The sequence below is a fragment of the Dermacentor silvarum genome, chromosome 2 (genome assembly GCF_013339745.2).
Source record: "Dermacentor silvarum isolate Dsil-2018 chromosome 2, BIME_Dsil_1.4, whole genome shotgun sequence".
Lineage (NCBI taxonomy): Eukaryota > Metazoa > Arthropoda > Arachnida > Ixodida > Ixodidae > Dermacentor > Dermacentor silvarum.
Genome location: NC_051155.1, coordinates 82,195,314 through 82,325,265, shown reverse-complemented (window position 1 = coordinate 82,325,265; position 129,952 = coordinate 82,195,314). Strand labels below are relative to the sequence as shown.

The 129,952-nt window shown below is 45.0% G+C and overlaps 2 protein-coding genes and 1 pseudogene across 5 annotated transcripts; all 3 read left to right on the top strand.

Moving 5' to 3' along the window:
• The first annotated feature begins 11,239 nt into the window (after positions 1-11,239).
• LOC125943466 (uncharacterized) lies at positions 11,240-72,386 on the top strand. Its single transcript, XM_049662798.1, has 10 exons — positions 11,240-11,337; positions 15,599-15,908; positions 36,992-37,090; positions 39,366-39,443; positions 41,900-42,012; positions 52,509-52,573; positions 56,801-56,904; positions 60,974-61,078; positions 69,572-69,630; positions 72,204-72,386. The coding sequence occupies exons 1-10, from the start codon at positions 11,240-11,242 to the stop codon at positions 72,304-72,306; spliced, it is 1,134 nt and encodes a 377-aa protein (XP_049518755.1). The 3' UTR covers positions 72,307-72,386.
• A 24,181-nt stretch (positions 72,387-96,567) lies between these two features.
• Positions 96,568-98,492, top strand: LOC119440189 (uncharacterized; annotated as a pseudogene).
• Positions 98,493-99,653: 1,161 nt separating this feature from the next.
• Positions 99,654-115,407, top strand: LOC119441581 (carbohydrate sulfotransferase 4). 4 transcript variants are annotated; one of them, XM_049661425.1, is made up of 6 exons: positions 99,654-99,759; positions 104,304-104,414; positions 105,978-106,050; positions 106,761-106,912; positions 107,690-108,222; positions 114,587-115,407. In XM_049661425.1, the coding sequence occupies exons 4-6, from the start codon at positions 106,768-106,770 to the stop codon at positions 114,908-114,910; spliced, it is 1,002 nt and encodes a 333-aa protein (XP_049517382.1). In that variant the 5' UTR covers positions 99,654-99,759; positions 104,304-104,414; positions 105,978-106,050; positions 106,761-106,767; the 3' UTR covers positions 114,911-115,407. The 4 variants fall into 4 exon arrangements, with proteins under 4 accessions (XP_049517382.1, XP_049517383.1, XP_037562118.1 ...); XM_049661426.1 differs by lacking the exon at positions 104,304-104,414; XM_037706190.2 differs by lacking the exon at positions 105,978-106,050.
• Positions 115,408-129,952: the final 14,545 nt, after the last annotated feature.

Below are 129,952 nucleotides of genomic sequence, written 5' to 3'. Positions count from 1 at the left end.
GAATAATTTTGACCACCTGGGGTTCTTTAATGGCCCCACAGCAAGCACAACGGGCGTTTTGGCATTCCGCCCCATCGATATGGGCTGTTGCCCGGATTCGATCCCACGCTCAGCACCCTTAGCTGACTGAGCCACCGCGGCGGGTAGCTCTTTATTAGCATTACTGTTTTTATGAACTTCCGAATCTATTCCCACTACGTACGCTTCCAATTCTTTATGGACATTTTGTTTATTCTCACGTTTCATATTGTATTGTTGTAACAACATTAGAGCCAATTCAGTTAGCTCAAAACACAGCACTACGGATATTTGGTTTTACCCAACGCACTGACTGTCTGATTATTAAACATCTCTCTTAAACATCTCCTCTATTAAACACTTCCTAATTAGGTATCTTGTCTAATAAACATCTTAACTATTGCATAATCACACTGCCTTCCGAATCGCAGTTCTTGCTTTCAAGTTTACCAGATACACTGTACACAACCTTTCCATTGTCCTATACGGACACGTACCCCATATTCCAAGACGCTCATTATTTCCAATATTAAGTGCTTCTCGTGCGCCGACAAATACGGATTATTTTCTTCATAAATATGCATCTAATTTTTGGGACACATTTCCTGGTCACATAACTCAATCATGATCAATGAAATATTTTTTTTCAAATCATTGGGCTGGCTTTATTGTACACTTCCTAACCTTATCAAAATATATAATGCAACAGTGTTTTGAACATGCACGTACTAAACACGCACACACAAACACAAACACGCACACACAGACGAAGTATTCGTTTTGTTTAAGACTGCTAGATCTAGTTTCTTCCTTTGTATTATGCTTTTTACACACGACATTTGTGCAGCCATTTTTCTCTTGCAATTATAATCTATACGGAAACTCTTTACTACCTACTGTATAATTTAAAATATTACTATGTATGCATGCACGTATCAGATCTTGTTTCACGGATTCACAGAATATTTATGTAATTAGGGACGGTTTCCACAACTAACTGAAGTTCTGGGGTCCCAGCAGTGTAAATATGATGTACTGTTTCTATTTCATGATGAATAATAAACTGTTCAATGTAAATGAATTCAAAGGGCAAGCTAATAAGTCATAAGTAAGTTACGAAAGAAATGCACTGAGGTGGATTCGAACCGGGCAACTTTACGTGGATGCCACGCACCTTATCCACTGCACCACACAGACAGAGGCACGTCGCAGCTCTTTCCAGCACCTAAAAGGGCTTCATTTCATCAGAATCCTAGCGTTAGGTCCCATCTTGCATCGTAGAAAATGCGTGTTACCTTTGAAACTTAACATTCTGCAAAGACGTAGTTTTCAACGGTAGCTAAAAGTTTGTGTAGAACACCTATCGTATAGGACGTTTTCGTTTTCTCGGTCACACGCATATGATAGGGTGTATTGAGTAGAATGGCCGCTAAATATGTGCGACGTAGGGTGTAAAATTGAAAAATACATATTGAATGATTTAAGGGTATTAAAATGCATACGTCAAGGCAGAAGGCTGGGCTTGTGGGAACTTAAGACGTGTCAGACATTTTAGAGATTATGGCGAAAAGAAACACCTAAAGGGGTTGAGACATCTAATTTGTGCATTCTGCGTTCTTTGTTTCAAACGTTTCTTGTTTCTCCTGGAAGCATGGTACTCGCTCGAAGATTCATATATTCTCGGTAAAGAATTTAATATCGGATTATTTATGTGAATGATATTCGGTCTCAGTTTCTGGGCGCCGAGTGGGACAGTGACGTCACTGTCTAGGAAGCTTGGTCACGTGGGCCCACAAAGCTGTGACGCACGCATTGCTGCATTGTCTACTCTCGCACAGATGTTTGGTACAAGCGCAGGCAAACAAAACCACGTCTACAGTTGTCAGGACTAGCTGCGGCAGCTCCGATTCCGACTCTACGTCTGCATCCGATACGGCCCACTGCACTCTAGACTCAAGGTACTCTAGGATTGCCCGGTGCTGTGGGTCACCGCTTATTGTACGTCACTCTATGTGGTATGATGTCAATCAAACTTTCGTTACGCTTCCAACACAGTGACGTCGGTGTCAATTGCGCTAGCGATGGGTCTCGATCACGAGAACGAGCATTTAGGCACTCTTTGGAAGCGAATTACAATATATTTTAAACGTTTGCTGTGTCCAATACTTCATTTTGAGTGTCCTTGCATACAGAGGAAGCCTATACAGCAGGCTATCTATAGCTTCAAAGTTTGGTGTCTCAACTCCTTTAAAGGAAGACAGAAAAGATGACAGAACAGAAACAGCGTTCGTTTTTTTTTACCGCAGCTTTTTTGTCCTCTGTCAAGCCAGCACCTGTATATTAACTTCCTGTTTTATTTTCGGTATTCTTTCACGGTATTCTATTTCTTCTAATCGCTGAAAATGTCTTAGTAGTTACAACAACGGTTTACACGAAGATGTTGGTGTGAAAGTGTCACTAACGGGGAAAGATGTAAAATCAGCCATATACGCCTATGCGATAAGTCAAATACGTATATATTTAATATCATGTGGCACTACGCACAGTAGTCGTCAACTGTTTTCACTATCATGACTTGTGGAAACGCATGCGCGAGCTCACTGTATTGCATTGAATCATTTTTCTCCTTCTTTGTGGACTTTCCAGATCAACTTGTAGCCCTTTTAGGAAATAAAGTAAAGTACGGAAATAAAGGTTCTTAGACCCTAATTTATCCTCGTGGTTGATGTTTGATCTTGTGTCACCATGATAACTCTAATTTTTATAACATTGTAATTTTTTTAATACTGTCGACGACCCAGTATGATCCTAAGTTCTTCAGGCCCCTTGTAAAATTCACCGAACGTCTCTTGCAGCCGCGCCTAGAATTCGATTGCTTTTGGTCTGACTAAAACAATTCGCTGCATTCTTGAAATATAAGTTCAGATAATATGCATCGTGAATATATTTCGGGGGAAAATATATGGCGAAATTTCCCACATATTTCCTGCACGCGATGTTGTGCGATGTTTCTTTAATAAAATATAATTCTTATTCTTTCATATGCACAAATATTTTTCATTACTTTGTTCACAGTTGCAGTCGGTTTCTACTTAGCTTGGTTCGATGTTCCGGCCATTTATATGTCGTGTCGTTCACTTCCCTACGAAAAGACGGGAAAGCAATTGTTTACCTCTGCATATCCTGTCAGATTTACGACGCCATGTTATAAATGTTTTCAATAACTTTCCATACTGAATTTCGTCGTATTCAACAGCTGGAAGAGGGCGATGCCTTAATGAGTCCTCAAGACGCCGTTGCCGGAGACCGAGTGCCGTCCATCTCGGATCTAGCTTGCGTCTATCTGCAGGCTGTGGCGCCCGAGGATCAGCGTGGCAAGGACTTGTGTGACTCGATCGCCAATGTTGCGGTACAGCTTGCCAAGGTGAGTGGCATCGGTGAAGCGAATTTGGTCAAGACAGCAAACTACGCTTAGCACTACTCTAGTATGTACAGCAAGTGATTTTGCTGAGTCGACAACTGTGCTGTCAATATGGACCTCCAAGCTTCGTTACACTCGCAGTCGAGATTATTTAGGACGCACGAACAACGTCGAAGTGCACAAGCGAAATGTAGCAGTCACAGCGTTTCGCCATATGTACTTGATAAAGACTCGTATTGACATGCGCCAGCATTTAACCTTTCATAAAACTTGCTGGTGGCGGAGTTCCCAGAAGTTGCCAAGTTGGATAGGATTTAACTTCATCGCAAAGTATGGGAGGGACAAGTTGCCCTGTCTCAAACGCTCGATTCCTTCACTACTCGGCTGTTTTTAGATGAAAGTAGTATTGCGTTTTATGCCAATCGGTTGGCCATAATTTTCTTTCGCGCAGTAAGAACGATTACTTACCGCACCTGCTCTATCCTGCCAAATTTACACATGCTGTGATCCCTTTGGTGCCTGGAGCAGACAAATACCACAACAAAATGACTTGTGAATTGAAGTCGCGGTGCACACGTTCTGCCTTGTCTTAGGGTACAAATACTCATCAATTGTTCATGACAATAGCGGATTTTTTTGTTAAGGTAATAGAAAGTAATCTGCTTTTATTAAGTTCTCTCAATTGCAAAACGCTTCACGATAGTTTACTTTTTAAAAACTGTTAACTTACTTGAGAATACAAATGAGGCTCAAAACGTAATATGAATATGGCCTATATCAATTGGCAGCATGTGCTCAAAGCGCACGTGAATGAGCTGTAACGTGTCCAGCTCATCCCGATTCCTATTAGGGATGCTACTTTTGGCAAACATTTTTAAACAAGTCCTTCGGTAGTGAACTCAAGTAGAATGGATATGTATTGTTGATTTATTCAGAACCTCTAAGCGTGGTGTTCCGCTCCATAGAAACCCTACAGCAAGAAAAATAAAATAAAAGGATGGCACCTCCAATCTCTCTTCGAATTGCGCACCAAATATTGCATACCATGTTGTATACTAAGTGCGCTAAAAATAACCAAGTGAAATCAAATAATAATATTCTAGAAAAAGGAATTGAGATTAACAAATTGAGATTCGCAAATTTGACACTAGGTAGTTCCTCGTTTCGAAAGAATATAAAAATGTAAAATTGTGTGGAGTCGACTCGTGAAAGAAGGTTTGCTTGAATTCTTCATATATTCACTAACATTCCGAGCTTCTCGGTAGCAAAAAACTAAAATGGAATACTACCACACCGCACATCCTTTTGGAGGGATCCAACGTGGTGAGATAATCATAAAAATAATAAATTGCCTTTCTGAAATCAATAAAACAAATGGGTAAGCTCCCGAAAGGAAAGACAGCCTTATCAGATTACTATAAGCTATAGGGCAGATTAGGCAATTCATGTTTGGTTAGCAATCTGTGCTTCTGCGTAGCAATCGCTTCTTCCCTACAACAAAATCACTCGATATAGTCGCTCCTTTAATCGGTACTTCTCCTTGTAACTATTATCATAATCAGCCTATAATATCTACTGCAAAATGAAGGCATCTCGCAGTCATGTCCAATAGCCCCTGTCCTGCACCGGCTGACCCAATTTCATGAGCTTAAATTTCCTTTTTTTGCCTATCATCATGGTCTGTGTCCTTCTCCGACAGCACTTTCCTTCTTTTGTCATCAATTCCATAACTGTTGTAGGCCACTGGTGGAATAGACTTCTGTGATTGTTGCTTTCCCTTATAATTAAATAAATCTTCGACAACTTTTTGTCGTAAAGTTCTAAACACATAGAAATAAATTAGTAAGAACAACTTGATTCCTATTGAAAATTTCAAACCGTTGGATACTGATACTTAAGTATTGTCAGTGTATTGCGAACTTTCACAAAATTGAGATCACAGAAGAATAGCATTCTGCAATTTTCGCTAAAGAATGAAATCGATGTGTCAACAAATGGTATATCGTAAGCGTTGAGCAGCTCAACGTTTTTTTAATCTTTATATTATTGTACGTTATGTTTGTTTTTCCATCTAGGTATTGGATTTGGGCAACCGTGTGCAAATTGTAGACCATTGTTGAAAAGACTGAAACAGTTTTTTGACCAGGGACTACTGCGAAATAGTATTCTTTGCTGTCTTTATTGTCCTTGAGCGTTTCATCTAAGCTGATGGCTGCTATTCGTGACGCGTTTCGCGCACTTGAGCGCTTGTTTAACATACGCGCATGCCAATCACAAAAGCAATGCACTATGCTGAAGGTCGGTCAGCTGATGAGAACGAGCTCTTATGAAAGAAAATGTTCTTGAATTCCTGCCAGTGTTGTCCCCCAGAATGGCAAGATTATCCTTAGTGCTTCAAGTTAATCAGCCCAATTTTTCGACTATTGTCTGTGCCATGGACCAATATTAGGACCTCGATTACAGACAGCCTCCGACGGTCACGAATGCACCAGAATTTCACAAGCCAGCCGTTTCACCAAAGCAACACCATTCTCTACTCGTTTCTGGTAATACAAGATCGTTTTCCTGAGAAATTATTTTGCACGTTTAAAGAAACAGACCTGCAGCACAATTACTGCATTAACGCTGCTCTACAAATTATCGAGAACAGCACAGCGTACACAGTGCTTTGTAGCAGATACAGGGGCCTCCACATTTAGGGAAAACCTGAATCGTTTTCAAGAGCTCAAAGCAGCTGATGTTTTGCAAAAAATCCGAACAGTATTTTTTCTTTTATCGAAATCATCGTGAGTCGTTGTATTAGGCACATTTCCCCCTTGAAGCAGAAGAAATGTTGAAGTAATAGCAGCCTGAATACTATCAGTATAGGGATGCCCCTTGAGGTGGACAATCCTGGACAACTCAGCAGAAACCACCCGTGGTTTGCCATTAGCCACCTTCTAGCAGTACTACAGATGATTTCTTTGGAGTTTCTACTCCGGTCCATATATTTTATGAGTAGCTTTTCATCAAGAATTTTCTTCTCACACATCGACGGGAGAGGGCGGCGTCCGCAATAATAGCGTTGGGACGGCGCCCAATGCAATGACAAAAGGAGTTGCTTAGCACGAAGGTGCGGGTGCGGTCCCGGCTACCGTGGCCACCTTCCGAAGGGAGCGGAATGCAAAAACGCCTGTGTAACATACATTGGTTGCACGTTATAGAACCTCAGCTAAGAAAAAGGTAATCTGTGGTTCATCGCCATGGTCCATCGCCGTAACTGGCTGTGCAGTTCGGGGCCGTTAATAAGTTCATTTCTTTAGCGACGCGAAAGCCAAGCAACATTAAAAATGTCGTGCGTCGTTGGATAATACAGCTCCAGGTGCACATGCATATCCTCTTGCGCCAGCGGAGGGGGGTGTGCCCGAAATTCGTATCAATCGAGACCAGCGACCATCACCACGATACAACATGCGCGATTGACCATTATCGCGCATTATTGACCTCGTGACCATTAAAACCGGCTGACGTCGTGACGGGCACGCCTCGACAGTCGCAGGCACGCCCGTCACAACGCGCCCGTCAAACAAAAGAAAAAGCCCAAGGCTTTTTCTTTTAAGCTTTCGACGAAAGGTTAAGCACAAAACCTTCAAAAAAAGGCTTCACCGGCCAATTCACTTGCTGGTCCTCGGAGACACCATCATAGACCGCAAACATAGCAATACTTTAAGTCTGGTCTCTAAATACATGTTTGAAGCCTCACATGGAAACCTGCAGACGTGTCCAGCCTACCATACCCACATAACTATATTTGCTCTCAAAGAAGAATGCCTGTGTGCATTGAGGGCACGTTAAAGTTTATTTGGTGGTCAAAATTAACCCGGAGTCCCCCACTACGGCGTGCCTCGAAATCAAATCGTGGTTTTGTCCCGTAAAACCCCAGAATTTATTCAGAATGTCTGCGTTGTATTTCCGGCAGTATCGCCAGCTTTAGCGCGTCCGGTTCTACCTTACCGTTGGTGACTTATCTTGTAGAAAGCGAGCTTAGACCAGTAGTAGCGGTGAAGAAAGGTTGTTTTGTCATAAAGCTAGGGAGCTTGTTATCAGAAAGAAAGTTGTTGGCAATTCCGTAGATGTTCAGGTTGTCACAGCTAAGCCGTCTGTAGTTAATGAACGCACATTTGATCTCCTGAAGTGGCATAAGCGAGAATAGATTGTTTCTAATCTCAGATGGCCAAATCACTCACCTTAGAACAGGTCTTAATTTTTCGGCTAACACGCATAAATAAGGGATTACCATTCGAGAGATCTTTTCGGAGAAAGCGACTTGGCAGTATGCTACCTACATAACTATTTAACATCACTAAGCTTGATAGACCCGCTTTGTTTACATAACTCGCAGGAACTATTAAAGTGTTCAAAAAAAGCAGAATCCTCATAGATGTTTAGCATTTAGTATGGATATCGACCACCACCGTTATTACTCTCTGCCACATGACAGGTGGTTTAGACGTTTTATGGGGTGTATCGACGAACAAGTTCAAGAATGAGTTTTCACGGATAAGTGTAGTGTTTCAACGGATGATGTCTTGGAAATCTTGTTCACGTACTTCAAGTGGATGCTATAGGGTGAAGTGATGGCGTGTTGTCAATAATTCGCATTGGTACTGATGTTGCCCCTGTCCTTAGCGATATTTATTTAGGTAACGTTCATAATATAATATACCGCCCTTGAGTAACCATTTACATCAGATATTTCACTACGCAGACAAATATTGGGTGGTTATTCTAGAGATCAATTTGACAGCGTGTTTGCCTCTGTCACTGATGAATTCGGTGTAAAAGGTGGGAAGTTAAGGTTCACTAAACACTTTTCTGAGAATTACCTAATACAATTTTTAGACATCACCTTGATATTTTAGGTTAAACACGTCTATTTGCAAACCTTTGTCACCTCCTGAAGACCGTTGCTAAACTTTTTTGTCAAAGTGCTCTAAAGTCGTAAATAATGGAATATCCAGGTCTTGCCTTGAGTCCTTTTTCAACAAGTCGCGTGTGCACAAAATAGGCGTAAGCTTTAATACTCAAATTAGGTGCCCATTAGAAACAGACTATTCTTGGTTTGCCATAGCCACGGCTTCAGAATACTTGAAGACGCTTATCATTTCCTACAGTATGCAGATGGTTGCGGAAAGCAATTAAAATTTAAATAATGGAGGTTTACGTGCCTGAACCACAATCTGATTACGACGCGCGCCGTAGTTGGGCACTGCGGAATAATTTGGATATCCTGGGGTTATTTAACGTGTACCTAAATCTATGAGTACAGGGGTGTTTTTGCATTTCGCCCCCATCGAAATGTGGCCGCCATGGCCGGGATTGGATCCCGCGAACATTTGCTTAGCATCCCAACACCACAGCCACTAAGCAACCACGGCCGGTACGGAAAGCAATGATTATCGGAAGAGAGCCGGGGTATTCCCTATATACAGTCATTCCTTAAGCACCGACTTCTGACAGTAGGAAGTATACAACGGGTTAACGTTGTGTTTACGGATCGACAAAAATTAACGATGTTATGCGCCGCCGTGGAGGGATAAGAAGAAGAGCTTAACGGCAAAAGAATGTCCGGCAGGTGCCACGTAAAACGCACCAACAAGTTCACATAATGGCGTATGGGCGTAGTATATTAAGTTTTTTTTAGCTGCGGTAACCTTTATGTAGAACCGAGGGAACATTGTATGAATCAAAGAATAACTGAACATAAAAGGTCGTTAACTGGAGAAACACCGTCAAACCATTTGTAGCACTGTTGCATTGTTAATACACTCCAAACTTTGAAGGAACTATAGATTTGTACAGACATAAGAACGAAGAAGCACGTCGTATTGTCGAAAGTTGTCGTATAAATAGTGTAAGTGCGTGTGTTAGCCAGCCTCTAATTATATTACCTAAACATGAAATATCATGCCTAAACAGTTTTCGCGTAAGCCCACGCGTGTTCCTGATAACTTGTTGGCGCTTCGTTTCCTTAGCTCGCGCAAATAAGCTTGATGAATGGCGATTCCATTCCTTAGCATGCGCAGAAACGTTTTGTGTCTACCGTCTTTCCCGCCACTGTGCGACCTGCCAGTTGACGTTCGATGTTTGTGTTGTAAAAAAAATTAAGAATATGCAATTTTATTTGCCAAATCTGATTAGGAGGCACGCCGTAGTGAGGGGCTTCAAATAATTTTGGCCACGTGGGGCTCTTCAACGTGCACCCAATTCACGGCCATATTTGCATTACGCCCCAATCGAAATGTGGCCACCACGGCCGGGCTATAATCCTGCGATCTCGTGGTTAGCAGCGCAACGCCTGAGCTCCTGAGGTACCAAGGTGGGTCGATTGCGCTGTTGGTTTCTGACTGTGCGTGTGTGCGTGTCTGCACGCCTGTTATTTTGTGACTAAATAATCGGATAACATCTTATTTTTCACAAAAGTGCATTGGCCTTTGTTTGCTCATACTGCACCAACTTGTTTCACGGATAAGCTTAAACTGCTTCAGGCACAGCAAATACACTATTGTGATCAGTGACTGTAGAGCTGTGTCTGTGTAAGCTAAGACAATGTTAATAATCCCGTGCGCATATTATGGATTTTAAAGTATTGTTCGCAACGGCAGGTCTCGCTGTTAGACAGGCCTACCCAAGAGCGGATGACAAACTACAGCTTGGAAACCTGGGACACAGTCGCCGCGCTTGAACCGGTAGGATTTTTGCGAACCATCTTTTTCCTGACATGCCCGATGAGCTGAGCGACTACAACGAATATTCCGCCCTTCAAATTGTTTGTGAAGCACCAGCAACTAACTTAAAGCTGAAAAAGAGTCAGCGATATACACAGAACAAACAGGATCATGTGTACCTGTGCAGTAATAATGAGCTTTCGACAGACTACATTTTGTCTCTTTGGTGAAGGAGGAATGACTTGGAACCGAACACCACACAAAACCCGTGGTGTTTCGATATAAGGATGACGAGTCAAGTGGTACCTAAAGTGAATTCCTGTTTATTGTTACTGGATATATGGGGGTCCTTTTAGTGCATTTACTATATGGCTGCCAGAAAATTGGGCTTACAATGAGTGAACGTAGTATGCAGGGAAATTATATTCACTAGCTTGTATTCTTGCAGTATATTACATACTGCAAGAATTCGGGGCTATATACTAATGTATATAGCACGGAACTAGGGAAAGTTCGCCAAATGTGCCTGTTCCTGCAAATTCGAGCATGCGGTGCAAAGAGTAGAAGACCCGCAGTTGATATTGCCGCGACACCTTGGCCACATTCAAGTAGCGCGCCAATCGCCCTTCGTATTGGACACTGTGCGCGCCATTGTCACCATGGCACGAGTAGATGGTTGGACCCGGCTCGCATGTGCCACGCGCACGAGGCATCACTCGACGAGAACGTAGAAGACAGATCGAGGTCAGGTTTAGAACGCGACTAACGGGCATTTTTCATGACCGTAGTGACTTTGAGTCGTGGGCACAGGTTCGCCCTTAAAAAATATCGTTGTTTTATTAAACTGTGTTCCTCAACATCGCTACAAGGAGATTGACAAGTGAGATGTGTCATTAAATGGAGCGGCGGAGGGGCTCGTACTAAACGAAAAAAAAAAAATACAGTTGAGGCAAAATGTGTGTGATGCACACTCACCTTCCTCGAATGCCTTTGCCTTACAAATTATGTAATTATGCGCCTCTTTTAGCGAATGTGCTATAAATAAAATGTATTAATAGAGGCAATTTCTTGTGATTTCAAGCTATTCCAAGCCATGAATGGATCCGGCAGCTACATTGGTGACAACCAACCAGTTCTCCTCAAGAACCCGGAGCTGCTAATTGTTATCAAAACCCTCATCCGGACTATGCCGTAAGTGGAAAAGAACATGACCTCATATAAGCAGAGATGTCGAGTAGAGCAAGAATAAAAACAAACAAATTGCCTATTCGCTGCTTCTAAATAGGTCCAGATAGGCGAGGAGGGCAAGCGTGTACAGGATACTTCAAAGATGTCGAACTAAATTTGTGTCAAGCAAGAACTATTTTCCTCTTGGACAATGTCACATCATTATAAATTGAACATATTTACACGCTCAGTATTAACGAAAGCATTGTCTGCTCGCGCTTCGTCGTATATACGTCTCTGGTGTTGGGATCGATAGAAGGACGGCCTAATTACCCGTTCACCGCTTTATCGCGTTCTTTGGTGACGGTGGCGTAACAGAACTAAAATAGAATAAAATCGTGGCACAACTTACAAATGCACTGCTGCCCACGTAACTTAAAATACAAATTCAAGCAAGTTTGCACTCGGTCGCGCAAAGCTTAGGCACAGCGAAGCTTACTGGCTGCTACTGCTAGGCATGAACTTGGTTGCTACTACGGTCTTAACTTGGTTTAGCTTAACTACGCATGTAGGAACGTATTCTCGAGCGATAATTTTCGGAGGTACCTTCCCTTTCACGACATTTCGCGTGACTAGCGCTGGACGCGTGGGCACCTACGAGCGACAGCGCTCCTCGCATGCCGCAAACGCAGGCAGGCTAACCAAGTTTGGTACAGTGCCAAGAACGCTGTCGCTTGCCGACGCCGAACGCGTTGGAGGCTAGCCGCTCGATATCAATCGGCCAGCTTCACTGTGTCTTGAGCTTTGCGCGGCCTTGTGCAAGCTTCCGCCTTTTTTCTCTCTCTTGGATCAGCGCGCCGCAGAGAGAAGAGAGGCAGGGGTCGGGAAGGCAGGGAGCTAGCGAGGAGGAGGAGGAGGTGACCGCGCGCGCATGCACGCGGTCACTTCCTACTCCTCGCCAGTCCCGGGTAACCATGGCTACCATGGCTACGTATCACAAATTACGGCTGGCTTAAACAGCTTCGCTGTTAAAAGAACCGAGGACACAATGTTGCAGCACAGCTTGGGTCACGCACAACATGTTGAGAAAGCCAGGATTAGGGGTTCGCGCGAACTGCAGTGCATAGGGCAATGCAGAGTGCATAATTACATGAAGGAGCAGCATCTAACTCTATCAGCAAGAGAGGACCTTAAAATGCAGGCATAGGCGTGTACACGTCGCGGCAGGATGGCACTTACGCAAAAGACATCGAAGGGTGCAGAGGAGCTGGTTGATAGCCGTGGGCTAGTGGTAGAGCACCCGCCTCGGCTGCGGGAGGCTGTGGGTTCGATCGCCACCGCCACCGGGCACCCACTGGTTCAAATGGGTACAAGCGGCGTTCGGCGTTCCCCGCCCGGCGTTCGGCTTTCTTCAGGGGTGATGCGCTTGGGAAAGGAGCCTGCGCCCTGTATTCCCGTCGAAACCAACGTGAGCACGGAAAAAGGTGATGTCTGGGCCGCTCCCACGGCGGTCATTTCCCATGTGGCGCCCCAAGCACCTATTGAGGTGGGGGCACCTTCGTGTAGAGGTCAAACACCCCTTTCCAAGCGTTGAGGTCCCATAATGGCCGAGCACCAGGCCGGGAGCGCGCTTGTACCTATTTTACCGGTAGGTACCCGGCGGCAGCTCTTGCCTCCCACAGCCGCGGCGGATGCTCGTCTACAAGGCCGTCTGTGGTTGGACAAGAGGCGCCCAGAGACAAGAGCTGAAATCTCTATTGGGCCCTCTTTCGAGATGTGGACCCCTACGACAGCCGAGCACCAGGCCAGGGGACATCTCTACCCATTAGAACGACCGGTGGGTTCCCGGCGGCACCGGGATTTGAACTCGGTACCTCCCGCATACGAGGTGGATGCTCTACCGCTAGGCCATCTCTGCGCAACTAAAGATTTCGTGCCACGCACGAAATCTTTAGTTGCGCTGCTAACAGCAAGTTAGAAGACCGCTGCATCGCAACTTATTCGAGGGGGGCCCATTTTGAGACCGTATGCATCTGTCACTTTTGAATCTGAAACTTGCGCCTAAAACACTCATGAGGCGTTTACGTTCCATTTTTAGTTTTGTGAAAAAGCAAATTCGACTATTACAAATTTTGGCACAATAACATATTCAAATCAAAATAAACGCAACAGCGTAATTATTATTTATTAACTGTACACTGCGCCGCTTTCGGATCAAGGCCAAGGGTAAAAGCTACAGGAAAAGAATGAAAAAGTCTACGTTTATGAAAATATAGCAGGGCTATAGTACTCGAGAAGTTTGCGACTGACTGCACAATGTGTTTCGTGTATTAAAGTGTACCACAGATAAGAAAAAATGCGAAAGTGTTACATCAGGAAAGAAAATGTCCTTCCATGAATAGACAAATCATAGGCCTCATTAGCTTGTTTTCGGAAGTTTTGCATAACATCAAGGCAACATTTAGTATAAATCAATCCATATTGCAGGCTGGTTTAAGAAAATAACTTTTGCGATCTATACCATCAGTGTTGCCATTCAAGTATTGACAAATCTCCACAATATATGACCAACCTCTCTATCTTGTTTTAATTGATTATAAAAAACATTTGATTTAGTAGCAATATCAGCACTCGTGCTGGCATTGCGTGTTCCAGTGGCACAGGAAACCAAGCGTGAATACAAGAACTATTGGACAAAGATTCTAAAGCTATCCTAATTTTTCGCAAAAAAGTATTTAAGAACAAATTTTTAGCCCTAGGGTGGAGGAAAAGGAGAGACTATGTGTCTGATGCTATTCGTAGTACGCTCGGAAGAAATATTCAGAGTGTCGGTAGGATATAATTTTATGTGAGGGTCAGCGGGGCTTCCGATTAACATGTGATTATACAGGACATTGTCCTGTGCAGCAACGGTGAAAATGACTTAGAGCAAGGTATCGGATACCATAGCAACAATATCTCTGAGCGTCGATGTGGGCAATAATACGCAAAGAACTACGGTAAAGTTCCGCAGCCATGGAGAATAAAGTAAGTTCATAATTGGTAGCCTTGCTTATCGAAGCAGTGCGTGGGTTCAGGTGACGTAGACGCAATAGGGGATATGAGAAATTCTGAAGGTGTGTTTCTGTATACATCTTGTTCGACGTATACACAAGGCGGCGGACGTCGCCCTAGATGTACAAATAAAACAGGAGCGCACCACACGAACTGGTGCCCCTATACTTGCGATTCCTCCTTCCATACCACATCCTCTTCGCAACTCTACCCTTGGCTCAATGCAGCCCTAAGCAGAACGTCGGCGTTTTTGTGCATGTGGAGTTGATAGCCTGGAAGAGCCTACTTCTAGTATTTTAGATATCACTACTTGGCCCGGATATTTAGAAGGAAATTTACAGAAAAATGCCTTAAGCTCATATATGTGTGCAGTCTAATGTCATAGGCCCGAGCATACGAATTCATCGCACAAAACCAAACAGTCAATGCCTACTAAGGGTCACTAACCTCTGGGACTGTGACTTGAGCTCAGGGTAAATCGAAAATCTTTGTACCAAGGGATCGGAAGCAAAATACTGAGCGTGACGTTCATACGAAAATATGCATTTGGGAAAGTATTATGACGCCTAAAGCAGGCAGCTGATGATCTGGAATCGTGACAGAATGTGTGCAAATGAAAGGGAGTGGTACCCCATGACGAGAGAGGAGAAAGTGAGGTAAAGAGATTAGAAAATTTGCGGCCATAATGGTGAAGTAGGCTTGTGCAATCCATGAGAAATTCATTATCGCAGCAAGAGACCAGCGCTCTGAAGATTATGTAAGATTAAACAGGCATGTTCTGACGATATAGCTATATTTTATTTATATTAGCTCGTTCACTTTCCTATCAAAATGCCATACGAGTGGAGACTCAAACTCGCAGCCCTTTCGCCTTATCAGTGGAGGTTCGTGGACACAAAGCCACGTACGGATTGATGTGCAGACGCAATGAAGCGGCAGAAAATCTGGAAGGGCTGGTTGTATGAGTGCGCCTTTAAAGAAGAGATAGCAATTGTAACCTACATAGACTCAGCTGCCGTTATTTCGAATTAAATTTTTCACTTTGATTTGAGGAAATTGTCGCTTTGCATAGACTTCTGCAGTTGACCGTTTCTTCTGCTGTTACGCTGGCAAGACAAAGCTTGCTCAAACTGTACGTGAGACATATGTGTAAACTGACGTCTTTTTGGTCATTTGGCGCTGCATGTAGTTTTACTAAGCAACTGACTACCCCATGCGCGCGATAACATAGGGAGCATGTGTACCGGTACGTCGGCTTCCACGCAACCGCCTACTTGTCACCGTTCCTGCTATCCAAGGAGGCGTTGTGGGAGCTGTCACTCTTCGCGGCAGCGCGACAGATGCCACGCCGCAAGCTGAAGTCGTCTGAGCAAGCGATGGGTCGAGTGGTAGACGACGCGACCTTAGACGCTGTGGTCGGCCGTGTGCCCCCGCGCAAGTGGCGTCTCTGCCTGCACATCGTGGACCGGTTGCTTCCTGGCATGCTAGTGGTGGCCTACGCCCGGGCCACCAACGATACAGCTCTCTTCATGGAGCTCATGGTGAGGGAGCTGAGTTGCTCACGAAACGCACTGTGCGCGCGCTTCAGGAATGCTAATTCCCTTTGTGCGTCGCTATGTGAAAGCTAAACAAGGGTGTTCGAGATATCTGGGATGCACAGGCAGACAGCAGAACTAACATCAGTAGGAAAGAAAGAGCAACTGGCTCATCGTTTAAAGTTTGTAATCGAAAATCTATATCGGGACTAAATTGATTGACTGATTCATTGAATAATTTCACTGCGTAGAAAACTAACACAATATGTTCAAGAGCCACTGTAATGGATGGCTCCGGAGAAAAATTTTGGACATCTTTCCTAATAGCAAGTACCCAAGGCGTTGTGTTTTTCTTTTTTCACCAGCATCGGAATATCGCCATGGCGAACTGTAATCAAACTGCCGGCCTCGTGCAAACACCTTAGCCTCTGGGCCCCCTGCCTCTTAAAATTATTGGTGAACTGACAGAAAATGTGAGGCAATCCAAAATATGGCATGCGTCTCAAAAATACGAAAGCGTTTTAATAAATTAAGCAGATTGACATCTCGAAGATAACAAAAGTTGTATAACCTTAAAGAAGCCAATAAATTGCATAAGGAGGCTAATGTACGTAGGCTGTGCCCCGTCTCGAACAAGCTTGAATTCTGGTTCAATCAGAATCAGTCTTCATGCTAGTTATTTAGTAACGGCTTACATGATTCTATTTAAAGGTAAAAGCTGTTAAAATTGCGCTGGTCACAATACAGGCAGGAACTCTCCGGAAAACCATAAGGACTTGGCAAACTCAAAATTACTGTGGTTTACTGCTATATAGGCATTTATCGTTATGCAGCCTTTTCGAGCGTATGGAAATAAAAACAAAAAAGTTTTGAGCGGGAACCGCGCAAAATAACCGGACGTGAGAAACGGACAGACAACTATTCTTTTCCGTGTTTTCTGTCCTTTTCTCACGTTTGTTATTTTACGCTGTTTCCGCTCACGTCACGAACGAACCAGCCCCAGTATGTACGCTTTTGAAAAAATTTTTGACAGAAAAACAAAGCTTTTTTTGCAGGCGCTACTGCTTATATGGCGCCCGGCGTAGCATAGCCTTCAATCATAATTACGATAACTAGTAAGGAACTTGGTTGCTGCAAGGTTTTCACTTGGTTTTACTTAAAAACGCATGTAGGAAGGTATCCTCGAGCGATCATTTTCGGAGGTACCTTTCCTTTCGCGACATTTCGCGTGACTAGCGCTGGACGCGTCGGCGTCTTCGAGCGACAGCGTTCCTGGCTTGCCACCACGGTGTAAGAATAAGGAGAGGTGCTGACACTCTCCTCCCAACGCGCGCGAAAGCGCCGCTCGCTCGCGTCCAGATTATGTTCGGCTTGGTTGCAGCTGGTTCGGCGCCGTCGTAGAGGGCGCTGCGGTATGCGGTCCCAGCCTCGGCGGCAAGGCGCGTGCTGCCGCTGCTTCGTCTTCCTGCTTGCATGTGCGGTTGCGCTGTTTTGAAGCACGATTTTTGTTCGCGTTCGTTTCATGAGCGTATGCTTGGGTATTGTCGCCACGGGCCCTCGACGAAAGTGGCAGCGGCCTTCTGAGGCGCGTTTGAAATGGCTAGAAAGTGCTTCGTTCCGAACTGCAATTCTGGATACCTGACTTGTGCGGAGCGTGTGTCTTTATTCAAAGCGCCGTCCGACAGCGGTCGTCTAGAGCAGTGGCGCCGTGCAAATCTGAGGGCAGACCGAACTCTAACGCCTACCGACCATGTCTGCATCAGCCATTTTTCAGAGGATACGATATCGATGGCATATTGTCACGACGTCGAAAGCTCGAGGGACAAACGAAACGCACTTGTCGGCAGAGGCAGTAACAAGAACGGACGGTTTTAAAATAGCGCGCGCAAGTCACTGCTTCTTCTTCTTGCTATGTTTTTCATAAGTGCCGATGTGTCTTATGCCGTCGTCATCGCCGCGCTAGACACGTGGCAATATTACTCGGAGCGCTCGATAGAAGGATTCCCACCTTATTTCCAAACTGTCCAAAGAACCTCACACCGTCAAATAAACCTCGAAAGCCGCTGCGGAAGAGAGAACCTCCTGTGTGCCACAGTAGTTTGTGCAAATTTTGCTGCATGTAAAAGATATATACTGGGTGGTTTACTATCATGCACCAAGATTGGAAAATATGTTAATGTCACGTAGCTGGACAGAACCAAGGTAATATTGTCTGCCGTCGCCTGGAGATACTCAGATTATTTTTTATTCCGCTTAATTACATAATTATTTTCATAATTGATTAATCAACTCTTTTAATGCTATAATAGGATAAAAAGTATGAACAAGAGAATTCTACAACAGCGTGGAAAACTCCCAATATAACTTTCTGTTGCTGAATACGTGATACGTAAAAGTGTTTTCCGAGCGTGAAAGAAACCCGCGACTACACGCAAAATTGCCGCTCGATTGGCCGGCCGAGGCACTTTGCGTGTATTCGTGGGCTTCTTTCATGCTCGGAAAAACACTTCTAGGTAGCGCGTATTGAGCAATACAAAGCTGTATCGGGAGTCTTTGATGTTGCTCTACAATTTTCACATTGACACTTTTTAATCTAATTATAGTAATTGAGAAGTTGATCAATAAATACGACTAATTATCTAATTAGGCGAAATGGAAAAAATAACCGAGTATCTTCAAGGGACGGCAACAACATTACTATGGTTCTGTCCAGCTACGTGACATTTGCATATTTTGAAATATTTGTGCACCCTATAAAATACTGCTGTTTTCTGGGCAGATGTGTGCCTGATTTTCAAATTTGTTCCATCCTGGCTACTGAATTTTTCTTACAATACGCGTGCGGTGTATATTACACGCTTGCATGTTTTTATACATTTTTCCATTGTGGGAATGTATGAGACTACAAGCTTCTGGGGTGGTTATCACCTATTAAAATTATCGAGCTGCTTCATGCGCAAGTTTTTTCGTATTGTGTCTATGCAAAAAAAGGTCTATGGGATTATTGTGTGGTGGGTGTAAGTGTATTTGTGGACAGGCTGTAGCATGCATTGTCGAACACGCTTACATTGGCACATTCTCATATGCAATTGAAGAAAAAAGAAAGTTACCTCTTCTTTTTTAGATCCTGCAAGAGTCACTCAGTCCTCAATGGACGAAAGCCCAATGAATAATATACACGGTCTATGTTAAGTGGAATTGGAATAAAAAAGGCATTTGCGCAGGTTTTATCAGTAAACTGTGGTAGTGATGCTCTAATTCAAGATAGACGCCTGCCTTCGTCCCGCCTAATAAATTCCCATTTGAAAGAGTTTTTACATAGCTGATGTGCATTCTCATCTTAAATTCTAGCCATGAACAGCCACTTTGCATTAGTGCATTGCATATCGGAAGCTTGCGCCGTTTCATTTCTTAATTTATATCGCGGCCACATTGAATTCGCGCAACGATGATTGAACGGTTTTCTGAGTGTGAATGGAAGCAGCGATAAGCATGAAATACATTTTCTGGTGCAGTCACTATATTCTTCTGATCGAGGGGTAGCACGTGGGCTAACACTTTAATTTTTTTATGCTTGGATGAACGGCTAGACCGGACGAAACAAATTGCGCGCGCGAGGTTAACTTCAGTGGGCTTTGAGTGCTGCCCGATTGATCCGTGTTGACGTCATCCACGCCCTGCACAAGGAACCTTCATGTTAGCGAAGCCTGGTACACTTATCACTTTAATGTGAAAGAACGATTTTTTTTCGCGCTTTGAGATTTACTTACTCCACTACGAACGAAAATTTAGCGGAGGCAGAGGGATGCCAAGCCGCCGGCGCCGCTAAGCTGGGACCGCTGGCCGCGGCGCCCTCTATCTGCTCGCAGCAGAGCTACTCGGTGCGCCCGCGCGCGGCCGAACATAATCTGGACGCTCGCTCGCGCGCAGTGTCAACACCTAAATATTCTTCCACCGTGCTTGCCACAAACGCAGGCAGGCTAACCAAGGTTGGCACAGTGCCAAGAACGCTGTTGCTTGCCGGCGCCGAACGCGTTGGAGGCTGGCCGCTCGATATCAATCGGCCAGCTTTTTTTTTCTCCTGGCTCAGCGCGCCGCGGAGAGGAGAGAGGCGGGGGTCGGGAAGGGAGGGAGCTGGCGAGGAGGAGACTGCGTGCGCATGTCTCCTCCTTCTGCTTTTCCTGGTGACAATTTCTTGATACGAACCATAAATTACGGCTGCCTTACACAGCTGCGCTGTAAAAAAAATTGGGGTAGGTTGCACTAGTGGCGCAAGGCTAAAGACACAGCGTAGCTGATCGGTTATACGAAGTGTATAAGCATTAGGCAGTTTTAGCAGAGCGTTGCCTACGCTCCACCCGCTAACATTTCACGCACACCGCTGGCTGCATGAACTGCATTGATTTCGCTTGTTTGACAAGCGCGTCATTCACAGACACCGGTCACGCGCGCTCAGCGTGGCCGTAAAACGACAGAGAAACCAGTAGACACACCTTAACGCTCCGTTTACACGGCTTCGTAGCGGAGTGTGGGCAGCGTTCTTCGTTCCGCTGCCGATATGAGCGTTGTGCTCTCACGCATTAGCGTTCCCGCTAGCTTTCCGCTGAGCGGCTGTACGCAAATCGTAAGGATACGACAGTCTGAGCCAACACCACCTAAGTGGTGTTGGCGACGCGCGTACTCTCGTTCGCTCTGTTTTTCTCTCCCGCGCATAGTGCGCGACGAGCGTAATCTTACCCGCCCTCATTTTCTCTTTCTCTCTCCCGAGCATAGCTCGCGACACTCCACGAGGTAGTTGCTAGGCAACGCAGTGGCAGGCGGCACACATTACGGCCGCCTTAAACAGCTCCGCTGCTAATAACTAGGTGCTCAACGTGAAGGCTAGGGTGTTCCGCTGCTGAGCACGATGTAGCAGATTTGATTTCCCTCCACGGTGGGTGTTATGTCGCTCTCAGTGATACTACAAAGACGCCATATAAAACAACAAGAACCAGTATTTATTGAGCAGCGTGTTTTTTTTTTACTGCAAGCCTGTGACGTTGCAGCGACGTGCGTTGAAATGACTGCCTACAGATAATGCATCATCTCTTCCCTTCTAATACCATAACGTTCACGCAGTTCCTGTGGCCGTGTTGACCTTCACAAGCTTAGTAGTGCCGCTTCTACGGTTTCTTCTGGACTGCCTTGCGCCCTTTTTTCAGTATATTCCGCTGGTTCTTGCTTGTTTTCCTCGCCAAGGGAGCTGTCCTCTGATTCAGCTCGATGTCTCAGCTGGTCAAGATGTCGGCGCTAGAGGCCTTACGCACAATCCACGGTCACGATCCAGTAACCTTACTGGTCGGTCGTGCACTACCCCTAGAATCCACCTACGACTTTCTCCAAAACTGCGCATCCAGACCGGTACACCTGGATTAAATTCTCTTGTGTGTACTGTCGGCGAGCCATCTGCCTATTTTTCATTGGTCGTGATGCAGTCTGTCTTCGTCCTAATCTGGTAACCCAGCAAATGTTCTGCTGGTGACTTGCCATCCTATCCGGGTATTCGACGGTACCTGAACAAAAAACGATCTAACCACGTTTTCAAGTCCTTTCCCGGATTTTTCTTTTGTCCTTCCTTGAGTGCGTGCACTGCTCTTTTGGCTAACCCAAAAGAGCACTGTGGGTGATAGGGTGCTGTTGTGAGTTGTATCTTGTTACGTACCAGGAACTCGCAAAAGACTATGCCCACAAATTGTGGTCCATTTTTAGACACGAACGTTGTTGGAAGCCCAAACCCTGCAAACAATGCCCTTAGTGCTCCGACCGTGGTTTCCGACGAGGCAACGTTCAATGGCTCCGCTTCGATCCATTTTATTTCCGAGTCTACGATGACCAAGACCATTTGTCCGTCCACCGGACCTGTGAAATCAGCGTGCAGGCGGCTTCATCCAACCCCGGTCGCCGGCCACGTCACCGATACTTGTGCACAGGCGGCATCGCGAAAGCCTGCGCACAAACGTAGCATCATCTTGGCAGTCGCTCAATGTCCGAGTCTAATACCGGATACCAAAATAGCGTTCTGGAAGTGCTTTTCATAGAAACCTTACCGGGATGAGTTTCATGCAGCAAGCTTAGTGAACGTCTTCTTGCCGCCATGGTAAAACAACGCGATGCCCCCCGCAAACCAAATTGTCTCTTATGGCCAGTTCCAACGTGTTGAAGTACGGCCGGTACTGCTATTGATCCTTTGGGCGAAGCAGCTGCCATCTCTCTAAAATCCATTGTTCGACCTGTGTTGAAGTGGTGTCTCGATCGGCAATTTCTTTGGCCTCTCAGGTGCGTATTGCCATTTCTTCCAGGCCTTGGGCAAAGAAAACGTACTCGTGTTCGTTGTGATAGTCATTTAGCCGCTCTGTAACAGTGGAAGTCGGCTGAGAGGCAGTGTAACAGGGGCAGTGAGAGTCGGCTGAGGGTATCGGCATTTCAATGCTCACTGCCCTTACGGTACTGCAACGCACAGCTGTAGTTGCCGAGGAACAAGGACCAACACTGAATTCTGGCGGCCGCCAGTTGTGGTATCGCCTTCCTTGGATTTATTAAACCAGTAAAATGTTTGTGGTCCGTTACTAGGACGAACTGATGCCCGTACAAGAGAAGTAGTCCTTGAACCGTGCAGCGCCGAACACGAGTGGTAGAGCCTCTTTTTCCAGCGGCAAGTAATTACATTCTGCCCTTGTAGCTTCCTGTAGCGGAAACCGATGGGGTAATCAACACCGTTGATGCGGTAGGACAAAACGGCACCAATTTCTACTGGTGACGCATCGCACTCCAGCCGCAACGGTTTATCATGATCAAAATGGGCCACGAACTTGGACGCCTCATTGCCTCCTTAACTAGCCAACAACATTCTTTGTATTGCTGCTTCCACTGCAACCTGGTACCTTTGGCGAGGAGGCGTATAGCGGAGCAAGCATGGTGGCCATACTCGGCAGGAACTTGCCGTAATTCACAAGACCTAGGAAGGCTCTCGGCTCACTCATCCGAGTGGGTTCATGCACTTCGACAACGGCCTTTATGTTCTCGTCCTTTGGCCGCAGTCCGTTTGCGTCGATACGATGGCCGAGAAATGTGACTTCGCTTTGCCGAAATTTGCACATTTCCTTGTGTGATCGAAGACCATATTCCTGTAGTCTGTGAAGGCCTTTCCGAAGCCGTGACATGTCGTTATTCTTTTCGGTGACCCAGATATACCGTCCATTCATTTCTGAAATATGGCTGGCACGGAACTTACACCAATAGGTAGTCGTGTAAAACAGAAAAGGCCTTTTGAGTGTTAAGGACCGGTATCTTCTGGGCGACCTCATCCAACGGTAGCTGGTTGTAGGTCTGGCGAAGGTCCAGCGTTGTGAAAACGCCGATCAGCATCGTAAAAATTATCATCCACTCGTGGTAAACGATACTGCTCCGTCGATGTGGCCGCACTGTCAGTCATCCAAAAATCCCCACAAATATTGAGCGACCCATCATTCTTTAGAACAGGTACGAGTGGCGTTGCCCACTCTGCGGTTTTCAACGGCATAAGGACGTCTTCGGCAGCTAGGATGGTCCAATGCTTTCGACGTCTTCTCCATCAAGGCGTAACGTACAGTACGGGCCTTGAAATGCCACGGACACGCGTTTTCTTTCGACTTAAACGTCACTGACGGTTCCTTGCAAAGTCCGAGACCTCGAGCGAAGACGTCAGCTAATCACTGAGTACACTGTAAAAAAAAAAGGAGTGACCCTTGCTCGTTTAAAGGAGGAACGGCGATGTCCCCTATGTTCGTCTTTAAATAGAGGAACTTTCCTCCCTCATGGCTGGGAGCAACTGTTACTCCCTTTCCAAAACCAACATGGCCGACTCCAGGCAAGTGAAGCCAGCAACACGACTATAGGCTTAGCAAGTAGGATTAAAGCTACTAGGGGCGCCAATACAAGGCTTCGAGATTCGCACGCACTGAGCAATGGTCTCGGAGGCTACAGGCAATAAAAGATTTAAAAAAAATTGTATGTGCAAAAGATTTCTCCCACACGCGAAACATGTGTGAAGGTATCGTAATATTTTTACACACATTTTTATATAACATTCTATTAAGTTTCAGAGATTGTAATATAACATTTCATTAATAGAGCTCACACAATGGTCATATATACACTTAGAGCAGTATTCAACTGTACGCATACGCATTCAATTCATAGAGCACTTGAGAATCAACTACACACGCACCTAGTCACAACTGTTCGGTTTTTGGTCACATGGTCACATTAACAAGCATACATAACCATTTTATACACAGACATAATCATGAACAGATTCATTGACACAACAATTCATAGAGCACTGACAGAACCAACACGCCCACATTCGCATATAACGGCACGGTTCCCCCCCCCCCCTTTTTTTTTACATGCTCTGTAAACTTGCGTACGATCTTATATAGGCACGCAATGCGACCCCCCAATTGTGCCGGGATGCGAATCAGTTTTCGGCCAAGTTAAACAATTACTGGTAAGGACAAACCTAAACGTATTACGCGGTATGACAGGTACAGTCAATGCACACAGACCTTTTAATATAAAGATGCATAATTTTGAACGGTTTAATTACAGTGTTTTAACGTAGTCCCGTGGCTACGGCGTTGCGACGCTAGCCACCCTACCGCTGGGCTCGAGGACGTGACGGCCGATTTTAGGCAGAACGTAAAAACGCTCGTACAGTGCATTGGATGCACGTTAAGAACCTCAAAAATACATTACAGAATTTATTTCTACGCTAAACATTTTTGTCTCGCAACATAGTTGGGCACAACACGGCTAGTTAATATTCATGTATCACGGAGGCCACCACAGCCTCACTAGTGTGCAGGTGGCGCCGTTGTCATTCCTCCTACAACGCGTTTGTTGGATGTGCGAGCTGCTTCGCTGCTGCAACGATGCGTTTGATCGTGTGTTTTTGAGTTTGCGGTAATGAAATGTGACGTAGTTAGCTTCAATAATAGTGCGAGAAGATAGCTTGTGTCTTGCTGCAAACTCGCCTTATGCGTGGCGCGCCAGGCAAATGTGGACCAACGATTTTCGTGCCGGGTAGTGCGTTGTCTTTTTTGTCATGGTTGTGGAAAGTTTTGGGTGCATGTTGCAAAGAAAGCATGCGAATTATTAGCGTGCCTGAGCTCGTCCACTACGCAGCGGCATGTATGCTGCGACAGCGCCTCCTTTATTTTTAGAAAAATAGAGGAGGCGCTGACTGGGACTAACATCGTCGATGCAGCACCGGGAACTTGGAGAGTGCTTTTCGACCGCGTCGTACCGTTTGAAAGGTAAGTAATCGTGCTTGCTAACTACACGCGTATTGTGCGTGCTCCCCATGTGTGCACAGAATGCGTGAACGTAGGAAATGGTACTCCCACGACAACAGTAATACCTGTGCTGATGCTTGCTGAGCGCCGGTTGGCAGAATTTAGTTATGCGAGTTTATTGCCTCAATGCGAAATTGAAAATCTTGATAAGCGTCTTCTTCCGATGAGAAATATTATGTTCGGAAATAATCATGATCATCATGTGCACCTGTGCTTTTCTGCTGATGTTGCATAATAGCGACCCATGTGCTTCACCGATTCTTACTGCAAACCCGTTTCCTCGCTTATAAATGCTTCGACGTCGTAAATAATCTCTGCTTATGAGGTTTTCGGTTTACAAGCAGTTTATGAGAAAAAAATCACAGCTTGCTACTAGTACAGCTTGCTTTTTAAGAGAAGGCGTGTTGACATAACTTATACGCAACTAAACATGACGGGAAATTGCTTATGAAAGAAAAAAGAAATGAATTGTTATGTATAGAAACATTTGTTTGTGATGTGCTGCTCCTGCGTGTGTTGAAAATTTTACTGAGATGAAGGGGCCCTATTATCATGTGCACTGTTGCCACCTTGCACTAGTGCAAACATTGTTTTCGTGACTATTTTTAGGTGCTCCTCGCATGTGTTCATTTAATGGGCTACTGCTGTAAGTCAACACATAATTTATTTTGTAGTGGCGAGGCTGTGACCACATAACTGAGGGCACTCCTTGGCTATGGCTGCCGTGGTGCAACGTGTAATCTGGATGGTCGAGTCAGGTATGTATGAAGTGTACGTGTTCCAAATAGGATCTCGGTATCATTCGTCGATAAGTTAGTCGACGTATTACTCAACACAGCTTACTAAATTGACTAAATATTTATTCAACTTGCTGCTTATTTGTGTTCATAGCTGTTTTGCGCACATTATCATGTTCTATAAGAAAACTAGACCCAACATGTTGTGATGAGTATTTTTTCTTTCAACAATCACTTGGCTGCGATTAACATTTCATTTTTGCTAAGTACACGGTGTGTTCATTACTTTTTATTTTGGTTTCATTGTTCTGAAACTGTTTTTATGCTGTAGCTTTTATTTCCGAATTTCATCTGTTTATGCTACACGCTCGTTCAGTATCTGCATATGTAAGAATTCAAAGTGTACTGAGCCAAATTTGTCACAGGTCTAAGCACACTGCGTGCTTAGCATTGTTTAACATATTTACAATTATTTGTCTTGTTCCCAGAATAAATACCACTGGCAAATGTACATTCGACGAGCTTGGAACTTCTGCAAATGATACATGAAGGCCAGTATTCACTGTGCGTAGCTACTGCACCAGTGAGGTGTTTTCTAGTAAGCTTGCTATTTTATTTTATATTCATGGCAAGCTATTCTGATGCATGCAAGCAGCCATTGTAGCAGTTGCGAGTCTGTCTAGTTACATTGTTTTTCACTTTACGTCAATACAGCATAGACCGCAGAGTTAGCTGGTAAATAGTTCAGTGTATTGGTACTGTCTCATTAAAGAAGCACACTACTTCGCACATAGTGCTTAAATGTCTGCTTGCTCTTATGGCATTTGCTGGTTATTGCAATGTTGCTAATCAAATCCATTTGATTTCAACATGACCACACAGAACATTCTGATTGACACTAGTGTAATTTTAATAGTGATAATCAACCAGCCAAGGCTTAATTCTACAGCTCTCAAGAATTATTTCAAATACTTTGGGTTCCTTTCCATGTGTTCTGTTTCATCCTGTGTTTCATCAGCACAGTGGGCAGTCCTTTAAAATTATTCATTCTACTTTGCGCTGTTCAGGTAGAAAATGTTAACCAGCAAGTCCAAATTATAATGCTATCGGTAAGACTTCTATTACTGGGTGGATGAATACAAAGTGCTATATGTAATTGTAAAAGTATTTTTGACAAAAATACCGGTGTCTAGAACAAGCACCATATGCACTGCAACTCTTATAGTGTTAAGTTGGGTAGGCAAGTATCTATGCTAAGTATACTTGCACATATACTTTCTACATATTAGCTAGTATTTTAGCTACATGAAAGAGCATATGTTGTGAGTGCTGAAGTCAAATTTATGATTGATATGCCTGCCTGTTTTTGTTGTGCACTTACTGCTGAGGTGTCTTAAGCATTGTGGCCATGTGACAACTGAGGTATTGCAACAATGTGTAAGCTAGCTTGCACGTACTATTGCTACAGTATACCAACAGATACCTATCTCCATATTTGTGCATTTTCTGAGAACCAGCTGTGTTGGCTATGTGCAATTTGTAGTATCCTTATGAGTTTGCCGGTCAGTTCACGTAACTTTTGATGACATAATTTACAGAGAGGGAAGGGAAACTGTACAACATGAATGCTGTTAAAAAGGGACTTTTTATTTTGATGGAAGGATTCAAAATAACAATAAAACTGGATGTGTGCTTATATCTTGCGCAAGTCCTATCAGAGGGAAGGCAGAAGTTGTAATACAAAGGCATAAAATCACGATAAACAATATTTGCATTAAAAAAGGTGGATAAGCACAGACTAATTTCGTTCCCTTGTCATCGAGAAAGGGTGCTTTTTCATGCATTGATAAGGGGGCTGGCTCACGTCTCGTTTGTGTGGTATGCCTCACTGATTTCTCTTGGCACTCTTTCCCCGTTTGTGAAAACAGATGAACAATCTTAATCCGGCCTGAAGCCCTATCATGACAATGCACGGCCATGTCGAGCGAGCATACTGGCCTTTCGAGTGAAATGTGATGATTAACGTGTTCTCCTGGATGCATGTTGAGGCACCAGCCGGCCAGTCTGCCCCATGTACATTCGACCAAATATACAGATGATCAAAGGAATAGACCACACTAGCACTGACGGACACAAGACAAATTTGGTGGTATCTCTTAACTAAGCAAGCCTCGCTTGCCTGGGTGCCTTTCTCACTTCGCCTGTGGGCTGCTATGCACAACAGTTCACAAGTGAATTGAGAAAGGGGAGCAGGCAAATGAGGTTTGCTTGGTTAAGGATACCACCAAATTTGTCTAGTGTGCGTGGCAGTGTGCTGTATTCCTTTCACAGGTGGTCAAATGTATACAGGACAGACTGGCTGTTATCTAAATACGTGCCAAATAAATCATCACATTTCACTCGAAAGGCCAGTATGCTCGCTCAACATGGCCGTGCACTGTCAAGATAGGGCTTCAGGTCGGATTAAGATTGTTCATCTGTTTTCAAAAACAGGGAAAGAGTGCCAAGAGAAATCAGTGAGGCATGCCACATAAATGATACGTGTAAGCCAGCCCCATTATCAATGCATGAAAAAGCAACCTTTCTTGATGACCAGCGAACAAAATTAGTCTGTGCTTATCTACCTTTGTATTACAACTTCTGCCTTCCCTCTGATAGGACTTGCGCAAGATATAAGCACACATCCAGTTTTATTGTTATTTTGAATCCTTCTATCAAAATAAAAAGTCCCTTTTTAACAGCATTCATGTTGTACGGTTCCCCTTCCCTCTCTGTAAATTATGTCATCAAAAGTTACGTGAACTGACCGGCAAACTCATAACGATACTACAAATTGCACATAGCCAACACAGCTGGTTCTCAGAAAATGCACAAATATGGTGATAGCTATCTGTTGGCATACTGTAGCAATAGTAGGTGCAAGCTAGCTTACACATTGTTGCAATACTTCAGTTGTCACATGGCTACAATGCTTAAGACACCACAGCAGTAAGTGCACAACAAAAACAGGCAGGCACATCAATTATAAATTTGACTTCAGCAGTCACAACATACGCTCTTTCATGTAGCTAAAATACTAGCTAATATGTAGAACGTATATGCGCAAGTATACTTTGCATAGATACTTGCCTACCCAACTTAACACTATTAAGAGTTGCAGTGCTTGTTCTAGACACTGGTATTTTTCTCAAAAATACTTTTACAATTACATATAGCACTTTGTATTCATCCACCCAGTAATAGAAGTCTTACCAATAGCATTATAATTTGGACTTGCTGGTTAACATTTTCTACCTGAACAGCGCCAAGTAGAATGAATAATTTTAAAGGACTGCCCACTGTGGTGATGAAACACAGGATGAAACAGAACACATGGAAAGGAACCCAAAGTATTAGAAATAATTCTTGAGAGCTGTAGAATTAAGCCTTGGCTGGTTGATTATCACTATTAAAGTTACACTAGTGTCAATCAGAATGTTCTGTGTGGTCATGTTGAAATCAAATGGATTTGATGAGCAACATTGCAATAACCAGCAAATGCCATAAGTGCAAGCAGACATTTAAGCACTATGTGCGAAGTAGTGTGCTTCTTTAATGAGACAGTATCAATACACTGAACTATTTACCAGCTAACTCTGCGGTCTATGCTGTATTGACGTAAAGGGAAAAACAACGTAACTAGACTCGCCACTGCTACAATGCCTACTTGCATGCATCGGAATAGCTTGCCATGAATATAAAATAAAATAGCAAGCTTACTAGAAAACACCTCACTTGTGTAGTAGCTACGCACAGTGAATAATGGCCTTCATGTATCATTTGAAGAAGTTCCAAGCTCGTCGAATGTACATTTGCCAGTGGTATTTATTCTGGGAACAAGACAAATAATTGTAAATATGTTAAACAATGCTAAGCACGCTGTGCGCTTAGACCTGTGACAAATTTGGCCCACTACAGTTTGAATTCTTACATACGCAGATACTGCACGAGCGTGTAGCATAAACAGATAAAAATCGGAAAGAAAAGCTACAGCATGAAAAAGTTTCAAAAGAATGAAACCAAAATAAAAAGTAATGAACACACTGTGTACTTAGCAAAAACGAAATGTTAATCGCAGCCAAGCGATTGTAGAAAAAAAAATACTCATCACAACATGTTGGGTTTAGTTTTCTTATAGAACGTGATAATGTGTGCAAAACAGCTATGAACAGAAATAAGCAGGAAGTTGCATAAATATTTAGTCAATTTAGTAAGCTGTGTTGAGTAATACGTCGACTAACTTATCGACGAATGATACTTAGATGCTACTATTTGGAACAGGTACATTTCATATATACCTGACTCGACCATCCAGATTACACGTTGCACCACTGCGGCCATAGCCAAGGAGTGCCCTCAGTTATGTGGTCACAGCCTCGCCACTACAAAATAAATTATGTGTTGACTTACAGCAGTAGCCCATTAAAGCTGTCACATGGTGAACACATGCGAGGAGCACCTAAAAATAGTCACGAAAACAATGTTTGCACTAGTGCAAGGTGGCAACAGTGCACATGATAATAGGGCCCCTTCATCTCAGTAAAATTTTCAACACACACAGGAGCAGCACATCACAAACAAATGTTTGTTTACATAACAATTCATTTCCTTTTTCTTTCATAAGCAACTTTCCCGTCATGTTTAGTTGCGTATAAGTTATGTCAACACGCCTTGTCTTAAAAAGCAAGCTGTACTAGTAGCAAGCTGTGATTTTTTTCTCATAAACTGCTCGTAAACCGAAAACCTCATAAGCAGAGATTATTTACGACGTCGAAGCATTTATAAGCGAGGAAACGGGATTGCAGTAAGAATCGGTGAAAATCACATGGGTCGCTATTATGCAACTTCAGCAGAAAAGGGGGAGCTCACGCACAGGTGCACATGATTGCGATTATTTTCGAACGTAATATTTCTCATCGGAAGAAGACGCTTATCAAAATTTTCAATTTTGCATTGAGGCAACAAACTTGCATAACTAAATTCTGCCAACCGGCACTCAGCAAGCATCAGCACAGGTGTTACTGTTGTCGGGGGAGTACCATTTCCTACGTTCACGCACTCCGTGCACACACGAGGAGCACGCACAATGCGAGTGTAGTTAGCAAGCACGATTACTTACCTTTCGAATGGTACGACCCGGTTGAAAAGCACTCTCCTAGTTGCCGGTGCTGCGTCGACGATGTCACTCCCAGCCAGCGCCTCCTCTATTTTTCTAAAAATAAAGGAGGCACTGTCCCAGCATACATGTGTATAGATGTTGAGACAAAAAGAACAATTGAACAATCTATATCGTACATGATAGTTTAGCATAGAAAGAAATTCTATAATGTATTTTCGGGGTTCTTAAACGTGCATCCAATGCACTATACGAGCGTTTTTACTTTCCGCCTAAATGCGGCCGTCACGTCCTCAGTGTGTGAAGGCGAGAAGCGAAATGTCACTGAAGTGGAACGTTTCAGAAGACGTCCCCAGTTGTTAGCCGTATTTCTGCGTATTATGTGGAATAGAGAATTGCGCGGCATCATTTCGCCGTTACTTCGCCTACAAGAAGCACGTGTATCGCTTTCACAGAAAGGCCGCTGGCTTTAGCGCCGATGAGCATACACCTGACTTTGGCTGTGGTGAAGCAACTGGAGAAAATGCATTGTAACTAATGCCTCAACTTCATCAGATACAAACAGTGATGACACTGCTTCGAACTTTGACTTCATTGCGACAATCAGGGAAGCAGATAGCGATGTTATACATCAGAATCATGAAAAAGTTGCAGCTACCGTTGAGTATCGCAGATGAAATTTTCACCGTTGTGAAAGCCCTCATTTATGATGTCATAGAAGAGATGTTCAAAAAAACTGCAAAGCTCCTAGAGGAAAAAAATGTGGCACCGTGCACAATAGAAAACCTGGCATGCCAACTGAATGCTGCGGATATTGTTGTCAATATATTTTCCGACTTGACAAGTACTCACATGAGAAAAAAAAATACATTTCGGAGCACTTTATTTACACTGAAGCTACTCAGGTGCCACTGCAGACTGGCAGTTACAAAGACTTTACATGTTATATTTCTATCTCTAAACTGTTAACAAATTTCCTGAAATGCGAGGACTTGCTAGAATGCATTTCACAGTCCGTGTCAAAATCGCAAGATGTGCTCTACGACTTTGCTGATGGCAATGCATTCAGTCAGTACCGTCAGCTTGCACAGGATGCCAGTCATGGCACTATATTTCTGCTTTTGTACACTGATGAGCTGGAGCTTGTAAACCCTCTTGGTGGTGCTGCTGGACGGCACAAAATTTTACTAGTTAACTTTTCTATTTTGAATCTGCATCCTCGGCATCGGTCAAAACTCAGTGCCATTCACTTGCTTCTAGTTGTGGAGTACCGTGTTATGCTACGACATGGCCTGGCCTAAGTGCTACTGCCACTCGTGCAGGACCTAAATTTAATACACAAGAATGGAGGGGGCACTGGCAGTCTGCACTTTAATGTTGTGACTGTGGCATTCTCGGGAAATAACCTCTCAATGCACCTCTTGGCAGGTCTCCAGTGCCGCTTTAGCAGCGGCACAGTCTGCCATTACTGCTTAGCTCAGCATAGACAATTGCGGATGCTACATAATTTGGATGACTGTATCGAGAGGACAAGTGCAGCACACAAGAGCCACCTTAAAGCATTCACACTTGACCCAGCTATAAATGGGCCCTTGTACGGCATTACAAATGTATCGCCATTGCAAGGCCTTGAAGAGTTTAATGTCACTGAACAGTTACCTCCTGATGCCATGCATGACATACTTGAAGGGGGTATTGACTGTGTTCTTCCCCACGTTTTGGAAGGTTTAGTTGCTGACGGAGTGATCCGCAAGCAGGAGCTTGGAAAAACATTGTCCTTCAAGTATGGCTTTCATGACAAAAAGGCCATACCTCCTGCCATTAGGGACGCATTTCGTAGTGGCAAAGCCAGCCTTAGGGGATCAGCAAGCCAAAAATGGTGCCTCTTTCGGCTGCTTCCCTAAATATATGCAGAGTACATTCCTGAAGGCAACCCTCATTGCATGGTGTACTTGGCATTCAGGCATCCCAAAGCCACTGAGAAACCAGCACTCTTCAAAGTTCACTTTCATGTAGGCACCAAAAGGCACTTAAAAGCGGATCCTAACGGCATATACTTCTGTTGGCATTTATATGTCACAGGCACCTTCCCTTCAGGATACTCAATGGCTGGCTTTCGCAACGTTTCTGCACATTGAAAAAATGGCTATTTCGCCCCTGTTTTGCTTATTTGTCAAGATATAACTTCTGAACAATGCTTTGATGCACACATGCCGAAACCCATCTTTTCTTATGGCTGCTGGTGACATTGAACCCGGGTTGACGAGGTGGAACGCATAGAAATGCATGTGATGCGCTGTTGAAGGCTGTGGTTTGTCATGGCCCCTTTAGGTGCCGCATGCTTTCTATTTATGTGCCATATTGCCTGCATCTTCGAGTGTTACAGATGGATAATAGTCACCACAGTCGATTTTATTTGTAAGGCAAGTTACAATAAAGAATTGCTATGTATTGATTTGCAGACATCAACTGTGCAGACAAATCAGATCACTTGGCCTTGTTTGTTTTGAACCACGTAAACAACATAGTTAAATAGCTGTAGAATAATATGTTACGATTTGCATGAAAACTTGACAAGAGACTACAGTTGCTTTCAAATTCCGCCCCCACCGCAATCGGCCACAGGAACCGGAGTCGAAGCCGCGACCATAAGGAAATAAAGCACCATAGCCACTGCGGCCATACATTTCAGTGGCGATCAATTTCGGGATACTATCGGTCACTTTCTGCACCGCTTTCATTACACGTACGCGTTTCCACATATTTGTTTTTTGTTAACGCAACTTAATAGGCACTTTCGCACTAATAATAATCGCACGACAGCCGCATGTACCGCGAGAATAAAGAAAAGAAATATCCTTAAGCATTATCCCCTACATGAGCAAGAAGATCTAGATTACCAATACATTTTAAGGTCTTGCTTGCATCTCGGTGCAGTAAATACTGTCTAACAGGACTGCGTCTAAAATGTATAGCCTATTGCTGAGAGCAATTCGTATGCGCATACCAATGATCGAGAATAAAATAACTTGCCTGTTTGGCGATCAACCTTCCTCCAACGGCGTTCATGATATCGCATGCGCATCGTTGCGCGATGAAGTATCCATGCAGCACATTGAAGGCACTCAAACACAGTCAGTGGGTGAAGTGATCGCCTATGGTGCTCGTAGAGATGGAACCGATCGGTCGCAGCCGATGAAATCGCAATGCGCTACACGGGATCACGGCGCAACTCATTTTCAGGTCCCGGGGTGCTCGCGCTAAGGGAGGAAAGGTCCTCCATTTACGATTGCCGCAAGAGGGCGCAGCGCGTGAACCTTACTCGAAGGAGGAACTCGCTGGCCTGAAGGAGGAACAGAGCCCGTTGCTCCATTCTCACTCCCTTTTTTTTAGAGTGTAGTCCTTCTAGTTCCGTCTTAGCTTGATTGAACTTCATCAGATGCACGCTCGCGCCCATGTTCATCAGCATGGCAATGCCGACCTCGTTAAAAGCTTTTGTCGTGTTTCCGCCACATAACGACGGTCCCAAGCTGTTGACCACTATGACCGTACCTGGAATACTTTTCCCATAGCACATGGCTATCATGCTTAGTTGTCCAAGCACTGGAAGTTCGCCCAATAGGCAGGACAGCTTTAGCTGCGTTTTCCGCAACGGCAGCCACATTAATGCTTACTTCCGTAACACCGCTACTGAAATGATGCTTACAGGTGATCCCGTGTCCACCAGCATTGTTGGAGGGACGTTATTCCAGCTGACGACTTTGTAAATTGGTTTAACCTTGCGGATGCCGGCCTCTTGATGAAGAACAGCCTCTATCGTGTACAGGTTCTCATTATCGTCCAAGGTTGCGCTGTCTTCAGCTGTCGTTGCGTGCGAACCCTGGCGCCGTCCATCCGTGTATGAAATCTGCTGTCGGCGGCCAGATGCGGTTGAGTGGCACATTCGACTCAGGTGGCCTCGTTTGCCGCACCTGTAGCACACCGGCGCAGGTGTCTACATTCATCCTCGGCATGTATTTCACTACCACACCATCCACAGAGGCCGCGCGTATCCGGCTTTGGCCGCAATTTCCTTGTACGGCTCTTTCAGCGTGCAAAATTTACAGCAACTTTCTCTGTAGAGTGCGTCATCCTGGCGTCCTCGGCAGCTTTCTGTGCCGAATTTGCAAAGCATACTGCCTGTTCCAATGTGAGAATCTGTTGCGTCAGTAAATGGCGCCTAACGTCTTCATCGTGCACGCCACACACAATTCGGTGTCTTAGCATAGGCTCCAATGTTGTCCCGAAATTGCACTTCTCCGCGAGCCGTCTAATTTCAGCAATAAAATCCAGAACAGTCTCACTGGCTTTTTGTGCGCGCATGAAGAACGCATAGCTTGCAGCGATCTCGGTGACTTGCGGGGCATAATGTTCTTCCAAATGCGTGGCGACTTCATCGTAGTTAAGCTTGTTGTCCTTTTTCGGGTGACAACGCCCCTGCACCACCCCCACTGCGCTGTCCGTGAGCGATGATATGAGCAGTGTTTGCTTCTACGTGGCGTCTGTAATGTTATGGGCTTCAAAGTCAACCTCCCGACGAACACAATACGTCGGAATTGTACCTCTCGTATCTCCAAACTCTGTCGATCGCCCGCCACTCATATTTGCGTGCGTGTACTCGTTTAGCGTCAGTGGGCACCCTCGTCGCTACTGGTTTGTCGCTGTCAGTGATACTACAAGGAAGCGAAATAAAGCATCAAGAACCACGAGTTATTGAGCGCCGTGTTTTTATACTGCAAGCCTGTGATGTTGCAGTGACGTGCTTTGAAATGACAGCCTGCTGATGAGGCCTAAGTGGGTGCATTCCAATTGTAGCTTAATTTAAAAACGACCGTGTAATACGAGTGCCGTGTATACGCTCAAATCCCTAGGTCATCCAAACTATGCCGTAGCCTCCGATAGAGCGCCTTTCCTAGGTCCAGAGCTATGTTGGCATAAGAAAACTAGTGAAGTATTTTACTGGTAGTCAAATATATGAATTCACTATACCTTCTTTGTCGCACAGCTTGAAAATGCTCAATCAAAATTGGCCAGTGTTTGGTCATAGACGCTAGTGAAAAAAGGCGCCCTCAACGCGCATGTGTCACAAGTTCCGTTGAAACGTAGGCATACAGCTTGCCACAGCGAACTACAAACGATAGTGTAGGAAAGCGTTTTACGTATATCTTAAAATTACAGCGGGAGTAAACCTAATTGAGGGAACGAATGGCTGCTTACACCGTGTAGAATTTAAACATATTGTGCTTTAATTGCAAACTTTATGCGCAAAATATTGTGCATTTGGTAGGTATGACAATACGACTGCATGCGCGTTTCATCATTCAAAACAAAACGTTTCAGCTCTAAGAACGAACTAGGTCGTCCATATCTTGTAACAGTAAAGGTATCAAACATGCTAAGCATTTATAATATTTAAATAATTTCTGCTACTTAAAGCCTAGTGCACAAAATTCTTCGTACTCAAAGTACTAGCGACTAGGCTACTCAATGCAGGTTTCAGTTTGGTTATTAGCGGCTGCTGACGTACTGCGTGTATGGATGTAATAGTTGCACTTCAGACAAGCGGTCAAGAATCACCCTAAACCAAGCACCACGTGAAGTCAGCTAAAACCAAGTCAGGTAAAAATGTATTACTTTTGCACTTCGAATTTTGATGAAGAGGTTTCACCCTACGTTTTCTTTGCTTGCTCTGACCAAGCAGTCGAGCTTGCATGAGTGCTGTGAGGAGCAAGCACACTTAAGTTTGTAAAACTAAGATCCTAATGCGGCTGTCAATGTGCACAGGCGGACGTCATTGCGGAGGAAGTGCGGAGCACATTCATTGACCAGGTAGGAAGAATGGCCTACTTCGACAATTGGACCAGGCTTGTGTTTTGGGGGAAGGTCAGTATGGTCACTTATCACGCGTTCTCTTTGAAGCACGCCGAGTTGTTTCGTGGTTTATATGCTGCGTGTCATATTCAGACCACTTCAACGAATTCTGTCTGATATCAAAGAGATAGGATTGCTGCGTTGCTGGCGAAGAATACCCTATAGTAAAACGTCTTTAGCGCCTGTTTGTTCGCGATAATCATGTGCAATTTCTACTTTAATGGAAGGAAGCGTACGAAAAAAGAAGATACACAAAAGTAGCATCACCGAAATACTTCGGTTACTTCTTCCAGTGACACCAACCTTTGTATAGAACATTTTTAACGCGATGAAGCACATTCAACGGCGTCTCTCGAGTGAATATTTCTTTGCAACATATTTGGATATTCGCTCGGGTAAAACGGTGAGATTAGGCTCCGCAGTGACTGGGATGGATATTTAGAATAGCTTGTGGAATGTTACAGTCAGCTTGCGGCAACACAAGCGAGAATCATGACCCTCCTGCTTTCAATCATGAACTGAAGAGCTGGTGCAGAGAATGAGAATCAGTGTTCACATTGACAGTAAGCACTTGTGCTGTTAGTTATAGTTGTCTTCCCGTCCGTTATAGCGCTTAAAAGTACAAATAAGACTTAGTTGTCAGGATATGAAAATGCAATAAGCTTGTGTCACGGTCCAAGAAATCCGAAGTCCATAAGCTTGGTGGCTGATGTAAATATATTCATTTCTTTTTGTTATTATTATTTGGTAAATTATGTATAAACCGGGACACTTAAACTTTTTAATAAACATCATTCAAACGGAATTGTTACTTTAACAGTGTATTTGTTATTTCTTTCATTATTTTTAGCAGATACTGCCAATTGTTTAAAGCATTGTAACGGGATGATTATGTACATCAAAGAAATGTACTACAATAAAAAAATTCGAGAAAGATACCAATGCAGACTCAATAATGAAAAAAAAATACACGCTGTACATACAACAGAACCAAACGCGACGCTGGAATGTGTTAGCAGTATAAATTGAAGACGTCATCCTGCACGGTAAGCAGGAATTCATCCGTCCAGCGTTATCCCGCTGGTACAAGAGAGGTTCACTATACTCCAGTCACTCGTAGTGCATCGCCACTGCCGCTATCGAACAACTGTTACTGAAGTTTTTCTGAGTGTTTGTATCTTGTAAGTCTTGCATCCGATACCAAGAGTTATTTGAACGTTTTGAAGGCCTAACATTGGCGAAAAGGCCACCACAATATTTACTTCGCAATACCCCTACACATGCCGAATGTCACTGCCACGAACTGCAAGACGGCGTTTTCCCACAATAGCCTCACTTGACGTTCAATATACCGTATTTTCTCGACTCTAGCGCGCGTGCTACATTAAAATGCTTAATTCTTACGGCCAGAAATGAAAAATGCAATGCTCTCGGTTGTAACACATGTCCCGCTTCTCGTACCTAAATAAAATGTAAATTCAACGCCGCTAATTGTTTTGCCGCTACCCGTTTACCACTTATAAGAGACATAGTAATAATGATTTCTTCTCGCGTGGAAAAATAAAACTTCTTTTAACCGAGGTATGCAAACAAGGCATCACTCATCGTCGCTGTTGAAGGCCTCTTTATTGCTATGAACTACCCTAGAGCATATCTTCAGTGCCGTCTGTGACATTTCATATACTATATTCATTAAACTCCTTGCTAACCATGGCAGCTTAACTAAGCTATCTAGAAATTGCTGTTGCAGAACAACCTTATGGAGCCAGCGCAAGACTGTTACAGTTAATACAGCTGCAGCTACGTGTTCAATGGATTGAGTGACAATAATTTTTATTGCCAATAATGAAGGCTTGCTAGTATTGTAGATATTGTTTGGTACTCAAATACCACACGCGTGTTGTTTATTAGCAAACATTGCCTAAAAAAAATGTGGCACATTCGAATGCATACAATACGCTAAATTATGGAAAAATACCGCCAATTTACTAGGCACAAAGCTCACTGTCGCTGCAGTTGTCTGAAATAGGTGGAAATATCGCGATATTTATTTTTCCTGACAATGCGTGGTAATTCCTACGTGGAAATTGATGTTCGATATTGCAAAAAGTACAGAATGCCTTCTGTACTTGTTCAGGTAAACTAGAATTCTAATGAATGTCTCTATTTTATGTGGTGTCTTTATTTTCGAAATCTATTCAGTGTCATTCTCTAAGGTACTTGGAAGAAATGGCACGGCTTCCGTCGTAGTTGCGCACAACTACAGATGCGTGCGTTTACTTTTCAGGCGAGGACAACTAACCTGTATTCCCTGTTTCCCCTGCGGCAGTTCTTTCACGAGGCAGTTCTCGACTACGCGAAGCAGGTAGGCTATGGCTTGGTTTCATTGTCATATTTATTGTTTTATTAACCGCTTTACATAATTTGAATATTATTATTCCTATCGTTCATTTGGAGTCGTTCGAGCGAATATTGACTATGTCGTACCCCAATAGAACCACTAAAATATCATGCCGCAATTAACACAGGTAAATTCCTTCCTAATGTATATAAAATATTCACAGGCATTAGGTTTTATACAAGCGTCACTGCAGACGATTCTTCCAATTATTTATATATGCAAGCTATACGACACTTTGAGAATGGAATTGTTGCAGTTGTACTTTCATGCGTAATAGTTGGAAAGACTTATGAAGATAATGTTTAAAACGTATTTCATACATCTTAAGACTCTCGTATTAAGGCGTAATGTGAACACAGTTGTATTTATGAACGCCTTTAACAAAGTGAAAAATCTAGAACATCGATAACAGCGTGGTTACCGGTGTCATTAAGTGCGTACTGAAAACAAAGTGCTAAGAGACAATGGGACAAAGCTAATAAGAAAAATATCGACGAAAAGCCCCGTTTTTTTTCTGCTTCACTTCATGCCTTGTCTGCTGGCAGTTTGTTCTCAACATGAATGTACAACAGCTTGCCCAGATTTAGTTATCTCACATCATCAAGTGGTCGCGTACCGGGTTCTCTTTATTCCTCAGAAGCAACGATAGTGGCACTCTTTTTTTTTTACAAAATGATGCCTGGAATTGAAATAATGGTATGAAAAAGAGAAGCAGAAAAAAGGACCAGCGGTTTTCTTGTCCTCTTTCCGGCCGCTGTGTGAGCACACTTTTTACACATTTTTTTCTATTATTTTATCTAGCTAATTTCCTAAATGGTTTCACAATTTGTAAATACACTGTGCGTGAAAAAATTACTTGTGCGGCCTTAGGTTGATATCATGTAAATGTATACCCTTTTATTTTCAATTATGACCCCTTTCTTGTCTCTGTTCCTCAAGCGCTACATTAATGGGAAGTGCGGTAATACTGTGTACGTGCTGGTGTGCATATGTATGCACTGTACGTGGGCTCTATGCAAATGTCTGCAACTCCAAGTGTTTTGTTATATGTATAATCTGCCCCAAAATCTCGTTTTTTCTGTCTTACAATTGGACATCTAAGAAAGTTTCATGTATCGGGTTTCCGAATATTTCCTATATTATGGAGTGAAATCTTTACTTTCGTGTTTTTTGTCATTATTTTTGCTCGTATTTAATTTCGGCTGCGCAGTCCCGCAGCAAAAGCAAGTATGCTGGCGCGTGCAGGAACACTGATGTTCCAAAAATACACAAATAAATACTATGTATGTATGTATGTATGTATGTATGTATGTATGTATGTCTATGTAGTATGTATATGTATGTATGTATGTATGTATGTATGTATGTATGTATGTATGTATGTATGTATGTATGTATGTATGTATGTATGTATGTATGAATGAATGACTGAATGAATGAATGAATGAACGAACGAATGAATGTAGCCCACTTTGTGGACGCAATAAAGTTTACTAAAATTTCAACTTCTTAATACGTGCTGCTGTTGTGGTTTCCAGTCATACGATAGGTACAAATTTGTTCAAAATATATTTAAAAAAGAATGAAATATGTGGCACTTAAATGGTCACTTCGCAAGCAAACGTTAAGAATATCAGTTATGTTGTAGCAAATTTACAATGCAAGCATACAGACAATAAGGAGTGTGTATGCTTATGTGTACGCAAGTAGTGTGTATTCAGTAAACTTGGAACCACTGAAACAGTGCCATTGTATGTCTCCATTTCCTGTACACACTCTACGCAAAATCTAGCTCGGAGAGTTAAGCGCTGACATATCAAGAATGAAAATATGGTCATGGCAGGTACACACTTCGGCACCACATATATTTTTTTTTATTATGGTGATGCAACCTAACAACCAAAATGCATTGCTCATACCTACAAACCTCTGAACCTTGAAATCCGTAAAATCCCGAAAACACTACGCGGGACGGGTGAGGTGCTATTTATACGTTATTTTCTTGCTTGCCCTGTGCGCGCACCTTTCGTGGAATACATACGCATTTTATTACACTGATTTACCTTTAAATAGAGCGCAGATGCCGTAAGAAACTTTTCAATGATTGAAGTGAAAGCAAGCAGCTCATTTTTTTTTAGAAATAAAAGGGCCTTTAGGACGACCCTGATGTTGCCGGTTTTTCCTGGTGTCAAAGGTTGTCTGATTCAAACTGCACAAATAAAAAATCCCCCTGTTGTCCTGTGAGCGTCTAAAAATTTCAGAGTGTATCTACGGCGACGAAAAAAAATTTCCCGCAAAATATGACGCAGCTGTCGTACAATTGCAAAACAAGCACAAATTAGAAACATTACAAAACATCCGGGAGAGTTGAAAGGTACGATTGTTCAAGTGATGCCTACTGTAATTTTACACTTCTTCAGGTGCAGACAAAATTGCAGAACGTGAATTCTTCACTGGACATTTTCCTGAAAGCGAGCGCCTTCGTTGGGTCGATGTGGAGCGGCCCAAAGCACAGCATTCTAGAAGAGCAGAGGTACGCAGCTCATTTCTTTGCGTACTTATTCTATTTGCATACTTATTTTATTAAGAATTCACTGTAATGAATGGAATCGGAAAAGTTCGTCACGTTTTGTTCCAACTTTTTATGGAGCACAAAGGTAGTGGTGGATGAATAATAGATAGGTCTATGAAATAAGAATCATTGCCACTCGCATACATTTATGTCATATTAAAATGCCAATTTCTATATTCGTGCTTTTTAAACGAATTGTTAAGCTGTTAATTAGTTTTGTGCCTGTCGTTTCCTAATTCTTTCATATGTGTAGAAAGCTATTATTTGGAATTCTTATATATTTCCGTATAATATGCTCGTGTGTTTCTCGTATATTCCATTTTTAGCTGCATTAATAGGTTTATTTGAAACGTAATTATGCATAAAATTGGTATGCGTTCCATTGCAGCTATACCTGTATGGACATTGTCATCTACCTGAATGTAGTATGTGCAAAGCACACGGTTACTTTTCACGCAATACACTGTATTTGCCTAGAGTTGTAGTGTAACTGCAAATTCTGAGGTGCGTATTCCCGGCCAAGCCACATATTGTCTTCTGGCTATGCTCCAGAGCATAAGACTATATGTTAAATTAAGGCAGGATCAGGCGGAGGAGGAAGAATAAGTAGAAGAAATTTCACTAATTTCCGGCGGAACTTACGTCATAGTTCGATAACTCGTCACTTCCCGTTTACAACCTTTTCAAGTCAACCACAGACCGAATCAGTACTCTCCATAAATCTTCTAGATTAGAGCTCGACAGAACTCAATACAAATCGTCTTTGCTGAAAGATGACATTCTGGACTGCGCGGTACTGTTTATAATGAAGTGGTTAGGAAAGCTTCCAGTTTGGATTTCTCCATGCTTGTAATTTCGAACGGAAAATTCTGAGTTAAAGGGAATGAAGTAAGCGAGATAAAATATAGCATCTTGAATAATAATATTCCCTATGGGTCCTTCGTGTTTCGAAAACTTTGTGTGTTGCGTTCAAGTAAGAAGTAGATTGTGGCTTGTTAACTCAAGATTGCGTCTACTACAAAGCTACAGCTTCATCGTAACAACCCTCCTTTGTGATTAAATGGCCCGGTTTTTAATGTTATTCGCACCGCATGTGACAGACAGTGCTAAACAGTGTCCGATAGTACATTATCCTTCAAAAACAATGCTTGCATCAATTCCTTTGATCTTGCAGATACGCGTCAACTCTGTTTAACACCGATTGCCTCCACTGGCCTCAGCACGATACAGTCGGTGAGCCAGTTCTTCGGTTCCATAAACCTGTCAAACATGTCTAAATGAGGAAACACGTGTGCAGTGATTGCCAATACAAACTTGTGGGCAGAGCTCACAACTCAATACCAATGAGCCTATAGGTCGTCGTAGTCACAATGCACGCACATCCGTAGCTCTCTTCCTATTCACCACACCCCTCTTAGAGTCCTTCCGCTTATAGCCACCATGGTAATGTTGTATCAAAACCGAAACAAATAAAGTTATTTACATTTGCGTGGAAAAAAATATGCAAAAAGAAACACACCGAACCCCCTCACACTGACAGAGGAAACCAACCGCAAACTCTGATGAGTATTTTATTTTTCAGTTAACTTGTGAATTAGCAGGGTGTTTCAACTAACTTTAGCCAAACTAAAAAAAAAGATGCAGTAGCACTCTACGAGGATAGCACGAAATGGTAGTTATTGGCGTTTTCATAGGCAAATTCATGCTATTTAATGCAGATTATGTTACCGGCTTCGCAAGTATTAACATAAGGGAGAAACGTTTAAGCAGAAATTCATATAGCGTTTAGCAAACAAATAAATCAGGAGCTTGTATCTTCGTACTTGTTACGTAACTATTTTTATGCGTCCCGAAGGAAGTTTGCGAACTATTAACAAAAGCATGCTATATGCCCGCTAGATCACCGCGATTGCAGTGGTCTCAAATGTTTCGCTACAAACGAACAGTGAATTTGGCCTGGTGCGCTGTCGCTTAGGGTGTCACCGGGGAGCTTTACGCCACGAAAGCGGTAGCGATCGATAGCGTAAATCGCGCAGCTAACGCCTGCGTCTCTACTTTGTCACAATTTAGGCAGCAGCAGACAAGACTAAATGCGCTGTTAATTCATACAGAGAGCGCAAGCAGGCATATCACGCGCCTTTCTTTCATATTTCGCGGACTTTCTTTCGGATGCAAATATACAAAATAAATATGCAATAGGTAGTTAGTTAGAATCTGCCAAATTCGGTGTTTCCTAAAACGCTCTACAATTTTCTGTTTGAACGTTTTGTCGTAAAGTTATTACTTGCGATTTGGGTAAATATTCATGACTCAGAAGTTCATGCCCCCCCCCCCCCTAATTAAGCACATATAAAACGCAATTAGGCACACTGCAACACAACATGTGACTCGCTGAAGACAAAAGCCAACATGAAGTACTTCATTGCGTCTTAAAGTGCGTGTGTATATTTTTAGACCTTGGCTAAAGTTAGCTTAATTAAGCACCTGGTATATGTGACATCACGTACGCAACGAGAACTTTCACGATTAATGACTGAGCTAATCTGTACAATCGATGACGGCAGTAAGCTCGGCAACGTGTAGTTGAGCATGCGATGTAGACTTGCGCATTAACAAGTTTCTAAAAAAGAAAGAGTTGATTCTGGACATTTAGTGTCCTGTATATTTCATTGTATACTCCAGCGTGGTTTCAAGGTAATATATGTGGAGAAATTTTTATATGTTCATTCAAGCGTACTGTCTGACAACTTCTTGTGGCAAAGAAATGAAGGCTACGGAGGCAGAGCTCGCACAAGTAAGAGCGTTCCTGAAAATAGTCCTGCACTCCTATCAGCGTTAGCTTAAGCTGGGAAAGAGAAGAAACATATAATCTTTCTTTTATTTATTTTTTTACAACAGCAATACAATGACACGATTGCAACGAAATAATTATGCCTTCGTCAAGCAGTGCAGCTGCAGGCTAGCGCTAGTTTGCACGCTCCGTTTCATGCTTAGCAGGCAACACTGTGGAGGCTAAGCAAGTAGTTTGGTTTATAGCATACTGAGTCCGTGCGTGTAACAGTGCATTTCTTTGAATTGCGAGGCTTTCTATGCGATATTCATCTGCTACAACACGTATACGAAAGTTTACCTATGTAGCTTTGCAGCTTTGGAGAGGCGTCCTCATTCGAGAATGTCTTGAGCTCGGTGCGCGTCCTGGGCCCTCGCGATCAGCCGTTGCTGATAGTCAATATCGGAGATGGCCAAAGCTCTCTCCCAAAGCTCGTTGGTGCGACAAGGGGGTTAGGAAGTTTTAGTCGTGCCTCTCGGCAACCTCTTACTATTTGTCCTCAATATGTCCTATATGTCCTCAATAGCATCTCATGTGCTCAATAGCATCTCAATAGCATCTCGTCAGCGCAAGGGCTGCGCTGTGGCAGCTGCTCGCGGACACGTGGCGCTCCGCTCGTTCGCTGATAATTAGGTTCACAACTGCAACTCTTTCCACGAAAAAATTACGTAATAATTTTGAGGCCTAATTTTCAATCGAGTTACAAAACACCTACTGCTATATTTACTTCCACTGATGCGCTATATTTGTGGCCACAAATACTAGCGGCCAGAGAAGCCGCTGTAGCGTTCTTAGCGTTGTCTGCTAGGCTTGAAACGGAGTATGGGAAGAGACCTGGGAGTGACAGATATATAATAATACATAACCTAACAAGTTATTTTTTTTTCGAGGAATAATTGTGATTCTCCATAAACCTCACGATAAGTGCGAAACCCAGTGGAGCCAACACATTTACAATGATGCATTGACTGCGGGAAAGTGCTCGTGGTATATTTGTGATGCCTTATCGAGGTAAAACAAACGACGTTTGTACCAGGTGATTGTCACTTCGTTGTCCCTTCCGCAAAGAACACCGAAAAATGATGTTCAGACGTTCTCTCCTATATTAATTCTGATAATCGAGTCATTCGATTGCACATGATTTGATGCACCATCACGCGGCTCTTTTAGAATCAGTCATGTTAAATATATATACGCATACTGTTGAGCGTACCTTATTTGCGAAATATATTTCATCTGAGCTTCGTCAATAGAAATGCCATTAAAAAAGCTTCAGGCTTCCTATCCACATTCTGTCCCTTCGACCTCTTACTTTTTTGTAGAACCCGCCATGGTTGCTTAGAGGCTATGACGTTGCGCTGCATAGGTCGCGGGGTCCAGTTCCAGCCGCGATGAGCGGGTATTGATGGTGGGAAAATACAAGTACGCTGGTGTCCATAAATTTAGGTGCACCTTAATGAAGCCCAAACAGCCAAAATTAATCAGAATTACCCCAATACGCGTGCCTATTAATCAGATCGTGGTTCTTGCACAAAAAAAAACTTTTTTCAAACCTTCATGTAGGTTGGACAGAGCCCTGCAATTCTACAACTGCATGTGCTGTTGCATGAAAGCATAAAATTAAGATATTCGTTTATATGCCTTATGCCGTTTTTCTCCTAACAGTTTGTCTTTTACTTTTTCTCGGCCTACACACACAGTGATTCCGATGGGAATGTTCAATCATTCCATTCCGACTACACTGCGAGAAAGGTAGGTGTCGCTGCCATATGGCCTTCCTGACAATAAACTGCGATTGCCTCGAACTATTTTTCGGTCTTGTTCCATAAGTGATACTAACCAGTTTGCTTAGTCATTGAGTACAATTTCTTAAGTGCCAGCATAGGCTATATTTTTGGTGTACCGACTCCAATGTAACATTATGTGAAAAACGGTTTAATGCCGGGTGGGTGAGAGATGTGCTGCAATAAAGCAGAATGCCGAGGCCCAACCAAATAAGAATTTCGGCCATGGCAACACCAACACAAGAGGTGAAGCGCTATGGAGGATTCCCTGAATTTCTCGTTTGACTGCGTTTTGTCGACGGTAGTCAGTTAACAAAGATAGCGCGGAACGAGCGGAAGCATAAGAAAATATGTCGAGATAAAGCCACGTATGTCTACTGGAGCGCACCCTGCGCACGCCCCTTCCTCGTTTCAAACACGGAAGACTGGACAATGTTACGCGCCAGCGCCACTTATTGTTATCAATGCAATATCTCCAATAACGTTAGTGTTCTGCTGTCTACGCACTTGGCGAACATGCTACCTCTCTACACACATGACACACCTTTATGAGGCATGTCGTGGGTTTATCTCCCCTTTCGGCATTATCTGTCTATCCACCATTAAATGCAACTGTGCAGCCGTGACGTATTCTCACGCCAGCCTTTTCCTTCCTTTCGAATGCGTTAAAAGATAAGATTTTTTATAACTTGCACGAACGGGCACTGGGTGGAGCGATAAACCGAACAGAGAAGGCACCAAGTTATGATAAGCCAAGAATTAATCCACATAAGCCAATGAAACTGCATGGACGCTTACTGAGAGTTGAATTTTAGGTCGTCATACCTTGAGCTCATTCATCTGAGGGTGCCGCCAGAGCTCCCGGAGATCTGAAACTTTGCAAAACTCGGGCCTTCCTGCATAGGACCCCTTCTCTCAAGATGGGCATCTAGTAACGTTGGCAACGGGATGAAAAAACATTTGAACAGAACCTACCTCACGAAACTGTTGAGTTACTGCCATTAGCATTCTAGCAATAAGGTGACATACTGTGTATTGCCACCCCGAAAACACATCAGATGGGAGTCGCGTAATACAGTCGGGCTCTCCTATCACACTTGCTTTTTGAAATGGAGTGCCATCGAGTACCATACGCGTATCTCTAGCGGCCGGCTGCTGTGCTTGTGAAGGCCGTGTTATGCGGGTTGGATTGTGCCCAGCCACAGATAAATTTTAAAGAATCTCTTTATTTCGAGATCGCCGCATAGAGGCTGGAGAAATACATAGATCAATACAGACAAAGTGACTGAATGAGGCTAAGAATGATAATAGCAATCCAAATTAGGACAGGTCCGGGACAGCTACGCCTCCACGAATGTGTGAAGGATGTGCTTGCAGCTTCTCTGCGAACACCGGTACCGGAGTAATAGCAACACAAGTGGCTTACGGGTAAATGCGCATAGGCACTTTGAGACTCTGGGATTCTCACTCCTTGATTTTTTAGAGTCTCAATGGCGTTTTGTCTTTTGTAGTGCTTGTTGTGTGTAGTGCCGGCTCCCCTTTTGGAGAAGCGACCTCAAACTTTAACGCACCCATCATCTTTAGATATAGAAGCTAGGAGCCATGCGTTCTTCTAAAAAGGCTTCTTCGAATTATTTCATTGATGGCGACAGATTTCGCCAATAGAGCAAATAACGACGAATATTCTATTCGTTTACTATCCCGTTGACATATTTTCTTGTGTTTCGGCATTTTAAACTGCGCTTTCACGGGGAAGCGTTGTGTGTCAGAGTGCAAACCATGTGCCCTAGATGATGAAAATGCTTCCCGTCTATAGAAAAGGAAGTGTCGTGGAAGTTTTCCTTTTTAGTTTACAAACTGATATTCCCACAACGATCGGGTGAAAGGTATTGAATGCGCACCGATTGCAGTCACAAACTACAGTCGGCTTGAGCATGTCAAGGAAGTGGTGACAGCATTATGTATCCGTTTCCATTACTAACACCATATCAGAAATGGCTAAGAGTACAGAAAAAATACTTATCGAGAAACATTTGTGTACTCCAGCTATGAGGGAGGACACAAATCCCACGCGTTAAAGTTTAACCCAAGCGTTAAAATTAATATGAAATAGTATTTGACTTAAAAAGATTTAGCAATCGTTTTTTCTTGCGCTACTAGCGGAAACTTCGCTTCGGCGCGCAGAAAACACTACTATTCGTTTTGGGATAAGCTTCGTGTGGTTAACTTGTCATTTGCTGGCATCAAACTCATCGGGTTACAATTTATACGTGATGGGCTGTGGGGATATACGATAAAAAAAGAAATGCCCGAAAGCCGTTTTTAGTTTGAGTCGGAGAAGTTTAAAGGTTGCATGGATGCCTTCTTGCAAGATACGCTTGGAAACAGTGTTTTCGAGTATTGTGTTTGGTAATTGTGGCCCATGTAAGTGCTTCTGTGCAGATGCAACAGTTTTGTGCGTCACCCTCATGATTATAGAAGACAGAAACATGTAAACAGAAATATTCATGTAGTACCGAAGAACACCAATTCTAATAAACTGTTTGTCTTGTCTTTTACCATTTTGACAAGCTTTGTCTTCCATGGAAACGAGCACAGTTACATAATGAGTGCCGTGACGTGGAAAGCAGAGAGCGCGTACGGAAGCACACTTCAATGCTCATCTTCTTTAAGTTGTGCGGAGGTTTCACTCACTGTATCCGAGTTACGGCACTCTCAAACGCCGAGTCTCTCAACCAGTCGAAAAATCGTAAAATGACGGAACAATATTTAGCATGCGACTGCTTTGCCAGAAGACGAGAAAGTTGTACGTGAAGCAGAATTTATCAACCAGGAAGTGGGTTGAACCTGTCCTTGCCTTGTGTTCACAATACACCGCCATTTCTAACGTTCAAGTCGCGCTGCTAGCGGCCGCGAAGACTCGGTGCGCTGCGCAGAACAATGCGCAAGCCCTGAAGGGCTTGTGCAGCTGCGGCTGGGGGGCGTAAATTAGCAAACAGTGAATGTACTCTCCTCGAAAGCTTTATTGCTAGGCGGGAGGTGGTGCAGTTACGAAATAAGTCGAATACAAGAGTGCCGATTGGAAAATATTCTGACATGCCCTGAGTAATGATTGCTATTTCGCCATTGCTGTTACCAGTAAACTGCGTAATTTGGAGGAATAGAGGTGCTGAAGAGATGGTTCATTTTATTCGACTGCTCGCCGTTTTTGTCATAAGCAGTGTTTAGGCAGTTTCGTAGGATGACCGGTGGAAGAAAACATGCAGTTGTTGCCAGAGTTCTCACACAAACAGGGCGATAAAATGATCTACGCCATACATGCTAAAGATAAATCATAGCCGCCTTTTGCCCGCGCAGGACATTAGCGCAAGATGAAAACCTATGTTTGCACTATATCCGAATTCCATTTCGCACTGTCGCGCTCTGAACAGCTACATTGACAACCTGTAAGCTTTCTTTCGACAAGTGGCCATCACATTGTGTGATCGGGGAATGCTACGCTCATTTTCATCCTACAAGAAAGCATGCTTATTCACAAGTCACATCAGTCATGGCCACATGTGTCTTCGGCTAAGAGTTGACATGCGTTACGAACCTGTAGCTCTAAAACGCCGTGATGGTCCACAATGAGGCACTTGCTCCACCGGGAACATCTACCGTAGATGACACACAGTTGAATATATATATGCGATCTTGTATTTTTCAGTAAATACTTTGTTGAAATGTCATTGCGTAAATTGGCCACCGTCTATCTCCGTTAAACGGACAATAAATGGAAACTCTAAATCAGTTAGAATAATGAAGTATGAAGTCTCTCATGTATGCGTGTTTTCTGGGTAGTAAAGCCTCTTTTATTTCTGAAATTGCGGAAGGGTGACTGAATACTTGCAAAAGACCTAGTAAGGTAACGACAAGTGATGAAAGTGTCTAACTTAAGCCATCATACTGCAATGGCTGAAATGTGAAAGCTGATCAACAAGAAGAAATTATGTGCCATTTGAAATTATAATGTCGCAAGGATTGAGGAAGTATTAAAAACAACAGCCACAGCACGAAACCAGTGCGAAGTAAGCTTGGAATAGGACAGAGCAAGATGTATGCACTGAAATAGAAAAAGGGTCATGTCGCCAGCAATTTTGATGATATTGTAAAGTTAACTGAACGCTTCTGTATTGAGCTGTACAGTATCCAGAGCAGCCACGCAACCTTCATTGGCAGTAGTAACAAGCAGGATGCAGAGGCTCGTCGTATAACTAGCGACGAAGTTAAAAGAGCTTTACAAAGCATGTACGTGAAGAAGTAGCACAAGAAGGTGGAATAACAGTCCATTTAATCAAACATGGAGGGAATACTAAGTTAGAAAAGCTCGCGGCCCTTTATACGCAATGGCTTACAACTTAAAGGGTACCAAAGAGCTGGAAGAATGCCAACATTACACTATTTAATAAAAAGAGAGGCGCAAAAAAATTGAATATTTGTGGGCCCACTCACTTGCTTCCGCATTGCATAAAATATTCACCAAGGTAATTTATTCAAGGCAACACTTGACTTCAATTAATAAAGAGAACCGGGTCGCTTCAGGAAGGGGTATTCTACAGTGGATCACACCCATATTGAAAATCACGTTAAGAAATCTGCGGAGTATAACTAATCTCTCATATGGCGTTCACAGGTTTTGAAAAGGCATTTGATTCAACAGAAATACCAGCAGTCATCGAGACAATGCGTGATCAATGAGTACAGGTAGCATAGTTGAATATCTTAGGGAATATCTACAAATATTCCACAGCTACCTTCTTTCCCCTCAAGAATATTATAAAATTACCTACCAAGAAAGGCGTTCGGCAAGCAAACACAATCTTTCCAGTGCTATTAACTGCATGCTTAGGAGAAGTATTCAAGCTGTTAGGCTGGGAAGGATTAAGAGTGAGGATAAACGACGAATACCTCCACAACTTTCGGTTTGGAGATTGCATTATCCTGTTCAGCAACTCTCGGGACCATTTCAACAAATAATTGAGGTCCTTAAATGGGAAAGTGTAAGCGCGGGGTTGAAGATTAATATACAGAAGACAAAGATAATGTTCAATAGCCTAGCAAGGGAACAGGATCGACAGTCTGCCTCTAGAGTATGTAAAGGAGTACGCTTATCTAGATCAGTTACTCACAAGGGGACCCTCGTCATGAGACGAAAATTTACAGAATAAAAATGGCTTGCAATACATACGGCAGGTATCACCCAATTCTGACGTAAAATAAGCTGAAGATGAATTTAATATTACAGCTCAAACTATTTTCCTCTTTTGTGTCGTCTCACGCCATCCCTGATTCGTCATTGTCTTATATGGCTCACCGCATTTAAAGCCAGTGCCGCAGCAAGTATTTAGGCAGGATTCCGTGGTCGAAGCCACTGGTGCCGGGGGCTGCGACATCCAATCTTCTGGACTAAACAAACAAGTCTGCATCAAAGTAATAAGAAGCCGTCGGGCATCCCTCAAGCTTCGCACATGGTTCTACTTTTTGAACTGATTATCTACTCTTTTTACGTAGTTATATTAGTCTTCGCACTGTAAGTCTCATGACCTAAAAATAATAGTTTTTTAGAAGTTCAAGCAACGATTCCATGAATAGGTTTGAAACGGCAGAGACATTAGAAGAGAATAATTTGGACGTATACCGGTACCCATACCCAGTTCCTTATTTAATCTTGAAAAACTAGCACCACAAGTCGGCATGCCAGGTGAGAGTACATTGCATACATAGCGTTACGTAGGACACATAAGCAAGCGCGAAAAAATAGCGCTGCAATGAAATTTTTCACTACCGCTTCTTATTTCTTCCAGGATGTTCCATGTACCCGCAATCGGGTACCGTCTGGCCGTTTGTTTATTTCGAGAAACATTTCCCGGTACGTGCTAATCTACCCAGGAAGCTGCTGTTCTGCTGCTGCAGAGAGCAGTTGCAAAACCAAACATAAGTAAAAGTCTTACGGAAAAGGAAATTGACTGAAATCTTACAGATAAGCAAATACCCAATAGTGAGCAAATACCCAATACCTGTAGCCTCGAAGCGAGCGTCTTTTGCCCATTATGAAGGGAGAGGGCAACAAAACAAGCGTTTTCCCAGACAGACAAAACATGTTGCGTCAAATTCACGCGAAAATATAATTTTTTTCCAGTGAACTGTTAATGGAAGTTTCGCAGCCGTGTTGGTTTGGCCTAGGTGGGCAAGTGTTGATGTGCACGGTGTTAATGAGGAAGAAAAAATGCGTCGGGTTGCCGACGTTTTTTATTCAAACAAAATTATCAATGCCTCTAAAAGAAAGGTTACATCACGTTCTCTTCATACGATTAGACAACTGCATCGCTGCATGGTATTTTACCTAGTAATCCGTAATTTGTTTCTGACGCTCTGTTTTGACGGTTCCCTGTTGGAGATCAGCTAAGAGTTATGTACAGCTATACCTCCTTACACCAAAAGAGAATATAACAAAATAAGTATTCTAACAAAATAAACAATTTTCCCTTTAAGTCCCCGCAGAGTTCCATGGATATAAAACACCGCTGCAGTCATGTAAATTGTCTTAGTAATGTACATGACGAACTAGATTTGTTGCGGAAATTAACAAAAATAACAGGCACACTCTACTCCAGTTAAATTCTACGTAAAGCTAAGCAGTGTTAGTTTGATTGTCGCATGAACCATGTCTGTGTGCATATGAGGTGTACATGATTATCGACGTATAAATATTGGTACATTTATACCTCGAAAAATTACATGTTCGCTGAGTTATAGTCTGGCTGGATATTATATACACATATTTGCATGCAGTACACCATGCGTATATTATTCGTTTAAAGGTTCGATGGGTAATTTTTTAATGTGGTGGAGCAGGAGGAAAAACTATATTGCATGGAAAAAGAGCGGGCCAGTGGGCGGGGTCCCTAGTCTACGACTCCACCGGTTCTACCTGCCGTCATCACCCTTTCTTTCAGCCATAGCTGAATATTAGGGCTAATTGACCAGGATTGTTTGATGTAAAGTTCTCTATACCTGGCGACAGCTTTTTGTGGCAGCACGGCCAAGGCTATATGATTCGGCTTCGCAGCCTTGACCGTGCTGCCACAGAAAGTTGTCGCCAGGTATAGGCAGCAACGCTGCTTTCTTCACACAAAATCCCGAACAGACAAATTTAGGGGGAAGCGGCACCAACACCAGTTTCAACTATAATTGTTTTTTGCGAGTATACACAAACTTTGGTATTCATCTTTCTTTCGCGACAATCCATATGCTATTTTGGCAGTACTTATCACAAATACTGCATACTGCACACATTTATCTTAAAAACGCCATGCACAAGCACATTGTTTCAATAGATAAGTTCTGGCTACGAGTCGTCAGTAAAAGCAAAAAAAAATGTCAGCGAATTGATAGCGTTTTTTAGGACGTTTCGTTGTGAAAAGCCTAAAGCTTTTAACAGTTCCGCCCTGGTGACGTCTTGGAGAGATAATAGGTTGCTCTTCTTTGTGCATGATTACTAAACTATTCTGCAATGCTATACACATATGTGAATGTGGTGGCATATAAAAAGGCCACGGGAATTATTCCGCGGGTAGAATTATCTCTGGTTAGCATATGTCGCTCCAATTCGCTTCAATAAGCTGAGTGTCGCGAAGCACGAGCACTTTACTGAAGGCACTCTTGTGTCCGATGGGAAGTTAAATACCGCGACTTCCGTCAGCCGGGGTAAAAGTACATTTCCTTTGGCCTTGTATTGCCCACAGGCTATAATTAACTTGTGTACGCATGGCTGATCGTTCAATAAATCGAGGTTATCCAGTAAGAGCAAATACTCACCTGAAATTGCAAAAACTTGACTTCCTTTTCTTTGAGTGTTGTATTCAGCGCTCCGCAATGAACATAGTTTTGGTAGTAAAGAATACGTTCTTTAAGTTCGCCTGCAGAGCGCACACAATCATCTTATCACGTCTATTCTTGTCTCATAAAATGAGGCGTGTTTCAGTAATAGTAGACCAGCAAAATCCTTAGAGCTCCTAATTTGCGGCCTGTGCTTACCTCTGCCGTATGCGTAGCTATTTTACTGCGACAGCAGTTAAAGTATCCGAACTGGGTGCCCGTTTACCGTCCATCCTTCGAATGCGTTGTGTTCATCGACGTTACTTTGTCGTCGTCAGGCCGCCTCCTGTTCCTCAAATTCACGACTTGCTATAGGTTGAAAAAAATAAAACTGTCCGTTCTTCCAGCTGCAACGTTGTGTACACCTCGCTCTCACAAACTCAATGAGGTCTAACCAAGTTTTAAAGATGAAGTGCATAATTTTGCGAGCGGTTAAAAATCACGAAATAACACATACATAACACATGGTAGGCACGCAGGTGCCCCTAAAGGACACAAACATAAGAGCCATGACACTAAACGGTTTCAAAATAGAGGTGGAACTCGGTACGTTTCTGTCGCGCAATCGGTGGTTTACATGCAAACTTGTGCAAAAGGAACTGAGAATAGACAAATAAGTGCTTAAAACCAAACAGTGGCTACCACCGCCAAACTTATTTGAACTGCCGTTACTGTAGCAATGTGCAATTGGCACTTAGGAGGCTCTATTGCGTGACAACGTAAGTGTTGCGCTGCACACAGACCCAGAGGGGTCTGACTTTTGTACATGTATTTCGTAGGCCACAACAGCCATTACTGTAGCACTACAGAATACCGTTGTGTACATCGCATAGTTGGTCGTAGAAATATTGCGCTGTATTGTATGACAATCCTTAGATGTCATGGTCGGGAAAAGAGCGTTGACGGAGCAAGCGAGTTGTACTCGATGGGGATGACGAGCCTTAAGCATGACGTACATCCAGACCGTACGTTGCGCTAAGAATAAGGTGGTTTGCGGAGACGATACTCAATGACGACGTCAAAGTCAGAAAACCACAAGGCCCTTTCTCTTTTGAAATAGTAGTTCGCACGATTCACAGGGGCAACGCGCCCAATATACCAATTCTGATTTACCGGAAAAAAAACTATTTCATGGAAATCTCGAAGGTGGCGCTGCACAATTTCATTCGTGACGTATCCACGCAAGCTTTGTATAGGAAAACTAGTGAAATTAGCTATGGTCTTTATTCATTTAAACAAGCACCTGCAGCACCAGAACGGCGTTATTGCAGGCAGGACATTTTTAGTGAAAACAAAGACAGTAAAAATTCAACTCATTCAAAAGCAGACGGCAGAGTACAAATGCAAAAAAAAAAAGATGAGGTAGGTATAACCCAGCCGCGGCCTGCCAAGGGACTCAGAGTAGCTAAAAAGAATAACGCATAGTTTACTCTCATATATAAATCTCAAATCCTATATAATTGTGTAATCTGTCGTACTGTGTAATTCAGAATTCGATATTATGCTGAAAGATGTATATGTGCATCACAAAGAAAAATTCGCATCGTGATTATACGTAATTTTTCTTTCTTTATGTTAAAATATTAAACATATCTTTATCACATTATTCACCAAGCACACCTCCCTCTACCACCTATCTCACACTGACCGCTTCTTGGCCGTGAGCTTGACTTCTTGGCCACTACTAGTGGTTAAGCGCAGTTATACAAATAACGAGCCAGCGAGCAAGCCAACCAGATGCGGGAGCGTGCAATGGAAGAAATGGGCGCTCTTGGAGTAAAAGAGTTCGCAGCAAGAAAAAAGAACAACAGAAAAATAATTAAATCTGTTAGCTTCCGTAGTTTTTCTCTTTTCTGCTTTCTTTCTTTTCTTTCATTTTTTTTCTTTTTTTCTACCATTGAGCTGCGAGGGCTTTTCAACGCCTTCCTTTGCGCATGGTTTTGAGGGAGGGCGTAATACAAGACATTGTAAAATGCCGCCATATTTACCAATTCGCCATCTTCTCATCTCTGATTGTCACACAGGGTTGCTACAGCCTCTGAGATTTGCTGAAAACGCCACCATTGCAGAAATTTACACTCAACTTAAAAATTTTCCGGCATTGCACTCCGGGTATGCTTCGCTGTTGACAGGGTTCGAAGGCGTTCACGGCCGATAACGGCCTCATAATTTACTTGTTGCGTTCGCTTAGTTGATTCACTGTTTTTTTTTCCTGCAGAAAACTTTTACAACCCATTCACCATCTACTGGATGAGGGAAACGACTGAAGCGTTAAAGGCCAAAGAAGACTGCTTTGCTAAACAATATCGCGCTAACGACTACGTAAGTATACCTCATTAGGTAGTCACTTATTAGCCTTTGTAGCGTATTACTTTTTGTTTGGGAGCAGTGAGTTCACTAACTTTTAATTCAGTAAAACACATCACCGTTTCCGTTTATAAGCACTGACAAATAAAACCGCCCCTGAGCGCAAAATCACTGGGACCGTTTGTCAGGCAGAGATAGCTTGTATTCTATCAGCCGACAGTCAGCGTTTCACGAAGCGTAGTCATGAAGCACGATTGCATGGGAGCATTCGCTTATAGATTTAGCTCAGTACGAAAGTTGAAAGCCTAAAACCGACTAAACATTTTGCGCGAACTAACTGGTGATATTATCATGCATACATCGTTTTTGTTTTTATAGAGACCTTTTTCAATAGCTTATCACTGTTATTGATTTGTCGCTGTGCGCAAGAAAGAAAGTTATTAAATGCGGTCGCGGGTACTGTTGCAAAATAGACTCGTACAATCACATCGTGCGCGCAAAGAAATGCTGTTGAACGCTCTCGAATACACTATGATAGGTGCGATTCGGGAATGCACTATGATAGAGCTTAAAGAGAGGGCGGATATGACCTCAGAAGACAGATCCGACAACTGAAGACCGTGATCGGAGCTACCGTTGAGATGTGAGTGCCGCTTGCTTTCTCGGCACAAATTCACCCAATAAAGAGTTGGATCCTCAACACACAGTCCTTCAGCTCTCTGGTTCTTCACCGTTACTAGAACGTATGCTTCACTTTGAGAAGTAGAAGGTAGAACGCCAAAAAATCCTTACGACGAATTTCTTGCATGGAAAGAGACGCAATTATGTATGCATATACGTCACACAGGACAGCCTGCACTATTTGGACAAACGGGCTAACTAATCGTACGCCTACACTGAATCGCTCAACTGCTTGAAATTTGCTGCTCAAAAAGTGTTACCGATCAAATGCGTCCTGTAAAATAAACATGGGAGAGCACGACGTGCGTTGCGCGCGCAATTTAGCCGACACTCAACGCGTCACTCAAAGCACGTGAAAGTAGAGCGGTCGCGATATTCTCGTCGTCACGAGAAAACTGTCACCAGTGAGCTACGAGGCCAAGCAAAAACGCTACCACGAATAGTAGCAAGCGTTCAAGAAAACGGCAAAGGTTCCCATTTCCACTTGATTCTGCGGATGGCTGTCATCCGAGTCTGCCTGCTCTCAGTTTCTTTCCATTTACCGGATCAGCTGTGACTTGACAGGTGGCTGCATACCCGGGGTGTTTTTGTCACTGTTCGTTTTGGCAGTTCACACGCAACATAAATGGCATCCTTGGCGGCGCGACCGTCGATCCATCGCGAAAAATGGCTACACGAGGAGCAATTTTACAAACCTCGTGGGCATCGCGAGCGCCTCACGGTGCCGGCGACCTGCCAGGTGGTGAGGCTGCTCTTTGCTATGGGTAGGAGGGGCGTTGACGTCTGTCGCCAACCATGAGATTGAGAGCCCTATAAAGACCGAGTTCAGAAAAACAGTGATGCGGAGATTGTAGTACGCCGCTGTGATGCTTGTTGCAAATGTTTACGTGCGAAACGGGGCCGGTACAAGTTGACGTGTAATATAGCGCCGTCTATTACTATCACCTGTCCATAATTCAAGTGAAAATAGCACATCAGTTTAGTACATGTAGTATTGCGCACGTGGTCTCCAAACTTTGTTTCAGAGAGGCACTAAACATGGACAAAAAACTGAAAATAACGCATAACTTTATTGGCACAGAACATAAGGTCAATTATGTTGATCTAAACGACACGCTCTTAGCACCCTGAAGTGACTGCCTGGGCATGATGACGTCGCCAGTACGTTCTGTGGTATGCGCCACAAAACTATATGGTGGGCATGTTTGAAATTCAAAAGGTTGTTTCGCGCTTGCTGTAACTGTTTATGCAAGTACTAACAAGGCTATTCCTACGTTGAACCAGTCGCGATGACAGGTGGAGCATTATCCCAAAGCATTTTGTCGAAGCCTGGATAGTATGGTAACAATATTTGACACTTGACCAGTATGTTTCACTGCGGTGCACAAAGCGAGGTTATTTTGCAACGAGATGGGAATTGCTTCACATATTGTTTCAAGCAAAATTTTCTCACTGATGACAGTGCCAGTCCCTAATACAACGTCATCTATTCTCTTTAAGCGTACACCGTATGTATTCACAAGAATTGGGGAAAACGCCGCTTTACGTGTAGCGTTCGAGGTAAGTTCACCGTGCTGTCTTCCCAGATATACAAATTTTTCGGCCAACAACAGGCACACAAACAGCACCTGACACAAACGGTTCCTGTTCATAATTTTTACGGCGCAAAAGCCGCGTCAACATGTGAAGAAACGACCAAACATGAATGAGCATCCTTTCAGCCCTGTCCGTCCTGTCCGCTCTTTTCTTTACTGTCGTTTCTTGAAACGGTGAAGGCTCTTTTGCACCTTAAATAGTATGATTCAACTAGGCCAGCAACAAGTAGTAATATGTCTAGTTGAAATTACTGCTGTCTATCTCATATTTGGATCTCTAGACATAACGCATTATTGGTGATCTCAATCGATGGCACACCTATGTGGCAATATATGCGTATGTCTGCAATATGTGCGTATTCAATATGTGCGTAATCAATGGTCCTCACCCATGGAAAGTTAGAATATGCGAACCTCACACGGGTCTTTGATGGGGCATAGAAGTAAGAGTTGTTCCCCGTAATGTGAGTAGGGTAACCACGTTGCTTGTGTCATTTTCAATCTGATGTCTTCATGGATCAGTCCTATCCTAATAGGTACTTTGATTATTAATAAAATCAGTTGTTAAACTAAGTTCAGTCCTTGCTGTTATCGTTTCTGTCCACGTTTCGCTTTGCGCTCTAAGAACATTTAATGAACAGCGCTGCACGCGAAACATTTCGCTTGCGCTAACATATATAGCAAGTAAACAAACAAGACATACATTCTATCTCATCCACAGTGTTGTGGAGCCAGCCAACAGAAAAAAGTATAGGGGTATTCGGGGTGCTCAATTTTTGGTTAGTCAATTTTGCAGAGAAATTACAAATGAAGGCAGTCATAGCATAGCACAGTAATTGTTGTTCAATGGAACTGCACAAATAATCAGGCAAAGGGAAATGAAAGTGGACGAAAAGATAACTCGCCGCAAGCGGCCACAGAACTCACATCCTCCAAATACGTGTCTGGTGCTATCACTCGTATCACATTATCGGATATAATGCGTATGCGTCAAAGACTAGCCTTGTGAATGTGGGCCTGCGTCACTCACGTCGAATGCGGTGGACGTGAAACGCCTTTTTAACCACAGGTGTTATAAATTTGACAGTCGTGATACTGTGAAGTAGCACGCTACATGACAGCTGCTCTTAAAAAATGATTAGTAACGTTTTCAATTGAACTTGTGTATTCCTCGTACAGTCAGTAAAATATTATCGTCTACATATGCCGCACATAATTTAAATACCAATGTATAAAATAACATCTAAAACAATTCATGTCGCTATTAGCTCCGAAACACTAGTGAGGTGTTTTCCCATGACGCAATCTTGGACGACACTTGACGCAATCAATCTGCAAGTGTCGCCTCGTTGTCTTCAGCAGTGGTAACGATGCCCCAAGTCAAGGACATTTATTGTTTCACAAATCTTTGCCAGTACAACAGTGTGGAAAGCGATTAATGTAATTTCGGCCTCATTGTGTGCAATATGTCGACAACAATTAGCCTAACATTGCATTGCCTTCATTATATTTAGACGGTTGAATTCAGTACGCGAACTTCTTATCCTCGGTTTCAGTGAATGATATGTAATAAGTAACTGCTGTCGTAAACATGACTGCGAGCGCTGCTACTGTTTTTGAGATTCCATGTTCAAGCAGTACATGAAACATGCCACTTCTTTTTCAATGAAAAGGCTAATAATAAAGTTAGAGCTGGTCACGTACAATTACAATTGCGTATGTACGCTAGTAAAGCTCATATTGTTTCACTAATGTAATGCAAATGTCGATTTGTGCGTGAGTTCCATCCATTGCGTTTTTTGTTTCAGGACTTCCAGCAGAGGCTATTCACGAAGCGGTACCTCAGCAAGGACTACCGCCTCGAGTCTTTGAACATGACCGCTGACCAGCTGTTCTTCATCTATTATACACTGGTACACTAATACCGCACAACATAGCGAAAAAAGATGCGTTCGACCGAAAGGGCAGATTTTGCCACCCGAGCACCATAGTGCATACTTGCATATTCACTTGAAAATTTTAGCAAATCTTGCCGCGAGGGCTGTTGACGTCAGCATCGCAGATACATTAAACGCACACTTGCATATTTCAGGAAGTGAGATAGAGCCAATAGGGCAAGCAGCTTGCAGTCATCTCTAATTGATCATGCTGTGTCTTGCGTTGCGAAAATAACGGAAGTGTTACGTTGCCGTTAATCTTGCCACCCCCCGCCCCCTCTTTCCTCATTTACTAACATCATAAACATACAAAGCTTCTGGTGGTCGTCATATAGAAATACCCAGCAAAAACTCAGAACGGCCATTTCGTTTGCGGGGAACAAAAACAGAAAGTAAAATACGCTCTCTGCAATCAATATTGTGCGGCCGCTAGGACAAGAAACAGCGATGATGCACTTTGTTACATGCATGGGCGAATGAAAAGAGAGAATGATGTTTGCGGGCACGCCTTTTAGCCCTATCTGCTCTGCTACCTTCTTGCGCCATAAAATCGCACGCTTTTCAGCCACAGCCCTTTCGATTTTGTTAATAGCCCTCTAGGACAAGTAGTTCGATTGTTACGTAAATTACAAGTAGCTGCTACACACAGGCGTGCTTCATTTTCATCGCCCAGGCGGAGTTCAAAATTTTCTGAATTTCCCACTAGAGATAAAGCTGCTTATATATCGGGCTCACCATCGTATTTGCGCGTTTTGAAAATTACCCATCATTTGGGCATGACAACGCGTCAGTGTTTTCTGTAGGAGAAACCACAAGAAACGCATTTCCAGGGTGTTGCCGCGCTGGCATTGTCAGGGTGCGGCCGCATTCAGCTTACACTTTTTGGTCAACGCGCTGTATTCCGACCGAAGCACATTCTATATTTTTCATGAATGAAAGTTAACGCGCCATTCGCCTTTCTGTCCCAATAACATTGGTGTTATTGCATGCCATAAAAGGACTCACAGAACTCGAGAAATGCCGAGCCGGGCGTACTACGGCAGTGAATTCTTGGAAGCTGGTGCCTGGTCAGCGTATGAAAAGATACTTAAATGTCTCACCGAAAATTCAAACTTATGGGCAGGCAGGTTACTACATTGTTGCATATTTAACATTGTACTTACTTCTGTTTGTTGCGTGCGATAGCGAGTACCAGCACGCACTGCAGGATGGTGGAATGAACGTTAGCGAAATTAGTTTATTAGTAAATATAATTAGTAAATAATTTTATTGACATAGCAATTATATGGACACTTCAAGCGGATTTCTGCCGTCGGTGTCGCCGTAGTCGTCGCCGTCGCCGTGAGGTTCCGTGTAATGTCCAAGGGCGATAAAATCGTCGCCGCGCGCCGTATGCGCGAGTGAAAGCGCGCTGGGGACGTGCGCTATCACGGAGACCGAACGCATGGCGGAAAGCAAACGCGACTTCCGTCGCGCGAAACGCCGGGAGGGTATGGGAGGGAGGTAGGGGGTACGCTGTGCTACGGCATCAAATGCGTATCTTGCAACTGGTCGCAACGGGAACTGGCCACTCAATCTCTCACGGGAAGGCAGCGCGGGAGGGAGGGGGGGGGGGCAGCTTCTACTCTGCCAACAACGGTGCTTGAACTTTGCCCGGCTGGGGCGGTCGCCCGCGCCGTTTGTTAAAAGCGATCTCCACACGGCTCTGACCTTTGTATGCGCTCTGCGTTCACCGCTCAGTTTCCGTTGAAAGTGATAGACCGCACGAACGTTCGCTTGCTGTGGCGGCTGCGCTTGCTGCCAGCGTTTTGGCAGTGGTTGTCTGCGGTCATTGAGTGTGATCTATCCATGTTTGTTTGTGCGCGCTGACAGCACGCTTGTTATTTCCGTTAGTAAGCGAATGTGTCCAAGTTTATGCAGCCGATAAAACTACTATCCTTACTCCGAATAGCTCTGTGATAATTTGCAATCGCCATGGATGCTTCACCTTTCGGGCGAAACTGCGACATTTTTTTCCTAACTTCAAAACGTAGTCGTTTAGTGTGGCTTTCAAGTCAAAGGATCGTGAGAGTTGAATATTTCTACAACGTCACGTGCAGTGGTGGTGTGAACCGGTGATTGAAGGGTGCGCTAGCTTTATTTTTTTAGTCTATAATATAGTTACAATACGTCAAAGGTAGTGGAGCAGGAGCATCAACAGCAACAACTACATTAGGCGAGCAGCGAGAAAGGAAGATGTGCAGTATTGGCACCTACTTTCCCTACGGCTCCCTTAAATAAACGCCTTCTACACACCCCGTAACAGAGTGGTGGATGTGAGGGGTGTCTAAGCATCCAACGACGGAATCGCTACCACCTGAACCTCGTCGCAGTCGTCGACTGGCGGGACTTGCACCATCCTCAACAGCAAGCATGTCCCGAGAAACTCAAGCTCCGAGGCCGACGGGCTCTTCGCAACTGTACAAGGAGCCACCAAGCTTTGCCGGGACTGGAGGTGAGGACGTGGACGAGTGGTTGAAGCAGTACCGACGGGTGAGCAAACATAACGGCTGGAACTCCGCGACTTAGCTACCAAATGTATTCTCGCTCACGAATACTGCTCTCATGTGGTACGTCAACCACGAGAACACGCTTACGACCTGGAATACGTCTGTCCAAGAACTGAAAAAGTGATTTGGGGACTCCACAACGAGAAAGAAACGAGCTGAACAGACTGTGTCCCAAAGCGCCCAACTCTCTGGCGAGATATGTACTATGTACATAGAAGAGGTCCTCAAGGTATCTAGACGAGTGGATTGTAGTACGTCCGATGAAGCTAAGGAGGGTCGTCTTCTTAAAGGAATAGCTGAAGATGTATATCAGAATCTTGATAGCCAAAGAAAACCTGACATCTGTGGCCGACGTCATTCAACATTGCCGCACGATTGAAGCACTGAAGATGCGTCGCGTGGCACCGAAATTTGGCCGTTTGGCTAATGTGCCGACATTGGCCTGCGTTGACACGAGCCCTCCATTCGATCTGTAGTCGGCGATAACACAGATAGTCCGGGAAGAGCTCCCCCGGCGCCACGAAATCGGCCGTTGTGGTAGCGACGTCTCTCGAGGCGACGAGCCCGCACCGCCACCTATTAATGCAGCGAACGTGGACGATTACATAGCTGTGCCTCCACGTAAACCCACGAACTGGCCTCGCTTCAACAACGAGCAGCAGCGCCGCACTTATTCGGCGCAGCGGTACCGTACCACTTATTCAGGGTACAGCGAATACGACGATCATGATAGATACCCCATGCTCACTGGCGGTAATGAAGGCTTTGAGCAGCACCGTGAATTCCGACCTCCTCGTGTGTGCAATAGTTGCGGTGTTCCTGGCCACATCGCCAGCTTTTGCGACCACCGCCGACCTTTGCAAGAAGAACCTTCATGAGCGACGTACCAGTCAAATTATCGACTCTCTTCCACGTCATGGCCTCCGCGCCTGCCAACCAATCGTGGACTTCGTCAAGGTAGCTTCAGGAACCCATCACCAACCTCCGATCGCAGCTTAACGCCACCGCCTGCTCCACGTACTCGGCGGTCTGCATTGCCGCGGCGTCGCCTGTTATCCTCACCACCGGTAAACTAGGTAGTGCGGCCGATGGTGGTGAGGTCGCTGGATACCCTTCGCTGCCAACCGACATTGCTCCGCCAGTTTTCATGCTGAAAAACAGTTCACGTGCTTGTTGACTACATACATACCATGGCTCTTGTGGATACTGGGGCAACAATTTCCTAGATGAGCTTAAATTTTAAAGCCCTACTTGGGCAAAAAGTGATGTTTTCTTGGAACAATATTTCCAATATTTCCAAGTTTCTAAAGTGTTTGATATGCATGTGCTACCTCGACGGTGTTATTATCTTTGGGCGCACATTTTACGAGCACAACACGCGTCTCGGTATTGTACTCAGCTGCATACAGAAGGATTGTCTTGTGCTTAACTCTAAAAAGTGCCATTTTGGTAAGAGCCAAACCTTGGAGTTGGGAGATCTTGTAGACAAAGACGGCGTCAGGCCTGACCCTGCGAAGACAGAGGCTGTCGAGGCATTTGAACCAACTGTAAGACAACTTTGCAGCTTTCTAGGGCTTTTCTCCTATTTTAGGCGGTTCATTCCTCAATTTACTGATGTCGCTTATCCCTTGACAAGCCTCCTGCACAAGAACGCCGCTTTTGAGTGGACGCTTGATTGTTCTGCTTCCTTTCCACAGTTGAAGTTTCTGCTCACGTTGCGACTGATCATCCGACGCTTCAATCCTTCCGTGCCAACAGAAGCCCACACATGTGCTAGTGGTTTAGGTGCTGTTCTGATTCAACGCTTCGATGACAAATAACAGGTCATCGCCTACTCAAGTCTGTCATTAAACAAACCCGAGCGTAACTGCACGGTGACTGAGCAGGAATGTCTTGTTGTTATTTTTGCGTTGCAGAGATTTCGGTCCTACCTGTGTGGGCGTCACTTTACGATCGAAACCGATCATCATTCCTTGTGCTGGCTCGTGAATGATCGTGATACATCTGGACGCCTTGCAGGATGGGCCCTTCTTCTGCAAGAGTACAGCTTGACTGGAAACTCGAAGAGCAGCCGACGACATGATGATCCCGATTGCCTTTCCCGGATGCCTCTTAGTACAATGGCATGCGACGCCGACAGTTTCGACCACCTAATGGCATCCGTACACCATGATTTCTCAGATTCCACAACCTCCGCAAGAGAGCAACGTGATGATCCGAGGTTAGCGCCACTTTTCTCTGCCACGAAAGAGTCGACATCATCTAGTTTTGTGTTCGGGATGGACTGCTGCATAAGAAGTATTTCACGGCGACAGGTGCACGGTTTCTTCTGGTGGTGCCAGAGGCCCTCCGCTCTTCCGTGTTGTGCGTCGTGCACGATGATTCAACTTCAGGTCATGTACGGTCCAGGCGGACACTCTATCGTTGCAAAGAAAGATTTTACTGGCCTCAAATGGGCGAGACAACGGAGAAATACGTAGCCACTTGCGCCGAGTGTCAAAGTCACAAGAGACCTGCTGCAGCTCCAGCCGGCTTCTTACAGCCTGTGGTGCCGCCCAGTTCCCCCTTTGCGCAAGTAGGCATCGACCTCATAGGGCCGTTACCACGTTCTTCTAAAGGCAACCACTGGATCATAGTATGTGCCGACTACCTGACTCGGTTCTCCGAGACGGCAGCACTACCCTCTGCAACTGCCGGCGAAGTTTCACAGTTTATGCTGTATTGCATTATACTTGATCATGGTCCCCCTCGAGTGATCATTAGCGACCGTGGCCGTCAGTTCAAAGCTGATGTTGTTGAAGAACTTCTACGTTTGTGCGCCTGCAACCTGCGACATTCAACGCCAGAACGCACGAACTGACAGAACGCACGAACAGAACACTTGTGAACACGATTTCCATGTACGTAAGCTCGGACTACAAGAACTGGGACGAAGTATTGCCCTTCGTTACTTACGCATACAACACCGCGCAACGTGAGACCACTGGATACAGTCCGTTCATCCTTCTTTACGCTCGTCCGCTGAGGTACACATTTTACACTATCATTCCTTTTGGTAGTCACGAGGACGCTTGTGTCGCGGAAACTCTCTGCCGAGCGGAGAAGGTTTGGCGCCTTGCTCGATTACGTACTCTAGCTTCACAAAAGAAGTTAAAATCCCGATACGATAGTCTGCACCAGTGAGTCACTTACGATCCGTCTGACCTAATGTGGCTATGGACTATCGTGCGTAAACGCGGTCTACGTCGAAAAGTGCTCGCTGACTATGTTGGACCATTTATTGTGCTTGAGCGTCTCAGCGAGGTGAATTATAGAATTGTGCGCCTCGCTTCTAGTGGAAGACAGTCATCCAAGACCAACATCACGCATGTAGCCCGCCTGAAGACGTTCACTCAAAGAAAGCCCCACTGACTTCTCGCCCGGAGGGCTTCGTCTGCGAGAGGAGCCATGTTACCGCGCGTCAAAGGTAGTGGAGCAGCAGCAACAACAGGAACAACGACATTAGGCGAGCAGCGAGAAAGAGAAGGACGACGTGCAGTATTGGCACCCACTGGCCCTACGGCTCACTGTAAACGGAAATAACTCTCAGGTGGTAGTATAATGCTTGTCCTCTAGCGACCCCCCGGTTGGGAGTTTATTATGTTCCGAATGATCGGAGTATAATTTTTACTCCGTGCGGGCGGAATTTTTGCGTGGTGCCTTCGGAGTTTTTTTTTCTGTCATTTTTATTTTTTACTTCGAGCTGGACGGAGTTTTTTCGAGGTGCACCGGGAGTATAAAAAGAGACATCAATTTGCCTGGAGAATTTTTGTGTAGAGGCTTCGGGTCAAATTCCGAAATATACGCACAAGAATAAGCCAAATTCTGCGAAACAAGTGAACGAGACCAGACAGACCAAGCAATACATAAACATTTGAGAAACACCCGATGAATAGCTGTGAAAGACATCCAACGGACACTCGACACACAAGAAGCAACCCTGCCAGTATATATAGCCACGATAATGTGGGCCTCGAAACGGCCTAGCGAGCAGCTGTAGTGTTTTCAGAATTGCGACTGACAGGCTCACACATATGAGATCGGCCTCTCTGAAAATTGCATGAAGCCTAAATCCACACGGAACTGTTAACTTAGATTATTGAAAAAACAACGTTCATGACATAATTTTTCAAAATTAGAAAGCCATTCCGTGAGCGCTGAAGCGACTTCGCACACTGCCGGCATCCGAGGCCAAAAAGTAGTGCGTTAGTTACAGTACGCAAGAAAAATGTACGTGCGCGTGCTTCATGACAAAATTAGCTTCGTGCGAAAGAATTGCGGCAGGACAACAATTTATTACATGTGATCATGACCCGTAGCAGCCTACGTAACACCGAAAATTGCGTAGTCATACATTTCTTTGACCGCACTACTTGCTCCGCGTCCAAGCAATGTCTCGGCTGTGAAACGGAACCATATCGCTGATCTGGCAAACGAATGCTCACGCTCGGAGCCAGCACGTATGCTCCTAAATCAGTATGTTGGATGGAGCATGATGTTAATGCAATATCCGAAGCAACGACGTGATCAAAACAGAACTGCGCGATAACAATTCAATTCACATCGCTCAGTAAGAAGCTTTATTCACAGTACGTACTTACGTCCTACCGTATTTCTTGGGCGAGGATATCCGTACACAGATTCATAAAAGAGTTGCTTGCACCACGGTCTAACTTACTGGCAGCACAGCACCGTGACGAAGTCGGAATATGGCATTCTTGTGCGGCTATCACGGACGTTGTCGCTCGAACAGTGGCTGCTGTTGCCATTGCTACGCGGCACTTTACACCGGACGTTGTCATAATATACTCAAAAGGACATAAAATTGGTATTGAACACACTGAGGAACACAAGTCAAGGTCACGCAACACGGAAGCACAGCCAGAAACCCGAGCCGACATCACGTACGAGTCAACCGGCAGCTTCGTAGTCACACTAAGCCTTTTTCCGCACTTGAAATCGTTGCTCTTGCATTCATCGTTGTCAGCAGAGTGATCACAGCTAACGCACATGAAGATGAGATACAGTGAGCTTCAGGCACGCCTATAACACTTTCGGGAAAGAAGTATAGGAAAGAAAATCGGCGAAACGCTGGCACGGAACGACACTTCACAGATGTAAACAAACCGTCAGCCATGAACACCGCCGACTCCGCCGAACGCGGCCGGTCACTGACGCGGCGCACAGCCTTATGGGAAGCACCACGTGACCAACCTGTTCCGGCGGGGGAGTTTTTTAAAACTCCCTGTGCGGAGTTCCCGGGGAGAACAAAATTTTGAAGGCGGAATAAAATCACGTCCTGTCCGCCCTTATCCTCCCAAAGGTTGTGAGCGGAGTGAAACGAGCGAATGCCGTTGTATTCCTCCCATACATCGGAATAAATATTCAAGGATGGGAGTATATAGGGCACATCACCTTGTTAAAATTCCCATGTGGGGGTATTTTCGTTTACAGTGCTCCCTTAAATAAAGGCCTTCTACACACCCCCTAACAATATATGAATCCTAATGCAAAAGACAGCCCAGAAACCTGGCAATCTTGTGAAGAAATGAAGTGGGATCAAATGAAATAAATTGCCCCTATGTTTTCACTTGCTTGTCAGAACTGAAAATTCAAGTGCGGATGCTTTCCAGTAGTATTGAACATGCTGAACGTATTCACCCCACTGCAATGTCGCAAGACGTCTTTTGTTTGTTGAGTACGTTAGACGTCTTCAACAAATATTGATACTTATTCTCAAAATACGCGCGATTTGTATTCATGCTCAGTATTTAGCAGGAAAACTTGTGACCTGCACCTTCTTTCATTCACGTGAAATTATTGTGAGTTCGAAAATGTTTGAACTGAGTTCATGACTTTGAAAATGTTCGTTCTTTTGCAGAGTTACTGCAGCGATTATTCTCAAGATAGCACCGACAGGAAAACATTTGTTCAAGATAGGTAACTCATTCTTCTATGTTTTTCTTAGTTTCTTCACTTTCTTGTTCTGAAGTCCAGCCTGTATGTCTCCGTCTAAGACTTTCTTATTGCCAGACAACTGCCATTATCAAGCTACAAAATGTAAACCGCTGCTTTTGTAGGAATAGAAAATTTTTATAAGCAGGTACGCCTCCGGTTTATGAGCATGTCCGAAGTCGTGCTCCTAAACTCTGTAATAAAGAAGCTAAGCACCGTGGAAGGAGATGTGGGACGAACGATGCTTGGTCCAATGTTGAGGGACGTTCAAAGAGAAAGCCCATATAACTTACAGTCTACATTAAATGACTAAGGACGAATTGAGATTGTAAGACAATGTTATACGTACAGCAGGTAAATGAGGGGTCAATTAGTATGAGCGAGTGCGAAGAAAACCTCGAAATTGTTGGGGCAGCGGGGCAGCGGGGAATAATTATGTGGCGAGATTAAAGGGCAACTCCGGCGATACGTTGAGGCCAACGGATATGAATGAAATTACTGAGTGTATTCTTCTGCAATCTTCCTTCATTTCTTGAAAACAAAAGGCCTGACAATTGCGCACATTTTTACGAATGAATTTCGTTTATTCCCTCGCAACGTCTGCCTTGCCTGCGCCTCACCTACTGCCCACATTGCGGAATAGCGTAAAAGTCGGTATGGGCAGAGAATGCTGGGAATGAATGACAGACGACAGGGCTGAGGAGTGAGCTAGGATTTGTCGTGAGGAGTTTCTGCAGCGAAATGTTACGTTCTGTGTGGACGGGCAAGAGATGGGAGGCCAGTAGTGTTGCGTTGTTGGCTGAGCGAACTTCAGCCCTCGCCATCGGCATGCACAATTTGAGCAGATCTCGATCGCACTGAGCCGAGGTTAAGCCTATCACAGTGGCCGAGTTCGCGCGTCTGCTGCTAGCGGAGCTGTGTGACTCACCTGACATTAATGAAATCATTATGATGAAGAAAAATGCTTCTGCAGTTCAGTTTTGACCATACGAATTTGAAATGAACGTTCTTCATTTCGTACAGGGCATGCTAAAAAAGCTAGAAGCAACGACATGGCGCGCTATCAGCATTTGTACATTGCTGGTAAACACTGCCACTCGCACTCGCCGGCGCTTCCCTAAATAAAATGTGAATACGTAAATAAGTGTATTTTTACGTACTGTTATGCTGACCTATTATTTAGCTTCTGATGTGCACTGATTGCCTCGTATATCAAAGAGGCAACAAGCGGCGGCCCCTTCGATACAGCAGCGTAAATAACCGCCTTTTTCAGCTTCCAATGGTGTCCATCTGTGCGTATTGCTATGTTCTAACATTAATAGATGTCTCTGACGAGCGGCTAGCATCATATCTCAAGCGAACGACGAGCGGTCTCTGCACCTGCCAATTTAAACAAGTGCACTGCTCGGTGCTTTGGACTGTCAGCGGCATTCTTACGGGCCAGAAATGCGGAAAGTCGTGCTCCACATCTGATAGAGAGCATGCGAAGCGCTTCCCTGAGAATGGGTAAAACACCCACAATAGCAAGCCGCACGTATATAATAAGTGATTGGGGCTACCCTTGTTCTTGATGTTGGCGTGTGGTAAGTTGCGCACGGGTGCTGACCCTCGTGGTGGCGGATCGAATGCGAACGCCGATTCGTGGCTAATGAATTGGTCGGAATCTTAGCCCTCCCTGTTTGACAGATCCGAAGAGCTGCTGCAGCTGACATTGTCACCCGAAGGTCCGGCGCGGTCCATTATCAGCTGAGCGTGTGTCCTTCGCCGCTTTCGTTCGCCCCACGTGCGAGACCGGCATGCCTTGCGCGCCTTTCTCTTGAGGTCGCATAAAGAGGTTCCCTCGGCTGCTCGGTCAGGTTTTGGTTTCTTTTTGCGCTTATTGTGCTCACTTAAAATTATTTTCAAACTTGCGAAACAATTCTACTATCCGATGGGTGACAGTGGGCTCTCTGGAACCTAAATATTACGTTACTTTGACATGGCCATAAAATCGCCGGAGTTGCCCTTTAAGGAATAGGCATAGTCCGAAGTCAGTTTATGTATAGCAGTGGCATTTACAAAACGCTAGGACAGGCCTTGGTACTTCAGGGGTCACAACATAGACTGATGACGATGGGGATAATGATGTTACCAGTTTCTATTATGGGATTTAAATTTAAACACTCCCTCTTGATATCCTAATGCGTACAGAACACGCTTACCATCTTTCAAGAGGCTGTGCAAGCGAAACACAAATGATCTGCATAGTAGTCTTGAATTAGATGAATTATTCAACGGGAAATTAAGTAGTTGCTTATTATCACGGCTTGTTTGAATGCATACATAACGAATAAACATTTCTGAAAAAATAATTCAGTGTTTCTACCGGCCATTGCCCAATATTTTACCTAACTTACCTGTGTATTTAAATTTTTTGCTTATTACGTAATAAGTGATACTGCCAGCACTTCAAATCAAACATGCGTCTGTACGCTAAGGAAATACTAAAACACAATGAGTCTCTAAACTTCCTCTTGATATACAAGGGACCAAACATTTTTCTGTCTTTCTTTTTACAGAGTGAACGTCCCACTGATGAATATGCATGAGTTTGCAACTGCTTTCAACTGCGCAGCTGGCAAGCCTATGAATCCGTCGAAGCGATGCCATTTCTGGAAATGAGAGGCATTCGGCACACGTGTTCTTCGCTCAGCGTTGTGCGAAGCATGATATTTAGTGTATTAGAATTTCGCCCCTTTATGCCGCCAGCATCAATGCGCGCTATATACTTAATGCTCGTCTTAAGAGTTTTGAAATATGCAACAAATAAATACTTTCTCAAACTGGTGAGGCATCTCAACTCTATCTTCATGACGTATCAGTAGAAGAGTACCTGCGATTGACACACATCGTCGCATCTATAGGCCACCTGCAAGAGAAATTTAAGCATGACGATACGGCAGCTAAGCAAAAACATCGTCGACATTCGGCTACGATAAAACATCGAGATCATAGCTTGCTATTTCTTGTAGTTTTTCTGCACTTTTATCTCCATTTGCTTCAGCGGTTCGGCTGACATTTAAACAAACACGAACACAGAAATGCCATGGAGAGCTGTTGGAAATTGATGTGTATATCGAATCTTGTTTTGCACAGCAGAAGTGTTTGGGATTTTTTGAACATAGGACGTGGTCATTTCGCCAGATTGCAATTTGCAACACATGGAGAGACTGAATCTCAAGAAGTTAGGAGCTGACTCGCTCACCTCGTTTACTCTTAATCGTGTTTATTGCAAATCAAAAACGGAACAGCAACTTCGTTTCTGCCACACCGTAGTCGACTAACGCAAGAGGAGGGCTTAAAAGGGCTTTGACTTGTGATATTTTTTCTGTTTAGCCTCTTCCAAACTGTGGTACGCCTCCGTAAGCTTGGAATGAATAAAATGGTCGAATCGCAAAATTCGGCATGTGACCAACTGATTCACAAATATTCCAACCTGTAATAAATATACTCCTTGTTGCGAAAAAAATATCTCAAGATGAGTTTTCAGCAGTGGCACAGCCTGAAAAAATTGAAGGCTTCGACGTGGACTGGGACACGGTTATTACGAGGAGTTATTGACTGACAATTCCACGCATGTGTTCTTTTGGAACAATTTACCGCCACTTTGGCTCTCACCAATTGTACCGAGATGACTTGTACATTGCGATGTGAAGGCATGTCCATTGAAGCACCTCAGTTGCGTCTCTGCACATTCAATTGTGGCATCATGGTGAATATACAAGGCCTACAAATTTCAACTCTCGATGAACTGTTTTAATAAAAAGACTATGCCCGCTTCGCAAGTACTGCTTGAATTTGGTTTATGCTGGTCTATGCAATACTGGTTAATGCGCTTTGACGGACACAAGAATCACGAAGTGGTAGTTTTGGTGATTGTATAATGGACAACTTTTTGTTATAATTTAATTGCGCGATTATGGCATATATTTATAATACACATTTTTCATTCGTATGAGAAGACTAACCAATTTGGTTTTATACTTCTAGAACTGTTGTTGTCAGGCAAGTTTATAACGGAATTTGAAACTGGGAATGTTAATTTTCCATTCAGAGGCGGCAGTCTCTTGACTGAGACAAACATTTGTCTGCGTGACTTAGCTGTTTATGAGATGAAGTGAATTTTTTAAAATTTTCTCTTCCAGCCGAGAGTGTGAGTGACATTTTTAAAGGCTCAATCAAGCTGTCAGACTGGCGTTTTAGAGATCAGCTCTTAGGTGCCCGTTCCTTTGGCGAGCATCGGCGTTGGCGGTGTTACTGAGCGAACGAGCACAGCGAAAGATGAAAGAGCGAACGGGGAGCGGGAGATGAAAGACGCAGGCCGGAGACCAATGAGAGTGGCCCCTTCAGGGACGTGTGCGCGGGAAACTGGTGTGATACGGACCCGCCCTACCCCTAGATGCATATTCGTATCTGGTCTCGGCCTGACCGCTCGTTTGGTACTATCGGCTGCTCGCGTCAGCTCTCGCTCACACGTGTTTTGTTTGCTTGGTTTGGTCTTGTTCGTGCCTTTTCTTGCCCTCACGTACTTGTCCCAATAATGAGGGATCAGAAATAGTGGATCCTGCGCACTGAATTTTGAACTTTTCATCGTTTTAGGGCGCCGCTTATAGGCGCCCGTTCGTCGTCTTCTTCCACAGTTGGCTCCGCTGCCGCTCATCATGCCAGTACGTCTATCCTTTACTTAATTACTTATTAAATTCATATTAATACTCCTATCTAGGTAAGGCTGACTAACTTGGTATACACTACTTAATTCTTTTATTATCGGTTCGTTTCACATTCTCAATTTATTTATGTTCTTTTAATTTTTATTACTTATTTATTTCTAAACTAATTTATTGTAAATTTATATCATAATACCACCCGGTTCGTGGCCTATCCCCCACAGTGGGTTGTGCCATTGATTGAAGCATCATCATCATCATCATCATCATCATCATCATCATGCCAGCGTCTCATACTTCCGCTCCCTCCGCGAAGCCGCTGACGGCACTAGCCTAATGCCAGTCGGTGCGGTGATTTCGGTCTCAAATTCTTTGCCTCAGTATATCGCGGAAGGAAAACATTTATACAGCTGCTCTCAAATTTCGCACTAGGGAGTGTCGTAATTTTCGGATATTTGTTATAGGGGTCTTGTTGTGCCAATATATTGAGCTTTAAACGCGATGTTAGTGTATTGGGTACCACATTTATTGATGAATATCTCGAAACACAACTGCTCTAGGAGCACGTACCGAAGTGAAGCTTTCGTGGAAAACGACTCCATTCAAATACACATAATAAATGTGTGCTATTTTAAATAAATGTATATAAACAAATACGTGCTAATTAGGTAGGTATGAAGCATTCGTTTTTGCGAATGTGCACGCACCTGTGAAAGCAGCACTTGCGCTTACAGCATAGCCTTTGTAAAATTAAAACAGATGACTTTACTTTGTATGAATGGTATCGATATATATGTTCGAAAATAGATTGGTTGGGGATTTTGTGATTTTGTGTTTTTTTTCCGTGCCACCATCTCTGTATTGCGTGCTCAAGAAAAAATGTCGGTAGCGACATGGTAAACGCGGTTGAGTATTTGCAGCGTTTATTACTGAGTAATTGAGCCGCAAAATGACCTAAATTTTAATGTGATTCTTGAAGTAAACGCCCGAAAGGAACAATTAGACTGTGGGATGCATCGAGGGTGAATGTGCCAGAATAATAATGACCACCGCGGATTTCTTAATATGCACCCAAATTTAATTCCGCTATGGGTTTTTTTGTTCATTTTCTCCTATAGAGCTTGATCCGCCGCAGCCGACACTTGAACTCGCCCACTCTTCCTTTGAATGAATTGCAGCGGCGTGGAAAGAAAGTCTCCTTGAAATCTTCTGATGAATTTCAACCTGGCTGATGCCAGCAGCTTCAAATAATTCAGTTTCAGCGCGCTGACTGTGGTGATTCAGACTTGTACCTAAAAAAATACACCGGAATATTGGCGTGTAGTTCGTTACAATTCTCGTAGATTTTTATTGACCGATTACATAATTCGCGCTGTAACACTTGCAGAATACGTGTTAACGATACAGTAAATGTTACAGTATCATAAGAAGCCACCAAATAATGACACCAAGGACACCATAGGGGAAATTACTTGTACTTACTAATTGAATTAAATAAAGGATAAATTAATGGAAATGAAAACGGATGTAAAAACAACTGTCCGCAGGTGGGGAACGAACCCACGTCTTCGCATTACGCGTGCGATGCTATCAACACTGAGCTACCGCGGAGCTGTTTTCCCATCCACTTTCTGGGGTATTTATGTTTTTTTTACAACTTCAACTAACCCTGGCAGTGTTAGCCAGCGCCACCACTCACAAACCTAGGGGCGGATGTTAAACATCCTTTCTGCCGCAGGCGACACGAGCACGTGATCTTTTTGGGTGATGGCAACTGGTCAATAAACCCACATATGCTACCTGAAGGCTTCAATGTTGCCAGATTCGAGCCCTCGTTATGTAATGAACAAGAAGAAAGGGAACCGAGGGGCCCCATTTTTATTAATCATATAAGAAGCCAACAAACAATGACACCAAGGACAACATAAGGGAAATTACCTGTACTTACTAATTGAATTAACGAAATGATAAATTAATGGAAATGAAAACGGATGAGAAAATAACTGTCCGCAGGTGGAGAAGGAACCCACGTCTTCGCATTACGCGTGCGATGCTCTCACCATTGAGTTACCGCGCAGCTGTTTTCCCATCTACTTTCTGAGGTATTTATGTTTTTTTTCACAGTTACGGTATGTTACAGTAAGTTATATATACACGTGACAATGAGATGCAGCTTAAGCGCTTACATTTTTTATTCTGCAACCCTTACCGTGATTAAGTTATACTTTTTTCAATAAACAATCGAAGGTAATTAGTTACATATTAAACCTGACAATGAGAAGCTGCTTCAGTGCTTAAAAAACAATTATTGGCAACTATATTAGAATGACCGCGGATGTGCCACGCAGTAACCTCGCAGATGCGCGTATATTCAGTCTTGCAAGCGCGGACATTACTATTTATGCAGTCATCTTAACACACCAGCATACGCAGGGCAATGATTTGAATCGACCCTGTTCTAGCTAGATAACAATGGCCACATTGGACGTTGATTCCAGTAAATAAGCAACAGCGCCGTCTCTAAGTCCCCGCAACAACGAATAGCTACGATTCAGGGATGACCCAGACACGAGCATCATGGCGTTGTGGAACCACAATATTGCGTCCAAGATGTTCTTACGTTACAACTCTACCCTTCTCTCAAGGGAACACACCGAGGGAGTTGTCAGTGTCACTGATGATGTCTGAAGTGACGAGGGAAGATGGCTGATGAAACATTCCAAAGTAACCGTTAGTGACGATACAGAACATGTGAAGGGCTGCGGGGGCCACCGTTCAAGATGCTGGTCAGTTCGTTCTATTTACTCTATTTGTGCAATGTTAATAAACACCGTCATAAAAGTAACGTTGAATTATGATTGCAGTTCATTAATCGATAAATTAGCTTCATGGGACTGATCAAATTTATCAATTGCAGTTTTGAATGAAGAAATTGGAAATGGTTACTTTTCTGTTGCAGGGGCTGCAGTGTTTACAAATAAAGTCCATTTCGCTCTGTTTTTATTGTAGCAATTTTTAATCAATAAAGCTCGTTTCTGCCTATGAAGTATCCTGCGATGTGTAATCGCCGGCTGATGTATTTTTTTTCCTTTTTTTCTGTTTCAAAGTATATTTCAAGGTCACTGTGCGGTACAGAAAAAGTGAGCTCCCTCGCCTTGCGCTTCCCTCGCGCTCGTGCCACTGCTCGCGCGTTCTTCTTCCACAGCTAGCTCCGACGCCGCTCCTCAGGCCAGCGTTCCCATATTGCCACTCAAAGTGCAACAGGGACGCTGGGGAGGAGGAGGAAAATGTCAGTGGTGGCGTAGGAGGGCTTGAGGGAAAGGGCGACGGCGGCGCTTGGGAGGAGGAGGGAAACGTGAACAGCAGCACAATAGGGGCATTGAGGGCAAGCGCGGTGGCGGCGCCAGCTGTCCACGGGGCTGGTAAAGGGTTGATGGGCGCGGCCGCTGCGGAAATAATACAAGGGCGACACAGCAGAGCGATAGACAAGTACAAAAAATACTTTGTGGACAATCCCCTTGGTGCAGTGTGTGATGTGCGTGATCGCATTTGGTTCAAGGGGGACTTGAAAAAGGTCCAACTAGGCTTTCGCCTTCACATTCTTAGAAAGTTTTAAGCATGCCCCGTATTATTTAAATATAAATATTGCTGTTATGATATACTTCTCAGCGAATAAACCCTGATTAGGTGTTATAGCTTCAGATGTCCTGTGCTTCCCTCCTTCGTAGTTTTTGTTTTCGCATGAAGCCTTTATTAAACTGAGAGTACTCGATAAGGTGAAACGGCGTCACAGTTATCTCCAGAATGCCCGCTGGCTCTACTGGTATCTGGCAGTACGTCTCAACAAAGCCAGCCTTGCTTCATGTCATTTTCCCTTACAGACAGCCTCCGAAATTATTTATTTGAGGTAGAAATTACAGATCGCGAATAGTGCGAGCTTTGAGCACGCCGTAGTTCTCGCAAGGGCGCCAGAGTCCACAGTCGTACTGCGAACGATGTTGACATCCGATGATTTCGGATGTCAACATTCATTCGATGGGGAATGGCGCATGTTGCCTAATTGCAACATTTGTTGCGTGTCACGACGAGAAATGGCAAGTCTGTCACCTGCAGGTCACCGTGTTTGACAGAGTGGAGGTTCCGTGGCGACGACTTGCGATGCATCATGGTGTGTCGCACCAAGAACTTCAGAGGTCCTGCCGCTCAAGGCCTTTAGCGGTAATGTCCATGAAGCAACATCAGTGGAGGTCGGCGCTGAAGGCGAGAATGCTCATGAGGCAGGAGAGATTTGAGGTTTTCAACTCATATGCCTATTCATTTACGCAGCATGACCTTACCACCGAGAAAGGGCTCTACGTCGTCTTCTGCAGTAAGGAGCCCGCATGCAAGCAAGCAGACCTTGCATGTAGGCTTCTTCTCTTGCACCTCATGTCCCGCATTTCTGGCCTTGATGCGGGTGCGACGCACTGTGGAAATTCATTTTATGCGAAGCAGTTTGCTGGTAGTTAGCTATCCAGCATGGTTAGGGGCTCTATAAAGCACCACCAGACAGACTTGGACATTTGTGCAAACCGAGAAATTGCGTGCGTGGCGTAAATGTGTTTGTATAATAAAGACGATTGTGGCGACGCTGTAGGCGAATACGATTGCATGATGACGTTTGTGATGACATTGCGGCTGATTGAATAATGTGACAGTATTATACACCCCATTACGCGAAATATGCGGCATCGTCATCGGCGCCATGACCGAGCGATGGTACCAAAAATGGTCGACAGCGCAGAAAGTAAAACAACGTCAAGAAATGCTCGGGGAGGTTCCTGTAAGCACAACAAATTAATGGCTTTCAAATGAAAATTCGGTACATTTCGGTCTGGGTGGGAATCAAACCCAGCCCTCAGGGGTTGCTAGACGAGAACACTTCCCCGATGCCACGGCAGGTCCACTTTTCTAACTCACTAAAGGTATGGCCTAGTGCGTGCGTCATCGAGCACGTGGCGGCACAGACAATGAAAAGGCCATGAGTGCATAAAATGAGCGCGCTGCCTCCCGCGCGTAACTTGGTCTTCGGATTTTATCAATGCCTTGTCTACTGCGATGAACTGTCGACGCCACCTTATGAGTGTATAAAATGAGCCGGTCTGTGGCCAACCTATACGCAAACACACACACCGAATCAGCAGAAAGAACTTTAATGCATGTCGAACACACCAATGAAAAGCATTTTACTAAAGGGACTAGAATGATTTCGCATTTCCACACGTGAGCAGTATTAAAGGGGCCCTAAACCACCAAGAGTTCAAAATATAGTTGTGATGTTGCAGTTATGCACGTGTTTGCAACGAACATGTAGCGGCAATACTTTTTTCGAAGTAGTGCCGTAATAGCGAAGTTACACGCGTTTCATGATCGAAACACGGCCCTCGCTCGTTTCGCTCTTTCCTTCGCTACACTCCGTTCGTCGACTGGTCTGTCCTCCTCGCCTGAGTGCTCCTCCAAATGTCACGTGACAAAAGTAATCGCCAACGCGCTTTTCAAGACACTGTTCACTTCCGGTTAAGGCACGTCCACGCTAGCGGCAAACAAACCGACGGCGAACCGGCCTCCAGTTCAGCACACTCTTAGTCAAATCCCGTATAACGTCCGGCACATATGTGGTAAATTTTCGTTCCAGGGTAAAGTACTGCATATAAACGGACTTTGAAGCAATATTATGCGTGACAATAGCTGCGGCGGCAGGCTAGGCCCAACATATGCGGCCGCGAGTGGACGCAACGTGTATATGCAGCCCTGAAAATTTGGCGCGCAAAAAGCGCGCCGAAGGGTTGAGAGAGTGTTACAAAGCAAAAGCTGCAAAGAGCGGTGAGAGATGCTTTGAGGGAGAAAGAAAAATGAAACGCAAAAGGAGAGAACATAGAGAAAGAAGTCGCCTCTGCATTGCTTTGATGGCGGAGGAGCAGGAAAGACTGCGTCGGTAGGAAGGCTTGAGAACATGGCTTGAGCCGGCGGACGAGGCTATTGTTTCCGGCGGCAATTATCATCACATCTTCGTACCGACGATGTTATGCGACTGTGTTCGTGTTGTGAAGGGATCTGGCCGTGTCGATGAACGCTCTCGGTGAGGTCAGTGATGTTCAAATCCACCGTTGTTACCGGAAATTGCAAGAAACCAGTGCAGCTTCTGTTATATCTGGATGGCCTTAGATTAAGAAAAGTTTGGACGAAAGACAACACACGCCATTTTGAGCGTTGCTCGTGAACTGGCCTCTGTCCGCTTAGGAGAGGCGTTTATCATGTAAGGGCGAAGAGATGTGCTGGGGGCGCTAGCAATCACATGATATTGCATACACACCGTCACACAAGAACTAACAAAACAAAGAAAAGATCACATAAGGAATCTTGATGGAGTTCTTACTGTTCTTCCGGAACGGGTCTCCTTCGGGAGTGCTTGCGGTGGCACTGTTGTAGGGTCTCAGGGGCGGTCGGGAAGAGATCTTGGCTGTGGGTCAGAGGGGCGGTCAGAAGGAGCTTGCTCCTTCTGAATGGTGCAGAATGGCTTGGCTCATTTACTATTGTTGACTCGATAAGGTAGTAGTCTTCAGGAATTGCCTTGGTATCCCTTGAGTAGCGTCGTACTCGTAGGTGGTGTCGGTCGCGCACGAACGCTTGATAATTGGCTGCTGTAACAGTATACCTCCGTGGCACTGGGCCTACCTGGGTTATGACTGCTTTCTCCCATTTCTTTCCATGCCAAAACCAAACGGGCATGTTATGGCTTAACGGAGGCAGATCTCTAGCAGGCTGGTCAGCATACTTGCGCTGTGCTTGCTGCCTTATTTGAAGGTTGGTTTGGAGAGCCTTATGCGCGTAGTGCGGTAACAAATTGCCGGGATGGGCTGGAATAAATGTTCTTATCCTTCTTCCCATAAGCATCTCTGCAGGGCACAGGAGGCCATTCATTGGAGTTGCTCGGTGATTCATCAGCACCACTGAGGGTTGTTTGCCTTCGGACAGTGCTTTTGTCATTGATGCTTTAATGATCTGGACAGTTATCTGAACTAGTCCATTTGAGTGAGAGAAAAGAGGTGATTTGGGTTTGTGGATGATGTCACATTCCTTGTTTAAGTTTCCTAAGTCATAGGAATTGAATGGAGGGCCTTGATCACTCACGACTTCTGAAGGTATGCCAAAGCGTGCATACATATCCTTCAGCACTGTGATGACAGCTAAGGCTGAAGTGGTTAACATTTTCTTGGCCTCCACGAACTTAGAAGAGCAGTCTACTAAAAGCAAATAAGTAGCACCACTGTGGTGGAAAAAGTCCACTGCCACTTTCTCCCAAGGACGTGTCGGTAGTTCTCTGTCAAGGAGTGGTTCTCACTGGTTAGCTCGCTGATGGCGTTGGCAGACCTCGCAGTTACATATCATATGCTCAATGTGCTGGCTTATACTGGGCCAGTAGACACTTTGGCGAGCTGTATTTTTACACGAGACGATGCCTCGATGGGTGATGTGGAGCCTTGAGAGCACTTATTTTTGACATGCCTGGGGCACAACGAGTCGTTCACCATAACACAGAAAGCCATCAGTTGTGTACAGTTCGCTTCTGATCGAATAATAGGGCTTCACTGTTGGGGCGAATTTTGAGATCTTGTCAGCCCAGCCATTCTGGATGTACGAGGCTACACGTTGGAGCGTGCTATCAGTAGCTGGGCAGTTTCTGGTCTCAGCTTTGAAGTAGAAGCTTGCACCAATGTACCGGCTAGAACCTGATGCTCTTGGTCCGAGGTCTTAATAGTCTCTGCTGGATCAGGCGCTCGACACAGTGTCTGCAACTGCCAGGTGTTTACCAGGTATGTACCCCAACTTTATAGCGTAGCGCTGAAGTCGAAGTAGTAGGCGTTGTAGCCTGGGGGAGACTTTGTGGAAATCCTTACACTGTTGACCGATGAAAGGTTTGTGATCAGTCTCAGCCACAATGCTGTGCCCACAGACATAATAGTGAAATTGCTCACAGGCAAACACAACGGCTAACAGTTCGTTCTCAATTTGCGCATAGCGCTGCTGTGCTGGCGTGAGTGCAGCAGATGCATAGGCTACTGGCTCTCCATTCTGAAGAAGGACGCCTCCGATTTCATAGGAACTTGCGTCTGTGGATATTTCAATAGACTGCGCAGGCTCGAAGTAGTGCAAGACTGGAGTTGTTGCCAGCTTGCTGTTGAGCTCATTGAATGCATCTGACATCTTAGGAGTCCAATGCCATGCACCATCAGACTTGAGAATATCTCGAAGGGACTGTGTCTTTGTTGAGAATTCGGGACGAACTCCATGAGGAATGTTGCCATTCCCAGGAATTGAAGCTCAGCTTTCCTAGTTGGTGCTGGAATAGTGTTGATGGCCTTGACCTTGCTTGGATCAGGGGCGATATGCCTTGCTGTGTCAAATGATGTCCTAGGAAGGTTACTGTCGGCAAACCCAGTTTGAGTTTTCATGGTTCAGTCTGAGATTCTTAGCTCGTGCTGTGCTGAGCACTCTACGCAGGTGAACCAAATGTTCATCCAGTGTTCTTTATGCGACCAATATATGGTCAAAGTATGGCCTTACAAGACCATGACGTTCGAAGATAGTGTCAATTGCTTGCGGAAACAGCTCAGGGGCTGTATTGAGGCCAAATGGTACCCGGAGGAACCTGTAGTGTCCCCAAGGTGTGTAAAATGTGCATAAATACGAGCGGTTTTCTTCAAGTGCTAGCTTCGACAAATCGTGCGAGTACGACGGTCACACGGGCTATCAGCGGTGGCGGGCCGCCATGTTGGCTGGATCGGCGCGCCCGCTGCGAGCGTGTGTCTATTTAGTAAGTCGATTTTTGCTTCCCATGTGCTACGCTTACTAAATGCTTAATTTCTAACATTGTAGTATTATGAGACAGCAAATAACAAATCTCGGTGACTTCAATATCATAACCTGTTGTACTAATGCGAACAAGCGCATTGGAAGTTTTGGCATGTGAAGTAGCTATAACTGCAGGCGTAGCTCAGTTTCGGTTTCCTCCAATTGTATTATTGCTGGCGATCTTTTTTTCCTGTGTAGCATGCTGTCCATTTGTTAAAATTTCATGTGCTTAAAATTTCATGTGATTTTGATTAGGGGTTGCGTTTTCTAGCGCCGCTGGTAATCGCATGTAGATTTCTAATTATGAAATGTGCTATTTTTTAACTTCTTTCGTGGCCTTTGCGTGATTAATGCATTGCATTTCGTAGTTCCAATCTGTCAAACGACGCGTGGGGCGAGGTCCTATGCCACTGGCAAAATTTCAACGGCGCGATATGTCACGTCAATTGTGTCAGTTTCAAGTTTCATAGCAGACAGAAAAATCAGGTTTTCAGTACTTTCGTCGTTTCATAAATGTTGTGAGAAAGCAGCGCTGCATAGCTAAAAAACTATGAAGGAAGCAAAAGAACATAACAAGTCGGACATTTTGCTATTGTGTGGTGATTGCTATGCAGTGTTGATTTGCGACTACGAGTTCTTGAACAATTTTCTGATGTGTTACGCACTTTCCTCTGTATAGTGTGTCGCTTTGCGTAGGTTTCTAGCTTTCCTGTTCAATGCGTCGAGTTCACTAAAATTCAAAGCCCAATTTAGCTCGAAGCTTGCGTGACGCGACCATAATCATATAAATCCGACGACGCAGCATCTCCAAAGTGTCGGTTTGCACTAGCCGCAGGATTTGCCACAATATCTCTCGGAGATAAGCAGTACCCTCGTTACTTGTAGAAGGGGCGAAGTTCTATGCCACTGGCAAAATTTCAACGGCGCGATATGTCACGTCAATTGTAGCAGTTTCAAGTTTCATAGCAGACAGAAAAATCTGGTTTTCAGCACTTGCTTCGTTTCATAAATGTTGTGAGAAAGCAGCGCTGCGTAGCTAAAAAAAAACAATGAAAGAAGCAAAACAACATAACAAGTCGGACATTTTGCTTTTGTGTGGTGATTGCTATGCAGTGTCGATTTGCGACTATGAGGTACCCACCAGCCCCAAAATAGGCCTTAATAAGACCGTTCTTATGAGCTTATGCTTCTCGAGTTATCAAATTTCTGCATTTTCCTTATATTCTCGCTAAACTGATTTTTCTCTATACAGAATTAAAGCGGGAGGTCGACACTAATGAGAAAACCACCAAAGCAAGCAGAACCCCGGTCTCTCCAGTGGAACTTTAGAGTAGACCACAACAACGGTAAGCGAAAATCAGGCCCAGAATGGCTGTTCATTACAGTGCGGAAATGTATACTTATGGTGACGCACACGAAGAAAACGCGCATATTTTGCCAGCTCGAATGTGGTGCGGTGCTCAGATAGACATAAGTGTTTTCAATATTGCTCGCATGCGGATGACATTGAAGCACTTACACGAGCTGTAATATCACTACAGATAGACACACATTCGAGAGCCTTTCACTAATTTCTTCTGATTTCAAGAGTGGGAAGTCACTTAGTTTAGGCGAATGTAAATGCGAGTGCCCCTGAGAGCCAGCTGACATTGTGGGCGAATTAATTATTACCTGCAAGTGTGAAGAAACATTACTTTGAAATAAACCATACGCCGAAGCACATTTAGTTGATTTCGAAGAGGGCAAGTGTATCTGAAATTTGTTTGTGCATAAAGTGAAGAATTCTACTGAACGCATTTTTCGCGTATTTTCTCTATTTTTCTATATTTAGTTGCCTGCTCAGAGCATTATATGTGTGTGCGTCTATTGGCATGGCGTGAGTACTTTGTTTACACTGGGTATGCGCTCACTGTGTTCACATTATTTAGGGATGGACTTGAGTGCTAATAATGCCAGTGAAATTTCAAATACAACTGCTATGTATTGTATTGGCAACGACAGCGCAGACGAAGTAGCACGCTCGGCTCATCAAAAACATCAACTGGTTCCTATACCACTACCAAGAATGGATGCTGTGCGGCCAGGGGCGCAGCCAGAAATTTTTTTCGGGGTGGGGGGGTTCACCGGCCCGACTGGGGGGGGGGGGGGAGTGGGGGGGCAAGCTTCTGCTTTCCTCTACGTCACGTGATCGATAATAAATATCGGTAGTTTAAGCAGACTCTATACATGTATATCAAAGACATGGGACCGCCCCCCCCCCCCTCGCGTGTGCGTGTGCTTGTGAAGAAATTAAGTAAAATGTAAACTCAGTAAATACAGTAAGTACGACAGATACAGTGGGCGTTTGGAGCAACGGTCTCTCATCGCGCCACTGAATGGACCAGTCTTCGAAGACGCATCATTGAGACGACCCGCCCGATCGGAGAAGACATCATTAATTGTCAATTTCCGTTAAGCGTAGATGGCGTCGTCCTCGTCGGGGCGAAGTGCGTTTCACAAGTCAAGGGCGGCTATACGCGTGAAAATGCACGTGTGACCAGGCTATAACTACTCCCATAGCAATAGCTTGTTCGCTGCGTCTTTGCGCTAGAAAACTTAAATACGCGCAAAAACGCGTAAGGCTTTTTTTTTTTTGAAGCTTTCGTCGCCCTGCTCCCTCATACGAGAGGGTTGCATTTCCTGCGGCAAGTGCATGGGCCTCTGTGTCTTCCGCTGTGTGCGAGCGTGCAGCCGTCATTTGCCTTTACGTCAACAGATTCAGAATTGTACAGGATATTTCACCGCACACCATAGATATGGCATATGTACGCATTTTAAGTAGTGCGTGCACCTCATTTCTGCTTCACTTACGCCGGTGCAAACAGGAAGCGGCCTTGTACCTCACAGAATCTCGACTGATTGGTGTACCAGTGATGCAGGAATGAACTCCGGTCTTGTTCAGTGCATGTCCACATAATGAATTTCTCAGGACGCGGGAACTCCGACGAGAACTGTCAGCGCCTGCAACAAGAGTTTACTTACGCTGTACTGCGCACAGCAGTAATTCATGCTTGTCGGCTGTCTGTTTCTTGCATTCTGTTGCGAGACGGTGGAATTTCACTGCTGTTATCAACCCCTTCGTGTGTACATTGCTGGTTTGGGATTCCACAACAAAACAGCAACTACCAGCCTTCCGTAATTGCTGGTTTGGGATTCAACAACACAACAGTAATTACCAGCCTTCCGTAGGGACGCAATCGCAAACAAGAGACGTTTCTCGTGCAGACTAAGCCTACGTTCACACTTGGGAAGCGGCAAGCGGGCGGAAAGGCCAAAGCGGCCGGAAAATATTTTCCGCGCCTGTCCAAGTTGTTCACATTTGTTTTGCTACCGCCGCGGCCGCCGCTGCCGTTTTCGTCCAGATCCATCTACTCTGCGTACGTTTGTCGGTGTTGTGGCGCTCATTATCGCATTATTTCGAGCGGTATGTTTATTCTTTGACCCACGTACCGTCATCAAAAGTGATCATTTTACGCAACTTCGCGTGTCATCTGCGACCTTCGGTAAATTCCTCGTTGGCGTTCCGTAATTCTCACACGGGCGCGGTAGCGCTGAGTCACAGGTTGGTGCCTAGGCGTGATAATATTTCTTTAATAGCCTTTATTTACAAGTTGTAATAACATTTCATCATTTCGTATTGTCGGCGCCTCTAGGAAACCAAAGGGGCAACGAGAACGCCACAGCTAAACCCAGGCTGGCCCTTGTGTTGGGGCTCGCCAAAGCCTGCGCGTCCTACGTGAGACCTACGCTCCCAATCTATCGTTGCGACGAGAAAAGCACCCCGCGACTTCTGCAACATACCGTACACGTGCGAGGAGAATTATGGAGCGCCAACGAGAAATCTGCCTAACTATTGTCTGCCGTGGAAGTGGAAGAAGAAATGGCTTTTATAGTTCTACCTACTTATTTTCTAGAAATGGGCAATGAATAAAGGGAAGACGCGGACACCTCGGAAACGGCGGTGGTGGGTTCGCCTGGCTTTGCAAAAGCGCGAGAAGTCGGGTCACGCCAAGGCTTCGTTGCCGCACCTCCGGTCGCGCAACGTTGAATACTATCGCGAGTATTGCTGACAGTACGTTTTAGTGCCACTCTTGTCGTAGAGCAAGGGCTGGTTCTTGATCGCGTCGATCAGCATTACAGCCTACACTTTTAGTGCCATGTTCAATTTTACGACCGGTTGTTTACATGCTAGTGTAGCTTCCAGTGAAGCAGAACGACTTTCCGCCGCGTTTCCGCTTCACCATGGCGAAAAAATCGGCCCGAGACCGATTTAGCTCGCAGCTTGTTTTTATGCCTGTTTTGCCCCCTAGGCGGGCTGGATTTTTGCAAGATTTTGCCGCTTCCGACAGCTTCGAGACCAAGTGTGAACGTAGCCTAAGATCCTGCGCGTACGCGACCTAACCGGCACCTGAAGGGAAGCGGCGGAAATGTATACCGGAGATTTCGACCACCTGGGGTCTTTAACGTGCACCTAAATCTAAGTAAACGGGCCTCGAGCATTTTCGCCTTCATCTAAAATGCGGCTGCCGCATTTGTTGCCTCAGAATGCGGTCGCCACATTCTCGCCCAAAACATCACAGAGTGTCAAAGCCTTGACAAACACCGTGACAGTTTTTTCCATATTCAGACATGATTCGCTGTAAATTACCAACCCAAACGGAAGCGCCCAGGAATGAAATTGCGATATTAGCACCGGTTTCTTGAATTATGTCAGCGCGCAGCGACGAGAGCAAAGGGTGGGTAAGTGGGGGGGAGGGGAGGGGGCGGAAAAAATTTCGGGGGGGGGGGAGTTGAACCCCCCCCCCCCCCCTGGCTACGCCCCTGTGTGCGGCAACTTCAATCGCTTGCTCCGCACATCACACTTCTACGATAGAATTTTCTGGGTTTCACCAACTCACGTTTGTACTCTCTTGACCCTAACTTGTGACTTCGCCTACCACCTGGACTCTCCCGTCGCGAAACAACTTTACTGTGTCGCATGAGGTTAAGCGTCGCATTTACCAACGCCTATTCGTTCCCAATAGGAATGGCCAAAAGTGCGGCGTGCAATTTGTGCGGGCGCGACGAGACTCTCGAACACCTTCTGTGTCACTGTCCATCTTTTGGCACTCAATGACGTATTATCCAAGCTAAACACAACCTGTTAGATAAAAGAACGCTCTCGGAAGAAAAGATCCTTGGGCCATGGCCTATGCATTCTTGCTTGCAAAAGGCCGCAAAAGTCCTTCTGCAGTTCGTGAAGAATACTGGATTGTACGAACGCTTGTGACAGCGGAGATTCTTCTGTGACTGTCTCTGCGAATGACTGACGGTTATGTTTCCTTTCTCTCCTTATCTATTCTTCCCCTTTCCCCCTCCCCAAGTGTACTGTAGTCAACCGGGCAAGTCCTTGGTTAACCTCTCTACCTTTCCCTCTTCGTTTCTCTCTCTCTCTCTCAAATACAATGCTGTAACTTCAAAGGTCGGACACATTCATGTCGTTCAGAATCTCTTATGAGTTATTCGCATGTGAAGGGTGTGATCTAGAATGTTCTACTTTCTCTAGTAAATCATGTACACCTAGCTTTATAATGTTGACACATTATATAATTTCTGTATAGAATGTCTTGGAGGAAAGAGGTAGAAGGGTAGGAAGACAGGCAGGTTCACCAGTGTCACTTTATAACCACCGCGTGTTGCTGCTATTCTTCGCTTGTTATTTGCCTTTTTATTATGAATCTTTGTCATCATTGTGCTTTCTGTACTTTTTTTTGACATGCGACATCGGCAGCGCGCTTGTGTTCGTCGTGGCTGTGTGGAACGCGGCCGTATGCTTTCGTGTCGACGTATAATAATCTGTTGTTCATTTACCCGAATTTATGGAAACCTGCACTTTTTATTTTATGCTTGTTTTTCTCCTGTACCCCCCCCCCCCCCCACTGTAATGCCTAAATGGGCGCTGTGGGTATTAAATAAGTAAAATAAATAAATACGTAAATACAAGCAACTGCGCTGAGGAAGGGGTATAAAGGGCATGAAAGGAAACAGGAGAGCCGAGTTTTGCGCTGCGCATCAATGCGATGCCGTGCACTACAGCAACAGCCCACATGTCAAGTAGCAGGGCAATGCAAGGGTGTTGAACACAGTCTGTACAATGGTTCTCTCCCCCAACAAGGTGCAATTAAGCACAGTCAAGTGTGCTTTTCTGGCCACACAACAATCAGGGTAGTGAAATAACAGACCTTGAATCTCTATCTCGCAGCCTCAGTTTTACGGTTAACAATAGATCTATTTCGTGCAAGATCACTACTATATTGGCCTCTAACAACTATTGAAAAAAACATAGCCCTAACATGGCCAAGGTGAAGCAGTTTTTGGAATTGTCCAACATTGAGTGGAATTTCTTTTTCCTTCAAGGTACGATGTTCGCCTGGAGGTCCAGATGTCATCAGTACAAATAACTCTGAACATGTATGAATGATGTCTAATGTGTTTGTGATGACGGAGCAATTATGTCATAATGAAACACATTTAAAAACGCTTTTTTTTCTCTGGTTAGCAATGTATACATAAAATCTTCACTTGAATCTCTCTGCATTCACCCAACCACTGCGGCATGTATACGGAGGACAAAATATTTTTTATGTTGCCTTGGCTCCAAAAGAGTTATTCAATTCAAATATGTACGAAGTGTGTTCGAAAAGAAACCAAACTTTTGCTATAACATCTTTATTGCTTATTGTGAAGCACTTTAGGCACTGTCCCCCTCAAGGTAGTCCCCTCTTCTGAGAATGCATTGTTCCCACCATTTCTTCCATTTTTGGAAAGCCTCCTGGAACGCTTTTTCTGGGATGGCGCGTAGATATTGTGTCACATTTTCTTGAAGTTTCTTTTATGGCATGGAAACGACGTCCTTTCAACGAGGTTTCAAGTTCGGGAAACAGGAAAAAGTCTTCAGGGGCAAGTTCTGGAAAGTACGGTGGATGAGGCAAAACCAGAGTGTGATGTTTTGCTAGATAGCTTCAGAAAAGGAGCGACGCGTGAGCTGGCGCATTGTCATGTTGCAACAACCAAGTCCGGATTTCCCACAATTCAGGTCTTTTACTGCTCATAGTATCCCGCAAACGCACTAGAATTCTTTGGTAGACTTCCTTGTTCCTCATATGACCACATGGTACAAATTGCTGATGGACAATGCCTTTGCAGTCAGAAAACATCACTATTACCTAGATCTTTTACCGACTCATGCGTGCTTTTTTTGGCCGAGGAGACCGTTCGCCCACCCATTGCGACGACTGCGCCTTCGTATCAATATCACGGCCCTAAACCCACGTCTCATCTCCTGTTATAAGTTAAGGAAGTTTTCATTGTCATAGCCAGTGACAAGCAGTTCCTGGATGACTTCAACACGGGTCTGTTTCTGGTCGTTAGTCAAAAACGCGGCACAAATTTTGCACTGACACGACGCATCTCAAGTTTGTTACTCATGATCCTGCACTGATGCCCACTTCATCAGCTAGTTCTCAAGCAGTTAAACGACGATTTCCACGAATTCCCACGCACTCTCTCAACATGGTAATCATCTGTTGATGTGGAAAGTCGTCCAGGCTTGGGATCGTTACCAACCGACATTATGCCCTGTTCAAAATGATCAAACTACTCATAGAACCGAGTGCGACTCATACAGTTTCCAAGGTAAATATACCTGGTAGCGAAGCTTCCATAGAAGCCCATACGTTCAAAACATGGCGGTTCATCTGCGGTTCATGCGGCTTAGCGCCATCTGTGTGAGGAGGGAACACTTCCGGCGGAAGGAAAAATAATTTGACGTCATATCCGTTAAAAACAGAAGTAACGTCATTTTGTTCGCAAAGGCGCAAAATTTGTTTTCGATGGCTGGCTATTAGAGCTGTATATTCAAATACCCCGTCATTCGACTTGATGGGCGTTTCGAGCTTTCAGCGCGGAAAGCGATGCAGGAAAAGTTCAGCCGTACGGGAGTCGAAATCGCATCGCTGCACGTAACATACTTTCTTTGGAGGCCGACGAACGCTTTGGGCGTAGAGTGCTCGTCCTTTCGTTAGACGCCAAGCTCGTCGGCCAGCGCTGTCCAACGAAAACAACTAAAGTAAACAACAATCTGGCGATCGCAACTCACTACTTTTGACTGAACAGCTTAAGAAACAATGAAACTACCCGCGTCACTATATTCAGACAAACGTCGACAAGCAAAGCAACACAACATATGAGAGGGGCGTGAACTTTACGAGCGCGCCTTTCTGTCCACTTCAAGAGCTGCATTGCATTGCAAGTGATAGCAGCGTCAACACCCGCCGCTATCGGTGGGCGCTGAAAAAAGGTATTTATTGATAACGATCAAGTAAAATAGAGTTGTTCTTTTTTCGCCATGCGTACATAAAATTGATTAGGAATTTTACTTTTCGTTGCATGAATCGAACTACTACTCGCTTTAATTAAAAAGCGCTTTTTTCTTTCCTAATGTTTGTTCCCTCCCAACATAGTCGCGCTTCAATCGCTGCTCCAATAACCACCCTTGCTGATGTCGGTGACAATTCGTTCTGAACCGCTTCTCGCTCGAAGCTTCGCGACCATTTAGATCGACCTTGCAGTTTCCCCGTATGCTTGCATAAGCAATTCAAGTGCCTCTGTGAACGTTTTGCCAAGTTTGTAGCAAAATTACACACACACGTTGTTCTTCAACCTCTTTCATTGTTACTTTGGCGGTAATCCGACAAAAAGCTCATGCACGTGCTCACGTCGGCACTTAACTAACGGTCAGAGCGAAACGCAGCAAATGGCAGTGTGTTGTCTAAACCCGTTGCTACATGCGTTCAGTAGCCGCAGCGTGCTCTGTTGGCGTGCTATTTCAAAAGTTAGGCTTTTTTAACACAACTGATACATTTTCATGCAGTACTTTCATTCTTTCTTTTTTCATGCTAGTCATGGATAGCTTTTTCTCATTAAAGCTGCGAGCACTTAGCTGTCTAAATTCCTCATTAGATAACTTTTCTATAGAAAATGTGACCTTACAGACGGTTTAGTACATATGTGCGTTCTGGTCCTCATGTTGTAGTTATCTGCTATTTTACATAGTTTTGGTTAATAAAGGGAAAATAAGACATCCACCCAATCGTAGCAGTTGCTACAGAGCGAACCCATACGGGTTCCTCGAAAGAAAAGCCTCGCAGCTGAAGAAAAATTCGTCCTGGTCCGGGACTCGAACCCGGGACCACCGCCTTTCCGGGGCAGCCACTCTACCATCTGAGCTAACCAGTACGGCTAGCAGATGCCAGGGCGAAGTCGAATTCACCGACAACTTGAAGACAAGGCAAGTGTTTCACGTAATAGTTCAGCGGAAATCCGCTAGGCGGAGAGAAGTAATTAAAGGGAAAATTTTCTTCACTGCTGCTGCCGCGTTTACTCACTACAGCGTTTTGACAGCGAGTTACCGCGGTCATCGAGTGAGATGCCTACATGTTTGCTTGTGCGCGCATGACACTATGCTTGTTAATTTAGTTAGTATGCCTATGTTTAAAAGTTTGTATGGCAAATAAAACTACTATCCTTACTTTGTATAGCTGTCCACTAGTTTGCTATCGCAACCGATGCTTCGGCTTTCGGGCAGAACTGCGACTTTTTTTTTGTCTAGGTTAATTAAAGGTATACGGACACAAAATCTGAAAATTTTACGAAAATTCTGAAAATGAATTCTCACTGTGTGATTGCACCGAAAAGAAGTAGTCGCTTAGCTGCATTTCTGAGCCGATAGCTTTATTTTTGGCGTTTTTGTGAGCGCGCGCCTCGCCGCCCGACCCACGTGAATCGGAAGGCGTGACGTCACGACACCCTCGTCGGGTAGCCCGCCGGCCGGCCGCGGTCATTCGAAGCGCGCCGACGCCGCCATCGCGAGCATGGATTCGAGTTCTGGTGCGTCTACCAGCGATGAGTACACGTCTGAAGACTAGGACCATTCCAACTTGGCAAGAAATAGTACCGCTTATGGTTACGAGCCTTCCTCGTCAAGCGACGAAGAAGAGTAGGCGGCCGTGGAAGTGCCGGTCAGGTTTTCGCGAACCGTAGCGCGAAGATTTCGCTCTGCACCACACACTAAACCGCATGCACGCGATCTTGCGCGCGACAGTGACAAGCGACGCGATGGAGATGGCTGTCGCGTTCGCTCGTCGCCTACAAGTCGTACTGCATGCGAGTGACGAGCCGAGCGACGACTTTGAGCGACGTCTCCCCGGTGTTGCCACTATGAGGGCAGCAAATACTCGCCGAAACTGGCGTGACGCGTGCTTTATTAATTTAAGTTGATGTGTTTTAGTGTAAAGAGCAGCATAAATATTTCTAAAGGTCTTGCACTACGTTATTATCCTTGCACATATCAAAATCTAGTTTTGCTCGTTCCGTGCGACAATCGGTAGTACTTGACTGATGTATAGCCAGTTCCGTCTTCGCGCTATTGGATAGTCGCTCACAGCACTTCTGGGCGACGAGCGGCGAATTCTAGATTTACAGCACCAAGCGATCGAGCGACAAGAACAAGCGATCTGCTCGCGCGACAGCCCGTTTCATCGCTCGAAGCCGTCGCTCGTCGCCGTCGTGCACAAGATCGCTCTCATGTGGTTTGGGCTTTATGCAAGAATTATTGATCCTTTCCTGGTGTAAATTTTCGGCAGTGGCGTAATCGTGCTGCTGCCGAAGATTTACACCAGCAGCGAAGTAGAATACACTTGGTTACTGCAATATTAGCTGTTTTTGTCTGTTTGAGATCTGCGCCACCAGGTAGCAGCACCATACAGGCCGCTCACGTTTACGGTTCTGCCCGAACGCCCCAACGCCCGCGTTTACCCGATTACCGTACAATCTAAAGGTCTCTAATAGGCAGGTATCCAAACTTTGAGCACCTTCTCGTCGCTGGGAAACGTGTGCGACGGCGTGTCACGACCGACGATGCGGTTATAACAGAATTTCTGGGCATTTCCTTCCGTCGCGACGAACGCGTCAATACCGAGCGACGACCGCGGGAAGCCTCATGTAAGACGCACCACCTACGTGGAACGCCGACGGGGATAGTGTTTCAGACGGACCACGCGCGAAGATCGTCGAAAGGGGTTAAACAAACGCTGCAAGTGAGGGACACTCCTGGAAACACCGCGACAGCTGTAGGCCGACCTTGGCCGCGGGTGGATGTTATCACGCCAAATTTCAGCTTCTGCCGGCGGCCCCTTGGAGGCTAGGTGCCAGAGAAATTCGCAAAAAAAAAAAGATGTTTCTCGTTCTTTTTTTCAACGCAGCTTATTGTATTCGTCATTTTCAACAGTTAAACTTTTGTTCCGACGCAAAAACCACCCGCCAACTTTTGTGTCCGTATCCCTTTAAAGGGGCCCTGAACCACTTTTTATCGAAGTGGATAAAGACATTTGAAGTGAAAATGGGCTATTTCAGAATCACTTTGCCGCAAAAAGTACTTCAATGCGTTCAGCAGAAGCGGAGTTATCGGCAATCAAACACGGCCTCCACTGTGCTCCCCTTCCTCCTCCAAAGCCTTGCACTGCGAAGGCTACGGCGGAGACGTCACCGTGACGTCCGAGACGTCACCATGGCGCGCAGTTCAAATTTCCGATTCCGTGCATACGCCGGACTAAAGGTAAGCCAAACCAACACCGCCTAGACTTTTAAGGCCTCTCGACGACTGCCGCTCTGACGCGTGACGTCACCGCACTACGACGGCGGGAGCACACGCCGCCGCTACACCGTACCGCGACCGGCGAGGCAGCACCCCTCTGGTGGCCGCTGCAATCGTTCTCTCACCGGCGCTTCCCGCGCCGTTTCAAACCGCATCAATACAAAGTACTCAGAGGCGCACTTTCGCATAAGAAACAAGATAAGTATTTTGACTAATACACAAGACGCAAAATCCATCTTGCACAGTGCGAGAACTTTTATTTCTATTCCTGCTAATGCACAATTTAAACATTATTATCGGGAAGCTTTTTTTTAAATATTAATTTCAAAATAGTAATGTGAGATGAGACATCGCCTTTGCTGTGGACATCGCCATCGTCAAGTTTGCACGTGTTCTTTGCGTTCGTTACATATACCTTGTGCGTTGCACGTGTTTCTTCGTCGTTTCTTTGCCATTTACTGAAGTTTGGCTCCGGCGGCGAATTCTTGGATGGATATCGAGTGAAACATCCTTAAAAGTAACATGTGCGTGTGACATTTCCTGGGCTATTTGTGAAAATGCCAGGTCACTGTTGTGTTCCCGGCTGCCGCGGGAACTACGACGGGGAGAAGGCTGTGCGCGTGTTCACTTTCCCGGCTGACGCTGACAGAAGAAGGCAATGGTTAAAAGCCATTCCACGTGCTGATTTCGTACCCGGAAAGCGCTCAGTGGTAAGTTACAAAATCGTGACGTTTAGTCCACGATCTGTAAACGTTGACATGCTGCGCGACGCCAGTTTTCAGTATCTTGTGTTCACTGTTTCACTCGTCATGTTAGCTCTCCTAAATATGCCAACTTATTTCCGTTTGGTGTCCAGGTCTGCGAACGGTACTCCCGAGCGTCAGACATTCGGACTTCTTCTAGTTATGTGGACTCAAAAACAGGCAAGGTCGTCGAGGCAATATTGAAGATTGCTCGCCTTAGCCCCGACGCCGTTCCTTGTGTTTTCCCGAACTGTCCCGCGTACCTCTCCGCACCCGCTACAGCCACGTCTCGAAAGGCACCTGATGAAAAGAGGATGCGCCTTGAAGCAGCTTCCTTGCGGGAAGCCATCGCCGCATCACTTCAGACCCACGAGGAGGAAGAGTCAGGAAAAAATATCGACAATTTCCCGACTCTGTTGGAGCGAGTTTCGGAAATCAAGCTTTCCAGCTTCTGGAATGTTATTTCTCGACCCACCTGCGTGGCTTTTTTCAGTCTTGCTTCTGTTGATGCCCCTTCTATTTTTCTGTCGATCACGATCTCACAGGACCTCACTGTGAAAGTTTATTGCCGAGATGTGCAGCTCACTACAAGTGATGGCATACATACCATCCCTGTGAAAATTAATGATATGCGCCTCTTGACCCGCCTGCTAGATGATGTTGAGGCCTTAGATCAAAAGATTTTGCCTAAGGAAGAGGAGAGAATTAAGCGTATACTGACGTTGACACTTTCTCTACTTCAAGATGCCTCAAATTGCGAGCTGTCGAATGTTGAGCAACTGAATGCTGTCCGATTTATCAAAGAGCAAGTTGCTCTTCTCCTTGTGACGCACTGCAACTCATTGCGGTATTCTCCAGAGTTGCTAGTGTTTTCGAGCATTTTATATACAGTTTCTCCGCATGCCTACAGGTTTCTCCGCAGTTCTAGAAACATTAGGCTACCACATCAGTCAACAATACGTCGTATATGCGATTCCTACAAAGTAAGCCCGACACACGAGCAGCAAGGGGCTTCATTCCTATCCTATGCAAAGAAGCTTGCCACTACGATGAAGGAACATGAGAAAATTGTCGTTCTCATGATGGACGAAATCCACTTGCAGCCTTATTTTGATTATAAGGGAGGCGTAATTGTTGATGCAGCATGTAATAGCTCAAATGCAGCGAAGACAGCTCACGTGTTCATGTTGCAAAGCTTGCTTTCATCTCAGAAAAATGTAGTGCACATACTTCCGGTAGAGCGTATCAGCGCACAGAAGCTTCATACCATTTTGCACAGCATTATTACTGAGCTGGAGAATGTCGGTTTACGTATCATTGCAGTGATAAGTGACAACAACTCCATCAACCGTAAGACAATGTCACATTTAGGGGCGCCCTGCAAATTTCAAAGTGTATATAGACACCCTGAAGACTCTGAACGCCCACTTTTTTTTTCTAATTGACCCTGTACACTTATTGAAGTGTGTGAGAAACAATTGGATCAATCAGCGAAATGCTAGAACGTGCATGTTCTTTCCTAACCCCACAGGACTTAGCGAAAAACCACCTATACTCACAGCTTCATTTAAAACTCTTCGAGAGCTTCACTCAAAAGAACAGAGTCAGCTGATTAAGTCTGCACCAACGCTTACAACAAAAGCTCTTAATCCATCGAACATTGAGCGCCAAAATGTCATGCTTGCACTAAAAATTTTCAATCCTTCTACAGCAGCAGCTCTTCGGACATGTGGGCCCAGACTTCAGTTCGAACATGTGGTTGGAACTGTAGAGTTTTTACAAATAATAACAAAGTGGTGGAGCATTCTGAATGTAAAGACATGCAACAAGGGCATTCGGCTTCGTGACGAGCTGCAGTCACCTATTACATCAGTAACAAGTCCCCAGGACCAGTTTTTGTTGAGTGTAGTGAAGTGGCTAGATCTGTGGCAGTCACTCAAGTTTGACACAGGCACACTTACAAGGGTGACGCACAGTGCCCTCCGTCTCACGACAGACACCTTAGTAAAAGTGACAAAATATTGCTTAGAGGAAATGCACTTTGACTATGTGCTGTTAGGAAAGTTTCAGACCGATTGTTTGGAAGAGAGGTTTGGCAAGTATCGCCAACTCGCTGGTGCGCAATACCACATATCCATAAGACAAGTGTATGAGTCTGAGCGAAAACTTCGTCTGCAAAATATTCTGGAGCTCCCAGAAATGGAAACTGCAACAGCTGCAGTGGCAGTAAACGATGATGTGCTCGACAAGTTTGACATTGAGGTTGCAGACGATGACTATCAGAAGAAGGCACCGAATCTCCATGCAACCACCTACGTTGCTGGTTACTGTGCCCATGCTGCGTTCAAAAGCTTTCATGCATGTCTTGCAAAGGAAATTTGATGCTAGAAGACAACATTGAGGTTGAAGGTGGGGAATTAGTGCAGGCCATGACCCGTGGCGGTCTCAAGTTTCCTCAGCCTCCAATAACAAACGCTGTTCTTACAGCAGAAATAGTTCTGGACAAACTGAGGAGCGAACAGTATGCAACACAATTTAATGCACTGCCAAATCAAAAGGAGGCTCTTTGGGCACTCACACATGATTTAATAATTGACAGCATTGATTTCGATGTGTGTGAGAATGGACACACCCCGCGAGTGGTGATGCACCACGTCCTATGTGCAGCAGCTAACACGTTATTAAGTAAATTTTTCGAAAGAAAAGAATGATCAAGTTGTAGCTGAAAAGGCCGCGAAAGAAAAAGAGCGAAAACTGAAGACTCTGAAAAACTAACTGCTCCACGCACTTGCGACTGCTTTCTTTCATTATTCTATGTCAGTGCTTCGTTTTGCTTGCTTGCTTGTGACTTGTTTGCTTGTGACTGTATTCATTGGTTACTGGTGGATGTTAGTTCCGAAACCGGTTTTCGTGTTGTATTTCTGTACGCAGTGTATTTTCTTGTGCCTGCGGAGCATCTTTAAGTTGTGTTGGCTCATTGCGATGTCAGCTTTTGTGACGAAACAGCTTTGATGAAATGAAAACGCGTTGTTCGGGACTAAAGTGTTATGTCTGCTAGAATAATGATATCATTATCTTCCATACTATTTGACAAGATGTTCATGTTTCATCCTAGAACCGGTCACTCGAAGAGACATGTCTCGAAATATCTGAGTCGCCGTTGTGCTGCACAGCAGTGCAGGGCTGCTCAAAGAAGTTACCAACAATGGTCTGAATTTTGTATGTGATCTGTGCACGTGACCGCCATCCGTAGTGGGGCGTCGCCGGGTGCTTTGAAAGTACGAGAGGAAACACACGGCATTTCATAGATAGTTAAGACTCTTCTTCTTGCGTGCAATGATATGCAAACAGTTACAGGTTACTTTCAAGGGACTTTACCTCAAAACAAAAGCTTCTACTTGAAATTAGCGTTTGAAACAACAGCTACATTAAAGCAATTCAATGAGCATGTTCCCTCCGGATACCGCTATGTCGGTATTTGAGGAAGAAATGATTAACTCAGAACACTCTGCGCTATTCAGGTTCTTTAAACAGGAGCTTACAGACCTGAACCGAGATAATACATCCTCACATGGCCTGCTCTGTTTTTTTTTTTTTTTGTAGCCTAGTTGTGTTCAGCGGAACGGTAAAAAAGAAGGACCTAGGCAGCATAGGCATATACCTTGTAGATATCATTGTGCCTGCTTTATAATCTTAACGTTGGTGAAAGATTTTTGCCGAGTTGAGAAACTGAAGCAAACACGCATTTAATGAAGCGTAAGTCTGGCCTAAACAACGACTTACAGAAATAAAATACCAAGCTGTTGTTTTGCCCGCCTCGTGACACGAAGTCAATTTTGCCCATCTCCTGACATTAAGCCAAGCTAAAAGCAATGTCGCGACCATGTGTCTTTGTCAGTTGTCTAAAATTTTGCGGCAGCTGGAGGGCATAGCGCATCGCATTTAACAGCGCTTGGTAGACGTGAGTTTTCCATCAGTGAGACAGGGCTTGCTACACGATAGTGAAAACTCCGCTTTGTCTGATGGAAGTTCTCTACGTTGGGTAAGTCGTTACCTCTTCTGCTATTTTAATATTGTTAGAGTATGTACGCAGCACTTGGGAAGGGAATGTGCGCGAAACAGCGCTTATGCCTAAGTATTCCTTGTGGAAAAGGTACGTTATCGCATAAAGGTTAATAACAAACCTTGAGGTCATCAACAACAGGCCTGAATATTGTCACGTAGTAGTGACGGTAAAGAAACAGTCCTAAAACTGTGTATGACGAAACTGGTTGTTTCTTGGGCGAACCTGTGCCCACAAAGGCAAGCTAAACACTCAAAGCACAACGATAGCGGCGAACACAGTCGGCGATCGTCGAAAATCTGATCAGCGGTGAAACGCGTCGGCTTTTATACCGGAGTCATCGAAGGTTCCAGATTAATCCCTGATGCCCGCGTGTCTTCCAGAAAGTTCTAGACAATTCGCGTCGGTCATACAATCAGATAACATAAGCGTTGGTGAAAACAGGCAACGGAAAGAAGCATCAATAACGTTCTAGAAACTTCCGATACAGGCGCGTCCTGCGCCGAGCGATAACGTTTAACATTTGTTAGCCGGTGGAAAGCGGCCACCGGTGAAAGGTAAACATGTATACGCGTCAATATATCTTTTTTTTTGCGTGACACGCTCGCATTTACTAGAATCTAGGTAGTAGTAGTAAACGGCCTTCCCCGAATAAAGGGCAAATACTCAACGTCGTCATTTCTTAGACAAACTTATTCTAAGGAGCACAATATTCTCAAAAGCGCAATTGAGTTCAATTTCGACCAACAGATTTCGAGCAATACTTCACGCTGAAAGAGCCACTATGCGGTTGCCCTTTTTCGCAGCTGTCTCGCTAGTGCTGCTTGGCGGAGCGGTACCCTTTCTCATAGGCGCTCCACTGGGGCGCCTGCTACATGCAGCAGGGTACCGGGACAGGATAGCTTTATTTGAGTGCGCAGTAGATTCCTACCGCCTTGCGCCCCAAAAGCTGCGGAGCGAATGCGTCAGTCACGCTTACTGGCACCTTCAAGGGCTTCTTGATCCAGGCGAGGAAGGCCAATGGCATCGAATGATTGGTGCCGGCACCCCTTGTTCGCGCCACCAGTTGCATTGTCTACTGTGCGGGAGAGGACGCGACCGGGCACTAACAGGGACGGCGAGTTTAAGAACCACGTGATGCCTATGAGCATGCCACAGGCCAACTGGGAAGTCAGGCCGTTTCTGGGCCTCGGTAGTGCAAGATTACCAGAATTACGTTGAACGCGTCCCTTCAGGTACCCACCTCAATTGGAAGAATTGTCTCTTTCGGCGGACACAAAAGGGGACACGTTAACCACTCCGGCTACCGGCGGAGTGTACGCCGGCTGCGGCCAGACCATGCGCTTTTTCGGCAACCTCAAAGGCTGTCTGTGCCGCAATTCGTGCTCCCTGTAGCTCAAATACGTAAGTCGCGGTGGCGTCGTAGTTTTGAGCTCAGCGCGCGGGCCCACCACGGCAACATGTAGATCGCCACCGGCATCTCCGAGACACAGCATGGATATTGTGTTCACCTTACCCTGGCCACATCGCTGCTGCTCTCCGTGTGCCGCCAATGGTGACTTGCTTCCGTCTAAGTTGTCCCGAGCAAATCATTAGTGCGCACACGCGTTGCTTTGCAATCAGCACCGTAGCAAATAGCCGGCGTTCCATCAACGTACTGAGCGCGTAACAACGGAGTAGCCCTAAATAGCGCTCCAAGCTTCGGCTGTCGTATTTCAAGCCACCATCCGTCGAATCCACATGAGCAATGTGGCAGTCTAAACACTCTCAACCTGCCTCGGCCTCCAGTGCGCTTCGCGACACGCAATCAATGGCGTAACCTTATACGCCATTTTTCCTGTTTGTGCAGGTGAAGAATGACCGTTCACTAGACGCGGCGCGATCTCGTCACTTGCGCACGTGCCTGTCAGTTTCTTGTATGTTGTCCTTTGTCTAACAGTATAGCGCAGTAAACAGAAAGATGTTACTACGCCCTGCTGGAGCAACCAATCCCCCGTTGCTGTCTCACTATTCGGTATGAATGCACTCAGTTGCTAGCTGCAGTTGCTAACATTATTAGGTGAGGTTGAAGAAAATTAGGCACCTAACACACGCGCAACTCCTATAGAAACTCCCAATGAAGTGATGTCAGTTCGTGAAGAGATCAAATCCAGCCAAATAGCTCTTCTGGCGAAATAAAATTCCTTCGTTCTAAGCTTTCGGAAAACGCTGAATGTTGTTTTTTTCATTAATGAAATGCTCACAAAAATTGCAGACCTTTGCTCATCCATTATTGCAATAAAAGAGCAAGAAGTCAATGTTCAGGACCTCTCGGAGGACCGCGCGGATTAGTTGTTGCCTAGCAACAAGACTCAATGAAAATGAAGAGAGAGCTCACCGGCTGTGAGCCTCGTATCCAGTGGTCGTGATGACACGGCTAGGGAGACATGGGAACAGTAACAAAAAAAAAGAAAAAGAAAGAAAACGTTACCTTTATACTAAACAATTAGTGTTTTGCCAAGACTTGACTTCTTGCGTTACCTCATTGCCACTACCGAGAGCAAATTAAATAATTGCACTGACAGAAACATGGTTGCATTCTTCCGTTGAGGACTGAAGTAATTTCCTGTGTACCAAGCTTCGATATTTCCCAGCACTACCGCGTTAACAGGAGGGGCGGGGCGTTCAAATTGCAGCACACCACAGCTTACGCTGCTATCAAATTGTCAGCAATGGTAATCTAGAAGTTATATTCATCTGTTCACAAGCATTCGAGCCACTCCTTATCGCCACGCGTTATCGGCCTCAGGATGTTGGCTGACCTTTCGTCAAGCATTGCTACGATGCACTCCATGATGGGCTCGTATGACACCCCAGCACAGCGTTACTGTCGCTCGGTGATTTAAGCCGTTCGTCAATAACATGGAACCATCTTGCCCTCACGGCGTGTGAACATACAATTGCAAGTGATTTCATTAACATATTTCTCATGTTTACCCTTTCTCAACTTGTCACGAAGCCTACAAGAGAAAGCATGCATTCACCCAAGATACTAGACCTCGCGCTTAGAATACATCCTGACTGCGTTCCTCAGTTTCCGCACCTACCTGGCCTGAGTGATCACGCAATACTTCACGGTAATACCTTTGTGGCCTAGCGCACTTGAGTGAATTAAAAAAAACTTTGACGCGTTGCGATATGGGTGACTACGACGGCATTAAGAAGGAGTAAGGTGAGCTCGGTACATATTTTTTGAATAATTTTTCACAGCACTCAGTCAAGACCAACTGGCGGTATATACTTAAAGAAAAAAATAGAAGGACTGCCAGAGTTATACGGTCCCACCATCACTGTAACAAAACAGCCATCGTCTCCGTGCTTTAACAGAGCCTTAAAGGGATTCAAAAATAAAATGAAGAGCCTATTTCGCTCGACAAAGCAATCTGACACACCTTCTGCATGGAATATGCAGCGCATCATTGAAAAGAAATGCCAATCTCTTGCGGCCAATAATTAACACTCCTTCATTTCATGCGCACTACCGCCTTTTCTACAAAATAATAAAAAAACAGTTATGGCAAGTTATCAGTTCTGAACATTGTCTTTTGTCATCACTCTGTAATGATCTTGAACTTCCCGGTGCCCAACGAGGACCTTGCTGATACACTAAGCTCTATTTTCTGTTAGCTGTTTTTAAAGAACCAGCACAGCGTTCTCTCCACATATCTACACTCTGAACACCATGAAGTGGCTGGTGTCGCAATTGAAGCTAGCGGCATAATAAATATAAATAAGTGTTTGAAGCTAAAATGATCAGCTGTAATTGACTCCATCAATGTAAAGATACTAAAAACACCACACACATTCCGGGTGCTCTTCTATTAGGCGTTTTCCACCAGTCCCTCGCCACGGGCATATGGTCTAGCCACTGTTACGTCAGTTCCGGTGGTGAGCTTGGCCATAAAGGTCATTGCCGACACGGTGGCAATGACGTGGAGGGCAAGGTAGACGTCGGAGGGTGCCAGTGTAGCGTCGGGGCGGCACGTTGCGTTGTTGGCATGGGGTGCAACCGAGGGTTTGTTTGCGCTCACAGTTGTACATGCCACATCAGTAGAAGTGCTGGCGTAGCTTCGCATAGATATTTCTTCAACACAGCTGCGTGAACACTCTGTGGATCGGCATGAAAATCAGCGCAGATGTCACGGCGCATGTAAAGGATTATTGCGAAAGACCACTTGCGGCCACAGGCATATGTGTAAATGCGGCGGTAGCGCAGGTTCTATAAAACGACGAATTTAGAGGCTTGACGGCGGTGCGCGCGTTAGCGTGGTACGGCAGTGGAAGCTGACAGAAGGTCAAGTAGAGCGAATATCCATGGATGCATCCGCATCGCTAAACGCATAGAGTCTACGTTCAGCGTTTATACAGTGGCGTACTGCGCCGAGAGAGACGCAGAACCAGGCGCCAGAACAGAGTGAGAAGAGAATGTGTGTTAGGATTGTTGCATGAGATCTGTACTCGACTTACATGCCATACGTCTGCAGCTGAAGTGCTGACTGACCGAGACTTCCCGACAGATTTGTCAACGACAACAACGAGTAAAGACTGTGGTGGTCAGTGAAGGCATAAAATGGCGTAAACGGGCGACCACAAAGGTAAGATTGGAACTTCACAAGTGCCCTGACGATGGACAAGAACTGTTTCCTAGTTTTGCAATAGCTTTTCTGTTCCTTTGGGAGGGTTTCACTTTCGAAGGTGACAACATACACGTTATAGCCGGGTTTGCATTGCGAAGGATCGCACCAAGGCCGACGCCACTGCTATTCATGAATATTTGTAGGAGCACTGGGGATGGTGTTGCCGTAGCCTCCGAGATGTGGGCAGCTGGCGTAGCGTCTCGAATCCGCCAATGCAATCAGGACACTAGGTGGAGGTCTAGGTGTCCGTGGTTAAAAGCTGCGCCCAAGGTGCGATAATTGTAGCAAACTTGTGGGCGAAGAGCAAAAAAACGGATAACTGGTCGTGAAACTCCAAACGACTTTCAACGATATAATTTTGGGAAATTCAATGACAGGTACAAGTATCGCAGAATGGACACAACTTTGTCGCTGGACACAACTTTGGAAATAGCAGGCATGCTTGGACCTAAATCGTGATACACTATATTACAAAACAGGAGGCAAGGAATGTTACAGCTGGTGAAACACTGGGTCAGTTATATAGATCGAACGATGACTAACGATGAAGATGGGTGGCGGTCCGGAGGATGTGTGTTTTGTATAATTTCATATAATTTTCAACATCCTGCTGGCCACCAAAATGACACCATGAATAGTGCTAGTGTAGGCGTCAAGGCTGTCTACATGGTACGCCGTGGTTTCGAAATACGGAGTAGCTTAAATCGCCGGAAGTTCAAGATGCTCAAATATCCAGCGACATTTTCATCGCCCTTGCCATAAAAGTTAGTATTGAGTTTTCGCAGACACTTCAGTAATAACGCGCTCTTTTACACTGTTCTTCATTAAATTTGTGGTGATCTATATACTAGGAGTAGCAGAATGATTGGTTTTAATTTATTGGTATCAGCTGCTTTTCGCTGTTTCTCCTAGGTGTCGACCACCAGTGCCAGTATGGCCTTTCGTCTCGATCAGCATCTGTCTTTTTTGGCCGCAAACGCATTGGCAGCAAAGCCTGTTTCGACCAAAAATACATTTTTTTTGCGGTGTAGGCAGCTTCTAGCATTTCGTCTCTGTCCTGTACTCACACTACTCCCTTTTCTTGTTAATTCTCCGTATCCCCTATGAAGTAATTTTTTTATCGAAAGGAGTGTCATTTTTTATACGCTATTTTTGCTGCTGCAAGCATGATTTGTTCCCTGCAAACTCGCACATTGTTGTTTAGGGTATAAGCAGCGCAGAAGTTACTTGAGCAACTACGACTTGGTCACCGTAGACGTTGATATCTGTTTCAATTACGCAGTCAAACTAGTTTTACTTTGCTGTGTTATCTAGAGGGCAAGTCTGCTTCCGCTACAGCCAGATCACTTACTTTTCCGGGGCTCCTGAAAGAACTACGCTTGTGGACGCCTCCTAAGGATAGGTTTCCAGTTTCCTTGTATGCAAAGAATCTGCCACGCTGTTTTTGTTGATCTGCTTAATCGGTGGTGCTTGTTTAGTTGGCATGTATTATTCCATAACTGTTTGTCTTTTTATTTCCAGTGATGCTGTCCTTCCTTCAATTCTCAAGATAAGTTCAACTTTGGCGTTGATAGCAACTTCTTCGCAGTTCAAGGTACTGCACATTTCCTCGTGTAAAAACTCCAACTCGATCACGTTTTCTATTTCACTGTGTAGTTATATTAAAATGCCCATTTTTTAGAGCAATCCCCTCTGTCAGTCAACCAGCTTACCTAGAGGTGTAGTCTTCTGTAAGATGTCGTCGATGGCGGATATGACTTTCTTCCCTTACTTACGAACTAAGCTCTTTCTCCCTACTATCGCCCAATCACTCATCACTCAATCTGGTGTAATTTAATTGTTTAAATGTGACCGATCCACACATACTATATGAAAAATAAGGTTTGTGCTCGTTTGCAGTTCTCTTGTCTAAATCAGGCACCGAGTACAGTAGACACATCTCTCAAAATCAGCGCAAATGCATCCCCTTATGGAAATTTCCGGTTCTTCTTGATCTGAGTTCTTTGGCGCCCAGTCAACTGGTAAGATCAATTTGTTGGACGTAGAAGGAAAGTCCTCTCTGTTTTTTTAATTCTCAACCTATTCTTCTTCCGTATTGTAGTAACGTATTAAGAAACTCGGAACTTCTTGTAACGGAAAGATCAGTAGTGGTGATGGCATGTGCCGGCTTGGATGATGTTGCCTCGTCTATTTCAATACAATTTTCCAGAGAAAACACCGAGCGACAATTTCAGAAGAGCAAGCACATGCTCCTGAACGTAAGCCTTGGTGCTTCATGAATCACAATTTTTTTTTTCGTTGCAGAGCTTCAATGCGAGAGAAAAGATGTTTCTTTGTACTGCTAGCCGGCATATTCCTTCTGAGCTACAGCGTCTTTTATACATGGAGAGCTTTCCAGCTACTTAAGTATGGCGAGAACTCGCTACATCATCACTTTATTGCGGAACCACCGTTTGGTGAGTATATTGGCGATAATTGTACTCGAAAACTGATGTACCAACTAAAAACTGATTCGAATTCTTTCGCCACATGGCTTGGCGGCGCTTTGCTAACTCGCGTCGGTCTTCTAGTCTTAGAAACAAGAATTGGCTGAGGTTTAACGCTTGTAAACTTACTTATCACGAGTGAACGGTCTCTATGGCTTGGTTTTGCAAAGATTGGGCACACAGTGTTGCATTAATGCGCGCTTCCGCGCCTGGTAAGCTTCTGTATAACGGGGTAATGTGGCCTCCGGTGTTTCCGCAGCGAACTTTGCCCTTGCTTGAGATTTCGCAGCCTGTTGTCTAGCTGTATCTACTGGATGATTGGATTAAGCCTGTCGCTTACGCTGAAGCACGCGCACAGAAGCACGCGCCATCAATGGCGAGACTGAGCGACCAAGCGCCGGCGAAGCAGCCGTTAACCCCTCGCCTAGTCACGTGGTACCACAGCCGCGAGGCTCCGAGCGAGCGCAGCTGCGATACCTCTCCGCAGCGGATCACGTGACATGACGCCACACCTACCACACTTGCGCTCCAGCAGCTCGCGCTCCGGTGGCTCAAGGTCATTGCGACGCGATGAATAACCTTACGAGGCTATGACTCGGTGACAATCACCTATGCTAACTGTAAGCACATTCTCTAGACTAAAATGGAATAGTTAAGAATGTAAACTTCATACATATGTGGTAACTGCGTTCGCATCTTCATTTTGACTTACATGAGAATGTAAGGCTTGATTTGTCCTTTTAACAGATCTGCCACAAAGAAGTTTCCTCACGGGAGGTATAGGCACACCAGAAGCTCCCGCTGTGACCAACGAACCAACAAGGGGATCAGCAGATACAAGTGACTCTTCTTTAGAAAGACTTCTCCCCGCTGCGTTTAGAGCTGCGCTTGAAATGTACCCTGTCGTCCCAGCAGCGGATGTCAAAATAGTCGTGATCATCGCCTATTACCGGTCTGGGTCATCCTTTGTTGGCGAATTGCTGTCTTCTGCGCCACGTACATTCTTCCACTTTGAGCCTCTTATGCCGTTCACTGTCAGCGGCAGCATACGACCAGGAAGACAGCGCCACGCTTTCCATCTGCTCGACGAGCTTGTCAGGTGCCGCTTCGAGCCGCTCTACACCGTGTGGCTGGAGAACAACCCTTACTACAAGTACAACCACTTCTTGGCCGACGTCTGCGAAGGCGGAGAGTCATGCTCTTCACCAGGTCACCTCTCTGCGCTGTGTTCAAGAGCGGAAACGCAAACTTTCAAGTTCACAAGACTTCGCGTCAGTCAGGTGAGATTTTCACGTTTGTCGTAGCAGACATGTGTTTATTTATCTGTCTACTGAATAATACCGGCCTTCATAAGGCCTAGGCAGAAGGAGCAATACAAGTGAAATAAATCAATATAAATTCTTAGCATACCAAAATAAGACAACAATCATGACCTCATCAACAGCAGCCTATTCATGTCAACTGCAGGGCTAAGACGTTTCCTAGCGATCCCCACTTTCCCTTGTCTTGTGACAGCTGATACCAAGTTATGCCAGAAAATTTACTAATTTTATGACTAACCTAGTTCTGTAACTCTAACAGACCACCACAACGCTAATAGACTACTAGATGTACCTTTGATGGATCTACCCTACGCATTACTTGTCCTTCCCAGCTTCGTTTTTTCCCCTAATATCAACTATGAATGGTTGATTGATTAAAACTGTTTCAGCAGACCAAAGCAGTCTCTGAACGAGCAGTCGCAGCTTTGGCATGATAGGGTCGTGGTACTGGATCTACCCTACGCATTACTTGTCCTTCCCAGCTTCGTTTTTTTCCCCTAATATCAACTATGAAAGGTTGATTGATTAAAACTGTTTCAGCAGACCAAAGCACTCTCTGAACGAGCAGTCGCAGCTTTGGAATAACAGGGTCGTGGTACTGCTTTTGGCGGCTGATGTGAACCATCTCGCAGCCACGGCGGCGTTTGTCCAATGATGGCGTCACTGGTTCGACAGCATAATTCACAGGCGATGTAAACTCAACGATTTGGTAGTGACCCTGATATTTAGAGGAAGCTTTGGCATGTGTCCCGGAGAGTGGAATGGCAGCCCAAGCCAGACAGGAGAACCAACGGCGAAGTTCTGCGCAGGCTGAACATGGTCGCGGCTATTTTTTTTATTTTTTTTGATGCCTTATGTATGGGCCGTGAATGAGTGAGCCAGCTGACCGAAGTCTTCAGCCTACCGAGCAACTTCTGAAAGAGGTAAGTTTAGAGGGGTCCCGCTAATACGTAACTGTGGTGTCCTAGAGTAGTGGACATTTCACGTGCACAGAAAAGCAGAAAATGGTGAGATACCCGTGGTAGGCTGAGTGGCGGTGTCATGCGCATACGTGACAAAAGGGAGGCTGTCGTCTTAATTGTAATGGTGAGATGAAATGTAAATTGTAAGCATGTCACCGAGATCGCACTTGAACTGCTCCGTTAGATCGTTAGTCTGTGGGTGATACAGCGTTATAGTGCCGCATGATGCGAGTAGCTCATTAATAGCGTCAGAAAGGAGGACACGGCATCGCTGTATTATCAGTTCTCGATGTGGACCGTGTTGTAAGATGAAAGGCCGTATGATGAATGCGTCGTTTCATCGTACGTCTTACGAAGTCCCGAGGGCCGCATTCAGTCTACAATGAATACCGACTTCGCAAGCAGCGGTCGAAGGTGTGCAGCAATTTCAGCGTATCTTTCGAGTTGCTCTACTGTGAAAATTATGGCCTACTGGGAAAACCATTCACATTGGCATTGCTATGGCGCTTTATTTGAGCTACCCTTTCTGACAGGCAATGGTAACTTCGAAACCCCCAAAATCATTTAAAAACAGCGCTACTGACACAGCTTGGACACAGAAAAGAGAGTGGACACACATGGCGCCGTATGTGTCCACTCTCTTTTCTGTGTCTTGTGTGGGTAACGCTGTTTTTTTAAGTAAAATGGGGCGCTTTAACGTAAAATGATTCCAAACTGTTTTGATTCCAAACTCCTGACGTCAAATTTACGTGACCATCGATGCAAGCATCGAGCGGTGACCCGCAGTGTTGTCTGAACAACCCAATTCAACACTCTCCTCGTTTATAGGAGGTCACCTTTTTTTGCTTTCAAATCCAATAACATTGTCTAATAACATTGGATTGAAAGCGAACAAAGGTTAGCTTTCAATCCAATGTTATTGGATTTGAAAGCGAACCTTTTTTCGCTTTCAAATCCAATAACATTGTCTACACTCAGCGGTTTTTCATATTTAATTGGCTGACAAGAGGTGAGGAGCATGCTCTAGTGGAGAGGGTTTCGATGAGGTCTAGCCAGCACAGTGAAAATAGATAACCGCATGAACTAACATGCAAAAAAGCCCTTCAACGCCTTGGTTATTTGCAGCCCACGCTCCGTTCCGCACCAAAACACACTAGGCTGATAACCTATATAACACTAATACGTCCGATATTGGAGTACGCCTCTATCACATGGAATCCCCATCATAAAAAAGATATCAAGGCTTTAGTGTCAGTACAGAAAAAAGCTGTTAGGTTCATCTGTCGTCGTTATGATAGATATTTTTCACCCTCTTCCAACCTTTCCGACCTGAATCTAATCGCACTCCAGAAACGTCGCCACTTTGATTGTTTAATGTTTTTCCACAGTCATGTAAATTCACCACATTGTTCTTCTCAAGATTACATTTCATATTCAGCCCCCTCGAATACTCGACAATCTCCTGCTCTAAACATTGTTCCGTACAGTTCTCGTTCAGACTTATTTTTGTATAGTTTCTTCCCTCACACGATTCAGTGCTGGAATGCTTTGCCTGGAAATGTACGCGATTGCCCTATAGATGAATTTCTCACTGCTATTTCAAAGTTGTATGTTTTGATCATACGACGTGGGAGCGGCCCGCTACGTGCTGACACGCGTTCCGAGGGACAATAATAAAGTTTTACCATACCATACCATACCATTTCAAAGTTGTATTGCATATGTATAATTCATTGTTCTTTTCCTACTCCTGCTATAGCCAAAGTTTGGCTGCAGTATGTATAAATAAATAAATAAATAAATAAATAAATAAATAAATAAATAAATAAATAAATAAATAAATAAATAAATACATAAAAGAGGGTGGTGCCGGCTTCTCAGATTGGTCCGCTTCGCCTAAGCTCGCGGTGGCTGGTCGAAAATTGCGGTGGCGTGCAACGGAAGGATAAGAATGCCGCTGAAACGGATCCTCGCCAAAGAAGAGTTGGCAGAGCGATGTCGTATGCATGCCGAAAGGGCTCGATAACGTTTTACTGCCCGGCAAAACGATTTATCATGCGCAAATAAATACACGCTCACCGCCAGGTGCGAGTAGCGATGGCCTGAGCGATCGGCGGGCAGCCATCTTCTATTCCTTTCGGAGGGGGGCAGTATGTGGCTATTCAGAGAAATTTTCAGTTTTGTTTGGCATATTAATCAATTTTTTTCGCGTACACGTCACTTCGACGTGGTGAGCTTTCACGGTTTTGTGAGGTCGCGTGACAGACAGGCGAAGTGGGCATAGCCAGAAAACATTGGACCAATAGCAGATGGCTAATGGAGAAAAGGCATCGAATCAGGAATGATTATTTTTCTTTTGTGCGGTTTAATCATACATAATCAGTGTGTACACGCTATAGCAGATGGGGAGCTATCGCATTTTGCGTGACGTCGCGTGGCAGACAGGTGAAGTTGGGAGTGGCCCGAAGATGCTTTGACCAATCGTGGAGGCTAAATTGGAATCAAAACAGTTTGGAATCATTTTGCGTTATAGCGCCCATGGCACACCAACTCGCCCAATCAGCCGTTCTTCTCTCAAATCATATAGTCACGCATTTTTGCATCTAATTTTGCCAGTACTTACTCTCTTAGTGAAATGTACAGGGTCAACCACATCTAAGGTGAACACCTCATTAGTATTCAAGCCGGTAAAACTACAGCGTTTATTCTACTTGACGAGTGAAATGTTTGTTATACGATGTGTAATCATGGTGTCGATAAACACAATAAGGATTTTTCGATTTACGTACTGAACATCAGCTTCTATGATGTCTTGAATAATGAGGTGTTCACCTTAGATGTGGTCGACCCTGTACATACATATTCCCGGTGTGTTGAAAAATTCAAAACACGCTTCATCTCTCTACCGTATGTGAAGAGATTTCTTTTGCATGCAGGCGTGAAGCTTATTCGTCAAACAACGTTTTAACTACGTAGCACAACCAATATCAGCTGGAGGGTCCTGCATATTTGCCTGTTATTGGAGGTCTTATTGTTTTCGTTAACCGTGAAATTTTACGCACTGTTCCACAGAGCCAAACCGGAAGTTTTTTGACAACTGCTTGTTTAAACAATAAATGTGCATATAATCTAAGCTAGCGCTGTTGCAGGAAATTAATGAAAGAAGACCTAGGGAATCCGTCACATCACATTGAGCGCGTTAAGTTACCACTCTCCGAAGTCCAACGCCATGTCACTCGAATGCGCTCGGGCACGACGCCTTTGGAGCATAGCTTAACGGCAATTTTAGGCAAGTGCGCCCGGGAACACCAAGGCGTCATCTTACTAATGTTATGTCGCTTCCGTATACGCTATCGCATTACGCGTGACACCAATGACAGGCTCCTGCAATTCTTGATCGAAGATGTCGAGTTCGAGCATCTCGACGTATGGCGACAGAGGCAGCAACAGCAGTTTAAGATTGCGATGCAAGGTGTTCGCGCTGCTGTAAGAGGTACCAACCACACGAATTGTTTCTGCTTCACTGTTCCTGAGAGCTTGGGGACACATGCAGGGACACTCAATTATACGGTACCGGGACACAACGTAGCCACGGGGAACAACATAGCGGACAATGCAGCTCGAGCTATGACTCACCGAGCGAGTGTCCACCGTCCAGACACCCTCCTCCCGTCCCAGGTGCCCCAGATGCCCCGGGATATCCTAGAACACCAGCGTCGCGAATGACAGCGCTACACCCCCCCCCCCCCCCCCCTTTCTCAGTTAGGTGCAACGGAAACGTATTAGTGGCGTAGCCTGCAGACAAACACATACCCGCACCTACTGTTAATGCATGCCATCCACCCCACCGCATACTTGGGTACTTGCCCGCGGTGCGGAGGCCGACCAACTCTCGCCCACATTACATGGGAATGAGGCCTCAGGCCACCGAAAATGAGTACGCCTCAGATTCCGGCGCAAAAATGCACGGCGGAGCATTGGGAGACCTGGCTCGCCAGCGAGGCAACTCAGGAGCGAGGAAGCTCAGGACGCATTCCTAGACCAAGCACGGCGGGCTGCTAAAGCCAGTGGAGCCCAGGACTAGGGACCCAACCCACTTGCTTCTACAACCCTTTCCTTATACAATAAGCATTTTTCAATTCAATTCAGTTTGTGCTCCGCGATGTGCCGACTGCAGTAATTCATTGCAGATCACAGGAGGACGATGATCGTCATAATATGAGGCATTCATAATTATGCAATGAACGAAATATGCGGCCAGCCAAGAAAGACGCCGAATAACAACTATTTGATTACGTAACAGTGCGTCATACAACGAGAGATTGTGCAGGCATTTGTGGGAAACAGGGGTCCGAATACAAAACGAAAAAGTTCGTGCAGCGCGCCAACTGCGCCTTGAAAGGGTGAAAGTGCAAGAAGGGTAGAAACACGTCACCATGCACGCGCGAGCTCCTGCACCCCAGCTCCCAGGCTGCAGAGCGCGTGGCGCGTGCTCCCTCGTTGCGCACCGGAAATCGCTTAGAGCCGTTGAGTTTTCCTAGAACGCGCTCTACGGACTAGATTGCGCTCGAGCTCTAACTTGACGTGCCCATTGTGAAAGCTATTTCTTCACGGAGAGCTTACGTCACCTTATTTGTCGCAGGTGCACGCTTCAACCTAACTGGCACCGGATGGTCCTATCACAGTGCACACTGATTCCCAAACCGCGTGCAGGACTTTGGCACATGGGATGGTGACACCCTACGCACACAGCATCCTTACATCATTCCACCCCACAGCGTTACACAGGGTGCGTATCATCTGGCCACCTGGACATGCCTCTCTCCATGGTAATGAACGCGCTAATGCAGTAGCCCGAGAGCTCGCTAACCGGGCGCCATTGGAAGAGCTGTCCAATCTCGATGACGCACCGACAGAACCGCGTAACTACACTGAAACTCTGCAAGATTACAGAGATATCAGGAGACACTTCACGCCACCACACAAGTCTCTTAACCGAGAAGATTCCGTCGCGTGACGACAGCTACAGACCAATTCATTCCCGTGTCTCTTTTACCTTCACCTCTTCCACCCCACACAACATTCCTCATACTGTCCCTACTGTGGAGCAAAGCGCACAGTATTTCATTGCACCTGGCCGTGCTCACACCCTCCGGGATACTCCCCTATTCCTTCACCTTCACCTTCCTCCTGGAAGACTGAACTGACCAGATCAGACCCGCAAGAGCAGCGACGGCTGATCCAGCGGGCACCTGGGGTGGCGCGAGCCAATGGGGCCTGAACAAAAGGCTCCACCCTATGAGGAAGTCGCGTCACCTCATTAACTATAAATGTTTTCTCGCTCTCTCTCTCTCTCGCAGGTAGAATCCTGGATTCAGCGAAACCCGGACATTGCGCAGTCAGTTCGCGTGGTCCATCTGGTGAGAGACCCGCGGGCCATCTACTCTTCTAGAAGAGGTCTGCGCTGGTGCACTGACTACAAGCCCTGCGACAGCGCGGCTGCCTTATGCAGCCAGATGCGATCAGACTTAGATGCATTCGAGGAGCTCACCCGCCGACTGCAGATAAACAGAACGTACCAGATACGTTTCGAAGATCTCGCCGCGGACCCCCTGAATGAGACGATGCGCTTGTTTGGCCGACTGGGTCTAAACTTTTGCGCCATCGATTTCGAAATACATTGAAACCCACACGTCGGCAGATGCAGTGGAAATGAAAAACGCTCATTCGACGAAGAGAAACACGAAGGCGGTTGCACACATGTGGAAGCAGAAGCTGTCGATGCAAAAGATACGTGAGATTGAAACGACGTGCAGTGATGTTCTTCAAAGGCTTGGTTACAACGTCCTGCCGACAAGCGTGAAAGTAGCAAAAAAGTAACGAAAGAATGCTGATTTCGCAACCTAAAACTTTTTGCACGTTCGGCACGCTATGCACCCACAATGTAGAAGCCTAAATTGCGACGAGATTCCCTAGCCTGTGTTGATGGCGTCATTGAAAGAGTGATCTAAGTGCTATGTGAAAAATGTCTATTCGCAGTGTATTAAAAATCTACGAAGCCACGCTTTAATCTGTAATGTGTTCGTTGGATACTGCAGGGACTGCCGCAGCATTACAGATTAAGTATGTGCAATATGAGCGGTTATGCTACGACGACGCACTACTGTAAGCATTGGAGCAGCGCAATTATACCAGGTGTATCTTTTGATCCGAACCACACAAAAAAAATTGCTCACATCTAGACTCTTGCTTTTGCTGACAGGCTACGCGGTTGAGTGGGCTTTTGCAGCTAAAGATCTGCACAATAATTTTAATAATTAACTAAAAGAAAGTATGCTAAGTAACTTTTAATTTACTAAATTAAGGCACATGTAAATAAATATTGCAGCCTACGGATTTAAAGTTATGTCTACTGAGCAGAAATCTTTAGGTTAGCATTGCTCTCGAGATATGGGGCCTTAAAATGTGTTGCTATAACACTGGCGTTCCATTTACCAGTTTCCCAAAGAAAGGCTCTAACAGTTCGGGACGATCTTAACAAATACTACAAGACATTTTTGAGCAGATTAAGGGGACGAACATATAGAAAGTCTTGGAGATTTCTGCTGAGCCCACATAGGCTTTACTATTCACTACTTCTCTGCTATTCACTGCTTCTATTAACTGATTCACTACCTGAGGTTAGCTAATAAAAGTTGCATGAATAGCATGTTTAGTGATTAGGACAAATTGCCGCCAATGTATTTCTTGCAGCGAATGTGCGCTAGCCATGCAGCGTATCTGCAAAAGCATCGTGAGCCTATGCACGACAACTTTTAAGAATGAAACGCTTTTAGCTCCCGTTGTCGGTGACCTACAAGTGACCTTCAGCCAAAAGCCACAGCCGTTATCCGGGCACTCAAACGAGAAGATCGGCGCATCGTTGCGAGAACAAAACGAGATCATCCGGGCAACCACTGAAAAGATAGGAAAATGCGGTCTCTGGCCCCCAACGCCTTTTACAGCCCTGCATTACATACCCTGATACATCCCAAAAAAATGTGGTTGATCCCTCTTATATAGGAATCGGTATAGAACACGAAAGTGAAACGTGTCTTCACAGAAGTAGTGTAATGTTTATTGCACATTGATATATAATGTCTATTGGTGTTTTGTGGCTAAAGCGCCCTTAGGCGTTGATGCACCCACGCTGACGCCTGGTGGCACGTCTCCTCCATCACGACTACCAACGTCGATGACCATGAGCAACCGTCGTGCATATGGAAGCTGCACTACGCTGCACACGCTAGCACAACGCGAAAGACGAAGCACGTAACTGACACACTAATACAACGCGCAAGACAAAGCACGTAACTGAATCGTCACCGAGTCAAATCAGCGCGTACAGCGCGTCGTAATTGCAGCCTCCGCGATCAACTTCAGAAACATTTTCAGAGCTAATTGCGGAGGCCACGCTCTGCTGTGCTGAGTACGGTGAACGCCACCTAGGTGGCGTTGGTAGTGCTTCTTGATGCCAGCGTCCCTTCGAATGCTGGCATCGAGGCGTCGTAGTGCTGAGACCACCGAAGCGTTCACTGTCGGTGCGCGTTAGTGTCATAATGCAGTACTTCTCTTTTCTGCTCGTAGGCGGCGGCACCGCCCCGAGCAAGAGCGCGGGTACACGGAGGAGTGTTAGATATATAAGGCGCGTCTGTGTAGCTCTCTGCAAATGCGTTTGTGGCGCAATGGGTTAAACGCTCGGCGATCTATCGTCGCGGACCGAGAGGTCGTGGGTTCGATTTCCAAATTTTGCATGTTTGTGGAACTTTTTCTTCTGGTTTCTTTCTTTGTATTATGTTCTATGACGTATTTCCGTGACGGAAATACGTCAGTGAAGTCTTGGTGGACCCCGGCATAAAACACTTTCGTGTTAAAAGTTACAAAAGAATGTTGCTTCCGAGTTCTTCCTAATGTTTCTTCACAATGTCACTCAAGCTGTAACTCCTAGTACGCTGAAGTTTTATTTGTCATTTCCAATGGTGACGTTCAAAAGGCAGATAGGGAGGTTGCTTGGGCTCTTTGGAATGCAAGCAGTCCATGAGTCATGAGCGTTGCGCGACAACGAGAAAAAGTAGCGACAGACGCTAAGCGCGCTGCACCATTGGAAGAAGTGAAGCGGTTAAAGGCAGCGGTACCCCAGAAAGCAAAATAAGCCATATGGTAGTCATTTCAGGCTACGATGTACTCTCGATTACGGGAGAGCCAGCATTTTTTTTACGAGAAAATGTTCCGCAGAAAAAGAAACACCTGGTATGTAAGCAGCCTGCATGACGCAGGGCTGGGAGAGCGTTCGGCACCTGTTGCCCCAGCGGCAACAAGCCGTCGCATTAGTTTGCGGGAGTGCCGGGCGCTCAATATTTCCTGGTATAAGTTTTCACATTACAGTAAACAGTTGATTTTTTTATTATTATTTAGATTTTGTTCCAGTTATGCGTCAATGGAGGGCGGTTAGCTGCAAGGCATTGTACTCTCAACAGCGCATGAATCGCTGTATCTCGAAGGAGATTTATGTACTAATTGGTGATGTGGCCGTTATCAGTCTTGTTTTTTTTTAAATCTCGCTCTCGATACCCGGCTCTTGTAGTTAAATGTAGCGATAGCTGCAATTCGTATAAGCAAAGACACCGTGTGGATGTGCAAAATATCTCGGTTTGCTTGCAAGCGAGAACAAGAGGAATATTCTTGAATGGACAAGAAACCCGAAATAAAATATAGAGGTGAATGTAAGTTTTACATTGCCACAAGAAAACAAATTGAAACGTGCTGTAATTGGGAAGTAATATAAACACCTAAGCCAAAGGACGAAGTGAACGTGAGAATTAAATGGAAGCGTTACACTGGAAACGATGAACGGAGTTGTTGATGAAGAAACTCGGGCTGACAACTATTTGTCATCTAGGGCTTCGGGAAAAATAGACCGAAATAAAAAATTGCATTTCATTCGAAAGGGCGCAAAATGCATTTTGGAGAGATATGGTGGATATGCCTCCATCGAAATTGCCGCCGTTGGTATGCCACAAAATCTCATGGCGATTCCTAAGATTCTGTAACTGCCCATTTATTATTCATGTGTAAGCCTGCTCGTCTCCTTTTTCAGCTGGCATTTCATATCTACTATCTTTGTACCTTATTTCTCGCTTTTTTGTCAACTAGAGAGAGAGAGAAAACATTGATTTAGACCATCGAGGTCGTTGATGTTGAGGACGAGTGGGTGGTGTCCTCATTCCAGGACTCCACTCGCCATGGCTGCTCGACGTACTCGCTGGAAGAGAGCGTCTTGTCCCGCCAGGGTATCGCCGGTCAGCTGTACCTCCCACCGCTCAAATGACGTGTTAGGCGTCTTTAAATGTTCAGGTTTGCCCCCGCACCCCCACGAGATGTGAAAGAGTCTAGGGCGTGTGTCGCCGCACCAGGGGCAGATTCCGCGATATGTTTGTGGGTATATTTTGCTGTATCTGTGTAGGTTTGGGAATGTGTTTGTTTGGATAAGTCTGAGGGCTATTGCGTCTTCAGTGCTGAGCTTTTTGTGAGGGGGAGGATAAATCCTGCGGTTGAGTCGCTGGATATCGAGTGGGTCACAGTAATTTGATGGCAGAGGCGCGAAGGTAAAGGGTGGGGATTGATGAGACGATTGGTTTTGCCCCGCTCGGTTGATTAGCGCTCGAGCTAAGGCGTCCGCCCTTTCGTTCCCCTCCAGTCCCGCGTGGCCCGGCGTCCACGTGATTTGATGGTTTCTTGCAGCCTCGGGCCTAGAATCTGAGCCGCCAGCACCGGTGTTCGTCCGTTGGTAAAGTTATGGCATGCCTGTTGCGAGTCGGTAACGACATGAACTTCCCTGCCCACCATGTCATGTTGTTTTATTACTAGCGCCGAAGCTATGGTCTCAGCCGCAGCTGGGGTGTCTGCCCTGACGGAGGCCGCAAGGGTCAAGGATTTGTCTCTTCCGTTCACGGCGGCTACTGCGAAGAGGCCCCCTGCAGGGTACGCCACCACGTCCACACACGTTACGAACGGGTCACCCTTGAATTGTCGGCGCTGCCTGTCGACGCGAGCCTTGCGTCGTCCTGCGTGGAGTTCGTGACTCATGTGCTTTGGTATGGGGTTCGCCTTGATCTTGCTTCTGACCTCAAGCGGGAGTGATCGTTGTCCATCGAGGGCACGAGGCTCCGTTGCCGTTCCGGTGGAGGATGGCTCTGCCCGCCGCCGTGTTCTGTAGTCTGGCTTTTTGCGAAGCCATAACCGCGTCCGACAGCTCAGCGAAGGTGTTGTGGATACCGAGAGCCGCTAACTTCTCGTTTGAGGTGGTGACAGGGAGACCCAGGGTCGTTTTGTACGCACCTCTGATGATGGCATCGACTTGTTCTTGGTCGCGTTTGTTTAGCGAATCGTAGTGATACGGCATGCTATACGTTATTCTGCTGATCACCAGAGCCTGGACGAGGCGGAGCGTGTCCTCTTTTCGCATGCCCTTGCGGCTTCTTGTTATTCGTTTGATAATCCGCGAGATCTGGTTGGTGGTGGACCTTAGGGTTTGGATGGTGTGGGAGGCTTTCAAGTTGCTATGGATCCAAAAACCCAGAATCCTAGTCTTTTTGCTTTCCGTGATCTTGTGGTCCTCTAGATAGAGTTCGATAGTGGCGGGTGACTTGTAGATTCCTTCTCCGTGTACCCGGACGATAAGTCACCTCGGACTTATCGGGCGCGCAACGCATCCCGCTCGCTGCCGCAAATCTCTCCACGGCCGTCGCGGCCTCCTGTAGGGTCGCCTTTTTTCGCGCAAGGGAGCCCTTGGTTGCCCAGAGCGTGATGTCGTCTGCGTATAGGGCGTAACCTAGGTCCGGGACCTTTCGCAGCTCTTTGGTCAGCGCTAGCATCGCGATTCTGAAAATATGGTGCTTGTATTAGCTAAACTTGTATAAGCTGGAATAATTCACTACCTTTTTTCCTTGACTGCTCCCCTGGGTAATGTATATTGGATTCAGGGGGTATTATAAATAAATAACAAATATGAGTAAATGGCTACATTAGCGAGCTCGTGTAGCCCTCTCTGAATTGTCTTGACATTGGCTGCACACCATTACACAGATGTATGTTTATCCAGTTATCTAGAGGGCACGAGTGAAATGCCTTGCGAGTTCGTCGGCAATTAAAACTCAAAGATATTGTCTACTGCCTCATTCGCCGCTTTCTCCACGGCCGTGCGCTCGCTCAGCGCCTAACCAGAACTTGGTCTAGTTTTAATCGGTACAGTGTCTGAGTCTATGTGTCTGAGACTATGTCTGCGTCTTCGCCGACAGTGCCATTCAGCCTACCGCAATACGCCTCTTTGCGATTCAAGGGTAAGGACAATTTTCATTGTCTGGTTGCTGCACGCCATGCAGGCGGCGAAATCATCGGATAAGTCACGCCGACAATGCCTGGAGGGGCGAAAAGTTTGGCCTCATTAAAGTTCCGTCTCCCCGAGCATGGCCCGTGGCGGGGTGGCGATCGTCGATGTGCACAGCTGCGCGGAAACCGAGGGTGCTTTCGCTAGGCACAGAAATAAGCTCAGCGTACTCATCTTGGAGTCTAGTCATGAAAAATTATGCAGATCACACGCAGTTTTTGAAGTCTATGTGAACCGATGCTCAGCGAAGTGGGTAAGTAATTGCTGAAAAGAATACGCAAGATAATTTTGTTTGAATTCATCATATGCAACGCTTAACATCATACAATACCTAAATTTATGCGCCTGGCAGCACACAACTCTCTTCTCGTGCAAAATTTTGTTTATGCAATACACCGTTTAGAAGCTAAGTCGAAGTGAAGAACCATACAGATGGCACGCACCGTGAGAATCAATGTAAGCGAAGATTTGGTGAACCGGCGGCGTATCCTTGTAAGAAACGCACCGCTTGCGTAGTAGGCTACGCTTTGAAACAAGAAAGCATACTTGTGCGACTTTGTAAGATCACAACACAATTTCCAGGAAACTGTTTCTTCCGAGAACTTGCATTAAAACTTTCAACTACCACAAATCAACTGACAAACTTCAAAACGATGTCCGCATATGAGTAGCCCAATTGAAATCTTGCACCCATATGACGTTTTCAGCACTTATTAAGGGTTTGAAACCCTATAAATGAGGTGCCGTGTATAGATCAGTGAGTGCACTGGGGAAATTAAGCTACTACGAATATAGTATAATGCATAAATATGATATATACAAACGAGATACCAGTAATTATTTTTCACGCGGCTAATTGGGCCGCCAACACTGAAGTTTGGCTAAACATAAAAGATAACATGACCGCAATTTGCGTCTGATATAAGCTTTATGTAACGTAGACTTGCCCCGGGACATTGGGATAACAGCCATTCTGACACTTTCGAACAATTGTTTAATTAAATTTGTCGCAAATGCTATATTTCATCAAAACGCACTTCATTTCTTAGGCAGATTTATGTTAGAGTCTTCCCAATTTTCGATAAATTAGATCTCGGTGCCACATGGTACTTCTGCCAGGGCAACTGGTTAAACATTGCGCAACTTGTAAAACACAATCAAAACGCTACGGAGCACTTGCATGTGTTATTTATTGGAAAGGTCGAAAAAAAGCCACCCGACATAAACGTTTCCTACACATCACCCATAACCTTAACCTTACTATCACAAAACATAAATATACCCGCCGCGGTTGCTTAGTGGCTATGGTGTTGGGCTGCTAAGCACGAGGTCGCGGGATCGAATCCCGGCCTCGGCGGCCGCACTTCGATGGGGGCGAAATGCGAAAACACCCGTGTACTTAGATTTAGGTGCACGTTAAAGAACCCCAGGTGGTGCAAAGTTTTCCGGAGTCTCCCACTACGGCGTGCCTCGTAATCATATCGTCGTTTTCGCACGTAAAACCTCATAATCTCTCTCTCTCACCAAACATAAATACGGTATCTAATTTAGCCCATCCAAGGCACCAGGGTAACTTTCTACAAGTCTTGCATAACGCATAACATTCCGCAGTAACGAGGCTTCTGCAATTACTTGCAATGCTCCTAATTAAACCAAGAACGTTGGTATGTCGCTACACTTTATACGTATGATGCCCATATTGCCAATGAATTTACATTTGGTGAAAAGTAGAGTTTTCTCGGGACAGTAGAAGACATATCGGCTGACGGCCTTGTGCCAATTTCCAAAATTTGCGTAAACGGCCCCTCACCAAGCCACATAGCAAATTTTGGCTATATGCTGGAAGTTGTTACATGCCCTTTATGGAGCGTTCTACATCAAGAATGTTTCAAATTGGTTAATTATTAGCAGAGGTAGAAGTATTTCAAGTGCCTCGAGCCCAGGATTTCAGAAGGCGAGCTTCTCTGCCAACATCGACACTCTCGCCACTTGCTCCGTCTAAACCCCGCAAGCAAACTGTCGCCAAACATAACTAAGATACCTAATTTAGTCCATCGAAGGCACCAGGGTTACGTAACAACTTGCTATGCTGCCGGGTGAGGGGCCCTTTACGCAAATGTTGGAAAATTGCACGAGCCCGTCAGCCGATATGTCTTCTAGTGTCCCGAAAGAACTCTCACGCCCCGCTTTTTTTTTCTTTTTTTTTTCTCACGCGCGTATTTTCTGCGCGACGCACTTCCGGTGATGGTCTTGTGCGCGTGCCCGCGAGCTGTTGCGGCTGTTCCATTTCGCTCTGTGCATGATCTTGCGAGCTGTGCACGAGAACACCCGTGTTTTTGTCTGGCTGCTTCTGGGAAATGGATCCCTCAGTTCACGCATGTTAGGAGAGGCTCACCCGGCTCATGCATCCTTACCGCGATGCACAGCGTCGTTGTATTGCTGGTACCGCGGTTAGACGAGCGGTATGATAGGTCAGTGCCCGATGAACACGGAGCTACACGAGAGCGGATGAAAGAACATGACCGTACGACGTGGGAACAAGCAGACAAAACGGACGTGCCTTCCTCTTGCTACGCGGTACTAAATAAAACACTTACACGCAGACATTCGGTATGTATGTTTTTTAGTTCACTTAAGCAACAGATCAACTAAATAACGGATGCTGCCTTGAATAATTCCTGAAGTCATGAAGTCAACGATGTGACGTCACTGTGATTGACGTCACATCCCTGCCATTTGCGTAGGCGCACTTGTGCGACTCACGTCGGCTCTCCGGCTGGGAGCGAGGCGCTTGCGAGGAGAAGGGCGCACGGCGTTCGGTTTGAAATTTCAGCTCTTTTCGTGGCACGTGGCGATGTAATACTCTGCATACAGGATCGTTAACACTCATTGTATGCCTTACGCTTCCCAGCTCAAACTGACTAGACGTGGTGAGAAGCCCTTCAAGCTGTTTTATTTGATAGCAATTATATGGATACACCAAGCGCAATTCTGCCGTCACCGTGAGGTTCCGTATAAAGTCCAACGGCGACAAAATTGTCGCCACGCGCCGTACGCTGTGTGCGAGTGAAAGCATACAAGGGTGAGCCGGCAGTCGCGCCTCAATGTACCGCACGCGAGGGAGGAAGGCGGGCCGGAAGCGAGCGGTCTTTAGCGGGCGACACACGGAGGCGAGGCGATGGAAAGAGAGAGAGGGTAGGAGCATTATTCTCTGTCGGCGGCCGCCCACAGCGCGGCCGCGGGGGCAACGTATCTTGAAAGCGATCTGCGACGTGGGCGAAGTGCGCGCTCGCGCGGGCCTCCCTTTCAAAGCGATCTGCGATAGGGACAAAATGCATGCGCCGAGTGCCGGTAGCTTCGTATGCGCTCTGCTTTCGACATTCGCGTTGAAGCGAGACGAGAGACAGCGCGAAGGTCAATTGGCCCGCTGCTGCTGGCGCGCTTTCTCACACCGGCGTTTTCACAGCGAGTATCCGGAATCATCGAGCAAGATGTGTTCATGTTTAACTAGTGCGCGCGTGACACCATACTTGTCTATTTAGTTAGTCAGCGAATGTTTACAACTTTATACCGGCCATTAAACTACTATCATTGCTTCGTATAGCTGTCTACTAATTCTCTATCGCAATCGATGCTTCGCTATTCAGGCGAAACTGCGACTTCTTTTTTTAGAGTGCAGCTCCTAATGGCCCGTTCCTGTGGCGAGCGTCGGTGGCGTAACATAACGAACCAGCACAACAGCAAATGATGAAAGAGAAAAGCGTGGTGCCGACGACCGCTTAGAGATGGCGCCAGAGTATCGCGCATCTGTTCACTTTATCTTTCTCCAGTCCCTGCGTTTCATCGGCTAACAAAGGCTAAACAAACGTTGACTCTCGACGCATGACTCGCCTGCAACGTATCAGAACTTTCTCAAATGTTATTGATGGTTCTATCCGTTGGCTGTTGTCACAAAAGCTTCTTGTAATCTGATTGTAGGCGCGACGAGAATTATTTAGTGTTTTCTGGAAGCCACACGGGCACCATCGATTACTCTGGAACCTTCGACGACTCATGTATAAAAACCTATGTGCTTGACCCGCACATCAGATTTTCGACTGATCGCCGACTCTGCTCGCTGCTATCGTTGTGCTTGAGTGTTACTTGTTTTGCAACGCTTCGCTCCATCTGTAACGTGCCGCACGAGATCAGATTGTCCGCGCCAGGCCAAGTAATCGCGAAATGAAAACACGTATAGAGCTGAGCTCAAATTTCCCATTAGGGACTAGTCGTTATCGCCGGTGATTTTTTTTAGCAAATGCAGTACTTGATCCACAGTTTGCTTCGCATACTAATTTGCTATCTACAGTAGTATTCTGTCTTTGCGGTGTTTCATCTTGGTTACAGATGTAGCTATGATATTTCTGCACGTTAAATGTTGGTGCACTCGTATAATAAACTCATAACGCTCAGAAGGCCGCTACTATATAATTCATTGCAAAAGCCGCATATAGCCCACACATTGTAAAGTATTGTTTGGTTACACCTTAGCCATAACGTGCGCCTTATTTTCACCAAATGTACACGTGTTATAATGCAAGGTTCCCTCGGGACACTGTAAGAGATATCCTAAGAAGGCCATATAGTTATTTCAAGAACTTGATAAAGAAACTTAAAAAAAGGCTGTACTTGCTCCACACGCAGTGGACTTCGCACATAAATGTTTCGCATTATTCCACATATTTTCGTTAAGATTGATTTTTGTGGTAATCGGAGCTAAGCCAGGGCAGCGGTATGAATTTCGAGGTGGTTGTGGAACTCTCTTTTAACGCTTCCTAGTGCTTAAATACGTAATTTATTGCTAATGCCAAAATTCGGCTTAGCACTTTAAATTTTCTCACACATAACCAAGGACGCTGTCCTTCTATAACCAAATATAAACTACGTGTTGAGTAAGCGTCTTTCGAGACAATTAACTGTGACGTAAAATGCCGATATAAGGCTTTCGAACATTAGCTAAAGGAATTTCTTTCAAAAGCTGTATTTGATCGACAAGCATCTAACTTCGCATACAGATTTGCCATAACTTTCTCACAATGTTCGCTAAATATTTCTGGTGACATTTGTAGTTATGGCTGGACAATGGGGTGAATTTTGCACTGCTCACAAAACACAGTCATAACGGCCCGGAACGCCTGCATACATAATGTATCGCGAATGCTGCAATTACTCCCCACACTTCTAATTTTGAATAAGCATTACCGATAACGTGCCGGTTATTATCGACAAATATGAACCAGCTGCGTTTTTCTTTCACGAGCATAGCGGGTAAACGAACTACCAACCTTGTATGATATCATAAGAAGCCAACAAACAAGGACACCAAGGACAACATAGCGGAAATTACTTGTACTTACTAACTGAATTAAAGAAATGATAAATAAATGAAAATGAAAACGAATGAAAAAACAACTGTACGCAGGTGGGGAACCACCCCACGTCTTCGCATTACGCGTGCGATTCTCTCACGATTGAGCTACCGCGGAGCCGTTTTCCCATCCACTTTCTGGGGTATTTATGTTTTACAACTTGAACTAACACCCTGGGAGTGTTAGCCAGCGCCACCACTCGCAAACCTAGGGGCGGATGTGGAACATCCTTTCAGCCGCAGGCGTCACGAGAACATCCTTTCAGCCGCAGGCTGAAAGGATGTTCCACATCCGCCCCTAGGTTTGTGAGTGGTGGCGCTGGCTAACAGTCCCAGGTTGTTAGTTCAAGTTGTATAACATAAATACCCCAGAAAGTGGATGGGAAAACGGCTCCGCGGTAGCTCAATGGTGAGAGCATCACACGCGTAATGCGAAGACGTGGGTTCGTTACCCACCTGCGGACAGTTGTTTTTTCATCCGTTTTCATTTTCATTTATTTATCATTTCTTTAATTCAGTTGGTAAGTACAAGTAATTTCCCCTATGTTGTCCTTAGTGTCATTGTTTGTTGGCTTCTTGTGATATGATTAATAAAAATCGGGCCCCTCGGTTCCCTAACCTTGTATGACGCATAAGAACCGGGGGAAGCGCGGATTTGATAAACAACCTGAATTTTTCTAATTGGGCCAGAAACCAGAAAGCTTTACTCATTATCACCTGAGATTCTCCTCAGTTTCATTAAATTTGAAGATGGTGTTCTGTACTCTTGATCTAGGACTCTACGAAAGATTGCAGGTAGCAGCAGTTTGAAATTAATTTTTGACAAAGACTGTAATTGACTGACGAAGAAGTAATATTTATTATTCGCCACTCACAACTTGCTTCTTATTTCAACGGAATACCAATACAAAATGACGCATAAAAATTGGGAAGAAAGGAATATTCAGTAATCATTTTCAACACAAATAATTAACGTACACACCTAAAATTTGCGCTGCACGTCACCTATTTTCCTCTTGATATCAAATTCTTACCGTTCTTGGTCCTACCGCTGAAGCGTTGAAATTTTGTAAGCGTTTGGTATAACGCCTCTAAACACCTCGAAACACGGGTTTAGCCATTTTTATTTAGGCCTTAATTAATCAACACACTACAAAATTTGCCTGAATTACGCCCTTCACATTAATCACACGTCCTCAGAATGTTAAATTCGCAAGCGATCTAGTTTGCCTTTTGATTATCATTTGTCAGAAAATCTTTCCAACTAGCATATCACGTTTTTGGGCGCTTCTAATCGCTGTATCAGCTTCGTGGTACAACTATTGTCCATCAATGTGCGTCTCGAACTGCGCACCGTGTTGCAACGTCACGCTCTTCTTTACATGTGATTCCCTCCCACAGTTATTGCAACGCTCTGCACCCACGCATCTCCCAAACACCCGGGGCCGAAATTACAACGCTGTTTTTATTTTTTCAATGCTGCAAACATTCTACACGTCCAAGCAGGGTGAGTAAAAAGGTAAACAAAGCAAATACAACAGAGTTAATAACATTTCAAAAACATCATTCGTTACTAATGGACTGGCAGCATTCGCAAAAAATGTGTCCATCATCAGACATGGCTGGAATTGGCTTTTACTAATGTTCCTTTCGTATCAGTCTTTTCTACAGGCGCTGGAAATATTGTCGTCCTCTCCAATTTCTGAACGCAGTTGTTCTGGCGCTTTTTTTTCTGCTTCTGCTGAGATCTCCCGCTGAGTCTTGGTTGGCGAGACAGCACGAAATGACATGAAAGCAGTCTAGACGGCAAGGAAGTCTCGCTTAAAAAAGGGAGGTGCGAAAGAGGCGAGTGGGACTGTTGGAAATGGCACTAAAGCACACGATGTGCAGCCGTCGTTTTTAGTACTCTTTGCTGGGTTCACTGTACCTGCGCTGGGTTCATCGTCTGCTTGTCTGAAGTGCCACTCGGAAGTTTTAGCGTGTCGCTAATCGTCCGCGTACTATATTATACGCATAGTTTAATCAGGGCACGCATTAACAGTAACTTCGCATACTCCTGGGATTCTCCAAACTCACATAAACGATAGAGACTTGTCGCAAGAGCTGAAGCTCTGCATTTTGCAGAGCCTTAGTGTCATTTCTCGTACGCAACGGGAATGTGAAGCTGCATGCGCTGCCAAGCGTGCACTATCCACATTTGATCTCTTAAAGAAATAGAAGATTGGGAATTACATCATTTTTGTTCCAAGGACGTGTAGTGTGAAGTCGTAAAAACAGGAACGCTAATTTCAACCTCAGGCTTGTTGCGATATTGCTGATATATATATGTATATATCAAACATGTCACCATAAACGCTAGTTAGATGCAAGTGCTCGTGCTAAATTACCCGTTACTGTCTCGTTATTGATTCGGCATTACACCCTTGGAACAAAAACAACCGAAGCCTGTGTCCACGTATTACCCAATGAAAGGCCCCATGCTTGACTAGCCAAGCCCAAGTAACCGTGAAGGCACTGAATAGGGCAGCACCTTGTCACATAACCCATATACTTGTCGCAACCGCTTTCTCAATTTCACAGTGAAAACTGGGAGTAATAACTTGTTTGTCTGAGAGGCCATTCTAATATACATATAGGTTTACATGTCCTCAATGTTCAAATCGCTGAAGGCAGCTCTGGCGTTGTTTGGTGTTAACATATGGGAATCACGCTTCACGGCTTGCTTTCCCGGCAAACTGGAACACCTTGACACGAGGAAAATTAGGGTGCATTTCTAAAGAAACCTTTCGACGCTACGATGCAATAATATTTTAACTGTTGAGGTTGTGTAAATGGCTTTTTATCGTTTTAGAGGGATGCAATAATCGTCAAAACGCAACTATGAATTTATTCTTCATTAAGCGCTGTCACTCAAAAGCTGAACAAACGCTACAATATGGCTGAAAGTGTACTAAACACTAGTAAAAATGCTAAATATTCGTCGAGGAACTAAGGATAATTACAGTTCTGAAAGTTTCCTTTAATATTACTTTCTTTAACAACAAACTAAGTCGAGGGTAATGTGATTCAAGTTATTTTAAAGTTATTCAAGACGTGGTTATAAATGTTCGCAAAGAGTACTCGGTTATTCTAATGATTCCCGCGAGCCGACTGACTTCATTTCTTTGCGAAAAAACATAAGATTACTCGTCTCGAACTGCAATATTCCAATGAGTTAAGCGTCTACATGTTTCCATTCTCAAGATTACAGCCGATGTTAAAGTCATTGATGCGAACCCTTTGAAAGCATAGCATGAACAATTGCGGAACTGTGAAGCAGTTGAGGCCAATCACGCAAGATCTTGTTTAAAGATACCAAAATATGGCGAAAGCAACGTAACGATCTAGCCTTTTGGTAAACAATCGGTAGTTTGAGACCTCGCGCAGTGTGACCGTTTGCCATGGCGCTGTTCGAAAACGAATCTTTATGAAGACGCCTAACTGCCCAAATTGCTCACTCTAACAATTTTCACAGTGTCGCATCATTTTCTTTAAAAGTTTAGGTTTACCCATGAGTACATTATTCATTGCATAATTGTTGGAGCTCTGAAACATTAAACCAATAGTACCCTTGACAAAGAGGTATTTCTCAGAGAAATGTTAGGAGGTAAATAATGACAACGACGGTCATATAAGGTCTACCAGCCGTGGCAGCGTAGCCGCTATTGTGTTGGGCTGTTCAGGTCGGGGGATCAAGCACAAGGTCGGGGGATCAAATCCCGGGCAAAATGAAAAAAAAAAAACATCGCCCGTGTACCGTGTATTGGGGGCACGTTAAAGATGGCCAGGTAGCCAAACTTAATGCGGAGTCCCCCAATACGGCGTTCCTCATAATGAAATCGTGGTTTTGGCATG

Coding starts and splice junctions, on each gene's coding strand:
- LOC119441581 (XM_049661426.1), top strand. CDS start 106,768: ATGCGAGAGAAAAGATGTTTCTTTGTACTGCTAGCCGGCATATTCCTT. Junction 106,913..107,689: donor TATTGCGGAACCACCGTTTG/GTGAGTATATTG, acceptor TCCTTTTAACAG/ATCTGCCACAAAGAAGTTTC. Junction 108,223..114,586: donor CAAGACTTCGCGTCAGTCAG/GTGAGATTTTCA, acceptor TCTCTCTCGCAG/GTAGAATCCTGGATTCAGCG.
- LOC125943466 (XM_049662798.1), top strand. CDS start 11,240: ATGAATGGATCCGGCAGCTACATTGGTGACAACCAACCAGTTCTCCTC. Junction 56,905..60,973: donor AATATCGCGCTAACGACTAC/GTAAGTATACCT, acceptor TTTTTGTTTCAG/GACTTCCAGCAGAGGCTATT. Junction 61,079..69,571: donor TCTTCATCTATTATACACTG/GTACACTAATAC, acceptor GTTCTTTTGCAG/AGTTACTGCAGCGATTATTC.